This window comes from Spea bombifrons, chromosome 5 (genome assembly GCF_027358695.1).
Source record: "Spea bombifrons isolate aSpeBom1 chromosome 5, aSpeBom1.2.pri, whole genome shotgun sequence".
Taxonomy (NCBI): domain Eukaryota; kingdom Metazoa; phylum Chordata; class Amphibia; order Anura; family Pelobatidae; genus Spea; species Spea bombifrons.
The window spans coordinates 81,900,740-82,009,808 of record NC_071091.1 but is presented as its reverse complement, the minus strand read 5'-3'; the positions used below and the strand labels follow the sequence as shown (position 1 = coordinate 82,009,808).

Here is a 109,069-nt window from a genome sequence, read left to right as displayed (position 1 = left end):
GTGGCCATTACAAAACATTTCACACAAACTCAGGTTGCCGTGTAATTTGTTGTTAATATCTGTGTGATGGAAAAATACGCTTCCTTTTCGAACAGAATGTTTGGCATCCTTTCCAGCTGCATCGAGGTACATGTCTGAATTCCCCACCTCCGCCACGCTTTCTTTATTCTTGCATATCAGGGCCACGTCGATGACGTTTTGTGCGCCCAGAAGACCGTAATTACTTAATAATGCAACTGCATTCTCTTCCGTGCAGTTGATATTTAATAGAAATCTTATAGCGGGATAATGCTCAACTTCTTACCGGTACTTGTTCTAGACAGAATGTGCGGCGGTTAAACGGCAGAGCGCAGGTTACCGGGAGACTGCACGCTAATGTTACACCAAAACTTTAAGACATGATCAATGTTATTTACTTTGTATCTGTAATAAATTTTTAGCAAAGTTTGTACATAGCTTTACATTAATATGTTAAAACCCACTCTTTCTGTGCTTTCTACATTGCCCACATACAGCACTGCAGACCCCTCCATGCAGTGTGGTCTCAGTGAGGACCAATACATGACAGATACCTGTATTTCAGTCCTGCTCGGAAGCTTGCAAATGCATCAACTCTGTCATCTGGAGAAAAGATTAAATGGCCGTTTCCCTGCTACTCGCACAAGTAGGGATGGTGACTCTTGCATGTATCTGAATCATCATCATCATCATCATAAAATAGATGCTAGCACTGACAATTAATACAGTGCTTTACATAGTATGGAGTGTGATAAAATCAGAGACAGATATTTAATTAATGGGTGCAATATAGAGGACTGGGTACTTGCGATTTCATTTATCAACATCAGAAACCTTTTCTTCCTGAACAGGTTAAAATCTAACTTTTAAAGGTCAAGCCTGCTTTTCTACTAGAAATACAAACCAGTATGAGCTTTAAGTGTTAACTTTTGGCTGCCAGATTACTTAAATATCTGCCGCAAAAAAAGTCAAGGCACTTTCCATCCACACACGGGCCACTAGATGGCACTGTTCCCTACTGCACTGTAAATTGTACACACGTATCACTCAGCAAGGGCTGAAAAGTGTCTTAAAAACTAATATAGATGCAATCTAGATGTACACAAAACCTTTTATGGTACAGTAAGTGTATTTTATAAGGGGAATGACTTCTTATTGTTTTAAGATGCTGTGCTCTTGTAATGGATTTGTAAATATAATGGATAGACCATTATTTAGGTGGGGATGTTATCGTAGCAATGCAAAATGCTAAAAATAAAACTTTTATTAATATACCCTAAAAGTATGCTAATTATTTAAACAAAATAAATAGCGGTAGAACAGAAGAGGTTAAAAATGTAAACCCTCATTAACTAAACCCTGTATCCTATGTTTGGTACTTAACCCCTTCGTGACAAAGGCTGATTTTACTTTTTGTACCCTTCGTGAAAATGGCCGTTTTAACATTTCTGCGCTGCTCGTGTTTAGCTGTGATTTTCTTCTTTCCCGTTTACTGAACCCACACACATTATATATTGTTTTTTTCAGGACAAGAAGGGCTTTCTTTAGATGACATTGTTTTGATTGTATCGTATTATTTACTATTAAAAAAAAAGTATAAAATATGGTGAAACATTTAGAAAAAAATGACTTTCTAACTTTTAGTTGAAAAATCTTTTACTCATCTATAAAAGGTAATAAAAAAACCTGCTAAATAGATTCTACTATTTGTCCTGAGTTTAGAAATACCCAATGTTTTTATGTTTTTTTTTTTGCTTTTTTCTACACATTATGGGGCAATAAGTACAGGTAGCAGGGGCGTAACTGGACGCCTCTGGGCCCGGGTGCGAGAATCTGTTAAGGGCCCCCTCACTCCCTCACCCCCCCCAAAAAAAACATGATTTTTACCCAACAATTTTTTTTCAACAAATTAAATTTACATATTGAATCATATCTGTAAAAAAAATCAAAGAAAAAGGGGCGCATGTACAAAGGGCATAATCCAGGGGTGTCCAAGTTTTTTCTGCAGTGGGCCACTTCATCAGAATTGTATACGTGCGCGGGCCGCACTCATTTTTCACTGTGACAAAAAATATGGCCTTTAATAAAATATGGAGATTAAAATAAAGTAAAACAACACAAAACCTTTACTCTTCCGCTCACTGATTTCTGGGCCTAGAAAGTTTTGCGACTACAAATTCAGGATTCCCTAGATTTATTCTAGGGATGAACTAAAATGAAAATTCTGGACCAAAACATTCAGGGTTCACTTAGCCAAAACCGAAAATGACCCCCACCTTTAAAAATAATAATAAAAACTCACATTTTTAATAAAAGTAGGTAACACACAATTGGACAAAATTAGCAATATGACTTGGCATGATAGGAGTGTGATTGCTAACAGCAATCACACTCCTATCATACCCAGGCAACCAGTAAATGCTGGTACCTAGGCATGATGGGACTGTGCTCGCTGTGATTGCTGTTAGCAATCACACTCCTATCATGCCAAGTCAGCCAGTACATGCTGGTACAGGGTGGCTGTAAGTGATGTGCAGACCCCATACTGCTGGCAGCATCACTACACAAGGGGGGCAGCTAGCTAGGTTTCAGCATGTACTGGCTGACTTGGCATGATAGGAGTGTGATTGCTAACAGTAGTCACAGTCCCATCATGCCTAGGTTCCAGCACTTACACATCCATCCAGTAAATGCTGGAACCTAGGCATGATGGGACTGTGATTGCTGTTAGCAATCACACTCCTATCATGCCAAGTCAGCCAATACACGCTGGTACAGGGTGGCTGTAAGTGATGTGCAGACCCCATACTGCTGGCAGCCTCAATACACAAGGGGGGCAGCTAGCCAGGTTTCAGCATGTACTGGCTGACTTGGCATGATAGGAGTGTGATTGCTAACAGCAATCACAGTCCCATCATGCCTAGGTTCCAGCACTTACACATCCATCCAGTAAATGCTGGAACCTAGGCATTATGGGACTGTGATTGCTGTTAGCAATCACACTCCTATCATGCCAAGTCAGCCAGTACATGCTGGTACAGGGTGGCTGTAAGTGCAGACCCCATACTGCTGGCAGCATCACTACACAAGGGGGGCAGCTGGCCAGGTTTCAGCATGTACTGGCTGACTTGGCATGATAGGAGTGTGATTGCCAACAGCAATCACAGTCCCATCATGCTTAGGTTCCAGCACTTACACATCCATGCTATCACACACACTCATTTATTCATATAATCATTCATTCACAGATTCATTCCCTCAATCACACACACTCGTTCAAACACCCTCCCCAACCCCTTACCTGCACTGCAGCTGCTCGATGCCGCTCACAGACTTCAGCAGGGGGCGCGGCCTCCCTCTGCCTTCTCTGCTAAAGCACAGAGGAAGTAGGATGTCACATGAACTCCGCTTCCTCTGTACAGTCCAGAAGACCCTCCCACAAGTAAGTAGCAGGGCTTGAGGTGCGGCTCGCGTAAGATCGGTTGCCTTGGCTTGGGCCCCCCTGCTGCCGGGGCCCGGTCGCAGTCGCGACCCCTGCGACCCTGGTAGTTCCGCCACTGACAGGTAGTGTTTTGCTATTTCAAAGCCGTTTTTTCCAAATCTGGTAATTCTTCCCCCCCATGTGCCATTTCGGGTATCTTTGAAGCCGGCCAATGCAATTTACCCCATCAAGTCATATATTTTTGAAAACTAGACAGCCCAGGGTATTACAAATGCTAGTATTTTAACCCCTTTCCAAGCACTTATTCTACCATCAGCCTTTGTCAAACTTTATGGTAGTAATTTTTTTGCATTTGTTTTTTCACACGCATTTTACTTCAGGTATGAATAAACAGGTTCTGGTATATGTCACTATCATAAAACACCCCAATATGTGTTCAGCAACATCTCCTGAGTACAGCGATACCTCACATGAATGATTTTGCCTGGCTGTTTGGGGGCAAAAGGGCCACATTTGGGGCATGCGCATTTTTCAATGTTGAACTTTGGCATTTGGGGATCCGCTGCCCATGCTCTATATGGTACATCTTTGAGCCGGGCCATTTCAGTGTGCTCAATAAACCCATATATTTTTGAAAACTAGACACCCCAGGGTATTTCAAATGCTAGTATTTTAACTCTTTCCATGCACCATATCTACCACCAGTCTTTGTCAAACTTTTTGGTAGTCATTTTTTGCATTTGTTTTGTCACACACATTTTACTTCAGGTATGAATTAAAAAGTTCTTGTATATGTCACTATCACAAAACACCCCAATATGTGTTCAGCAATATCTCCTGAGCGCAGTGATACCCCACATGAATGATTTTGCCTGGCTGTTTGGGGGCAAAAGGGCCACATTTGGGGCATGCACATTTTTCAATGTTGAACTTTGGCATTTGGGGATCCACTGCCCATGCCCTATTGAGCCGGGCCATTTCAGTGTGCCCAACTAAACCATATATTTTTGAAAACTACACACCACAGGGTATTTTAAATGCTGGTATTTTAACTCTTTGCATGCACACATTTTACCACCAGCATTGTTTCAAAGTTTGCTGTAGTATTTTTGTGTGTGTATTTTTCCCACACACACCTACTTTATGTATGAATTTACAGCTCCTGGTATATGCCACTGTCACACGACACCCCAATATGTGTTCAGCAACATCTCCTGAGTACAGTGATACCCCACATGCATGGGTTTGTCATTTTTTGGGGGAACTAAAAGGCCACATTTGGTACGTGTGCATTTTTCTAAATGGAAATTAGATGTGTGGCCATCCTTCCCCCGTGTTAATTGGGACCTTGTTGAACCCGGCCAATTCAATTTACCCCATCAAATCATACATTTTTTAAAAGTAGACACCCCATGGGCATTTAATATGCCAGTATTTTAACTCTTTCCATGTGAGAATAGTTTTAAGCTAATATGCTAATTTTAGGACTTGCTCACAAAAATATATTTTATATATATATATATATATATATATTTTTTGTTTTTTTTTTGCCTTTTTTACATTTTTTTTTTTCATTTTTTTTTCAACTTGAAGGTTCCCCTGATAGTGACATCAGTGGGAAATTATTTTTACATTTTACTGGTTTTTTACTATTTTTTTCTAATTATTAATTTTATTTTTAATTTAGTTTTACTAATCACACTGTGATTAGAAAGCTGAGCTCCATTGACTTGCATGGTTGAATGCAGTACCTGTATTCAACCTGCAAGTGGAGCCAGAGTTCTCTAGAGGGTCTGGAGACCGTCTAGCGAACTTTTTAGTCTTTATTGTTTTTTTTACAGGGCGGCCGCCATCTTGCTTGATGGCGAAGATCACCTGCAGCGGCGGCTGTGACTGCTCTCCGGAGCGGTCACAGTCCATCCCAAGGTAAGTGTTTGGTGTCGCTGGATGCCTCCTGATCGAGGCATTCCAGCGACACCATTTAACCCCTTAACGACAATCCACGTACATGTACGGGGTTGCCGTGCAAGGGGTTAACGACAATGCCCGTACATGTACGGGCTGCCGTTAAATAGCTGCATCGCCGCGATCGCGGCGTTTTCGCCGCGATCGGCGGCTTTGCAGCATCCACGGAAGCCTCCCAAGTGAGGCTGACCGTGGATCCGGGGAGGGCAGCCCTCGGCAGCCCTCCCCGGAAGAAAAATGGCCGCCGCCGCACCGATCATGAAAGATCGCGGCGGCGCCCGGCTAAAACAGCTTAGGAAGCGATCGGAATCGCTTCCTAAGCATAAATGGTGTTACTGACATGCCTCGATATCGAGGCATATCAGCAACACTAGCCCCCGACCCCCGATCGCCTTGTGATTGCTCCGAAGAGCAACCACAAGTGCCATCCTGTAAATGACGTTACCGTCATTCACAGGATGGCATCAACAATAGATCTGAGTTCATAGAGGGTCTATCCAGACCCTCTTGTGAACTCTCGAGCTCCTCCTGCAGGTTGAATGCAGGTACTGCATCCAACCATGCAAGGTCAATGGAGCCCAGCTCACTAATGAGTGATTAGTAAAAAAAAAATAAAAACATTTTTTAAAAAATTTTTTTAAAAAAAAATTAAAAAATGTTTAAAAAAATAAAAATAATATGGTAACATATAAAAATCCCCACTGTCACCAAAAAAAAAAAAAAAAAAATAATAAGCAAGTCCTAAAATTCTTTATCTTTACAAAAATTCCAGCATGGAAAGAGTTAAAATATTGGCATTACAAATGCCCATAGGGTGTCTCGTATTAAAAAATGCATGAGTGGATGGGGTAAATTGAATTGGCCGGGTTCAAAGGTGTCCCAAATATGGGACATGGGGGCAGTAGGATCAGATGTCTAAATGGCCAAAAAATACACACCTCACAAAGGCGGCCTTTTACCTCCCAAATAACCCAACAAACCCATGCATGTGGGGTATCACTGCGCTCAGGAGATGTTACTGAACACATATTGGGGTGTTGTTTGACAGGGACATATACCAGGAGTGATAAATTTATACCTGAAGTACAACGTGTGTGAAAAAAATACAAAAAAATTTACTACCATAAAGTTTCACAAAGGCTGGTGGTAAAATTAGTGCATGGAAAGGGTTAAATTACCAGCATGTGAAATACCTTGGGGTGTCTAGTTTTTAAAAATATATGACTTGATGGGGTAAATTGCATTGGCCGGCTTCAAAGATACCCGAAATGGCACATGGGGGGAAGAATTACCAGATTTGGAAAAAAAGGTTTTGAAATAGCAAAACGCTACCTGTACTTATTGCCCCATAACGTGCAGAAAAAAGCAAAAAAACATAAAAACATTGGGTATTTCTAAACTCAGGACAAATAGTAGAATCTATTTAGCAGGTTTTTTCATTCGTTTTTGCAGATGAGTAAAAGTTTTTTGTTTAAAAAGTGAGAAAAAGTAATTTTTTAACAAAAAATCCCCATATTTTATCATTTTTTTTATAGTAAATTAGATGATATGATAAAATTAATGGTATCTAAAGAAAGCCCTGTTTGTCCTGAAAAAAACAATATATAATATGTGTGGGAGCATGAAATGAGAAAGAAGAAAATCACAGCTAAACAGTAACACCGAAAAATGTTAAAATAGCCATTGTCCCACAATATACTACGAGTAATAACCCCTATTGTCCTTAAGGGGTTAAGTTTAGGAGGCGATCGTTGATCGCCTCCTAAACGCTTTTAAAACGGGCGTCCGCCGCCATACAAAGTATGGCGGATGTTGATGCCCCGGGGAGGGGCCAGAGATGGCCCCTTTGTGCCGATCATGGCGTTGCTGATTGCCTCGAGGTCGAGGCATTACAGCAACGCCGTTTCGGTGCAGAAAGCGAAAATAGTTCGCTTTCTGCACCCGTTTAAAGACGCGCCGGTCCTGGCACATCAATTGTCGTTATCGACTTGATTTTCGGTGACGTGCCCGGACCGGCAATTGTCATCAAGGGGTTAAATTAACCTTATCGTACATTATATCAACAAACAACTAACGTAAGATCTGAGCTAAGAAAGAGAGGACCAAATAAGGAGGTCTACATTATAGCGAAGAGTGAATTATGCTCCCATTTAAATTTGCTATTGAAAAACTGCCTGGTGTGTGTGTTTCGCTAACCGACCATTAGCTTCATCATGGGAACCTAGTCCGAGTAAAGTCTCCTTGCAGTATGTATCATCATGATTAAATGTCATCATTGTTAAATTAGAGGGATTTGATCACGCATATCCACACACAAGCTACTTCCATAATTAAGATATTTTATATATATATATATATATATATAAATATATACACACACCACTTTATTACGTACATCTGTTCAATTGCTTGTTAACACAAATAGTTCAAATAGCCGTGTGATCACCCAAAATCTGAGGAATGTTTCCAGCACCTTGTAGAAAGTATGTCACGAAGAATGAAGGCACAAAGGTCCAATACTAGCAAGGTGCACCTAATAAAGCGGTTGGTGATTGTGTATATAATAAAAATATATATATATAAACAAAGCAATTGTGACTTTTAATAATTTATTAAAATATATACCATTACATCTTGGTGATGTAAGTAATATATATACACAAATTGATTGTCATAATCCCTAGGATGTTGTTAGATGAAAATAAAGGGAAAAGTTATTAATTATACATAAATCAAAGGTGTATACATGTTATACACTGCGCACTGATATTTTATCTTAATTGGAAACTCATAGAAACGTGAATGCCAATCTCCTTGTTTTATTATTGATTCAATACCAGGGCCGGACTGGCCCACCGGGATACTGGGAAATTTCCCGGTGGGCCGGTCGCCGGCAGACCAACCTTCAAAACAGTCGCTGAGAGGCTGCGAGCGGTATTGAAAGCAGCACCCAGGCCGATCTCCCGCCGCTGGCGCCTAATGAAGTTAAGGGGGCTGGTGTGCACACACTGTGCCGCCCAATGGCAGTGCATCATCACTTCGTCCCACGTCTTAAAAGGGGTGGGACGAAGAGCTGAGGCACGACCACTGGGCGGCGCGGTGCGTGCACACCGGCCCCTTTAACTTCATGAATGCCGGCCTCCACCCGCTGCCCTCACCAGACACCAGAAGCAGTGGTAAGTCGGGGAGGGGCTTAAGGCTTTTCTGGAGGCAGAGTGCCCCATGATATGCCTTTTAACCCCCTTCATGCCACTCTGCCTCTAGAAATGCCTTTTAAGCCCCTATATGCCACTCTGCTTCTAGAAATGCCTTTTAAGCCCATATATGCCACTCTGCTTCTAGAAATACCTTTTAACCCCCTATATGCCACTCTGCCTCCAGAAATGCCCTTTACCCCCCTATATGCCACCCTGTCCCATGATATGCCTTTAACCCCCTATATGCCAGAGTGGTGTTTTTTTCTAATTTTCGCTAGTTTTTACTAAATTTCTCATTCTAAATTTTCAACTAATCATCCAACTATGGTATCAAAATAAAGTGCTATCTCTCCTTGAAAAACCAATATATAGTTTACATGGGTACACTATTCACAGGAAAGGAGAATAATCGCTGAACGGACATAGCACAAAAATGGCAAAATTGCTCTGGGACTTGAGGTACCAAAAACCCCTGGGATTGAAGGGGTTAAAGCAGATTCAGTAGAGCTCCCAATGCGGCAAAACACCGCTTTGGGATGAAACTATAACAGAAACATAGTATAGAAACCGGACGAATAAGAAGCCAGCCTCACTGACCTGAGAAGAACTGAGAGTATAAATGGCAATGTCTGTTTACTAATGGCAGTAACTATCGGTTAATCCGTACACTGTTTTGGCCTCTGTGTAGATGAACACGTTACAAACAGAGCTTTGCTTCCATAGAAACACAGAATTTGACAGCAGATAAGAGCCATTCAGCCCGTCTAGTCTGTCGCCTGATGTAGAGACGCAGACCTTAGTCTGTCCTAAGTCTTGTCTTAGATTCAGGATAGCTTTAAGCGTATACCGTGCATGTTTAAATTCTCTTACTGGCTTACATTCTACCACTTCTGATGGGAGGCTGTTCCATTTACCTACCACCATCCTGGAAGATATCATATAAACATATCTTGTGTCAGTAACTAAGATGACATTAATTATACCCTCAGCTGATGAGTAACTACACAATGGTTTGGCCAACATGGGTTATACGATTACCTTATTTTACTTTCACTAAAAAAATAGCTTATCCTATAATAAATAAACAAAGTCAACGAGTCGCATTGTAAAGCAAGCGGCGTAGTCTGTCTTTTATATTTGGCAGGCGGCGCCACGCCTGTGAGGAGAAGCCAACCAATCACTGCAACCTTACGTTCTGACTTTGCGGTAAGGCCTAACAGCAGACGGCCATTGGTAGTTGGGAGACAGGGAAGTAATTGGCTGACATATGCGTATGGGCGGGGTTACGTGGTCTCGGGAAATGTCTCCTCTTTCTGTAACGCTTGGGTTAATAGTTGGTGTGGCTGCTGAAAAGTTCCTGGGGTTCTTTTTAAGACAGTGGTATATTCGGTGCCTGTTAATGCAGGCTGCCCCGGGGGTTGTTACCGAATGGTACATACAGCGGGCTAGATGAAGTTACTCTTATATAATATATAACAGATTGTTCCGAGATAAAAGGATTACCTAGTAAACGTGCAATAAGTTAGCTGGGGCGGGATATTCAGCCCGTAAAGGGAGATAAGCTCCTTCTGGGGTGTAGACGGTTTAACCCTCTTAGTTTCGCAGGGCTCAGAGTCCGCTCTGGTGGCCTTGGCAGTGAACGCTGTCCCTTCTGTACCGATGACCCTGTTTGCGGTGCTGCGTGTGGCCGCTGGGGGGCGCCAAATGACTATGGCTTTGCTTTCGCTGCCAGCGCTCCTGCCCGTGCTGTGGATCTCGGGAAGCGTCTTCCTGTGGAAGGCTGCTTTGGGAGGCGGTCTCCTGGAGCCGCACACCCTGTTCATTAGTCAGTGCTGAAGCGCTGTTATGGTTTTTCTTAGTGTCCGCGGCGGAGGAGCGCGCACTGTATCACAGGCACACGACCGGGATCTCCGCTCCGTTCCCGGTGACCTCTGCTTGGAATGAGGAGACCATGTGCAGCATGAGCCCCAGCTCCGAGCAGACCAGCGCCAGCTGAGTGCATTCCTTCCCTGCCCCGTGGAGCCCCATCCCCGTGTCTTCTGCCGACACAAGATGGACCTCTCCGCCCCCTCGTTGAAGGATGTAAAGTGGAGCTCGGCCTCTTTCCCGTTGGATTCGCTCGTTAGCTCGTACCGTTTGCCTCAGCTGGTCAGACTGGACAGCGGTAAGTCGCTACAAAGACCACCCATAGGGGCTGTGATTTCTGGGGTAACGCGGTAATTGCACTTATAAGGTATAATATATATATATATATGTATGTGTACATTTGTATACTATATATATGTATATTTATATATAACGCACAGGGCAGGCGGTAATGATAATAGACCCCGTAGCGCTCCTGGCCGTGTCCGGTGTATTGTACCCACATTTGGCCCCTCTGGCCCTCAACATGTGGCCCCTGCATTATCCGTGTGTTACTTTCTTACACTGTATCTAGAGCTCCTCAGAGTCTCCATGGCAGCTGCCATGTTGCCGTAATAAATAATAGCACAGCGCAAACGTGATTGGGTGGCCCAGCCCGGGGCATCACCGGTGACGTAGATTGACATGAATGGAGCGGAGTGGAAGGCGCCTTTTACCTCATAGAGCGGTTCGGTGAGCCAGCTGTGGCGTCAGATGCCTGGAGGTGAATGCAGTGTGTTTAAAGGGACACTTTGGGGTGTGTTCATTACAGTGCGTGTCTGCGGGATAGGCTCCTTCACCGTATAGTGTGGAGGGCTTCTGCAGCCGCAAGAGTTTGGCTGACTCTGTATAATGCACAGTTATATCAATGTGTTCTCATTAAATTATACATTTTACCGGCCCAGGCTAGCCCGTTGTGATGAACGAAGCTAGTGGCATTGGCATAATAAGTAGAGGAGCGAGGGTTCCCCCTCTCACTCACACCTTCCCTACCTTTAGTGAATAAACCTCTTTGGTCTGTATGCTTATTATACTGAACTATACATATACCGTATACCTGGTACGCTGGACTATATATATATATATATATATATATATATATATATATATATATATATATATATATATATATATAATATATATATAATATACATGAATGTTAGCCATGGAGCCAAGAACATAATTCACTCTGTGGATGAAAGCATTTCTCTCTGAAAAGCCCCTGTCCCCTACACACTAGCCTCTTCACACACATTTATTAACCACTTAAGGACAGAAGCGGTTTTAGTGTTTTTTTTGTTTCACTGGAATATCTCTAGTGTCTGCACACGAGGTGTGTATGTAGTGTGTGTTTTGTGTATGTATTGTGTTGTGTTTGTATTGTGTGTGTTCATGGGAACATTCATATAAAATATCAAGATAGACACTGGAAAAATGGAAATGTTTATTTCTAAATTAGACACAGCTAATGTAATTATAATAAGTAAATTGTGTGTAAAATGACATCACTGGGTTCCTTTTAAATATTTATTTTTAACTTTTATGCTCATTTGTTTGCTTTTTTACAAAACCCAGAGGAACTTTTTTACTCTTCAACGGAGCCGGGCGTTTTCAGGCTGTATTATCTCCTAAGGGGTTATGATATTCTGCCGTTTTGGTTTCCGGTGTAATAGTTCTGGTTTCTCAAAACATTGATGGTTGGGAGCCTGTTACAGATGCTAATAAGGTGGATATGTAATGTGAAAGTATTATTTTGGTAAAATTCTGTTTTAGAGTACTTTATTGCTCCAAGAGAAGATTTGTAACCACCTAGCTGCAGACGTCAGGCAGAAATATAAAATGACTGGTTATTATTGTATTATATAGCACCAGCGTATTCCCCAGCGCTGTACAACTGGCAATTTAAACATGTCATCTGTGGTGTTGGGGAGACTACAGTTTTATATAAATCTGATGGGGTTATGAAGAGGATGTATTGTTATACGGAACCTAATCTTAATCAAACGGTAATGATTCTGTCCCTATGTTGCAGCTAGCGATCTACAAGAACAGATTCCTCGCTTACATATACAACAATTACTGAGTGCAAGCAGGCTTGATTTGAAATCTATTTTTTAAACCATTAAAATTATAAATTGTTGTAGTTCTGCAGCGTAGGTTTGTGTGGCGTCACGGTGCTGGTAATAGCGGCACGTTCTCGAATAGAAGAAGAGTTTAACAGCAGCTAATAACCATTTGCTCCGTTTTTTTCGTGGTCGATGGTCTTATATTCTGGATAGCCGTATGCCCACCATTACAGCTTCTTCTGGAAGGCTGTTCCATTTATCTACCTGATTCAGTGCAGTAAAACTCACATTACAACCGAGCCTATGTCCCTCTAGTTTTACACAATGGGGTTTAGTCATTAAATTGGGAGTTGATTATAAAAAAGCCATGCCTTGCAACTTTCTCTACAAGGGAAGCTGAGCTGGCCCTGCATACTGTATAGTTCACTCTAAGTATCACCCCGTTAGTGTCCAAACTATTCTTAGAGCTGAAGTTCATGGGAGTCTGTGAGTTGAAACTGCAAATATCCATAAGACTCCCCCCCTCCCTTTTTTTTCTTTTCTTTCTTTTAGTGAATAAAGCCCTGTGACTTCTCATCTGAACGGTTCTCTCTTTGATCTAGTGCTAATGCTGCTGGCTGTTTAGCTCTAATTACTTCAGCCTTTCTAAAGATTCCTTTGAAGGCCATTTGTTTACACAACGTCTAAGAGTAGAGATATTTTTTTTACGCATTGCGTCTTTAAAGTTACTGAACAAGTCGCAAAAATCCAGAACATCCTGTTAATTAGAATCATTACAGAGCGTCTTTAATGTAAATAACCCGGTGCTATTGCACAGCTTGACAATTAATTTTGGTTTATTCCTCATGCCTGTAAGTAATAAGCCCTGATACTTGTTATCCAATGCGTCTGAAACACTTGGTGCTTCCTTGGAACTTCCCATGTCCATAAGCAGGCTGCTTCCTTATATGCAGCCCACAGTGTACTTGGTACTGTAACAAATCCTGAAACCTCTAACTTAAAATATTGTTTCATTTGTGCAGAGATATAAAATATTTTTACACCATATTTTGTTTTTGTGCAAGCACAGATATAAAATATCTATAACTTTTTGATGCCCCATATAAACCTTACTAATTCATTTTATACATGTGGTTTCACAGGGTATATGATTGTATGATTGGAAATTATATATATAGATATCTCTCTCTCTCTCTCTCTCTCTCTCTATCTATCTATCTATCTATCTATCTATCTATCTATCTATCTATCTATCTATCTATCTATCTATCTATCTATCTATCTATCTATCTATCTATCTATCTATCTATCTATCTTCACCCTGATAATGTGTATAAACACAACATATGTAAGGAGGGCAACAGTGGCATCTTAGGTGCTGCCATAACCCTGATTCAGGGCATTGCCCCCAGCAGCAGCCTTCATGGCCGAGCGCTGGAATATGACATAATAGAGTCGTGTTCTGCCAAGCACTCCAAACTACAGGGGCTGCTGGCCAGGCATAGTCCCCCATAGTGTCAGTGGGCTGTTTGGGAAGATCAGAGCTCTCCCTTGTAACCGGCCCATAAAGTAGAAATGCACCTGGGGCCGAAAGCTCAATGTCTGCCCCGCTGTACCTGCCGTCCCGGGCCTATGCCAGAAAACGCCGGTGAATGGCAAAAGGTGAACGCAAGACGGCTATCACAATGAATACGGTACACTTAGTTGCGTATGCTGTGTACAGGTGGAGCACAGATTGAGTAACAACTCCTTGACGTATCTTGTCCTGGCCAGCTTCCCACTCCCAGCAAATCCGCAATGTGATTAGTAATGCACGTCGTATACATGCTGCTATGCTGAATGCGGAAATTGTAAGGAAGATGAGATGGGAGGGAAAGTTGAGTTTTTCTTTCTTTTCTTTTTTTTTTTCTCAACGTTTTTCTAAAACAATGCAAAAAAGCACGAGAAATGATTACAAGCTCACGAGCGCGGCCCTCAAAAGTCCACCATTCCTTAATGAAACTTTGTATAGAAGGTTAGATGGCAAGCTCACAGGCATGTTTCTCGTCACCTGATGTGTCTGTATATGTATCTTTTTTATGTTAATGTATAATGAGTTGGTCCTTAAATAAATAAAAACATAACATTTAATAATAATCACACAGATAGTGATGTGTGGTTTCAGCCGCAGATAATTAACACATGTGATTGCCTGGGTTTAGCTGCCTTTGTTACTGAATAGTGTGTCTGAGTTGCATTGTTGACTCATGCTGTCATCTGTTCAACTGTTACATCATTGGATTGGAACATTTTCATCCTTACAAACCAGCAGCAGCAGATTTAAGTGATGTAGGACAGTATGACTAAACAGTACCGTCCTGCCCAGCCCAAATAAGTTTACAGTTTTACTTTTGGCCGTGGATACAGAGGCCCAGTAGCCAAGGCTTCAAGCCCTTGACATCTCAAACTACCGGTTCATGATTCAGGCTAGAATGCCTGCTTTGTCACTAAAAGAGCTGATGCCTCCACATGCCTCAGGTCCCGGGGCATTAAACCATGCTGTCCCCACACTCTTTACCGCGCTCAATCAGAAAGGCACCATCATTACCTTTTAATCAGGCATTCAGTCAGCTCATCCGACCATCAGGAACCCTTGATTTGTATGTCTGTTTATATATTGCATAATTGACAGAATCTCTTTGCTGACCTCATTATGTGAAGGAATTGCATGTGAAGGAATGTAACCCCTCCTCTTTAAATATGCTTTGAATTACAATCTGACAATACCTGTCACACCGGTCAGTGCCCGTGTAAAGAGCTGCATTGCCAGTTTCGACGCAGAAAGAAGAATGTTCTATTAATCTGCGTGTCTAAATACAGCTACCAGAACGGCTGATGCTGAGTATGGCGAGCAGTCGTAATGTCTGATAAGGGATCTGTCCTACAGGGACGTGTGGACACGACTTGTTCTGGGCAACGGTCCTTCCCCACTAAGCCTGATCATGAGTGTAGGGTATAAACTCTCCAACTATATTTTATATAACACCCTGTCTAGTGTGGACTCATTCCTGGGTCTCCTATAAACAAAAAGTACCCCCCTCTGTCTCTAGTATTCCCTATATCTTGCCCCTGTCCTTATCTGCTGTCAAATTCTATGTTTAGAATGTCTCTAGCTATGCAACCCAGAACCCTGCTTGCGTTTTCAGTGCTTTGCAAGTCCCTCAGTGCACCATTTTCCCTTTGGATTTGTACAAGTGTATTATTTTACGTTTATCAGCTTTGAACTGGAGCTGCCACACTCTCCTAATTTACCGTATTTGCTCAATTATAAGACTACCCTGATTATAAAATGACCCCCCAAAATCTGAATATTAATTTATGAAAAAAAGAAAAAGCCTGAATATAAGACGACCCTTTAGGAAAAGTTTTATCAGTAAATGTTAATTCATGTAAACTATGTGAACAATTGTTTGTTAGTCAAAGCTATGATTGAGACAAATATTTTGTTTTTATTTCCTTTTTCAACCTGCCTGCCCCAGTTTTGCACATCTGCCCCCAGGCTTGCCACTCTGCCCCAGAAATGCATTATACCCCCTATATGCCACTTTGCTCCATGATATGCCTTTTAACCCTCTAAATGCCGCTGTGCCCCAGGATACAGCTTCTAACCCTCTATATGCCACTGTGCCCCATGATATGCCTTTTGACCCCCTATATGCCACTCTGGCATTTAGGGGGTCAAAAGGCATATTATGGGGCACAGTGGCATATAGGGAGGTATAGGGCATTTCAGGAGGCAGAGTGGCGAATAGAGGGTTAAAAGGCATTTCTGGCGGCAGAGTGGCATTAAGGGGGTTAAAAGGCATTTCACAGAGCACTCTGTCTCCAGAAATGCCTTATGCCCCCCCATTTAACACTCCCTCCCCCTCCCTCCTCCAAACTTACCGGTGCTTCCGAGTCCCCCGGTGCTTAGTCGTAGACAACTTCCGGACTCAGAAGCACGGGTAAGTTGAGGGCGGGGGGCATAGCACAGGAGGATCCAGGTCCCCTGCATCTGAGTCCCCGGTGCTTAGTCCGGGCAACATGTAGAGCTCTACGCGAAGCACTGGTAAGTTGGGGGGGGGGCGCCATACACAGGAGGATCCAGGTCCCCTGCATCGCTGCAGGGGATCTGGATCTTAGTCTCATAGTCAGACCTATTTGAGGTCTGATTATAAGACGACCCTGATTATAAGACGAGGGGTATTTTTCAGAGCATTTGCTCTGGGGAAAAAACCTCGTCTTAGAATCGAGCAAATACGGTACTTAGGTTGTTTCACCGTCTGGGATGTCTACCCTGTTGCAGACCTTTGTATCATCCGCAAAAAGACCTACCTTACCGTTAAAACCTTCTGTAATATCACTAATAAAAGATATAAAAAAGCATGGGTCCCGATTACCGATCCCCGCTAGTAACGAGTCCTTCCTTGAATATACACTGCTGACTAAACCCTCCAGTCCTCTGTCGCTCGGCCATTATCTTATCTATTCAGCTACTATAATAACAAGACCCAAACTCTGCAATAGTTTTGGGTTTTTTTGTTGCTGAAGAGGTTTTTTCTAAACACTGTCTTACATCATAACTTATCCCAGCTCCCACCTTACTGCCTTTCATTTGGGCCTGGTTGTTTTGTAAAATGTTTGAATGATTTCTGTACTCCTTTTATGGGTCTACCAGGCAGGGAGTTGTATGTTGGACAGGACTGAATTATGGTTTCTGCCAAATGCATATTTCAGCCTCCGTATTTCTGAGCCATATGGCTGAGCTTGTGAAATATCCCACTAATCTGTGGTGTTTGAAAATGATGTCACGCAAGGCTAGGTCTCTGTGACCCAGATGAGTAGATATGTAAAGAAGTAATATACTGATGTGTCGAGTGCTACGTACAGGTCTGTGTAATTTCACTGGCGTGAAGAGGTAATCTGTTTTTTACAGAAATGTTCTTAACCCCTTAATGACAAAGCCCGTACATGTACTGGCTCAAAATGCATTGTTTTCAATGGGTTTAGGGAGGTCAGACTGTTTGCGGGGTATGGGTGTATCATGGTGTTTTTCAGCCATAAGAGCTATAATACTGGGAAAAACAGCTGACGGTGTGTTTATACATTTAACTTTGTAAATAAATTGTTTGCATTTTTTAATGCCTTACTCTATTAAATAAATCAATAGGTCACAAGTGTTTTGCTAAAGCCTGTGTCCACATCTGTAACTGTGCGTGTATATATACGCACACATAACACCATTTATCCTAATAAATGTTTGGAGTCAACGTTTCAAAATCACATCTAATACATATAAGTAAGTGTAGCTTTACGTCCTGGCCATGCAAGGGTTAATTAGCATTGGTTGTGTTGGTGGGAACAGCATCTGAAGTGTGGGTGGTTGGTATCTTTAACATCTATTTATCACTAATTAAACGGTACTTGTCCTTGAATGCTCTGCCAGCCGCATGCGTTTATAATATATATTCTAGACCTACAACATATGAGTGTCGATTAACTGCGTTAATGTGATTAAAAATAAAGTAATAAACAAGTTATTTGCGGCAGTCACATCCTCAAGGAGCAGTTTCTAGTTATTCTGTATATAAGACAATCGATGCATTTTATTTGGAAGAAAACTCAGAGGGATTAGTTTGTTGTGCCTTTTCTCTGAAAACACATTTTCCTTTTTAAAAAAAAAAAAAAAAACACCAAATCAATTGACGAACACGCAGTACATATTAAATAAGCAGCCTGTTCTTGAGATGAATAATGTTTGGGAAAGTGCAGTAATTTAATTGCGGGGCGTGTGCAGGGTTGTTTTGTGTGGGTTTGCCTATACAGTCTAAGATATCGTTTGAGGTGTGTGCGAAGCCAATGTGAAATGTTGAGTATTAACATCCCAGCCTAACTACCATTCAATCTCATTTAACTCCTTCCTAGCTGCCTCTACAGAAAGCAGGGAGCATACTGTGGTATGCTTCTTGGACGTGCTCAGTAGAATGCCCATTCTTCTCAAAGAGAATCAAGCTGCATTTAATATCTTATTTTAAATGAGGCCAACTAATATGTTTGTGCCATTCATACCGCGCAAAAATACCAAGCTGGCTCGCAGATTTGTGCGTCCCGAACTTCAAAATAAATTAGCCAAATCCTGATGTACATTCCGTGCATTAATGTATACCATTATCCACTAGACGTTTCTTCTATGTACTCCGCTTCACTATAGAGGTTAAAGCTTTTCTCACAATAGGTAGTGTTTCAGTATGACCAGAACGCTCGGGGTCGCTTCTGTTTTTAATGCTGTGCTGTAACTTTCTGTGCTGTACGTTTTTTGTTTAGGTATATTTACCGTATTGGCTCGAATATAGGCCGCACTTTTTCCCCCCACTTTAAGTCTTTAAAGTGGGGGTGCGGCCTATATTCGGGGTCTAGCGCCTGACGCCCGGGACATGCAGTCCCGGGCGCCGGGCAGGCAGCGGGGTTAGGATACAGATCCCCCGCAGCGGTGCAGGGGACCTGCATCCTACTCCCCGATACGCTCAGACAGCCTCCCCTGCCAGCACTTCCCACGGGGGGGTGCCGGCACGGGAGGTTGTCTAAGCGCAACGTGCGGACCGCCCCCCCCCCCGGACATACCGGAGCAGACTCCCGGGTGTCTTGCGGGGCCGGCGGGGGACGTCTTTTTTTGTTCTTAATCCATTGGACTATTTTTATGGCCCCCTTGTGCTGTGCAATTACAACATTCATAATTTTCTTCAATGCAAATTTAGCTTTGGGGGGGGGGTTGGTAGATTTTCAGTGTTTAAGTATGTGTTTTTTTTTTTTCCTTTTGTTTTTCTCTTTGACTTTGATGACTTTGACATTGTGGAATCTTAATGGGTCACATTTTGGTTGCAGTGTCAGACAAATACTCAGCGTATGCTGATAGTCCAACAAGCGCTATTAATCAATTCTCTGTCCTTCATATCAGAAGTAGATCCACTGTTCTATCCCAAGGCAATATCTGAATGAGGCAATGACATATTAAATCAGAAAGTATGTATAAGCAGCGAGGCTTAAATTAACAGACCGACACCAGACGCAGTCTGTTTCTATCAGTAGTAAGTAATCCTCTGCACTCTTCTGAACAGAGATCCTACCGATATTTAACTGTCCTCAACTCTTTTGTTGGAACCCTTAAACGACTCCGGCATATAAAGATGACCGGAACTTATACGGCCTAGCAAATGTATAGGTCACTAGATCCACATTATTCCAATTATCTTATTTCCTCTCCCTAGGATTGGGGTGGATCTTTGTGCTTCTGAGTGTGCCCTGGCATTTATTGCGTTCCTAATGGTTTCGCGGAGGTCCTGTATGCCGTGGAAGTGAGGATATAACCTTAGTGAGGAAGTAAGGATATCCTGTAGGAACATATCTGTTTCACAATAACTGTAGCAGTTATTGTGAATAATCAAGAACACTCATCAGAATTTTAAAAATTAAAAAAGGAAAGCACTGACTGTAAAATCTATGGTTGACGAGGACAAAAATATCAGCATAATAAACGACCTCTAGAGAATACAATCAAAACCACACAAGTGTCTGCGCACCCAAATAATAAGTGAGTAAATTATATGTGCAACACAAAAATAATATGTACAAAAATACCCTTCCAGCGAGAGTTCCCACACACGGTATCCAAAAGGTTCATATATAAAAGGAAGAGAAAAGAAAAAAAATTATGGTGTAGTATATCAAAGTACGTTTTTAAAAAAACGCTATTAAGCAGATCGGACCCTTACAATTTAAAGGGCATAAATATGCCCATACATAGAGTGTGATGATCTCCTTAGGAGCTTCTTTATCCCACACTGGTACTTGTAGATAAAGAAGGTAGGCAGCGGAGGGGAGTAGGTAAAAACGATAATTTTAATGTATAAAAGAAAGGCAAACTTGTTGTCCTCCGTTTCGGATGTCACAGAGTCCAGGCTTCAAACTTCGTAGCAGCGCTACCACAAAGAGACGCCGTCTTAGTCCTCTGATCCACTTCCGTAATGCTACTCCTCCTCCCAATGTCGTCAACACGCACTACGCGTTTCGCTTATCGCTTCATCTGGTGCATGCAAGTTTGCCTTTCTTTTATACATTAAAATTATTGTTTTTACCTACTCCCCTCCGCTGCCTACCTTCTTTATCTACAAGTACCAGTGTGGGATAAAGAAGCTCCTAAGGAGATCATCACACTCTATGTATGGGCATATTTATGCCCTTTAAATTGTAAGGGTCCGATCTGCTTAATAGCGTTTTTTTAAAAACGTAGTTTGATATACTACACCATAATTTTTTTTCTTTTCTCTTCCTTTTATATATGAACCTTTTGGATACTGTGCGTGGGAACTCTCGCTGGAAGGGTATTTTTGTACATATTATTTTTGTGTTGCACATATAATTTACTCACTTATTATTTGGGTGCGCAGACACTTGTGTGGTTTTGATTGTATTTAATTTGGAACATTTTGGGGAGTTTGTTCCTGTGTTTTTGCAGCACCACTTCACCAGAAGGTGTAGCATTTATATTTAATTAGAATATTGCGCTTCACTTTTTTTGTATTTTGTCCTCTAGAGAATAGTCTAGTACTACAGTCATCAGATCAGATGGAAGACATTTACCGGATATCAGTATGAAGGGTCAATGCCGTCAAGTTTCTCCTACTTGAAGGACTAATCTGTCCTTTTTGTAAAACAGAATTCAATGGGTTAGGCCAGGCTGAAGGAAGAGTGACTTAATTATACAGTATACAGGGCCAGCCAAGCTCTTCTTGCAGCAAAAGCTCGTTGGCTTTTCTTCAGTGAAGGCAGTAAACAGAAACCCAAGTCTTCTGCCAAGTCCTCCTTTAGTTAAAAAGACCCCAAAGTCATTTGCATTAATTCTAGACTTTACCTTTCCATTTTCTGCCTGTCTTGGCATCGAAACCACATGGAGTTAATCACAGAATAATTTATTCTGCTTTATGTTCAGGTTGCGCATAAACGCTGGCATAACTGCTAGCCTCCCTCTATTCAATTATTTATTATGGATGAATATTTCATCACAATTGTTGTAATGCTTTTTATATTTTAACCATGTTATTACGTACGATTAATTATACCTCATAACAATACCTATATATATATATTATCGAATTTGAAAAACTGCTAGGTCCTGCTGTGCCAAAATACTCTGAGATTATGTATTCATTTTACTTTTGGTCATTAAGTGCCACATACGATATATATATATATATATATATATATAATTTCCCTGTACAGAACAGCACCACAACAGTCTCCTGGAAAGAATGTTTTGCTTTTTTTTTTGCTCAGAGTGTAACACTTTTTGTGTATTCAAATAGCCAGTGCAGGTTTTTCAAGCGTTTCAGAACTATAAGCGTGGCTGGCATGCCGTGTATTGTAATTTTCTCTCCGTGGAATATACGTTCCCATGCCCTTTCTGTTGGGACTGTCGCACCCATCCTAGTCTGTACACCTTGTGCTTGTTCATGTTATTGACATAAATATAAATTACCTGATACATAGCTGTTTGTGGAAATTAGTTGGTGGGGTAAGAACGGAGAAGACTTGAGCACAGCATAGCTCCTTATTTAAAAAAATCCCTAAAACATTTCATTGCGAAAAGAGCAGGCGACGAAAGCTGCATTCTTCCATCCACCGCATTACGGAACTGCTAGCGGACTATGAGCCGCTTTACCTGTAATCGGTAACATCGCCTACTGAGTGTCTTCCCCTACTGTTTAGCTGGATCGCCATTCTCTATGCAAATCTCTAAATTGTAGACGTATGCTGCATTGTTACATTTAATTAGTGATGCATTCCTCGCCCCTCTGGCGCCTAAGGGTTAATGTTTTGGTAACATGCTATGACAAAACCGTAAGAGGGGAGGGTGTAACATTACATATATAATATTCCCAACAGAAAGTCCATGTTAGCAAATTACATCTGGAGATTACGTTAGAGGACAGGCTTGTCTTTATTTGACATTTTTGGCCCCTTGGTAACAAACCGTACTTTTCTGGACTATATTTCCATGCTTCTTTATCCCATGAGCAGAGAATTGACTTTTGTTCTGTTATAGGTCTCCAGACAGCTTTATTTGCTTTTTCGCAGAGACTCTGGTGTCTTGTAACGTTAATTTGTACGTATGTAAAAGCTATAATATCTAACTGTTCGGTCTATTGCTCCAGGAAGCTCACGCTTTTAGGAAAAAATACTTATCCAGAGCAGACTTCAAATTATGATCACAGATTAGAATAAACCTTAATGATCTACTCTATAGCAATTCGGTTGGCTGAAAGGATGAATTCACTAAGCCAGGAGTTTGCCCCTTACTGATGTTACTATTTCTATACATATAAAGGGCATGTCTCCTTTGGGAATGGTCATGCTGGATGGGCTTGAAGCCAAGGACCAGGCATTGTGCACTTAGTGTGCTCTGATTGGTCATTGTCCCGCACAGCGTTTCAGTTCCTACGGCAAGATGCATTTTCTGCGCATGTAGACAAGGAATTTGTGCTGCATGCTACCGGGACAAGCTATGGTAGACCCATTTTATTTATATACCAATATATTCTGTAGCACTGTTACAATAGGGAGCGTTGGTGACCGTTAAAATTGGCAGTAATGGAACACATACCGGCACAGAAGGAGGAGGGAGCATTTTCTCCTGTGAGCTGACTGTCTATTAGGAGGTTGAAAGGAAAGGAGGAGGACTGCTTGGGTGTGGAAGACATGTAGGGGTGGTCATATGGAGAAGTTGATTGTGGGGATAACAGATGGTTCCTTTTTAAGATGAAGGCTGTGTGATTCACCTGAATGTAACCAGTACAGCAAAGAGAGATGCAAGTTCTGAGTAGGGTGGAGGGGCCTGTTAGGAGAGTATTGACTGATAAGAATATATCGGTGGGTGCAGTGTTGTTGATTGTACTGTAGGTCAGAAATCAGGAGTGAGGAGAAAGTACCAGACTAGATACTAAAGGTATGGTTACAAATGTAGGATTTCAACCAGGAAAGAGCCAAGTCATAGATTACAAACCCTCCATTACAGAAGAGAAGGAGGTGGTCAGCACAGTGTCAAAGGCTGCAGAACGAGGATAAGAAAGAAGAAGTGTTTTGTTTTAGTGGTGAGGAGGCTGTTAGTGATTTTCTAGCGGAAAGATGTTGGGGGGAGTGGGTTAGGGTGGCCCAAGAGCTGAAGGGACGCAAGGTGGTTGTTGGATGGGGATGTAGGATCTTGGGAAGGTTTCTTGGAAAGAGATAAGGGTGGGTGAAAGGAAACACTTGGAAGAGATGAGTTAGGCTACTTATTACCACATTGGAATGATAAGATAGGAGATGTGAAGGAATAGGTAGTGAGGAAGAGAGCAAAAGGACATCAGAAAGGGAGAAGGCAGTGTAAGTAATTCAAATAATAGTGAAAGCATTAATTGTCTGTCTGTACATTGCAGACAAATAGACAATTTGGTGTTCCGTGGCACACCACTACCACCAGACATATACAGTAAATGCCTTTATAATATTGTAGTGCCTTAAAAATAGAACAGAAACACACGAAGGATAAAGAGACACGCTCATATTTGCATAGAATAGCAAGTGTCGCCTTTCTAAATCACCATTTTTGCATGCAAATGCATAAATTCATTATAATTGTATTGATCAAACTTGCAAAGTATGCATTCTTTGGTTGGGCTGTATGAGAGGTTAGACTGTCCTTATTACCTGAAAGGAGGGTGTTCAGAGCGTGGCAGGGGAAGAATAAGAAACAGGGATTTGGATTAATGTTTTAAAACCAAAACATGGCCTCAGAGCCGGCCTTAAGTGTTCTGGCGCCCTGTGCGGACTACTCCTCTGGCGCCCCCCCATCCCAAAAAAAGGAAAAAAATCTCCCCCCTCTGCCCCTTCTCGCTACCTTGCCCTATCTCACTGCCTTCCCCCCTCTGCCCCATCTCACTGCCTTGCCCCATCTCTGGGAGGCGTCCGTCATCCCGCTCTGCCGCGGTGCGCGCTTCACAGCTGAGCGCCAGAATAATTCCGGCGCTCAGCGCGAAACATCGGCACCGCGACGGAGTCACGGAGAGTGACAGGCGCCAAGCAGTTGCTGAAAACTTCATGAGAAACCGCTCGGCGCCCCTGCCCGGGACTTAAATGAAAACACCGGGGGTTTTTTTGTTTAACTTTAACTTTATTTAACATCCTCCATGTTAAATAAAGTTTGAAAAACAAACAAACAATGTTTTAATTTAAGTCCCGGACGGCGCCCCTGCTGCCATGGTGCCCAGTGCGGTCGCACACCCCTAAGGCCGGCCCTGCATGGCCTTGCTAATTCTCAAAGATTCAGAACTAATATGTTCTATATTAAAAGGAACAATCTTGTTTGTGTAACATTTCTGACTGCCTGTGATGAGATGTGCAGTCTAACAATAGCTGCTAGGAAACATGGATTTTTCCAGAGATGTTTTAACTGGTATAGTGATGCCTCATAAAAGGCCTTTAGGAGTATAAATCAGTGCAGCTTAATGAAGGTCACCTACAAGGGCAAGGTATTGATCCCCCAGCTCTGTGAATAGTAAAGCAAGTAATAGGAGACTTCATTGATGACTCTCATGAAGAATGTGAAATGGCCCAGACATCACTTTGCTGAGTTAGTCGATTCTTGAGAAATGCGATCTCGTAGGAACAAGACAATGCAAAAAGCACCTGCAGACAATCCAGTTTATCTGCTTATGTCATTGAAGTCTGCAGAATGGAGCACGCTGTTTTTCTTTTCTTTCTTTCCACAAAATCAGATTTTCTAATTTTTATAGAAATTATAGGACTCATAAAAGTAGGTTTTGTTTTGTATCATTTTAATAAACCTTATTCCAACCGCAGAGCCAGAAAGTTTCTCTGGAAAGATATGGACTAAGAATTTCTGTTTTATACAACAAGGTGGCATGCCAAGGGCAGGGCGTTTTTGGAAGATTTGGGTATGATTATAGAGCAAAATACATACAATATAGCAAACATTAAGCAAAAACAAAACAATGCAATATTGTTAGACCTATCAAGGGTTACCATTAATAAAAAGTACTTCCTTCATGAGAATATAAAATATTTAGCTTTTTTTTTTTTTTTTTTTATTGTCCATTAATGTATGTTATGTTCATTACAGGTTTACATGATACATTTATTATGTTTGAGGTTTAAAGCTGTTTTTTTTTTTTGCATTTTTTTGTCTATGAATTGTGTACACCACTAATCAATGTGTCTCAAACAAGACACCTCTGATTTCTTGGCTCCTATGATTTGTTACCCCCACAGTATTGGGAGACACAAAGGCTGCTCATCCCTAACTTTGCTATTACAATATCTATTATTTTTACATTATATTAAGCATATATTTTGGTTTATTCCAGATTCCATCCATTATGTCATACTTATTTGACAATTCTCAATTAGTTGTTAATTTAAAGTTCTGATAATCGTATGAGGCTCAGGAGAATTTTAGGTCAGTTATCTGCGGCTCTACAGAATGTGCTAGCAACAGAGCCAATCTTACCGGTCTGGCAGCTGCCTAGAATAGAAGGACCCCGGGGCAACCAGCAGTCACCCCATAAAACGCTCCCAATGTGTGGGAGTAGATCTAGTGACGGCCAGGTAGCCTCAGCGATGGGGACGCACACGAGGTGTTATCTTGTTATGTTGCATTTCTTCTTTAATATCATGTAGAGATAAGACAATCTTTAAAATCCAAATTGATCATTATTATCTCGGTGAAACTGATTACCGAGCAATAGCGAACCCTCAAAGCTTAAAGCTCGGACGCAGATTTCAGCTAATCACCGCTATATCCTAGCAACCAAACAGGCAATTAAATGTCCCAATTAGACTCAACTCCAAATAAATGCCTTGTAGCCTTTTCATTCCTCCAATATCCGTAATCCACCCCAACGGTCTAATCTGGGCCACGTTAACCCTGTTGGTGCTGATGCAGTATATTCCTGTTAATCAGGTTTTGTTCGGCTAGGCAGTTCTAACAGACCTCACTGATCTATCGTGAATGGTGTTTTTAATCTTTTTGACGTTTAAAAGCTTTCGCCCTCATTCTATTTTGATAAAGCAACGTTTGAGGGAATCCAAATACACCGCATTCAGTCAGTGAGGGGACTTCAGTATAGTTTATACAGATCCAAACACGCTATTACTGGAGGCTGCCCATACAGCGCTACGGAATTTGATGGCGCTATATAAAACAATAAATAATAATAAAGGAGATGGTCCCTAACTCATGTTTTATAGGAGATCCCGTGCATTTTATTAGTGTTTCACAGAGGCCTAATCCTATGTATGGACTTCTGTACGTTTAACTCCTATTTTTAGGAGGTGACTCAGTCTGAAGGTCTGAAAGCTCCTTGTATCATCATTGGCCGTTCTGTTGACATGGTTCATGAATTGGGACTGCCAACTCTTTTCCATTTACATCTGCGAATGTATGGGTTCTAACCATTCAAGGAGAGGGATGAAGTTGACTCTAGTTCCCATGGTTTTTATGTACATTTTTCTAGCCCAAACAGGGCTTCTGGTTTAAATTGTAAAATTGCTTGTCCTCGTCCCTGTTGGGCGTTGATTATGCTAGTATTCATGTTATTTTTAGTCACTCTTTGCTCCTGTTTTCTCATCCCTTTGTTTTTCTTGAGTTGTTCCTGTAAAGTTTCTTCAGCTGACGTTACATGATGCACAGCTGTTCCCCTAGACATTCAGCCATCTGGTTTAATAGTCACTTGTGGTGAATTTAAAATAAAGCCTTTATTTTAGACAACTCCAGTGAATTTCTACTGTAAGCTGGTCTGTTGTGGCCCTGCATAATGAATAGTTAAATAGTGAAATTACAGGACCTTCAGTGAATGCTCAGCCCTTGCGCATGGATTTGGGCTTTCATAATACACAGTGTAAGACTTCTCCCACTTATTGGGGTTATTAAGGTAATTGTAGAATGCATACTTCCGGTTACGGGTGTTTGGATTTTCTCTGTTTCATTGACATGGTTATTTTGTTTTATAGCAGAAGGCGTTGAAGGTCTGCGGGAAAATGACCATCTCTTAATTCACTCGTGCCGGCAGTGGACAACAATCACAGCCCATAGTTTAGAAGAAGGGCATTATGTCATTGGCCCAAAGATTGAGATTCCTGTGCATTATGGAGGTAAGCTTTTTTATGTTAAGTACAGTCGTTATATGAAAGAGAATCTAGCGATTATGGTACCAACATGATTACAGAGGAAAGTTACAGGTATTCTTCTACCATCCTATGCAGTTAATCCAAATGATAGCTGTGTGTCGCCTTTTAGTTATGGGGTTTTTGCAAGAAACTGCATGGAGGGATTCTCCTAATTCCTCTCTTCACATTTGCTCATTTTCCCCATTCCCCAGCTATTTGCCTTTCAGGAGATGCACGCGCCAGCAGGGTCAGATGTATTCGCAAGCCCCAGATATCAACTGGAGAGAGTTATTTGCAGCCTTCCATCACCCAGACTCAGACTTGACGTCACTACTACCATGCCATTGGGTCTATAATTTGCTTATACCTGGAATTTCAACTTGATAGGGTTAACACTGAGACCTTTCAATGCAATGGGGTTTATTCACTATTTGCAGGAGAGCTGTGATTTCAGAGACCCCACTTTACATCATAAAGAGCTTACTCCAGTATGTTATTCTACAAGAAGATTGGCTGACACCAGTATTGTTAAATCAGCAAGAGTTCTTCAGACTCATTAAATTATGCATTATACAGGGCAGCTCCGTCCAGCACTCTCGGGATGAAAACTTTAATATATCTTAACATACATGCATACATATGTCCAGTGCAGCCGTCTGGATAATTAGACTGAAAAAGGCCATTTCAAATGGGAACTCCTTTTATGTTTCCCTTTTTGACCATTTGGCAAGTAACAGACCCGATATCTCCCGAATCCTGTGTCTACCTCTCAGTCTATACTTCTGATGCATGCCATGAGATAGCTAAGTATTTATTTATTTGTGAATAATGCATTTAACTAATCTTAATAAAATTCTGGGTAAACCTGCTACCTGTTTTAGAAAAATCCTCCTCTCTGTTTATGTGAAGACCGTTCTGGATGAAGCCTTTTCTGTTCTTTTTCAGCTGTGCATGTGAATGACTGCATACTTGTTTTATCGGTTATACTATTACTATATATATTTTTTTCATTATTAGCCTGTTCAGCGTTCCACGTAATGTAATGATATTTGAAACGTTTGTGTATTCACGGCCAGTATCAGAGTGACACGATACTGCGGATTCTCTTCTGAGTGCTATATTCCATTAATATCACTGTGTGAGCTTCTTGCGGGGAAACACACAGCATAAAGAATATTACGACAGTTGCAGCAGGGTACATAAATTCACTATCTTTGTAGTTCACACCCTGCAAACTGTAGATAGCATTACAGGAAAATGTTCAATACGGTGCGCTCGCTTATAGTAAGTGAACAATGCTGCCCGTGAACTGGTGTGATTACTTCAACAAGTAAGGAAAACATGGTGCCGGCTCATGATCCTCCTTTCTGTGTATTTTATTGGTAGTTCTTGCTTTGATCTGATCTGCTCCTATTAACTTATTTATTTTTCATGTGGATGCCACTCCAGACGGAGATAGAGTCCTGCAGCGTACAGCCACACACGGCGGGAGTATAAAAGCATAACATGCGGCTGCTGGCCCTTAAGTGCCACACCGGCCTAGTCATCCTCAGCCAGGCCCTGCGGGTGATGCTCCTTCTCTGTCTAAATATAGTCTGTTATAAGTGATATCAAAAAAACCATCATAGAATTATCTGTGCTTACGGAACCCAACGCATCAGTAGCCAGCACAGATATTCCATTTGTATTTTATACGCAGGCCTCTGGGTTTTGCAGAGCGGGTATTTAGTGTCTACAACCCTTTAGGTTTCAAAGAAAAAAATCGAGCATACATATTGTGAAATGTGTGGCTGTACCGTATGCAGTGTATTGTGAAAGCTAAACAATGGGGTTTAGTCTTTAATGGGAAAGTTGGATGGAAATGGAGAGTTGTGGCTTCAGCTGTTGACCTCACTATGCAATATAAAGGACCCACACTGGCTAGTGTCTCGGCTCAGCTGGCCCCACATAATAGTCAGGGGATCTCACTGGTTTTACTACCTTCTTACAGATTAAGACTCTGGACCCTAAGGGTAGGTGGACATTCCATATGCACACACACACACACACACACACACACACACACACACACCTTGTGGCTCTTCTTCTGTACCCATGTGATGGGAGCTTCTGCGCTTGCAATAATGGGTCATGTAACTTGACTGTGCTGAGAACCCAGCTATTGTAGTCTACACAGTGCCCCTACTGCTATGAGACCAGTGGCAGTAATTATTATTATAGTACTCAGGGCCCCTAGGTACCAGCTTAGTGTACTTAATGGATAAGCCGCCATTCAAAAACAATATATACGATAACAAAATGTAACATTGCTTCAGCCAGTGCTATGAAGCGTGCCGAGGTGGAATATTGTACTTTGCTTGGCGAAGGAACTCGCACACTTTTTTTTCCCTTATGTACGTAAAACCAAATTTGTGTTACATGAGCCGTGTGTTTCTAATCGTATTTGAGGCGGTATGAGTACAAAATGCACTGTGCTTTTAATGCGGATTGGAAATCTCTGTGCCATGAATGTGCTCCCGTGAAAAGTTGGAACAGCTGTGAGTGTCTGTGGGCTGATATGAGTGGGTTGTTAAAAACTTGTTAAGACTGGTTTGATTAGTTAATGTTTCTTAATAAGTGTTCATTACTCGGCTACATCCTGTTATTATACTGGATGATATTGCCTAAGTGTTACGCTTGCAATGCTTTTCCACGCATTCTTTTTGTTGCGCAAGTTGTTTAGACGTCGGAGACTTTGCCTACGCTATATTTTGTTTCAAGACCGTGGTCTTTTGTGTACTTTATTATACAATGTATACTTCACTAGTAATATTAACATTAAACAGCTGTTTTAACCAGGATGTAACATCTCCCCTTCTTTAAAGCTCATTACTAACCGTAAAATGTAAACTCAATTGTTTTGATGAATACCAACCATTATTGACATATGTAGCCATCTTTTTGGTTGGCATTTAATGGGTACCTTCACGCCAAAAGCATTAATATCCAATACATGTTTAAGGTGTTACAATGTTTTTAGTAGAAAATTATCCCTGGAAAGCCATAGATTTAAGTGAGTAATGGGATTTATTCTCTAAAACTTTGCTTTCAACTCTCTGAATTTGCTATGCATTGCGAGGGGCCGTACCGGGCAAGTGGCTTTAGAAAAGGTGCTGAGCTGGCCCTGCACAATGCACAGTTCAAACAGTGAAGCACATTTCACCGAACCTCACCTGTTTGAAATGTTTTATACTGGACTAACCATGTTCTTGGAACACAACCTCACTGGGTTGGCCTTTCATAATGTGATGGCGATGAAACTGCAAATGTCTCTAGTGAATGAACACCAGTATGTGTATATTTAATTTTGTTGCGTATGTTTTCTCGTAGGGTTTCACAGTATAATATGGAGAGTATCTTTTTTTATTTTTATTGCATGGCCTGCATTTATTTCCCATGTTCTGACCTTCCATTAACCAGTTATAAATATATTGCAAACAAGGGAAAGGAAAAATATCGGTGCGCTAAGCTAGTCTCAGGCTCAAATAATACAAATGTGTAATATGAGGCCTCCCAAACAGTGTGAGCATGCTGCAAATACAGTGTGTACAAAAAACTATCTGCGCTTCTTTCCCTAATAACGTTGGCAACAAATATATAAACATAATATAAATGAGAGGTTTTGGTTATATGAATTGGCCAAAGCATAATTAAGCTCACCGCCACGTCGAGGCACACTCTCAATAGGGTGAGAACCTCCTACATAGTGGGCACGCAAAGCAGTTTATACGGCTACCAAAACCTTATTAATGTGTGTCTGGTGCAATTAAACCTCCTCCCGTTTAACCCCTGGACAGCAAGCTGCAACCAGACAAATGAGGAGCCAACACATATGTGCAAGCAGATAAAAGAAAAATGGCGGTTGCACTAAGCTACGCCCAGGCTCAAATAATACAAATGTATAAAAGGAGGCCTACCAAACGGGTATGAGCATTTTTGTATAAATATATTGCAGTCAGATTATGGAAGCCCATCTCTCAGGCAGCCCATCTCCCATCTGCAGCTGTACATTGGAAAGGTAAGGAAAAACATGGGGATAATATAACTAGAGTTATTTGGTTTTGGACCATAGTATGGCTGAGCACTGGAAACACGTATATACACTAGAGTTCTGCATTCGGATTTATATGAAGCCCAAGAACAAGTCCACAGCCCCCCTCAAGCATACGAAACAAAAGGCTCCAAATTTTCTTCTGACGTTCACCGGCCCTTTCACTCACACTCTCATTCTTGTTCACACTTTCTCTCCTAGCGTATGAATATAACTTGTTAAAGGGGCACTTCAGCCATCACATGCATCATAAGTGAATTCCCCTTATGTTTTATGTGCGCATTCTTTATGGGTGGAACTGTATGGGACACTAAAGCTTTCATTTAGTATTTTCGAACTGTTGGCACATAACACTGCGTGTTGGATATGCTCCGTTAAGCACATGGTGTCAGTTGTAAGAGCAGCCAATGGATACACATATATGGTGTAATTACTCCTTGATTCCCACTTCCTGCTTTTAGATCCCACTGAACAGTAATAAAGTAACCACTGGAAAAATATGCTCATTGTATCTTCCTAAATAGCAGAGCTCAACAGAATCCACCAGGATATTAACATGATGGGCAAAGTCCTTTGGGTGAGTCTCTGGACATGAATACAGTTCCTGTAAATTGTATTTTTTTTTGTCACCTGAAGATTTAGAAACATGTCTGCTTTACTTTGAATAAAGGATGTCGGGTCATCATTTTTGTTTTTCTTAGGCTAGATTTCCATTTGTTTTTTTTTTGCTAAAAACGCCAATAGCGCCACCTGGCGTTTTTTTTGTGAAAAACGGCTGCAGCCAGATGTTAGCTGTAATTCAATAGGAAATCGCAAAATGCCATTTCCACTTGGCGTTTTTCTGTTTGGCGTTTTTCTGTTTGGCGTTTTTTCAGTCCTCTTTGGCGTTTTTCTGCTTTTTTGGGCTCTGTGGCAGTTTTTCAAAACTGCAGCATGTTGACATCTTGGCTTTTTTCCTCCAATAGAAGTCTATGGGAGAGAAAAAACGCCATGAAAAAGCCATGTGGGTTTATTGCCTTGGCGTTTTTTATGGCGTTTTTTCCACAGTTACAATGCAGAGGATGGACCCAGTATCTGTGTGTCCTACGAGAAATAGGCTGAAAACAAACAGTTTCACACAAAACAAAGTCTGGACTGGTTCATATTGAATTTTACACCATTTGGAACAAACATGCCATTACAAACAAATATACGCGACCGGATCCTGCGTGCCAAAAGCAACAGCAAACAATTTGCACCATCATTTGGGGCCAATCTTCCCAGAGGAGCAGACATTCGAAATAAAGCATGCCTTACAAACCACAGAAAAGAGACAAAAGGGTCTACCAAGTAAATGACATCAGGAGAGGGCAGATACTTGCCATTTATCCTAATCCCTTTTAGCTGGGTGAAACTTCTAACTTGTAAAGGCTGGAAAAACTGCCTAAGGTCAAAAAAAGCAATTTCCACAGAAAGGCTAAAACGCCAGAAAAAAACACCAAAACGCAGGTAAATGCAGTGGCAGTTTTCTTGGCAGTTTTCCTGGCGTTTTTCATCAAGAAAAAAACGCCGGACAAAAACCCAAGTGGAAACCTAGCCTTATACACACAAAGGCAGTGGGAGTGGATTGAATCCAATCAAGCCCTTCCTGTGCCATCGCTACATTACGAGCTTGATAGGAAAGGTGTGCATGCGCTCAGTCTTGTCAAGTAAGGAAAGTAGAGTGACTGACTTTTCTCTAGAAAGTGGGTATAATAAAGGGCCAGGTTTTGTTACTCCAGCAAGAGGAACAAAGTAGGACATTCATTACTTGAAATTAGTCCAGTTTAAATTTGAGAACTATTACTGATTTAACAATACAGACCCACTCGGCCGTTTAGAAAACCTGGCAGGCTTCATCCATAGTAACTTTAAGTTAAGTTGGTATAGTGGAAGTTAGGCTCAATTTTCTTAAAGTTCTATTAGTACTTGTCCCTAATTGATTAACTTTCCTTGAGGGAGAAAAAACTTGCATTATTCCAATGCTTGCTTAATGTATTATATATTACATACATACAACATGGCTTGTTCCAAACACCTGCCGTGTGTATATATAAATGTATTACAGTATTGGTATTGTGCAGGTTCAACCACAGTTGAAGTCTTGGCGATAAAAATCTTACCCGTTTTAATTTGTTCTCATGGTGATTAGGTGGATATTGCTATAGAGTATAATGCAATATTAAGTGTCAAAATCTTAATTAAATGTGTGTACCCAATTAATTAGATCTTTTTTGCGAGATGTTTGGATTGCAGACCAGGATGTCTGGGAAGAAGCCAAAAGGCAACTGTATGAAACTAATAAGATGGCGGGGGGGAAATATTTTCAGTGCTTGAGAGATATGGAGACTGTTTTAAAGCAATATATTCCATAGCTTTCTGGCACATCAAAATTAACTCCATTTTATAGCCTCATTCTAAAAAATAAATAAAATTTAAAAAAAAATGTGCCCACAGCGTGACATAATGAACCCATGATCTGCAGACGCTAATGCTGTTTTCTCATTTACAGCGTATCTGGAAAAACAAGCCTTTGTTACACATTTCGTCTGTGTCTAGAAATGCATAATCATTTTTGTCTGAACTATGTGGCTTTGTTTAAAAAAATAAAATAAAAAAAAAACCCAAAAAATGGAAAAACAGTCGTATTATGCTGCCTTAAAAAAATGCCATAGCTTTTATGTGGCAATAAAAATCCCAGCAACACGAGTCTTGTGTGGTTTGTGCTGATACCTGCTGTTCTAACAAGAAATGTACTAAATCTTGATCGTCTTCCTGGAAGATGGTGCTTTAAAAAGATTGCTGTTACCTATCAGAGAATGCGGTGATTTAGTCTGAGTCACCGAGCCGCCTGGAGGCCGAGCCCAGCAATCCGGCTCACAGGGGGTCAAACTCTCCACACAACCGCGGTCATTGTGCTGCCAATGTTTCGGGAACTGCACGCTGAAACATAAGTGCTGGGCTGGTGGAAGTCGGCATGCAAATCTGGGGACCATTTGTTGCTACGAAGGCATTTTGCTATGACGCACTTCACTAATTACATTTCACGCGCCCATCCGTTCTCTGACTGGTTTTCATTGCTTGCTAGATTTATGAGAGATTCAAAATGGGGAAAAAACATAGATTGTTATTATTGACAGAAATTGTTTGCTTCTTCCTTTCACCATTCTTCTGTGAAACCCAGTATAAAAAAGTGAAACATTATTTTGTTCACAACAGACGTTCCCAAAGCCTTCAGAGGGGTCAAACTGACAAACATCGGCCTGTTTTGGTTGATAGGAGAACTCGTCAATTCCCTACCTACATGGGTTGTGGCATTGTTCATAATGCTATAGAGTCATAGTCGCTGGGCGCATGTGTGCCACTTAGCTATAGTGCCCGGTCTGCTCAATACACTAGATGTCTTCTGACTATATTTACTAAGCTTGTAGGTACAATTAAACTGTCTATGGGTGCTATAAACAGAATGGTCTGATTTGTACAAGATTTCCCAGGCCTCTGATAATTGTTTTGACTGCGAGATCTGATTAAATGAAATGAAGAAGAGAGGGTAATTTTGTCTTATTAAAGTTTGGATTCAAACCATGTTCTGACATCTATCTTTCAAGCTATCCAACCACAGTAATAGTGGCTGATATCACAGTAAGTCACAAATCATTTCTTGATGGGCTGATTATAATTATACAAACATAATGCTACTTGGCATTATTAATCTTGCATTGGGTGCACACAAACTTCTAGCGCCAAGAAGTAATATAGAAGTTACCATTGTGGTGCTTTTCGTGCCATATTTACAGGACGCACATGTTTTGCATGTTGCTGACCTTAAGAATAAAGGATGCATAACAGATAATGTTTATACATCACACATACCGCAGGGCAGGACTTTACATGTCCTTGTTTACATGTTTATGCTGATGGCCCGGTGCTGGGGCTGCGGTTTGGGAACCCCCCACCTCTGTAATTAGAGTGTCAGCTTTTGTGGATTTAACTTTGGTGTTACTTTGGACTCCTTGAATGATATTTTTATGAAGCAGTGACTTGTGGATTTCAATGCACGTTTTTTGTATGACACGATGCAATCAGAAAGTGCTGCATTTACTCGTAATTGCTTTCTGTGTTTTTCTTTTTACGGGTGTTTTTTTGTTTCTTGTATATGTTTGTTAGATTTGTTAGATATGAATGACTTGCGCCTACAATGGAATGGCTGCACAGAGAGCCTCTTGTTCTTTATTTCCTATTGCCATTGTTCATTGTGGTGCCATTTGGTAGGACTACTGTTCCTACAAATACATCGTGTAGATACTTTTCAGTGTTTTCTGACAAAGTGATTCTTTTATGGAACCTCTTTCATGTTTGGGACTTTACTGAACAGTACATATGTGGTGTTTGTTAATCCATTCTCACCATCCCCTGTCCTTATGTGGGTCACAGTGGTACTTTAGTGTGAAAGAAGTTGAGTTTTTCATGCTGTCGATAGAGTGGATTTTGCTTTGTGCGTATTGGTAAACAGGGCATAGCCTGGCAATTTGAGGCATGTCTTTGCACACTTGCCAGTACTCATGGTTAGTTTTGGAGCGGCACTGACCAATGTCCTGAAACACTACTTTGTGCCAAATGAGCTGAATTGGCAATCTTTCACACACAATCATCGCTCATTCACTTTCCTGATGGCTCTTGCCTGTCCCCTAACAGGTTGCACTTTTGAGATTATTGCACGTTCATGTATGCCGACTTCCCTATGTGCAAGGGGGAGAGGGTTAATATTTCTTATAAAAGGCCGGATGTTAAGACTTCTTTCATGAATATAATTTTGTCCTGTGTCTGGAGCAGAGTCTTTTCTGTGGGTGGGGTGAGTGGTGATTACTGAGCCCAGGCACCATGCCATGCACCTATTTCTCACTTCTTCAAATATCATGTATGGTTTGCTCATGGTCAAGACCTTCTTTCATTCAATGTAGGAAAAGTAGATCAGGTCTAAGGCCTAATATGCGGTTCCAATTTAAGGCAAGCGTTGTTCTTTCCCTCACAGTTTAACAGTGATGCTTCGTTGCCCCATGCAGTACTTCCAACAAATAAAACCTATTATTATATATAAATATACCGTACATTCTTTATCCTACTCGCTTAACTTTAGGGTAAAGTGCAGCATCATGGAGAGCACTGTAGCCGCTTGAGACATTCAGCAGCAGGTCAGTACTTTCTGTGAATGCGCACACAGGGTGGTCTTCTTAGACCCCTTGGTGGAGCTGGCTGGTGGTGAGTATGCTGTGCGTGTGCCAAACATCTCCTGGAAGCCTAGCAACCGAGGGGCTTGGAAAGAGGCGCATACATACGCAAGGGGGGAATAAATTATAACTTAAGGGACCAATCAGCTATTATATGCATAAAAGTGCATATAATAGCAGGAGTGTCCTTTTAAATAGAGCCTCTTTTTGGAGTACACTCCAGAAACCACAGAAAAGCTTTAATTATGAATTAATTTGTAATACCTTTAAGAGGTAGCTGTCACTTTTAAAGATAGCTGTGCTGATTTGGAGGGGAATAAAAGGTTGGCGCCAGATTTTATTTTGTTTTTGGGAAACAGATGTGTTAATATAGAATACAGATGTGATCATACACATGATGTCATATGATAGGGCTTCTTTTCAGACAAACGTACATTTTTTTCTGATTAAACAAAAATTAAGATTGTTCTCTCAAAATAATCCCAGAAGGTACTAGAGATGTTACAGCAGCGGCACTAGCTGCATATAAAGGCAGCTGAGAGAGTGTGGATCTCTAGCATAATTCTTTTTTTTTTTTACATGGGTCACGCGTTTTTATTTACAAGGGATTTTACCTTCGCAATTTATACACAGAAACAAGGAAGTTTACCGCATAAAGGCTTTGTAAATAGATGTGGCAAAGAGGGGGAATGTTACCCTTTTTATTATTCACTGCACCTTGTTATCACAGACCACTTGGGACTCTATGGCATGTGGGGAGGAGAACCGGTTGGCAACTGTAACAGTTATAAAGGTTAATTAAGCGTCTTGGAGGTCTCTATTTATCCCAGTGAGTTAGCTCAAAGTCTCCATGTTCTCAGTTGTAGCTTTTATTGGCACAAAATACTGTTTGCTCAGTTTTGTTCTGGCGCACGTCCGTCCAAGTGATGTAAGTAATTTTGAGAAATTTCAAAGAAGGGCCAGTGAAATGGTGCAGTCCCATACTAACGAAGTTTAGTTGAAGAAACTTTTGTACACGTTGGAAGAAAAAAAGGGAATATGGAAACACAAGGCCAGAGGCTGGATTTTCCCTGGCTCATGTGGTGTGCGGTCAGGCATATCCAGCTGGTGGGGACACACTGTAGCACGTGATCTACCCTCTCAGTGGGAGATTGAGTGTGTACTATATAAATAAAAGATGATAAATAATACAGAAAAGTTGGCATGCCACTGTACATTAGCTTGGTGCTCCAGGTGGCCAGTCCAGGACTGGTATCTAGGTCTGTCTGGAGATTCCTCAAGTGAACAAAAACAGCAGCTCCCAATATAACATTTAAATAAAATAAAGCAGGTCTGACCTAGCTGAGGTCAGAATGCTGGACTAGGTACACGGTACTACAAGCCAAAAAGTTAGGGTCAGGGTCAATAAGGATGCATTAGAATTTGTAGAAATATATCTTAATGTGTGTGTGTGTATATATATATAAACACATAAAATCATCTAAAGGAAGATTTGGGGAAATGTGAGTTAAGGAAAATTAAAGGGACACTGTAGCCATCATGAGGACTTCATTACCTATCACAGCTGCATGGTCCCTTAAATTTGTTGTGGTGTCAGTTATGCAAATTCACCGGGGATTATATTCATACACCTCTGCACATGCACAAAAAGAGTCCAATTTAATTTCAATGAGCTTTACTGCCATTTATCGGCTGCTTCAGGCATAAAGGAAAAGGGCAGCTTTTGTAGGAAGTCAGTAACTTCTAGGTCGGATAAATGCTTTTTTCTTTAATATGCATTTTTCTTTAGAGGGGGTGTCGGACATTTAAGGATTTTGCTGAGCTTTGTCATAAGTAGAGTTGAGCCTGGCTGGATTAATATACCTCCAAGTAGGAACTAATATACTGTACTAAACTGGATTCTTATAAATCTCGCTAGATATTGTTCTGTAATGAATAGTCTAGAAGATTAATGGTTTGTTGGAGACTAAAGAGTAAGCCTATCAAAGAAATAATGTCCTCTGGACACCATCTGGCTGATGCCTCCTTAGATATTTTTTTCTCCATTCACAGATGGTTCTGACCATTCTTCTCAGCAAAGCTTTTATACTGAAAGCCTCCAAATACAAAGATATTAGTTCTTAGAGCCTTTGTTGAGAACTGTGCCTTAGTTGACTGCAAATTCTGATTGTTACATCATCTACTAATATTTCTGAATAGACTGATAAAAGATGGTTCCTTATATTTAAATGGGCATATCTGCTATTCAAATAGGCCCCCTCAAAAAAGGTCCTTGCTTATTATTAGATTCACTAAAAATCTAGAGTGATAAAGCGGTGGAAAAAAACACAGGGAAAAAGTCCTATTAATTTAGAAGCATTAGATTAGGTTTCATTAATAATTAACAAGCAGTTTTAAGACATTAAATAAAAATTAATGTTTCTACACAAGCCTATAAAATGAAATATTGCAAATCACTAGTAAAATATGTTTACATCAAATGTTGCTCATGTTTATTTTAGAAAATACCTTTTATACAGGATCTGTATGATAGTCTCTTCCCATTGTTAAAGGATTATTGTCTGAGCCACACATTGTAGCGTAACTAAATGTAATTATATTTACATATCACTTGTGTCAATCAATGTAATTATTCTGGAGATTACTTATTTTAAAGTTACCTTCGTGGAAACAGAGCAGTGGCAGTCTGTGGAAGGGCCAGAATTATACAATTTTTGGTGTTGTGCTGCTCACCCCCTTTACAAATGCTGCCTGAACCAATAATCGATAACTACTCTTTTTATTAAAGGAGAATTAAGGGGGGAATGTAGCCGGAACATAAATTGGGTCATTGTCCATCAGTGGCACCTACTTACTGACATACTTGCACTCACAATTATTTATTTTTCCATGTTCCTATGGTTTCAAACGGATGAGTAATTTGCGTGGGTATATCAAACACAGAAAAGGGGAATCTTGATTAAAACATATGGTAAAAATGGCATAAAAGTACTAAAATCCAGCGGCACTGAAGGGGTTAAGTCCCCACTGCACCTAAAGAAGCACATCTGCTGCTGGTTTGTTGCATAGTCTCGATAAAATTGTATTACTGATAGATACAAAATATTCTAAAAATAAAACAGTTCATGTTCCTCAACCGTTGTGGATTAATTGACATTACACTCAAACCACAATAAAACAAACTTGCTCTTATTCCAGACGCTCACACTTGTTACTCCTGCGATTTCAAAATTTTAGCCATTTCACATCAAAAACACATTGCTTAACCTTTAGCTGCATTTAAAGCATGCAGAGCTTGGTTTCCTAACTGCATTCTTCTTGTGGCCTTGACCTTGTTCCATGTTAAACAGGCGGAGGTGCGAGTGTAGGATGTTGGAATCAAATGTTCCATTTGAACAAGGGTAGTTATACAAACCGACATTCTTCTGGAGTTTACTATTGATAGTACGAGCCGGAGCGCTGAAAGTGATACGTTGTTTGCTAGCGTTAGCAGAAAACCTACATAGTTTTAATTTTTGTGTTTAATGCTATGAATGGAGCGTTTTGGGAATAATAGAAAACTATGTGGAGGTCAAAACTCACGCATGTCCGAGTGTATGTGTATAAAATGCTATGTTGTGGGGGGGGGCTGCATAATGTATTTACTATATAATAAAGCCTGCGGACAGGATGATAATTCTTGCATATCTAAAATCTTTGTAAACCATGTTTGGAGTATACACTGTTTTACTTGAGGTTACCAAGAAATTCTGAGCGAGAGTATGAAGAGTTTGCACTGCCTTTCCAGCTGTAGCTCTAGAAAAAGTAACTTACTACTGACCCGGACTAAACACGGGTCGGACAAATATATTCCAACCTTCAAAACTGACCCTGAGTATTGTTTATGCTCATTGCAAAACTTAAACATGCTGGGAATCGCCTGAGTTTCAAGAACAAAGTAAAAACTGGGGGCACCAAATCAATACGGGTAATAAAACGGTCTGTGTATGTGATTTTTATTTTTTTTTAACCTATAGTTGCTTTCTGTTAAGCTTAAAATTCAAATTTATGAGAAACATTATTATTGCACCAACTTTTAAACATAATTCACATGACTGAATTTGACATGACTGAAGGTGTCAATGTATTTAAACATTCCTCTGGAAAATTTGCGTTTTCCTTATCAATCAAGATGGTATCCATGCTACTCAAGTGAATCGTTTTGTGGCAAAGTACTGCACGGCTCGGGAGCAGCAGAATATTACAGTTTTTAGATTATAAGCGTAAAGTGATCACAGTATACTTCAGATCTGAATTCTTCCCATAGGGAGGAAACGGCTTTGCCTCCATGTGTTCATAAGTGGTGTGCAGGATACCCTGCCAGCCTGGGCATTATGTGGATAACTATAAACAGGAAAAAGGGTATTGTTTTAATTGTATTTTAAAGCTTTAAACATTTTAGTCAATACCTGGTGTAAAATATTTTAAAGGGACAACTTGGCCCTTCTTGTAGAGAAAGGGCCACACTCTTAATACACCCATTTGAGTTTCTGCGCCCAATGGTGGTCCTAGTAAACTTGCTTTTATAACTTCCACATTAACGGTTTTCTTTCGGTTGCCAAGAACCTATTATTCTACAACATAGTGATGTGAAGTGTTAACCGTTCGTGACTACATTCTACCTGGAAAAGAGAGCTTCTCCTTCCAGTGGCTCAGCCGATCTGTTCCCAGAATTTGTATTCCCTACACTTCCGCTGATCTTCACAGCTGAACACCTGGGACGGAATAACAGCTGAAACTGAGCTCGTAAAGAAATTGTTTTGTTCCTTTTCGCCATAACCTATTGGCAAGTCTCAAAGGTGAGTGGGAGTAGAAGTGTAGGCGTTCACAAGCAGTCTGCCAGAGATCACTTGTCAAGAGGGAATAAGAACCAACAGGGTAATGTTTCTATATATAAAAAATGTTACTCATACACAAGACTCTAGAATTCTAGTTTTCCACTGTTCTGCTTGCCATGTTTTATGAGCAGTGAGCTACCAGAACGTCAAGGATAAAGTACTGCAGAGCTATGATGTCATCCGGGCTTGGCCTTTATTTCCAAATGTTTTCTTGTAACATTAAAATATCTATACATACCATTTTACATTTTAGCATATGGATTCTTTTTGTTGGTCCTGATTTTTTAAACTGCACATTACATAAAGGAATATTTATGCGTAAAATGCCTTTAATGGTAAAATATTTGCTTTTTTCACATTTATGGCTTCTGTACTGCATTTCCATACTGATTCCATCTCCTGTGGCCACTGCTTATATCCGCCTTCAGTGAAACACTCAATGAATATGCCATCTGCAATCTATGTGCGAATCTGTGAGCTCTTTGGCTCCTGTTCACCTTTCCCCACATCCCATAGGAAGGAGGTTATTTGTGACGCTTGCCTGACCCGTCTATTAAGAGCACAATAATTTTGGACACCTTAAATGTGATGCCTTGGGGAAAGGATGGCTTTTACTTTTTATTACTAATAAAGGATAGGATAAAGGGCATATGTCCTGACTCTTGGCGTTTGAGTTAATTTATTCAGGATTAGCTATGCCCAGGAATTAAGACTTTTTTTTCTCCCACAGTTTGTTACCAAAGCTTTACCAGCTTCGGTTCTGTAAATTTGGGCCATTATAGATTAGCCTTCAGTGTCCTTACTATGGCAGTCACCCTGGCCTAACCTTTTTGTGCGGAGGTGTTTGTGTATTCTACAAGTAAACTTTACCTCTGCTTCAGTTATGGATCCGAGATATACAAACAAGTCACCGCAGAACACATGCTCTAACTTACCTGGCCGCTATATCATCTAAAACCCCACTGTAGGCACAGTATTAATTAAACTAATAATGTAAGAAAGCTTTAGTTTATCGAGAGAGCAGTAGATAAATGGAACAGCCTAACATCATAAGTTTTAGAGGCTAATGCTTTGAGGGAATTTAAGGATTCATGGCATAGGCTATCCTCAGGGGCGTAACTAGAAACCTCAGGGCCCCGGTGCGAGAATCTGTTAAGGGCCCCCCCCAACCCATCTATCCCTTTCTCACTATCTCCCCTCTCCCTCCCTACCCCCCTTCTCATGATCTACCCTCTCCCTCCCCCCTTCTCACGATCTACCCTCTCCCTCCCTCCCTACCCCCTTCTCAAGATCTACCCTCTCCCTCCCTACCCCCCCTTCTCACGATCTACCCCCTCCCCCCCCCCCACGATCTACCCTCTCCCTTCCTACCCCCCTTCTCACAATCTAACCACTCCCTCCCTACCCCCCCTTTGTAGGTCACTTACCGTCAACTCCTGTGTTGGGAGCGTGAGGCGTTTGTCTCGGGTGCCGGCGCTTCACTGCTGAGCGCCGGCATATGACGTCATATGCCGGCGTTCAGCGTGAAGCGCCGGCACCCGAGACAAACGCCTCACGCTCCCAACACTGCACTCTGGGCAGCGCGACGGCGGCAGCAGCGGGGAGCAGAGGCATCCTGGATTTCTGTCTGTCAGGGGTGCCCAAGAGTTGCCGAGCGGTCGTTTTCAGCAACCGCTCGGCACCCCTTGGGCCCCCCCGACTGGCAGAACTCCAGGTCGCAGTCGCGACCCCTGCAGTTCCGCCACTGGCTATCCTGAATCTAAAACAAGACCAAGGACCAATTAAGGACCCAATGGTCAGATTAGATGGGCCGAAGGGTTATTTGCTGTCTGTTTCTAGGTTGAGTTCAGTGTTTGTGGAGCAGAACCACACAGTTGAAGTATGGAAAGACTTGTGGGTGTATAGTTGGGAAAAGGCTGTGTTGGTAGAAATGTGCCAGAATTCCCAGCAGGGATTGGTGAATCAAAGAGCTTTTGCTTCACTGACGCTCTTCTGTAACATCAAGTGGTGGAAGACTCGGGAACATCACTCTTACTTTCCCTGCAGCTGCAGCTTTTCTTAGCATTGCGTCCTGCCAAAGCAAAGTAATTTTGTTCCTAGTGAGTGTTATATGATTTGTTTTAGAAGTCTAGTTGTGGTTTTAATGTGTAATATTATATAATCTGATCTGTGTCCTGTTAACCAGGAGTGATGCCAATCATACCCTGGCCAAGGTGGCTGGTCAGGGTACTTTGCTGCATTAAGAAATGTCTAGCTACACAGTAATTTGCTGATGTCTTTTAAATCTTGTCCAGCTGCCAAACCCAGCCAAGACTGTCATTTGATTATCTCCCACGCAAGAAGCGAAAAACAGCACATAGAAACAAATTATTAAAATACACGTCTGCAATGGAAGGCATTTCACGGAGGTGTAAAATGACGCTTTACTATTCAATGGGGCAAATCAACAGCCATATTGTCTACAGTCTAACTCGCTTATAAACATGCCTGAACATCTGTTAACCGTTTGAGTTCCAGAAGCGTGAAGACCAAGCCGTGATTATAGTTAAAAACTTCTCAAACTACATTAGGGAAATAACACAAGACAAACATAATTTCTAGAACATGCTTTCTTTCTAGAACACGCTTTCTAAGAGTGGATCTGTTGCTTTTCACAAATGGATAATACACAAGTACCTTTAACAGTTCTGTTATTGTGTTTATATATTAAAATAAGCACTTTGTGGACATTTCATGGGAATCACTTCCAGCACCAGCCAGCATTCACACCTTGGAACCCTGCTATGTGTACCCAATAAGTAGACACAACTACCTTGAATTGAGTACAGCAGGAATGAACAGTTTATTGTTGTAAAACATACTCATATATCCACAGAACTTCATTAACATTGATAAACAGGTACATGTAGACAACCCAACCTTTAATCTCCTTTAGCTACTGAATCTCCTCCTGGCAGCAATCCTGTTAATGGGATTACTTTACACAATGGAGTTCCTGAGTGTGCAATCTTTGTATGGCAGCCAGGCTGGAGCCATCTCTGACTACCTTTGGGCCTTGTATGACAGGTCATTCTGTTACATGTATGTATACATTTTTTTTTTTTTTTATTCCTTCTATTTGATCTCCACAAAATGTTTTTTTTTGCTTTTTGTTTCATGCAACTTTTATGAGGAGAAGGGTGATGAATTTAGGAAAGGACATTAGATGCCTGGTCACAGATATCCGCTTCCATGAGAACTTTTTACTAAATATATCTAAAGTATTACTGTAATGAATGCCAAAAAACAAGAGCTACAGGTATATAACTGAATTCTCAGCGAGATGGAATCTGTGTCTGGGATATGCAGGATCATTGGGTTCTGGGTTGTTGTCCCATTCTCTGTGTTGGGAAGTAACTGGTATCTCTCACGATTTCTTTTTTTCTAGTACTGTTGTTATCATTGTCTACAAATTCAGGACTGTGTTCGTGTCCCTCTCTTCGAGGCAGTGGTTTTAGTTTACTACAGACACAACGGCTTTGTACCTTGTAAAAAGCTATTAACAGAAAATCCATTACATCGTGTTTGAGACTTGTAATGTTTCTGTGAACGTATGAAGGAAAACATCCATTGTTGAAAACTTAAGTAGGGCTGCAACTAACGATTATTTTAATAATCGATTAGTTGGCCGATTATTTTGTCGATTAATCGATTAATCGGATAAAAAAATACATTATTTTAAATTGAAGAAAAATTGCAATAAAAAACGTACAATTTACACTTTCATCTCTTTGTAATGGCCTCTCTCTATTCACCTTCCTATTTTACTGACATAATAATAAAAGCTACAAGAACCCAAACAAGGTGTTTCTCAAACTAGGTTTTAATACAAAGTTATTAGTAAATATTAATTCATATGTTAACTATTTTTCATATTTAATAAAAACTGAGAAAAAAGCCTTGTTTAAATTTTTTATTTACCAAACTGCCACCAGTTATGCACATCTGACCCCCAGCTTGCCACTCTGCCCCCATATATGCCTTATACCTCTTATATGCCAGATTCCACTGTGCCCCCTGATATGCCTTATACTCCTTATATGCCAGTGATATGCAACTGAGCCCCCTGATATATCTTTTACCCCCAGATTTGTTTTATGCCCCCCTGATATGCCTAATATCGATATGTCTTATACCCCCTATATGCCACTGAGCCCCCTGATATACCTTTTACCCCCAGATATGTTTATGCCCCCCTGATATGCCTAATATCCATGTGCCTTATACCCCCTATATGCCCTAAAAATTCATAATACCCCCATACACCACTATAACTCACCCATACACCACTCTGGCTCCTCCCCCTCCCATACACCACTCTGGCTCCTCCCCCTCCCATACACCACTCTGGCTCCTCCCCCTCTCATACTCCACTCTGCCTCCTCCCCCTCCCATACACCACTCTGCCTCCTCCCCCGCCCATACATCACTTTGGCTCCTCCCCTCCCATACATCACTTTGCCTCCTCCCCCTCCCATATACCACTCTGCCTCCTCCCCTCCCATACCTCACTTTGGCTCCTCCCCCTCCCATACTCTACTCTGCCTCCTCCCATACAGCACTCTGCCTCCTCCCCCTCCCATACATCACTTTGGCTCCTCCCCCTCCCATACATCACTTTGCCTCCTCCCCCCTCCCATACTCCACTCTGCCTCCTGTGAACCTCCGTTTCTGACAAGACACCAGGGAGCCGGGTAGAGAGGCAGAGTGGCGTATGAGAGGGGGAGGAGCCAAGGTGGTGTATTGGAGGGTGGCTCCCATACACTCCTCTGACTCCTCCCCCTCCCATACACCGCTCTGCCTCTCTACCCGGCTCCGTTACTGAAGGCACTTTCCCTGCAGCTTCATAGAAGCCACAGTGTAAGTGAAGTGCAGTAACGGAGTCTGTCTGTGCGATGCAGACCCTCACCGGCTGTCAGAGAGGATGATTCTCTGTTAGCCGGTGGGGGTTTGCATCGCACAGACAGACTCCGTTACTCACCTTCACTTACACTGAGGCTTCTATGAAGCTGCAGGGAAAGTTCCTGTCAGTAACGGTGCCGGGTAGATAGGCAGAGTGACGTATGGGAGGGGGGAGGAGGCAGATGGGAGGGGGAGAGAGACGGAAGAGAGAGACGGAAGTGAGAGACCGGCCGACAGTGAGGGGAATCCAGGTCCCCTGCAGCGTAGCGGGGGATCTGGATTCCGGTGTTATAATCCGATCTCTGTTTGAGGTCGGATTATATAAGGAGAGGGGTTTTTCAGAGCATTTGCTCTGAAAAAAACCTCTTTTTGTAATCGATAAAAATCGATCCGATTAATCGATGATGAAATTCGTTGCCAACGATTTTCATAATCGATTATTATCGATTTTATCGATTAGTTGTTTCAGCCCTAAACTTAAGAAATTAAAGAACAGTTGTAGGTCTCCTGTAAACCTACGACCCCAAAGCTGGGCCGACAATGTTCTATTCCATATCGTGTTTGGATATCCGGTAGCCCGGAGTGCTCTATTTCCCTGTAGGCTGCTCCTTGGGCAGGCTGCTCATTAGACATGCATGCTAAAGGTCACGCTATAGTTTGTCCGGAGCAACGCATTCCGCAATTGTCGTTTTCCTTAGAGAAGTTTAACAAAGAGAGTGACCGGCTGGTAAATTACATTTAACATTTGTGGCAGGAACGCATCCGAACAGATGCACCGTCAGCCTTGCCTTGGCAGACCAGTAGATTTTATCGCTAATCCCAGCATCATTTTATTTTCTTCCTGTCCCTGGTTGAATAGGATATTACAGATTAAACAGAAATAAGGCCACACTCCAATTTTTCCCCCCGGTAATTAGCTGGAGGAAAGAACAATTCTAAGAAACAGCCGAGTTATTTTATTTATGTATTTATTTTCAAACCTTGGCTAAAATATTACCAAAGGATCCTGTCCAGGGATTTGTTCCACATGAAATTTCCTGTTGTGGGTAATAAATGTTAAGTCAAGTAGCGTAACGGAGATCTGGCTTCATGTTGGTTTCGTGGCTCACGTAGCTGGCATTGTTTTATTCCTAGCCAACAGCTAGAATAGTAAAACATTGGCAGTGGGACTGGGGTAGTTTGCGCCTACAAGTAAATTCTTCCCCCACACAGAAGCTTTTGGACGCGTTTCATTTCCAAATAACATTTCTGCACACTGCATTACACTAGTTGTTGTAGCAAATTCCAGATGCAAAGGAATCTGGAGCAATTCCCATAAACACTCTCTATGCTGCTGCCGCCGGCGCAGTAGAGTAATTGACTCTTATTGGTCTGTGTTTTGGCAATGAAGAGATGCATCATTGTAATAAAGAGGGTTTTAATGAATCAAAAAGATGAATGAATCCTTTCAGGTATATTTGCCTTTATTTTATCATGAACTTTTATGTTAACAGCTATTGCAGGGAAGCAGTTGTCCCAAACCTACTATACGTTGCTATTTATTTATAATATTAACACTAGGGCTGCAACAACTAATCGATAAAATCGATAATAATAGATAGTGAAAATCGTTGCCAACGAATTTCATTATCAATTAGTTGAATCGATTTTTATCCTTTTAAGTGTGACTCACAGCAGCAGTTCCTTCTTCCAGTCACTCCCTGCAGTCATTGCCGACTGGCTGCAAGGAGGGACAAGAAGAAAGAAAGGAGCGTGGCCAATCGGCAGTGACTACAGGGAGGGGTAGGGAGAAAGGGGTGGGGCCAAAGTGCAAATTGGCCCCACCCATTTCCTATAGCATCCACATGGCTCAAGAACCCATCTAACTGTGAGTATAAAATTAATATTTGGGCTGCTGAAAGTTAGGGGCAGTTATAGTTAATGGGGTCAAAACCACAAAAGTGTCTGCGCACCCAAATAATAAGTGAGTAAATTATATGTGCAACACAAAAATATGTACCCACACACAGTATCCAAAAGGTTCATATATAAAGGGAAGAGAAAAAAAAATGGTGTAGTATATCAAAGTAGGTCTAAAAAAAACAAATGCTATTAAGCAGATCGGACCCTTACAATTTAAAGGGCATAAATATGCCCATGCATAGAGTGTAATGGTCTCCTTAGGAGTTTCTTTATCCCACACTGGTACTTGTAGATAAAGAAGGTAGGCAGCGGAGGGGAGTAGATAAAAACGATAATTTTAATGTATAAAAGAAAGGCAAACTTGTTGTCCTCCGTTTCGGATGTTACAGAGTCCAGGCTTCAAACTTCGTAGCAGCGCTACCACAAAGAGTCCTCTGATCCACTTCCGTAATGCTACTTCTCCTCCCAATATCGTCAACACGACAACCCAAACATAATCTGTACTTCTCCACAACTTGTCCCTGAACTGTTTGGAGAGCTTCTCTTGGTCTTCATGGTGGCGCTTGCTCAGTGGTTGTGTTTATCTATATAATTATATCTATATAATTATCTATATAATTATACCGCATTTGTCCTTATAAAAGTCTCTTCTGGGGGTGCAGCCTATAATCGGGGTTTAGCTCAGGGATGCGCAATTAGTATCGCCGGGAGACAACCTCTGCTGCCGCCATTTCAGCCGGTCTTCTCCGTCATATAAGTCCCGGCAGTGGATCTATATACTTAGATCATGTGACACTTATTGCACAGGCTCCAGATGGACTTTAATTATGTGACTTCTGAAGGTAATTGGTTGCACCGGATCTTGTTTAAGGGCTTCATAGAAAAGAGTGTGAATACATATGCACGCACCACGTTTTATTTTGTAGAAGTTTAAAAAACAAACAAACAAAAAAAACTTATAAAATAATAAAATAAAAACATAAATGTGTTTAAAAAAAAATATATATATTTTCTTTTTCACTTAACAGATTTGGACTATTTTGTGTATGTCTGTGACATGAAATACGAATAAAAATCCATTTTAATCCCAGGTTCTAATGCAACAAAATAGAAAAAATGCCAAGGAGGGTGAATACATTTACAATTTGCTGTGCACAACCTCAAAAGTTTGGGGTCACTGTTTTCATGGAAAACTATGAAAATTCCTAGATGTGTAACATAATTGCAAAAGGGTCATTTAGAACACGAATATCTACATTCTGATCCATAACGGACAAGGATATAGTGACTCAAAACCTTTGAAGTGTAATGTGTGTGTTTGATACTCAAAACGGCAAATGGAATGCAGCTACTCACCATCACAAAATTAGAGAAACCGTGCCATTGACGCAAGAAACAGCATTAGCACCGAGTCTGAATGTATTTCACACTCACTTTATCATATACATTTTTCTTAACTATACATTAAGTTGAAATCCATTGAAAGTCTTCATATTGTTTATATCCCCAAGCTCTACACTAGATGTGTTAGAAATTATGAATGTTTGTGTTCTTGTTAATCTTTTTTCTTAGTTAACTTGGGGAGAATTTCCTTTCAGTTGTGGAGTTTATTTAAGCTCAAAGCACATTTTATTATATTATTTCCATATAAGCTTTCTCCGCAGTGTTTTGCGGTGTAATGTCAGAGTCCGAGCAGCGTTACGGGGATTGATAACTTTTCGCTGTGCACAGGGTCGTGGCCTAACAGCAGGAACACTAATAAAAAAAAAAACTAAAAATGACCTGGTGGGGCTCTTCATGCTAACGTAACAAATGCTTTATTTACTTTTGTCAGCCAATGCTAAAAAAAAAAATTTTTTTTTTTTTTCTTTCAGCTGAGTTTTGGGAAGCCTGGGTTTGTTTAATTTTATCAGTACATTCTTGCTTGTAATTTATGCAATAGTGGTGACAGATGACAATTTTTTTAGTGACAGATCTCCAACATAAATATCTTACAACACTTCCTGTTATCTGCTTCCAGGACAATTTAAGCTGTTGGAACAGGACCGAGATATCAAGGAACCAGTGCAGTATTTTAACAGCGTGGAGGAGGTGGCTAAAGCGTTTCCCGAGCGGGTGTACGTCATGGAGGAAATAACATTCAACGTTAAGGTATTCCTTGGGACAATTATTTGTCAGCTCCGATTTCAAAACTTATTTATCATTGTTCACATTAACCCATTTGTTAATACAGGTACATCCACAAAAGGTATAGCTAATCAACTTTACGATGTTCCTGTACGTCCTTTGTTTTTCACAGCGGCAAGGACATCTCTCTGGTGCTAAACAGGAGATCAGGCTGTCTATTGCCAACTGATCGTGTAGTGGTGCAAGCACTGGTACACTGGCATTCCCTTCCAGTAGGCATCACTGCTGATTCCCACTGGAATGTGATTTGGAGGATGGAAGACACTCAACAGGGTCTGTCTAGACCCTGCCAGGATCTTGATTGTTGTACTTACGCATAGCACACTGTGATCAGCAATGCAAAGCTATGGAGCCCTGCTTGCTGATCACACTGTGATCAGTGCAGGGGAGATTGGGGAGAGGAGAGTGAGAAGCTGTAATGGAACTTTAATGCAATATAAACAATACAGTGATATAACTGTGACGTCACTGGCATATCTAAAGTGATCTCTATCTGTGTTGCAGCGATAAGTGCCAAAAAATCCCTTACATTCCATTGCCCTAGTACTAAATTTAAAAATGATAACCTCCCAACCCCAGAAGTATTAAAAAATACTACCCTATACAGTACTATGTAAGTGATGGATGTGGCCCTCTAGAACATACATAAAAAAGTGTGCAGGTTTTTCGAACATAAATTGGGTCATTGTACAATAGGGGCAACTACGGTGCAGAAGAAGTATTTTTTTAAAATAGCACATTACATGTGCTGCTCAGCAACATACTGTATGTTAACAATGTGTACTTAGGTGATATAGTAATCCTATGTCATACTAATGACAAAATGCTGTAATAACGTTAGTTGTACAGTAGTGATGTCATTGCATGCTGTCTGCATCTTTTCACGGATATCTAAAAAAAACAAAAAAACACTAACATTGTTAAGCAGATTAAAGCAACAATTTTACATTTTGCTTTGGTAGCATAGACGGCTACCAGGAAAGTCTGTCTTAAAAAAATAAGTACAAAAAAAACGGTTTGGCAAAAATGTAAGAGCCCTTTGTTTTATATCGTTTGCTACCAGTGCAGTGTCTTATTATCTTTCACATTGCTGCCCAATCTAAAGCAGAAGTCAGTCTCTGGTCACACAACCCATATAGAAATGAGATCTCATATTTTTGTAGTAAGTTTCTTGCATTCGTTTTGAGAGTGTTTTGAAGCAATATTAATATCTACCAACTTACCATGCAACTATTTAAGGTTTAACTGTTCATGTTCCAGCATATTACTATTAATGTCATTCACACTATCATTACCTAATTTTGCTGTTCTAGTACTTGTTACAGCTTACCCGTTACCAGGTACGGCCTTAAGTATGCATACATCCCCAGTTTGTATCTAATTATTTTGTCTTGCACTGCTGTTTGTAGGTTATTTATCCCCAGTTTCTTTATGTACTTGTATCTTTGGAAGACTTCAATCTTATACTGTGCAGATGGGCTTCATAAAGAGAGTAATGGAGCCAGTGTTGCGTGCTTTGGCAATACTGAGAACTGTAGGCCGTCTCTGGTGGATGGCGCTAAATACCCTACACAGAAACCATAGAGATGTGCTGATCCATTAGGCATGGTACATGTCTATGGCATGTTTTCTGTTATGCTTCCAGCCAAGGATAAGGAGGCTAACTTCATGTGTTGCAGGAAAAGGCACAGATGAGACTGCAGCAGCAGAATAGTCTAAATAAAACTTTATGTATTAAAGAGCAGATGTAAACGATTCTCATTTCTTATGCTGATTTTATAGAAAACTAATCCTGAAATATCCTGCACACATTTTTTAAACGTATGTAGGAAGGTAAGACAGAACATGCAGTTTATATATTAAGTTCAGCGTGGGAGACTTATGCGCGGGGGTAGCTTTTGATGCGAAGCCATTATTCAGTAGCAGATACGTCTGTACCTGAACAGTGTGGATCTCATTGTGTGTGACCGAATCCTGTAGTGCACTGTAGTAGAGCTCTTTGAATCCAACATTCCCCACAAGACTCCAATGTACAACTGGAAATCGAATTAAGTCATAATGTATCAATTGTTACAAATGAACATTATCTTAGAGTACTCAATTCCATTGTTAAATGGCTTGCCCAAACCAAAACTCAATAACTAAAGGAAAGTCAGGTTAATACACTCTCCATGTAGTACTTAATGGTTTATCACAATGTTTTTTTCATTGAGTATAGAACTCATCTAGGATTGCATTGATTTTATGTATAATTAGTGTTATGTAACATTCTATTACAATCTACCGAGAGGTTGAGGAGGGATGAGTAAGACTGAGACTTGGTCCCGCTGTCAGACGTCTCCCACCATACCTCCTGTTAGTCAGTTAAACATATGTGTAGTAATACTTATTTCAGGGCTCGGCAAAACCCAGGTCGCCATGGCAACTAGAAATCACATTTGCTGTGTTGTGTAAATGTATAGTCGGTATGTTTACTGTATTGTTGTGCCACATTCAGTGTGTATGTGCCTATAGTGTTAGTGTGTTCTGCATATGTCTAGTGTTAGCCGGCGTGGGTGTATAGTGTGGTGCTAGAGCATATGGTGGTGTTTGTTACAATATGGCATTAACATGAGTGTATAGGTTAGTATATAGTGTTTAGTGTATGTGTTGCTGTAATGTATTAGCGTGTGTAAGTGTATGGCAAAGCTCGACAAACCAGTGCCATTAGGCTATTTATATTTAAAGTGAATTACTTGCCAACAGTATAACTGTGCAGTGTATGGGCATGACACTATAGAGCTCACATGACTTCACAAATGGGGACCTTACAAGCCTTGGCCACTATTGTCATTTGGAAAAGTGCCGAGTAGTAATTTATCAGCCAGTGGCAGTGCTTTTGATATGCTTGGCAGGTTTGTGTATAAAACATGTATAATTACAAGAAAAACATAGCAAGGTTATGCCAAACATTCTCGTATGACCTGGTTCAGAGTTGATTTATGCATTATGTAATGTTTTTTCTTCAGGGTTGCAGATCTATACCTGTTCTGTATGCTTTCAACACATTGAAACTGTCATAGCCCTGTGGTAACCGATCAATGAGAATTAATTTGCACAAGTTCTAGGCCGGGCAAAAGTTTGGTCTACATCAACCAGGCATCAGAAGATTTGTTATGAAATAAAATAATATGCTGTATCACGTGTATGTGGGTAAAATGAAAACAGTGGAAAAAAGTGAAAAATAATAATTATAATATACTTCCCAAATGACCGCAGCAACCCAAAAAGCACTCTTCCTTAGGGTGCAAATACGAAGATATACAGATGATTGGGGCGCAGGTACATATAGGGAAGAAAAAACAAATATATATAGTGTAAATCGTATAAACACTGAAAAGTGTATGGAAATATGAATGCACTCACAAACGAACAGAATGCTTCAGGCCTCTCAAGTGTAGTAAACAATGAAATCTTTAATTGATCTTCATATAAGATCTAGAAAATAAAACTGAACATAGTGCAGTATCTCAATAAAAGCAAAAATACTTCTTTAGATTGCACTCACAGTTCATCCATGCACGGAGTGCATTTAAAAGCAAATGAAGTCCACCAAGAGGGGGGGGAAGGGGAGTCCCGTATGGTGTTTTCTGAAGGACCACAGCGGATTTATCATTTATTATTTTATTCACGAAGAAAACACCATACGGGACTCCCCTTCCCCCCCCTCTTGGTGGACTTCATTTGCTTTTAGATGCACTCTGTGCATGGATGAACTGTAAGTGCAATCTAAAGAAGTATTTTTGCTTTTATTGAGATACTGCACTATGTTCAGTTTTATTTTCTAGATCTTATATGAAGATCAATTAAAGATTTCATTGTTTACTACACTTGAGAGGCCTGAAGCATTCTGTTCGTTTGTGAGTGCATTCATATTTCCATACACTTTTCAGTGTTTATACGATTTACACTATATATATTTGTTTTTTCTTCCCTATATGTACCTGCGCCCCAATCATCTGTATATCAGAAGATTTGTGCTGCTAGAAACGTGGGGACGTGGGGTACATTCCTTACAGTATTGCAGTCATTTCTTATAAGGTGTCCTTCGCTTGGCTTACAGACTGGGATCATCTAAGACAGGCCAACATCATAATTTTGGTATATGCCAGTATATAGATTTCCTGTCTGGCAGATGTGAACTCTTTTCAATTTTAACCTGAAGGGGCAGTGAAACACTGTCATGTCCCAGAAAAATTCTGTACAATTCTTTCCATTTAAAAAAAGTGACGTTGTGACCAACCTCCCCTCACAACTTCAAACGGTACCAAGTTTCTGCAATGTCTTAGAGACGTTGCTTTACCAAGACATTTCACGAGACTGTAGCACACCACTTAAAAGATATTTCCTTCTGTTTATATCCTGATTGTAACTTTTTGAGTTATTCGGGACAAATAGATTTGGGTGGGAGGTATGCTTTTACCAGGTTTCTATGAACCCCATATCCCCTTTAAAGGGGATATCTGATATCCTTTATGTCACATATATTCATAACTCGTATCGGGTTTGGTTAAAGCATAACCCACAGAAAGTTGTGTTTGGAAGCCTAGTGTAGGCCACCCAGGCCACCACAGTCCAGGGATAATACTGCTGCTTTACAACTGCATTTTTATTAATGGATGACATAATAGATTTTTCAAAATGCAAAAAGTATTGCAGAAGAGACTTGCTCTGTATATTTTGTGTATATTGAACCTACAAACAGCTTTACAATGTAATCGGGACTTAAAGGGATATGAAAATTCACTGTCCATTGCAAATATAAAACAGATCCACAAAGTTGTGCCTCACATGAACTATTGAACTGCGCATCGCGCAGACGTCCACCAAGGAGTCTGGGGGGACAAGTCTAGGGATGCATCAGTAAGTGGGGGGGGTATAAAGCATATCTGGGGGGCAGAGTGGCACATAGGAGTATAAGGCATATCAGGGGGGGTATGTTGAAGCCTATTGAGGCTTGCATTCTTTAATTATTATTTTACTGATTTAACTCCTCCCCCCGGGTGCCTGTACTGAAACCAGGAAGTGTAAGCAGGAAGCATACTCCCAGAACATGATCCATAGCACTCCCAATGAAATCAGTGGGATCAGCAGTAGCTAATCGTACGATTCTAGCCATCGGCATTCACATAGCGTACATGTGACTAGCTGGTTTCATATTAAATGCAGATTGGCATCAATAAGGCAAATAGGGCTGGAATGTTCTACAATCAGAGAGAATTTCTGTAAACTTTAATTCAGAACAAGGTAATCAGAGAAGAAAACATTCTTGTTATTTCACTCGTTGGTGGAAGAACACCCAGCATATGAAATTACACACCACGGGCGATTGGGAAATGATGGCATTCATATTATAGAGGATTTAGGAAGTTCAAAGTATGTGGGAAATTTGGAAGTTGCATTCTTCAGCCTGTAGGCGAAAATAATAATAATTTACTAATAAAGTCCCTAAGAAGTACGTTGTGCGCCCTTTTTTGTGATTGGTGCAGATCACTATGGTCTAGGTTTCGAGCCAGGTGTGTGCGTGCATGGGTGTATGTATTTGTATATGTACACGTTGGCAAGCAGGAGATGTTAGGCTTGCAGCTGGGGGATTCTGTATTTGCAAGGGGTATGAAATAAAGATTTAAAGGGACGCATCCGTCATAAGTACATATGATAGCTGGATTAATATATATTATATACACACACACACACGAGATAAAATATCAGAATTAGGCTACATGTTATATCTTCAATCCACAAATATTTATATCTCTGGCCTTTATGTTTATATATAAATATATAAAAAAATACTCAAAAGAACACAGCCACCAATGTCTGTGGATAACTTTCCAAAGGAAGGAGAAGGAAACATAGGGGAAGGATGAGGGCAACACTAATCCAAACTTAAGTTTTAAAGATTGTGACTTAATTTAGGTCTTGTTTTTAGGTACATCAGCTTCCCATCAGATGCTCTTTGTCTCCTGGCAATCCATTCTCCTCTACATTCAGGGTTCTTGATTGAACCCCGTTGGTAACCATCGGCACGCTAACATGGTGTAAAGGAACAATGCAATACTGGGCTACTGCTACCAGCTGAAAGAAATAGGAGTTAATTCTGGCTCACCCTCCGCGTTTGGTGGAACGCTTTTCTGATTAGGGCGCAAATCTCAAAGCTTGTGCTGGTTTGCCACCCATTATCTTGTTTCTGTACAGACTTCATTATTTGACATCGTCACTGTTGGATTGCAAATAAAAATTATGTGGATTGCAATACGTCACCTGAAGAATGGTGATGCTGGGAGGATTGTTACAACTGGAAACAGTCATTTTTTCCAGCCTAAAAATAACCGTCCCAAATAGCATCCACATGATCAATAAGTTCATGCATAATTTGTGCTGCATCAACCAATCGTAAAACCACATAATGGAATTTGCAGGCTATTATTATAGACCCAAATATGTTACATTTTTAAGGAGAATGAGCCTGTAACACAATATTTGTATTTGTTCGCAAAAATGTGTAAAATAGTAACTGTCTGCAATACTAGTTATCTAACACTTCTGTCACCTATGGTGTTGGGGTGGGTAACCCATTCAGTGTAGATGGCTAGAAATGAGAGGCCATTTTCAGTCATTTATGGTGTATCTGGTTGTCTAGTGCGTGCAGATGTTTTGCCGCAGAGCTGACGTGTCGAAGTTCTGTCCTGCACTTTGTTTTAATGTTTTTCATGTTTAACAGTTTCTCATGTCAGCTGCTTCCTATATAACTTGTATGGAGCATCTCTCCCTCTGTGCTCTTATGTGTTTATCTATATATAATATCTAACTAGACAGATAGATATTATACATAGATAGATATTCTGAACCAGTCCTCCCAGGTAAATCTAATCCACAAGCGCGATATACGTGACAGCAATGGGTTTTGACTAACTACATCAGGTCCTCCAAATACATAGCGTCTCCAAAGTTGGACTTTTCATTTTTATCCATTTATTTTCCTTTTTGTATTCTAATTAACAATAAAAGGTGAATAAAAACAGTTCATGTTGATGAAAGTAATATTTTTCTAAATTGATTAACTTGTTGCTGTTTCTGTTTAAGAAAAGAAACAGAAAAAAAGTTTCTTATAATTCAACTGGATATGTTTAAAAAATACATAATAATAATGTATTTCCAGTTGAACAATATTTAACAAAGAAATACAATTACAAAAAAACAGCCAATGAATAAGGGAGGATCATGTACATTCTAGGAAACCTGTTTTATACACAAAAAAAATAGTAAATAAAAATGCTTTAAGAAAATATGCCGAAATCGTAACAGTATTTATCGTTTTGTTTCTGTACGGATCTTCTTAAAGATTTGGGAGCTTTATTTGCAAGGTTCCTTTGTGCTGCAGATGTGTTTATAAAGCGTTGGTAACGGAGAAATAGTTTTCTGGATGAGGTCAGTCGTTTATAATGCTGGGTGTTAATTCTGCTGTTAATAAGAGCAATAATACATTGACAGCTTCCTGGATTGGTGTGTAGGAAGCGATTAGATGTGTTTAGATAACGCCAAATGTGAATGGCTTCCTTTCAGGAAACACTGAGACGTCACAAAGCCATGCTTGCAGATTTAACATTACTCTTGGCCCCAGTTCTTGTTGGCAGATGATTTCAAACCCTGGACTGGCATGAGTGAAAGGGCAAGCTAAAATTCTTATTCATGTGCCATCTCGCTCACTTAACTGACCATTACAGGGGGCCCAAGCTGGCCCTGCATAATGCCTAGCTAAATGTAACATTGCTTTAAACACATCTTCCAGTATTATGTTTCTACGTACCTTCTAACAGTACGAAATGTTCACTATTCTCCAATGCATTTCCTGCCTATCTTTGGAATCATCTTTTATTTATGTGACGCCAATCATATAGGGGGAATTCTGCCGAAATATATAAATGGACAAGAGACTGCAAGGCCGTCGTATAGATAGAACAAGGTTTTAAAGCCGTGACTATAATACTACAAAATATTCTTAGGTCCCCTAAGTAATAACTTAAGTGAAAATGTTTATTCAAAATAAATCTACTGTAGCAAAAAGTATAGTTTTGAGTTACTTACTTTAAATGATTTCCACAAACTTCTGGTACTGGGGTAAAATGTAGCTTGCTCTTTTTTCACTTGGTCGAGGTATGTCCTTACTTAGGGCCTTGGCCCCTCCATTGGCAGACTGAATAAATAATAGCACTACATATGTCCCTTTTTGCGGTTTCATTTTGGGGATAGTTTGCCACTGTACACGTTAAATACGAGCCATCTTCCTGTTTTATCTGTGCAATTTCAGACTGTTTTCAAAAGTTGCTATACTATGTTGTGAATGCATAATGTCCCGCTGAACGTAACAGAAGTAATTGTGCATTGCAGGTGGCCTCTGGAGAGTGCAACGAAGACACAGAAGTGTATAATATCACACTATGTACCGGAGATGAGCTGACACTAATGGGGCAGGCTGAAATCCTTTATGCAAAAACATCCAAGGAAAAGTCACGTCTGAACACAATTTTTAAGAAAATTGGAAAATTGAATTCCATCAGCAAGTTAGGTAAAGGCAAAATGCCATGTCTGATATGCATGAATCATAGAACTAATGAAAGCATCAGCCTTCCTTTTCAGTGTAAAGGGAGATTCAGCACACGCAGCCCTCTGGAGATTCAAATGCAGGAAGGAGAACATACAATTCGCAACATTGTCGAGAAAACCAGATTGCCGGTAAATGTGACCGTGCCTATCCCACCTCCGCGTAACCCATATGATCTGCATTTCATACGAGAGGGACATCGGTATAAACTTGTTAACATTCAGACCAAGACTGTTGTGGTTTGCTGCGTATTGCGTGCCAACAAAATCATCCCCATGCATTTCCCATTACATTTGTCCGTTCCAAAATTTAGCCTTCCGGAGAACCCGGTGAAAGGGGAAGCTTGGCAAGATTCTGTGGTGCAGCACTGGTACAATATATGCCAGGAACAGTTCGATATAGAAGAGTATTCCCGGGCAGTAAGAGACGTGAAAGCGGATTGGAACGAAGAATGTAAAAGCCCTAAAAAGAACTGGTGTGCTGGCCATAGCCACATACCAAGTTCTCTTAGTTATGCACGTGATGAACTGACACAGTCTTTCCATAGGCTTTCAGTCTGTGTGTATGGAAATAACCTTCATGGGAACAGTGAGGTGAATTTACAAGGCTATAGAGACCTTTCTGGAGACTGGGCTGGGTTTCCTCAAGATTCCCCACAGTATCATGATTCAGGTGATAGTGGATGCGATTACCTTTTTCCAGAACCCAGTGAAGAATCAACATGTCTACCAGCCAAGCCAGAACTACCTTATGAGGAGCTCTGGCTAGAACAAGTATCGGTCAAGAAGGTAGGGCAGCCTCTCACCCGTTCACAAAGTGAGAAGAACAAGTGTGACTCATTTAGAGTTTCACAGCCCAAGTGTGGCACATCCTCGCTCTCCTCTCCGGGATCTCTACCGACAACCAAGTGTCCAGAAGTATCCCCACCTCCAGTGCCACCAAAATCTGAAGCTGTAAGTTGTTTTTGTTTTTTACATCTGTACAAATGGCCTACATACTATTCATTCACATTGGTACTAATAGGTGTAATGCTTGTATCGTATCCGAACATCATACAATTTATGCAGGCAAATATCACATCCCGAATAGGTTGTGTATTAAAAGTGGCCCATTATGTGATGAAATAAAATAGAAAGAGTAAGATGGTGTTATTAGAAGTCAATCAATAGTAAATGCCACCCCGGCCTTTAACTTGTCATAACAGACAGACAAATTAAATTGAAACAAAATCTTCAATACAAATTAAAATAATAGGTTTACATTATAAATCGTGTGTGTGTGTGTGTGTCAGGATAGGTCATCTTACCTTCTATTTTATGGATATTTTGGAAACAGAATAATGTACACGGTTTTGTGTTTACCTTTTGACCCAGATAACTTTTTTCTGAAAATAATTCCTTCAAGTTATAGCTAGTTTAAATAAGTAATCCTCACACCAATTATAAGTAACCATAGCTGTGAGAAACTGACTTTACCGTTTAACATGTACTATGTTGCAAGGCTTGGGATCCTTTATATGATTATAATCGGGATCTCTAAACCTTTAGGCTTTATTTTCTCATTAAAAAAGGAGTTTGCCACAATCTGTTCCTCCGCTACCTCAAACTGAGCCCCTGGGTTGCTAGGCAAAAAGAAACAATAGCAACTCTTGTCTTGAGGTTCCGGCGCGCCTCATGTGTTGGTGCCATCTGCTGGTTAAATAAGAGCCTGTTCTATAGGCAAGGTCTAAGCTTTATGAATCTGTCACTGAGCATCAGGTTCTTAAGTCATTATAGGCAAAATCAAGGATATAGGATCACAAATCAGATAACCAGATCAACTGATTAAGAAAATCACTTTTATCAGTTATCAAAAATGGGTCGTGCGTATAGAATAATAAAATATATAGTCTTATATATCAATAACCCAATGTACAGCGCTACGGAATTTGATGGTGCAATATAAATAAATAATAATTTATTATAGCCACTGGCTACTAATGATCTAATCTAGAAATTACCCACTTGGAAATTTGGATTTGTAGACTTGCTGACTAGACCTGCATTTAATACAGCAGGGAGGGAACTGTCTGGTGTATTTATTATGTTTTTAATTTAGAAATAATTATAAACAAAAAATAACAGACCTAAAACCTTAGATCAGCCAGAGGAATACATGCGAAGCTTGTGCGGAGGGCAGGGACACTTGTATTCTACACTTCCCCAAAACTCTTCAAGTGCAGATGTAACCGCTTACCAGTCATTTGTCACGTATTCATCGGCAGCGCCCTGCGTCGTTACACACAAGATCGTTAAGTATGATGGATATTTCCAGTGTTTTCAGAGAGGAATATGTCTATTTAGAGGAGCTTGGGATTCACTCGGAGTTATTACAGGGGTCATGATTTTGGTCAGTTTGGGACAATTTTGTGGCGGTCATTTCTTTGCAGTCAGCAAGTGGTAAGGGTGACCTGCACAGCTCTGGATGTTGAGATATGACTGATCAATTGTGTTTTAATTTCTTTGATGATTGAAAGGGCTTCTAGGTGTCTTGTTTTCTGTGGTTTAGTACGAGGCTATAGCTATTAGACTTATCAGATGAGCTGCAGTCTGATTTTGTTAATTAGTGGCGACATTTAATATATGGGATACATGGTTGGAAAAATGGACCCCAGGAGCCAACCATGTATCTCATATGTGGTCGCACTTTCCCCCTCCCTTAAACTATGCCTGGTGGATACAGAAGGGCTTACCCTGATCATGGAATTTATCACTTTAGGGCTGCAACTAACTATTTTCATAATCGATTAGTTGGCAGATTATTTTTTCGATTAATCAGATAAAAAAATGTAAATTTTTCATTTATTTAAAATTTAATAAAGCAACATAGGATGTTAAAAACAAATGGCAGCATAAAAAAAAACTGATAAAAATGCATTTCTTGTTTTTATTTCCCAACCTGCCCCCCAGTTATGCACATTTGAGCCCAGACTTGCCACACTGCCTCCCAGATATGCCACTCCGCCTTTCCCACATTTCCTTATACCCCAGATATGTCACTCCGTCGTCCCCAGGTATGCCATGTGCCCCCCTGATATGCCATAGTGCGAGATTTGCAGACTTGTTCACAGACACAAATACTTTTATAAATACAAGGTTAATCTTCACTGCCCCAAGGATTTAGATTCCCCTCAGTTTTTTCTGCTTAACCTCTGACTGCATCTTAAATTAACCCAGGGGCGTACCTAGAGTATTTGGCACCTGGGGCGGATCCTGTATGTGGCACCACACACACACACACACACACACACACACACACACACACACACACACACACACACACACACACACACACACACACACACACACACACACACACACACACACACACACACACACACACACACACACACACTTTAAGACTGCATAGCTTCTATCGTTATATACTGGCGTAGACATTGAAGGTGGTACAGCATTACACCTATCACTATATACTGAGGCAGACATTGATGGTGGTACAGCGTAATCCCCATCACTATACATTGAGCCAGACATTGATAATACTGCAGCATAACTCCTAGCACTATATACTACGCCAAACATTGATGTGGTGTAGGCCTACCACTTCATTGTCTGGCTTAGGGATGCACCGAAACTTCTGGACTGAAACCGAAAATGCAGCATTTACCTGTCCGAAACCGAATATGACCCCCCACAATAAAAAAAAAATAAAAAAAAAATCACACTTTTATTTAACGTAAGTGTAACCGCAAAATAGGACAAAAAAAATTAACATATATATATATATATAATTAACAGCAATCACACTCCTATCATGCCCAGGCATACCCAGATTCCAGCATGTACTAGCTGACTTGGCATGATAGGAGTATGATTGCTGTTAGCATCCATATACATCTATCATATACACAAACACTTTAAGTCACTCACTAATTCACACTTTCATTCACATAATTCACACATCTATTCTCACCCATTCACAAACTTACACATTCATTAATGCATTCTCACAAACTCAATTATCTCCCTCATTCAGACAATTCATCCACACATTCACTCATTCTCACTATCTACCTCCCCCACTATCTACCCTCCTCTCCCCCCCCCCCCATCTACCCTCTCCCCCTCCCCCCCCACTATCTACCCTCTCCCCCTTTGTAGTTAAAGGTTTTGGACTTACCATTCAGAAGTCCTGCGGTGGGAGCACGACGCCTCAGTCTTCCTGCTCTGCCGCTGCGCTGCTTCACTGCTGAGCGCCGAAATATGACACCGCAACGGAGTTAGAAGCCTCACGAAGGAGACTGAGGGGCGCCGAGCGGTTGCTAGGCACCCCTCTGTCAATCAGGGACACGTGGTCACCCTAGCTCATGGCACCCCCCTGATGACCGACACCCGGGGCGTACCCCCCCGCCCCACACTAGGTACGCTACTGAATTAACCGCATTAAATTAACCCTCAGTCCTCAGCATTAAATTAACCCTAAAGACCCCATCAGCCACAACTGCCCCTAAATTAACCCCAAAGACCCCATCTGCCGCAACTGCCCCTAAATTAACCCCCACTTCCCCTAACTTTCAGTAGCCCAAATATTAATTTTATACTGAGTCAGATGAGTTCCTGAGCCACGTGGATGCTACAGGAAATAGGCGGGGCCAATCGGCAGTGACTGCAGGGAGGAACTGGTAAGTTGTAACTGCTGTGAGTCACAAACAATTAAAACAAGGGGTATTTTTATAATGATAAAAATGTTATCGATTTTATCGACTAGTTGTTGCAGCCCTTGTACCTTTTTTTCTTTTTTTGCAAAATTAACCTTGCCATGGGGCCATCCAAGCTATTCCTCCATAATGTAAAGATACGTGCAATGAAACTTTACTGCCAACTCCCTCTTTAGTGAACAAATTCACATATGGAATCAACCATGGGAGACATGTTTGAGAAGCGTTTTTTTTTTTTTTAAATGTACAGTTTTACTTCATACGATGGCAAACTGTAGCATACATAGCATTTGAAACACACACACACACACACCGGTATATATAAATCTGGTTTTAGAAAATAAATGCAATATTTTTAGAACCTATTGTGCGAGGTCTCAGAATAACGTATACATAATAGAGTCTAGCGAAACTATATGCTTTATGGGAAAAGTGAAAGCGCTTGTGTTCTCTGCCGGCCTCCTACACATGTCCATTATCCAGGAAGAATAATAAATACTAGAACCCAAACACCCACGCCTGCTTAAGCGTTTGTGAGGCAGGTATTAGAAATAGTGCTTAATCTCAGCATGTTACAATAACTGATCATTCACATAAAACCGAAGCCTTAAAGTATAATCATCTAAAGCAATTTTCTAAAAGAATAGTACAGTGACAATGCAAACACGCTTACAGCACACGCTGCATGCATATGCACTTTGCCACAGACTGTATGTGTTTATATATTATATCACATATAATGTGGCAACAATTTTTTATATAGAAACTACAGACTTAATCTGTGTAAATAAAGACCATAAAGAGCTGTTAATGCACATGTGCGGTTATCCTTTTACTTCTGCCGTTTGTTAGCATGAAGGCGTTTGGTATATTATAAGATCATGGATTCAATGAGGATTACGAATGGCAATTTATTTTCATTGTAGGCACAGTGCGTAGTGGTATTGGAGATCTCTGCCCTGGGTCGCTCTATCAGGTTTTGCACGGTTAATACCACAAAAGGGCGATAAACCGCAGGTGGAAAAAGAACAAAACCCCAGTATTTAAAAGCAATTGGTAAAAGCATTTAGTGTGATGTATTATAATACTAAAAAAATGGCAAACCAGTTGTCTGTAGTAGTCATGTGATTTTTACTATAACTATATAGTTTACTATACCTCCTAGATCCACCTTGCTCCTAGGTTTACTATACCTCCTAGATCCACCTCGCTCTGTGAGCTGAAAGAAAAAAAATCCCCAATGCTGAGAATAGCTCCGACAGCTACAGAAAATACAGTATAGATTCCTCATTTTCTGATAACAGGAAATAAACACTTTAATGGCTCTTTACTGAAGTGTATGTGGCGGGCGAGACTGAAATCGGAATAACAAGGGAACACTAGGGCGGAATTTGTGTTCCTTCAGCATTGGAAACAACATGCCAGTATTTTAACTCTTCACATGTGAGAATTATTTGCGAAGATATAGCCCTAATTTTAGGACTTGCTCATAAAAAAAAATTATATAACAATTTTTATATTTCTTTGGAACTGGAAGGTTCCCCTGATGGTGACATCAGTGGAGGATTATTTTTACAGGTTACCTTTTTTATTTTAACTATTCTTATTTTTTTATTTATTTTATTAATCACATTGTGATTAGAAAGTTGGGCTCCATTGACTTGCATGGTTGAATGCAGTACCTGTTGTCAACCTGCAAGGGGAGCCAGAGTTCTCAGGAGGGTCTGGAGAGACCCTCTTGGAAACTTGTTTGTTTTTTTGTTAAAGGACGCTGCCAACTTGCCAGTGGCAATTTCTCTCAGTGGTGCTTATGACAGCTGTCCAGAGCGGTCACGGCGCGTCCTGGGGTGGCTGTTCGGCGTGTCACTTCCACCGGCTGCCCCCTCTTGACACCAGGGAGTCTGGAACACGGGGGACAAGTCTAGGGATGCATTAGTATGTCATGGGGGGGGCAGGGGGTATAAAGCATATCAGGTAGGCAGAGTGGCAAATAGGGGGGTATAAGGCATATCTGAGGGGCAGGTTGGCAAATAAAAGGAAATAAAATAAATGCATTTTTCTCAATTTTTTATTAAATATGAAAAAAGTTTACATGTCAATTAATATTTACTAATAACTTTTTTCTTATAGGGTAGTCTTATATTCAGGCTTTTTTTCTAAATTAATACTCAAATTTTGGGGGGGTCTTATAATAGAGCAAAAACGGTATTTTATCTAATGAACAGGATGTGGTGTTAAACCAAATGTAAACATATCTCACAAAGGTTTGTCTACTTTAACAGATATTAAATAAGAGACAAAAACACAGTAACCTAAAATAGAGTGACAGCCCAACAAACAATGCAACACTTTCCAAGACTAAGGGTTACCAAGGACCAACAGTAACCCAGCACACCGCAGATTTCCCCACCCATGCAGGATTGTGGGCAGAGAGAGCCTGAACTAAGATCTTGCTTGCGAGATCACTGGAGGTGTGCCCTCGTTAACATATCAAAAGATACAGGAAGAGTTCAACTGGCAAAAACATTAACAATCCTTATGTCACCACACAGGAATGCATGCATTTTAACATTCTTGGTATCTATTATGCAGTTAGTCAGCATAGGTTATATACAAACTTGGGAAACAGCCATTTTAAAGGCCCCCGCCCTCCCAATTCATAATGCACCTTACTTATAGATACGCCCCTCTGGTCCCTAGATATGCTATATGCCCCCAAATACTCCACTCTGCCCCCCCCAACTTACTAATGCATCCCCAGACTCCCTGGTGTCTACCGGGGGCAGCCGGTTGACGTCTACGCGATGCATGTAGGACAACCTCTGCTGCTACTCGCCACTTTTGCTGCGCTTCTATGTCAGCATTCCGTCATAGAAGTGCCAGAAGCAGCGGAGGTTGTCTGCGTGCATCGCACAGATGTTCACCAGCCACCAGAGAGGAGGTTACAGGTCTCCTGCAGCTCTGCAGGATCTGGATCCTCATCTCTGGCAGCCGGTGAGCATCTGCTCGCAGAAAACCTCCGCTGCTGGCCAGTACTTATGTGCGGCTTCTATGGTGGAGCACCAGAAGGTCATGTAACGCCGGCACTCCTTCATAGAAGCCCCAACGATAGTGCCAGCAGCAGCGGGGGTTGTCTGCATCGTGCAGACATCCACTAGCTGCCAGAGAGGAGGATCCAGATCCCCTGCGACGCTGCAGGGTTGGGGGGGGGTACACACCTGCTCGGCCCCTGTAACTGCATGTCCCGGGCGTCGGGCGATAGTTTGCACATCCCTGCGCTAAACCCCGATTTATAGACCACACCTCAATTTTAAAGAATTAAAAGTGCGGCCTATAATTGGGCCAATACGGTATATCCCTGTGATAATGTAAAGCGCTCATAATGGCATAATAAAGTAACAAACATATGCTATGCAAGTCTGTTATCCATAATTAAGGGGAACCCGTCTGCTCAGAATGCTTTGAGCATTACTGTTGGTCTTGGTTAGTCTTAACCGTTTGAGCTTGAAAGGGTGAAATTCAAAAAAATCTACTGTTATAATAAACGGGTTTCTTGTTTGAAAGGTAATTCTTAAACAAAAGTCTAAAATTAATCCCTGGAAAAAAAAAAGTAAAATCCTTTTGGGATCAACATACTAGACAACAGGGAGAATCTAGGAACCAGCTAAAAAAAGTTAGGAGCCAGGATTATTTTGTAAACTAACAGTTTTATTTTCAACAACAAAAATTAATGATATCCCAAGGGAATCCCCCCCCTCCCTTAAATATAGGCACACTTTCCTCAAACCCGTTTTTTTTTTTTATATTTAATACTTACATTCACGCTTTTCTGTTTTTCCCCACTATCCTCCGACGTGACGATCCTCTCCCCGTCACGAGGAACTCTTCTGTGAGCCCCGCCCCCTTGAGCATCACATCTTAAAAGGGGCGGGACAAAGAGCCTCACTGAGGCACTGCCCCTCACTGTGGGTGCAAGCCGGTCGGCTAATAAAATTAAAGCGACCAGCGTGAACACGCGGCAGTCTTACCTGGGATTTGTCGAGCCCTGTCGAGTATCTGTATTAAGACATGTATTGAAATGTCCATACAATGTTAGGGGGTTACTATTCTTACCACTCTGGCTTTTTTTCAACTATATAGAAATGGAACTCAGTGTTTTTTAGTACTTGATTTCACTTTGTCAGAAACCGAGAAAGTGTTTTGGAACATTATGATATGTAGTTGCACAACATGTTCTGTAATTTAATTCCAGAACAGTTTGTCGCACAGCAGTGATCTTAATGTATTAATTTAGGACAGTGGAAATCGGTAAAAAAACTTTTTTTTTCTTCCAATTCTAGGTAAGAGAAGAATGCAGGCTGCTGAATGCTCCACCTGTGCCTCCACGCAGTTCCAAACCATCGTCCCCCACCCCATCTGTTCCTCCATCAACAGGAAAAATAGCGAGGCCGCAAACGCGTTCTCCAAGTCCTACGCTGTCTTACTATTCTTCAGGGTTGCACAGCATGTAAGCCTCCGCATTTCTGTTAACAGGCTCTTCAACTATTATATATAATATAATATATATTATATGTATGTATATTGAAACTTATTTTGGGCCAGCCAGATTATTTTCTAGAAATCATATCTATTGGGGGTCATTAGCTAAGCAGCCGGTTAAAAAATAAGTATTAAATGTCTTGTCGATGTCTTAAAATGTAAGATTAATACAATGACAACGTATGTGTGTCATTTGAAGCATTTAAATATCCCTGTAAAAATGTATTTTAAAAAGAAAACTGCTTACTTACATCACTAGTAAGGGTTCTTAACTAAAAGGGCTCTACATGGATGAGCACTATTATGGAAAGCAAACATGTATAACTAGAAGGAATGCCCCGAAATTAAAATTCTGGGCCGAAACCGAAAATTCAGGATTCACTTGGCCGAAACCGAAAATGACACCCCCACACTTTTATTAAAAGTAACACCAAAATTGGACAAAAAAAAAATAAATCAATACAATATACCGTATTTGCTCGATTATAAGACGACCCTGATTATAAGACGACGCCCCAAAATCTGAATATTACCGTATTTGCTCGATTATAAGACGAGGTTTTTTTCAGAGCAAATGCTCTGAAAAATACCCCTCGTCTTATAATCGAGGTCGTCTTCTAATCAGACCTCAAAATGTCCGCTGGGGCCATGCTGCTTACCGGACTTTGGTCGCGAGCAGCAGGAGAACAGGAAGCTAGAAGAGTGTCACATAACTCTGCCTCCCCCTCCTTCCTCTGGGGGGCGGGGCCAGAGAAGTTGCTCGCACAGCTGGGCCTCTGCAGAAGTCTTCGAGTGAGAGATCTGCAGTTCAGGTAAGGGGGTGGGGGAGGGTTTTTGAGCAAGTATGTGTGATTAATGGAATGAATGAGTATTTAAATGTTTGTGAATGAGTGTGTGTTAGTATGGATGTGTAAGGGGGGTAGTGGTGGTAGCATGGCATAGGGAGGCTGTACTCAGACTCCTATCATCCCTAGGTTCCAGCATGTACTGGCTGCCTTGGCTTTATAGGAGTGTGATTGCTGTTAGCAGTTATATATAAATATATATACCTCCAGAAATGCCTTTTAACCCCCTATATGCCACTCTGCCCCATGATATGCCTTTTAACCCCCTATATGCCACTCTGGAATATAGGGGATTAAAAGGCATATCATGGGGCAGAGTGGCATATAGAGGGTTAAAAGGCACATCATGGGGCAGAGTTGCAAATAGGGGGTATAAGGCATTTCTGGGGGCAGAGTGGCAACCCTGGGGGCAGATGTGCATAACTGGGGGGGCAGGTTGGCAAATAAAAGGAAATTAAAAAAATATATACCGTATTTGCTCGATTATAAGACGACCCTGATTATAAGACGACCCCCCAAAATCTAAATATTAATTTAGGAAAAAAACAAAAAGCCTGAATATAAGACTACCCTATAGGAAAAAAAGTTTTACTAGTAAATATTAATTCATGTAAACAATATTTTCATATTTAATACAAGCTATGATTGAGAAAAATATATTTTTTTTATTTCCTTTTATTTGACAACCTGCCCCCCCCAGTTATGCACATCTGCCCCCAGGGTTGCCACTCTGCCCCCAGAAATGCCTTATACCCCCTATTTGCCACTCTGCCCCATGATGTGCCTTTTAACCCTCTATATGCCACTCTGCCTCCAGAAATGTCTTATACCCTCCTATATGCCACTCTGCCTCATGATATGCCTTTTAATCCCCTATATGCCAGAGTGGCAAATAGGGGGTTAAAAGGCATATCATGGGGCAGAGTGGCATATAGGGGGTTAAAAGGCATTTCTGGAGGTGTGTGTATATATATATATATATATATATATATATATATATATATATATATATATATATATATATATAAAAAAACACTTTCAAAAGATGGTCAGCACTCCAGGTCTTTAAATTGACAATTTCATTTTATTCAAAGTCAAGTCGACGTTTCAGTCATTGCTGACTTTTCATGACTGAAACGTCGACTTGACTTTGAATAAAATGAAATTGTCAATTTAAAGACCTGGAGTGCTGACCATCTTTTGAAAGTGTTTTGTATGAAAACTGCTGGTTACTAGCACCGGGCTTGGAATATTTGGAATGGTGTGCAATGGACTCTGAGTGTATGTATATATATATGTATATATATATATATATATATATATATATATATATATATATATATATATATATATATATATATATATATAATATATATAACTGCTAACAGCAATCACACTCCAATCAAGCCAAGGCAGCCAGTACATGCTGGAACCTGAGGATGATAGGAGTGTGAGTACAGCCTCCCTATGCCATGCTACCACCACCCTTACACATCCATACTAACACACTCATTCACAAACCTTTAAATACTCATTCATTCCATCACACACACACACACACACACACACACAAACCCCCCACCCCCTTACCTGAACTGCAGATCTCTCACTCGAAGACTTCTGCAGGGGGCCCGGCTGTGAGTGCAACTTCTCTGGCCCCGCCCCCAGAGGAAGGAGGGGGGAGGCAGAGTTATGTGACACTCTTCTAGCTTCCTATTCTGCTGCTCGCGACCAAAGCCCGGTAAGTAGCATGGCCCCAGCGGACATTTTGAGGTCTTATTAGAAGACGACCTCGATTATAAGACGAGGGGTATTTTTCAGAGCATTTGCTCTGAAAAAAACCTCGTCTTATAATCGAGCAAATACGGTATTTTTCTCAATCATAGCTTTTATTAAATATTGTTTACATGAATTAATATTTACTAGTAAAACTTTTTTTCCTATAGGGTAGTCTTATATTCAGGCTTTTTTTTTTCCCTAAATTAATATTTAGATTTTGGGGGGTCGTCTTATAATCAGGGTCGTCTTATAATCGAGCAGATACGGTAATTTAGGGGGGGGGGAAGCCTGAATATAAGACAACCCTATAGGAAAAAAGTTTTACTAGTAAATAATAATTCATGTAAACTATTTTTTTTAGTTTTTAAATTTCCTTTTATTTACCAACCTGCCCCCAGTTATGCTCATCTGGCCCCAGGCATGCCTTATACCCTCCTATATGCCACTCTGCCCCATGTTATGCCTTTTAACCCCCTATATGCCACTCTGGACAGAGTGGCATATAGGGGGACACTTACATACCCAGACACTTACCTACCCTGTCACGGACTGGGTCCAAACAGATGACTGAAAGGACCCAGCGCGCCCGAAGATTGTATGCAGGAGTCCCAGTGCAGTAGTGGAGTTGGACAGGGCCTGGTTGCAGGGTGACCACACTCACCCAGGTGTTGAGCACCTAGGGTTGTGCAGCCAAACACCACCGCCCTGATGTAGCAGCGGTTGAAGTCCAGAATGAAGTAACGTGATATCCTGCAGGCACCCTGGAGCAGACATGAAACATATCACTAGAATCACGTGCAGGATGCTGCAGGCAGGGAGTATGGAAGCTAAGCAAAGGATATAGCAGAAACATAACAAGCAAGGGACAGGGAGACCAGGCACAAAACATAACCAGACAAGACATACATGTTACAGGGCACTACAGTGAACCAGACAAGGAATAAACATTACTAGACAAGATATACATGATACAGGGCACAACAAAGGACAGGGAAGAAGGCAAGGAACACAGGGGAAGGAGTGTGGAGCTGGAATCCTCGGATGCTTCTCCTTTAAGCAACGATAGGCCATATTGACTAGGACATGGGGAGAGGAGAGAGGAACCAGAATCCTCAGAAGATACAAGGAAGAAGGGCAAAGGTACATAAGAGACAGACAAACATGAATACAGAAACTAGTCTAAGACTGTTTGATAACTATTGGAGAGTCCGTCACATCATATGGCCATAGTATGCTTAGCCCACCACTACGCCAAAGTACTCCAATGACGGTGGGTCCTAACGCTAATCCCTGCTGACAGTGGTACGAAACAAACCAAACATGTAAACCAAACACATAGCACTGAGACATACCTTTAGACTGCAGACTGAGACAAACAGAACACATGGGTGGGGCACACCTTATATAGGAAACAGAGCTGAAGCAAAGAGCTGAAGCAGAAGCAAGGAATGGAAGATCAGAACAGAGCAAAAGGAAATCCAGGAATGGATCGAAGCAAAACAGATATGCAGACTGAGACAGTTACACTTCCCTACCCACTGAGACACTTCCCACCCAGACACTTACCTACCCGCTGAGACACTTACCTACCTCACCGCGATGCCTCAGCAGGTGCTTGCTGCAGCTCCCACAGGATTTCAGCATGACGCTGTGTGACCCCGCTAGGCCCCGCCTCCTCCAGAAAATTGAAGAGGTCTACCGGATCTGCTTTTGGACGGCACAGTGCCGCCCGATTCCGGTCCTGCTTCTGGAGCAACCGTCCCCAACCGTCTCGGCTTCCCCGCAGTGGGCGGGCTATCCCGGGAGCAGGAAGGTACGCACGTATGCAACCTCGGCTGCTGCCGGCACTTTCGCCGGCGCTCGGTGATAGACGCCGGCAGCAGCTGAGGTTACCATACAGGAGGATCCAGGTCCCCTGCTGCGATGCGGGGGATCTGGATCTTAGTCTAATAGTCAGACCTCATTTGAGGTCTGATTAGCAGACGACCCCAATTACAAGACGAGGGGTATTTTTCAGAGCATTTGCTCTGAAAAAAACCTAGTCTTATAATCGAGCAAATACGGTATGTGATTGTTAACAGCAATCACACTCCTATCCCGCCCAGGTTCTAGCATGTACTGATTGCCTGGGCATGAGATTGCTGTTAATCATAAATATATATAAATATTGTTTAATTTCGCTGTCCAATTTTGTTGTGTTACTTACTTTTAATAGAAAGTGTGGTTAACACAACACAATTGGATTAAAAAAAAGTGTAATATATATATATATATATGTAATTGCTAACAGCAATCACACTATCATGCCCAGCCAGCCAGAACATGCTAGAACTTGTGCATGATAGATTACAGGCTCCCTATGCCATGCTATCCCCCCCTCTTACTTACACATCCATGCTATCACACACACTGATTCACAAACATCCATTCACTCAATCACACATACTTGCTCATACACCCTCCCCCACCCCCTTGCCTGAACTGCAGATCTCTCACTTTCAGACTTCTGCAGGGGCCGGCTTCTTCCCTCTGCAGCTTCTCTTGTCCCTCCCCCAGGGGAAGGAAGGGAGCAGAGTCATGTGATGTACGTGACTCTGCTGAGTTCCTGCTTCTCCTGGCCTGTACTAGAGAGACGCTGCTCGCACAGTGTGTGCGATCAACACACAGGTAAGCAGCCTGGCCCCCGCGAACGAGAATTTTCCGATATATATCTGTGCATCCCTAAAAACTAGTGTATACGTTATTTCTATACAGTATGTGTGTGCGTACTATTCAAATTAAGATTTGTTCTATGGATCAGAGCGACTCTGACCATATGCTTGTATACAATTTGTATACAAGCTGCTTTATAAAAAAAATCATAGTATTAAAAAGTATTTTCTGTTTTGAAACAATTCTGGTTCTCAGAAAGGTTGATTATGTGTAAAGGCAAACGTCAAACATCTAAACACAGGAATTCCCCATGGTAAGAAGAGAACAGGGGTTGTCAATACGCATTTCACAATGTCACTAATTTTTCTGTGTAAATTTTTGTTTGGCCTCAGTGTATTATGTTAAACATATTTACAAAAAACTAGAATAAGTTTATTGCGTAATTGAAAACTTTAAACTCCATTTCTTACCTATATTGTGAAGGACAGTAACATTAAATACATCCTTATATGATATTCTGAGAGTTCCTTTGACCTTTCAAAGTCACGTTGTGCAGCACCCTTTTGCTAACCGATGGATTAATACATGTAGGATTTACGCGAAGTGCAAAGTAACCACTCGTCACTTGCAAGTGACTTAGAACTGGTTAAAGATTATCAGCAGGGCAGTCATTACTGCCTTTCAGAAATGCATACCTAATGTGCTGATACAGTTACAGAAACCAACAGCTCATAAAAAGCATTGACCTACAGAACATTTATTTCATTTTATTCTTATTTACTATGGTCTTGTTTGTTACTTTTAGTGGAATCACAGAAAACGAGATGAACAACTCAGCAGATACTGGACAGGTTTCCTGTTATCCATGTAACTGGATTAAAAACGAATTAAGTGATCTTGATAGTAAGTTGCCTTGTGGAAGTTCTTCTGAAATTCTTCCTTCCAGATTGTCCTGGCCAAATAGATACTGTGGTGGTGCAGAAGGTAGGAACGCTAATGACTTACTTATGGATCAGTGTCGTAGTTATTACAGCTATCCTCGGCAAAAGACCCCAGGCACACCAAAGAGAAACCCCCCAGCTCCATTTGACTTTAGTGGATGTGAATCCTTGGCAGGCTGTGTGCCAATGACACCTGATGAGTTTGCTGACATTACATCTGGCTGCCCAAAGTCTGCAAGCTACTCCCTGGACAGTTCCACAGAAAGAAATTTAGCAGACAACAGCACAAAGCAAAGTGTGTCATGTCCTGCTTTACCACCACGTGCACCAAAGTACAGCGAGTCAAGCTCGGTTTCAGAACCATTGCCTCTGCCTTTAAAAATAGATGGAGCTGAGGATGAATTGGACACTTCTCCATACATCTCAGAGGAGCATTACTTTGCAAAAAAGGGCATGCAGGACATTTTCTCTATTTCATACCCATTTTCTTCTCCTCTGCATATGCAACTAGCTCCAAGGTCATGTGGTGATGGTTCCCCATGGCAGCCTCCATCGGACCTTTCTGGACTTTCTATAGAAGAGGTGTCAAAGTCTCTCCGGTTCATCGGTTTATCTGAAGATGTTGTGTCCTTTTTTGTTACTGAAAAGATTGATGGGAATTTACTTGTTCAGCTTACAGAAGAGATCCTGTCGGAGGATTTTAAGTTAAGCAAACTGCAGGTTAAAAAAATAATGCAATTTATTAATGGTTGGCGACCCAAAATGTAACTGTATAGTAGCTACAAGGTACTGAACAAATTTTATCTGGCTCTTGTTCGAGGGCTGTTACAGTATGGAAAAGTTTTTTGCACTAAGAAAATAATTTTGGCTGTATATAGTTATACAGAATTTATTACTATGCAGTGAATGGTACGAGTAGTAGACAAATCACTTAGTACTGTATGTTAATGCAAACATCGAAGAGAACACTCAGTGCGCCTCATAACACTGAAATGTGAGCAGCTGCTAGCAACCATTTTCACATATAAAAGGGAACTCAAGTTCATAAGCTTCATGTCAATATATGTACTATGTTATTTAGTATTAAAACGTTTAAACAACATTCTTTTATTGACTTATGGTAAAATTGTTTAGTGCATTATTCCCATAGGTGATTGGAAATAACACTTATTTAAATGTTAAATGGCCTGGCAAAGACAAATGATTCTAGATCTGCTGCAGAATGGCTTGCCGGTTCAGGAAATAGTGGGTTTTAGGTGTCACGTACGGCCCTAATTGCTGAATCGAGAAATGTTTCCTGATTCAGCTGCTCTCTTGCCAGTCACAATCAGAGTATATCCAAGGTATATCTAGGGATGAGGTGACAGATGCACCAGGAAAATAAATTGATGGAGTATATAATTACTCAGAGTAATCTGCAAAGACTTCTTCACTTCATGTTCAGAAGGCTGATTACTATAGACGAAGTGTTATTTCAACATTAATATTCTTTTAAACCTTACCTTTTCTAAATAATATAATCTGTATCACCCAGAACAAAACCACTGTTTGAGATGTAGAAACTCATTACGTGGTAAAATATGCCTTTATAGACAATGTATGTTTTCAATTGTACATAAATATGTATAATATATATATATATATATAAACTTATTTTCACCCATTGTTTTTCATGTCTTTTTTTTGTATGGAGTCTCATTTTTAGCAAAAAGGCCTATAAACCACAGATGAGCATATAATTCACCTATGATATCTGGCCATTATTGATGAATAGGCGATTAACTGGAGACTTTGATTTCAGCCCCTTCACTACACATCATGAAGATTCTGCTGAAGATTTCAACTGGGAAGATTTTCACCTATTGAATATGCATTATACAGGGCCATCTTAGGCCACCTTGTTGGGGAAACCTACCAGCTTTGGCCTTTCATAATCTATGAAAATTAAATTCACTCTCCTCTTCACTGGAACAGAACCATTTGAGCTTTGTGCTGTTGCATCACCAATTTTATTTAAGATTTTCTCAGATATAAGGGGGGAAGACTTTACTTAAAATAAAACATAACCCTTAAGAGTGCCAGCTATGTAGGATATATATATATATATATAATCTTGGACAATGTCTTTAAAAAAGCACCAAACTTTTAGGGTGCGGCCTATATCCGAGCCAATACGGTATATAAAAAAAAATATTAAACCTTACTTCCCATTGCCCTAGCATAACATCTACCCAGTATAACCCTCCTGCCCCGTTCACAACCCCCAAACCCGTTAAGCCACAGGCATAAAAAGTATACAAAATTGTACACCTTATAGTATGCTCCCTGGTGCTGGGAAAGTGGCAAATCTATATAAATTAGGTATTTCTGAAATCAGGACACCTGAATTGATAAACTTGGAGGGGATTTTCCATCACTTTACCTAATTTTGTGAGGATTCAGAGGGAAAATGTAAAAAAAACAATTTTTTTTTCTAATCTTCGCTAGTTTTTACTACATTTCTCATTCTAAATTTTCAGCTAATCATCCAACTATGGTATCAAACGAAAGCTCTATCTCTCCTTGAAAAAACAATATATAGTTTACATGGGTACACTATTCACAGTAAAGGAGAATAATCGCTAAACCGACATACCCCAAAAATGGCAAAATTGCTCCGGGCTTTGAGGTACCAAAAACCCCTGGGATTGAAGGGGTTAACTTTTATTTGATAGATATTTTACTCACCTACAAAAGCAAGTAAAAAACCAGCTAAATAGATTTGTCCTGAGTTTAGAAATACAAAAAAAACATTGGGTAAGTTATAGGGCAATAGGTACAAGTAGCATATTACGATTTCCAAACCGTAATTCTGGTCATTCTGCCTCCATCTTTGAAGCTGGTTAACTCAATTTATCCCCATCAAACCATATATTTTTGAAAACTAGACACCCCAAGGTATTTCAAATGCTGGTATTTTAACCCTTTCCATCCACTGATTATACAACCACGCTTTGTCAAACTTTATAATAGAATTTGTGTGAAAAAAATAAAAATTACTATTTTAGTTATTAATATACATGGTATGTGTCAGTGTCCAACAACACCCCAATATGTGTTCAGCAACATCTGAGTACAGTGATACCCCACATGTATGGGTTTGTCAAGATGTGTGGGGGCTAAAAGGTAACATTTGGCACATGCGTAATTCAATGTTTCAATTTGGAATTTTGACATCCGGTCAAAACTTTTTTTTGTACCCAACTTTCACAAGGGGCAGGCTACAAGAAAGCCTGGCCTTTCTCCAAGAAGGGATTTGATCTAGCATCGTTAAGCAAACCCTTAGCCACATAATAGACAAAGGGGACAGTGCAAATAAATGCTCATACAAATGGTACAGCAAATAAAATCTAAAAAGCAGTAAATATAAGTGGAGCAGGAACAAAAAAAAAATTTAAAAAAATGGGCAGCTGTTTCGTACAGCTTGAAGCAGCTACCAATGCAGAAAAATCTGCAATCGCGTTTTCAGCTGCCACAGACAGCTTCAGGGAAGGGGGTGGTGTGTTGATTGGGTCCCCACACAAGTGTGGGTACCTGACCCAACACCCCCTGCTGCCTGATCGCTCCATGAGAGCGTCAGTGCAGCGTTAACCCCTTCAATGCCGCAATCGCAGCATTGAAGGGGTTAATTCCCGTTTTTTATGGGGCTCTGCAGCTGGTGGTCTGCCTGGAAGCCCAGGCAGACCAGCAACAGCAAAAACGAGTCCCCACAAGTCCTTTGATCAGTCCTGTAGGACTGATCAAAAAGACTCCTCCCCTGCAATCTCCAGTCTATGGGAGATTGTGTCCCAGCTGCCAGAGGCAGCTTCAGGGACAGGAAGACAGGGTTCTTTGGTCTCCACATGAGTGTGGAGACCATCCCCCACCCCCTCCCTTGTTCAATTAACCCCAACCCACCTCTTGCTCAATTAACCCCAACCCACCTCTTGCTCAATTAACCCCTTCAATGCTGCGATTGTGTTGCAGGGGTTAATATTAGTCCCCACAAGCTTGTGGGGACTAAATATCAGTCAATGCTGTGCTTCAATGGAGCATCAGCATTGAAAGAGTTAAAAAAAATGTAAATTTTTTTTGTAAAAAGAAAGAATTCTTACCTGGGAATTCCTTTTCCTTGTCCATTTCCAGGTGGCACATGAGAAGAGAAGGCTCCGCCTACCAGGTAGGGCAGGAAATACTATAAAAAAAGGAGACCTCCCCCTTCCTCCCCAGTGTGGTTAAAAAGAAAGACTCAGGCAAATAATAGACAAGCAAAAGTAAATTTAATGGGTGGGAGTAAAAGTGTGCCACCTGGAAATGGACAAGGAAAAGGAATTCCCAGGTAAGAATTCTTTCTTTCCCTTGCCATTCCAGGTGGCACATGAGAAGATTTAGCGAGATAGGGAGGGAAGGATTCCAGTCTGCAGGACACGACGACCAAATTGAGACTCGTCAGAGAGATGAAGGTTCAGCCTGTAGTGCCTTACGAACGTATGAATCGACCTCCAGGTCGCTGCCTTGCAAATGAGAGATGGATTCACCCCGGAGAGTTCAGCCCAGGATGTCGAGACGGATCTGGTCGAGTGTGCCTTCAGGCCGGAGGGAGGCACTCTTCCCGCGGAGATGTAACATAAGGTGATTGCGTCCTTAAGCCAGCGGCTTATGGAAGCCCTGGACACTGCTCTGCCCCTGCGGGTCCCCGCAAAGGACAGGAAGAGTGCGTTGGATTTCTTCCAGGCGGACGTACGCGAGAGATAAGACAGGATACATCTCCGCAGGTCTAGCGAGTGGAGTTCCAACTCCATGGGATTCTTGGGATCCGGACATAACGTAGGTAAGACGATCTCCTGATCCGAAAGGAAAGGTGAGACAACTTTAGGGAGAAAGGTTACCGGTGGTAAACTGAGGATAACGCAGTCCGGCAGAATCTTGAGAAAAGGTTCCACTCTGGAGAGAGCCTGGAGCTCACTCACCCTCCTAGCAGAAGCGAGTGCTACTAGAAGGACAACCTTGTAGGTGAGCAGCTTTAGAGAGGTATCCTCTAGAGGCTCAAAAGGAGATGTGGTGAGTTGGTGCAACACGAGGTTAAGGTCCCAAGGTGGAACCGACGGACGGAGCCTAGGGCGAAGTCTGCACATCCCCTTAGAAAATCTGGAGATCCAGGGAAGGGAAGCCAGATTGGAGTCCAAGCAGTTGCTGAGAGCAGAGATCTGGACCCTGATAGTAGCAGGTTGTAACCCGTTATCAAAGCCGTCTTGTAAAAAGCGTAGCACCTCATGGATGGGTGGAGAGGATACTTCGTGCCCATAGCACCAGGTGATGAACGTTTCCCAAACCTTCTGGGATTTTGCAGCCGTAGTTTTCTTGCGGCTGGAGAGAATCGTTTCCATTACTGATGAAGTTAATCCCCTTGAGGTCAGGATCTCCCTTCAGAAGCCATGCTGAGAGGTTGAGCCGGGAGGGATCTGGGTGGAGAACAGGGCCTTGAACGAGAATATCCCTCACCTGAGGAAGAAGCAGGTGCTCGTCTACGGCCAGGTTGATAAGGTCCGAAAACCAGAATCTTCGAGGCCAGAAAGGAACAACCAGGATGACACTGAGGGTTTCCTCGAATCTTCCGGAGCACTCTGGAAATAAGGGGAAGCCGAGGAAAAACATACGCGAGATCGAAATCCCAGGTCTGCGTCCAGGGCTCGGGGACGGCCGACTGGAGAGAGAGGAAAAAAACTCCTGTACCTGTTCGGTTAGGTGCGTGGCCATCAGGTCTATCTGAGGAGTACCCCATTTCTCCGTGATGAAAGCGAAGACCCTTTTGTGTAAGGACCATTCTCCCGGAAGTACTGAGTTCCTGCTGAGGTAATCCGCCTCCTGATTCAGTGAACCCTTGAGATGAACCGCGGAGAGAATGCAGAGACTGAACTCCGCCCATCGGCAGATCTGAGCGGTCAGGGTCTGCAGGCGCCTGCTTCTGGTGCCATCTTGTTTGGACAGATAGGCTACAACGGTGACATTGTCTGAAAGGATCCTGATGGACCTGTGTCGCAGGATTGTAGACCAGAACCTTAGAGCCCTCCAGACTGCTAACAGAAAATTGATGTGCAGGTCTGATTCCCGAGGAGACCAAGTTCCCTGGGTAATATTGCTTCCCATAACAGCACCCCAGCCTCTCAAACTGGCGTCGGTGGAAATTACCACCCAGACTCTCGTCTGCCAAGAGAGCCCCTGTGAGAGATTCTGGCTGTCAGCCACCATCGGAGTGACTCCCGAACGAAGGGGGAAAGTTGGACGTTCTTGCGAAAGGACATCCTGGAGCGATCCCAGTGATCCAGCAGGAACTGTTGAGGAGGTCTTGCATGAGCAAGTGCCCAGGGAACCGCTGAGATGGAGGAGGTCATTAGGTCGAGCCAAGACATGATGGCTCTAAAGGACACTGACTTGTTCGATAGAACCGCTTGTGTGAATTCCCTCAATCTTGGGATCTTGTCCCGAGGGAGAAACGTCCTCTGTACGTGTGAATCGAGGATCATTCCCAGAAAGGTACGACGTCTGTTTGGAAGTAACTGTGACTTGAGTCTGTTTACTAGCCATCCTAGGTTGTGGAGGGTCCTGAGAAAAAACTCCAGATGGGACTGGAGCAAAGTTGCTGAGACCGCTACGAGGAGCCAAACGTCCAGATATGGGACCACCTTTATGCCTTTTTGCCTCAGGAAGGCCACGACCACCGACATGAGCTTCGTGAAGATCCGAGGTGCTGAAGCAATTCCAAACGGAAGAGCCCGAAACTGAAAATGTCGAATCGCTTGAGGTAATGGAACCGCCAGACGGAGGAATCTTGGTGGTCTCTTCTGATGGGAACATGTAAATAGGCATCCCGCAGATCTATGGTGACCATGAAGTCCCCTGAAGAAATGATCTCTGTGGCGGACTTCAGGGATTCCATCCGGAACCTGTTGTATCTGATACAGGTGTTCACCACCTGTAGGTTGATTAATAGCCTGAATTTCCCGGATGGCTTTGAGTAGGTTCCCTCTCCTATCTCTTGATAAGGAACCGGGACCAGAGCTCTTTCGAGAATTAAGTTGTTGAGCGTGGAGAAGAAACCCGATCTTTTCCAAGGATCTGCAGGGGGCATGGACAGCAGGAATTTCCGGGCAGGTAGGCGAGTAAGCTCCAGAGCATAGCCTTGTTCTATGATGCGAAGGACCCAGGGGTCTGAGGTGATCTCTTCCCAGGCATGAATGAAACCGGTCAACCTGCCCTCTACCTAAAGCCTGCTGGCGTCAGAACCTTCCTGCTTTACTGTCCCTGCCTCTTCCTTTTAGGAATCCCCCTCTTGCGTAGGGTTTACCCCGAAAGGACTGGTAGTCCTGATTGGAGGTTCAGGGCCTGTAGGACTCTCTCTCTCTTGGAGCTCTGTAATAATTCGATCTGAAACGAGGTGGTCCTTTCCTCTGAGGTAACCAGTGCTTGTCCCCCGTGGTGGATTCTAGGAACGTGTCGAGATCGCTGCCGAAGAGGTGGCTCCCCTGGAACGGAATGCTGCACAGCTTGTGTTTAGAGGCATTATCAGCAGACCATGACTTAAGCCAGAGTGCTCGCCTAGAAACCGCTGAAAGCGCAGTGGCTTTAGCAGACGTACGAACTAATTCAATGGAGGCATCGGAGATGAAATCAACTGCTAAGCAGGTGTCTGACAGGTTGCTAGCGACCTGCTCAGTCTCTCGAATAGCTGCAAGGTCTTCCACCGCCTGTTGGAGCCAGATTTTAATGGCTCTAGAAGTTGACGCCATAGCAATCGCTGGACGAAATTCGCCACTGCTGCTTCAAAAGACCTTTTTGCAGACCTCCGCCCTCTGGTCCATGGGGTCTTTGAAATGGGCCGCGTCTACCAACGGAATGGCTATTTTTTTTTTTTCGTGGCCTTGGTTACTGCGGTGTGGCCTTCCCAGGCCTCAGAATTCTAATTATCAAAAGGAAAAAGCTTCTTGGTTCTCAAGGATGTGAAGAATCTCCTGTCAGGAAATTTCCACTACTCTGTGATAATGGCAGAAAGAGAATTGTGGACTGGAAAGGTCTGCGGTTTCCTAGAGTGACCCTGAAAAGGATCTGGTTTTGCAACTGGTATGTCCTCCTGTAGATTCAGAGTAGAGTTTCCCTGTTTCTGTAGTCATATTCAAAAAGAAGCCGAATAATCTTCCGGGTTGTCCGGGAGGTAATTTGGTGGACCCTGCTGGTAAGGTTGTTGCAGGGGTGCCTGAGAGGGGCTTGCCATGGCTCGAAAACAGTCAAAGGTAGACTGAAGTTCCCCCTTCAACCAGGAGGTAAATTCCGTTGTGGAAACTTCTTTAGGCCGAGAGCAGGAGTTGCACGTTTTGACCGAAGGGTCATGCAGGGTCTTTTTGCAGGATGAACAGGCTTGTGTTTTGACTTTCCCACAGATTTCCTATGTGGGGAGGCTTCAGGAGGGATATCCTGATTTTATCTGACATGACTGAGGAGAAGACACACAAGCTGTAACTGCAGAAAAACAATGGCATAGGCAACGTAAAACTTCTTCCAAGCAAAGAGGGCAACACCTACTTGAAATGGCAGTAGACAATCCTCAGGCACGGGCAGGCACAATAGCAGAGAGGTAGATGCAAAACTACAGCACAGAAACCAACAGCAAGGAAAGATCTTACCCATTCTGGCATTGTATACAGAGGCATTTAGGTGCCCAGGGCCGGAAACCGCACATCCGGAAATTCCCAGCCAATTGACCTCTCATGACCCCGGGTCGCTGCACCGGAAGTGAAGCCGATTGGAGATCTGAACGTGTGCCGAGAAAACCGGCACAGCCGGTTAGAGATCTCCTCCTGCCGTGCCACACTCTGAGGATTCCCCGGGACGGAGTGAACCGGAGCCTGGGGATATACATCCCAGTGAGCCCCCTGGGCTGTGGGCAGAGCCGAACGAGGACTGAGCCTCGTGTGCGTTGCCGCGATACACGCGGAGTTGCAGTCTCCGAGGCTGCCGCACGAACCCTGGATCCCCACGGGACCGCTGCCGGGTATCAGAAAAGGACGCCCCCCCGGGGCTCCGAGAAAACAAAAAAATGAAGGAAAGGTAAGCTTCAGCCTAACCGCTACCTGAGTAGGGCAGGAAACAACACTGGGGAGGAAGGGGGAGGTCTCCTTTTTTTATAGTATTTCCTGCCCTACCTGGTAGGCGGAGCCTTCTCTTCTCATGTGCCACCTGGAATGGCAAGGGAAAAATATATATAAATAAAATTAAAAAATGAAAAAATAACAGCACTGACCTGAAAGTCCAGGGTGCTTCCAGGTCAAATGCTGGGCTGATGATGATCAGATCACTCCTGGCCAATAGGAGGGATCGGATCATTGTGGCAGCCCATGGATGACCCTGCCCTACAAAGAGAGAGGGGTCATCTAGGGTAATTATGAAAAAACACAAATTATTAATAATAATAAAAAAAACAACATAATTGTTACCGGATCACTTGTCGGTGACATTTTAAGTCGCTGATTATTGATCGGTCTCCCTGATTGATGTCAGCGGCCTAAACCTGTCACTTACAAGTAATCTGATTAAAAAAAAAAAATATTTAAAAAAGTTTAAAAATTGAAATGCGCATGTTACAGTTTTGCCCTCAAAAATAGCTTCCTCAAAAAATGCATGAACCATGCATGTGAGGCCTTGTTGGAATCATGGGATGTTGGTTAACAAAATGTGGCGTTTTCTTCCACTGTTGCACATATGCTGTGCAAGAAATAAATTGCAACATTGAAATGTATGCGTTAAAAACGCAATAAAATACATTTTCCGTGAAATTTTGGCAGACATCAATGAAGAAATGACTGCCTGAAAACTGTCAAAATTACCCTAGTTGAACACCTTGACTTTTGACTGCTGCTCATAAATATATACTTTTATGGGGTAATTTACAGTGGGGGGCTTCCAAAATGTCCCAAATAGGATATGGGCCCAGTAAACCAATTTCTGAAAATTCCAAATTTGAAAACTAAAATGCGCATGTTCCAGTTTTGCCCTCATAGCTTCCTCAAAAAATGCATGAACCATGCATGTGAGGCCTTGTTGGAATCATGGGATGTTGGTGAACAAAATGTGGTGTTTTCTGCAGTTACACATATTCTATACAAAATATAATATAAAATCTAAAGCAACATTGCAACATATGCAAAAAAAAACAGATACCTCAAAATTTGGCAGCAATTGGCGATAAAATCCCTGTTTGAAAAGTGTCAAAATGACCCTAGTTGTACACCTTGACTTATCTACTGTTCATAAACACATAATTTTTGGGGGATAATCAGTATCTGTGACAACTATTGCAGTTATTAGACTACCATGCCAAATTTGAAAAAAAATACATTTCAAAAACGTGGTCAAAATAGATGAAAATCCTGGCCATGTTGGGTGGTTTCCAAATCAGGACAAGTTAATGAATATATTTGGGATAACTTTTTCCCATTGGTTCAATGTGTGTACAATTTGTATGTATACAAAACTGTAAAAAAAAAATTTTTTTTTTTCATTTTCCCCCCACTTTTTCCAGTTTATTTCAAACAAAACAATGTACTACCCATCTTAATATGATTTCAAATGAAAGCCCTACTTGTGCTGAAAAAAACAATATATGATTTGTGTGGGTGCACCAACTGATAAGAGAAATTACAGTTGAAGAAAGACATAGCAAAAACACAAAAACGGCTCCGGTCCTTTAGCGACAACTTAGTATCAAAATCCCGGTCCTGAAGGGGTTAAAAGACAAGCTTTCAAGGGTTATCCTCTCTTCATCAGGTCCGAAGCAATACTAATCAACATGATAGAGGTTACAGCTTCACCCTTTTACATACACACAATATATTATATATATATATATATATATATATATATATATATAGATATAGATATATATATATTTATATAAAAATAAAATCTTTGTGGGAGATTCAGATGGTAAAGGTTCTCCATGCAGTTTTTAAAAGAAAGACTCTCTCTCAAGATCTAAAATCTTTTTATATTGAACCCTGGTTGTTCCCTAGGTGGGTCAGAGGGGTTTGGCCTTGACAGTTTATGGTCCACTCCATCATACCTGTCAAGAGCCCAGTACAGACTCCTACCCGAGAATGCAGTAGTCTTCCCAAAACTAGCCATTTACAACACACCATGATAATTTTGATATGATCATATTCCTCATATCTTTATAAATCTTTAGACACCAAACACACTAGATTTATCTATTTTGGAAAGTAGCCATTCTCATCCATTCTCATCTCACAGGGCACCCAACAAACTGATACAACCTGGGCAATCTAAATATACATTCATATTGGACCCTCTCACAATACGTATACATGTTCGATATTTCATTGTATGTGGTTATGCTCTGACTTACAGGTTATTCAGAGGACATATCCCCATATACATTATGACCCCCCACATTTGGCTCTGGTGATCCTTATCTTCTATGTACATTTTATGGCATAGGCCTGGTGTTACAAAACAGAGGTTTCCTGATCAAAGTCAACCATAATGACTATAACAACAAACAAAAAACATATTATATTGCATACCAAATGCCAATTCATGAATTGACATTACAGGAGGTGTCTGGCATAAGCGGAGGTTGCCAGAGAAGAGGATGAAGGTCCTCTGCAGCGCTGGGGGGGGGGGTCTGAATCTTAGTCTTATAATCAGACCTCTATTTGAGGTTGGATTTTAAGACAACCTCGAATATAAGATGAGGGATATTTTTCAGAGCATTTGCTCTGGGAAAAAATAAGTCTTATATAAGAGCAAATACGGTAATTATACATAATGTCCACTGTCCCCAGTCAGAGACAGGATGCAGATTTATTACCATGCTGATTGTCTATTGTGACCCATCCTCTCACAAAGGCAATCTGTCTTCTAAAATCAGCAATGCCACTCTGGTAATATTCTAGTTTGTAGGCTGCACCACTTACTTGTAGAGTGTATGGGTCCTGTTTTTTTCTTTTTCTTTACACAAATCTGCACTAATTAATTAGTCTTATTAAACTGGATGTGAAATACCAATAACAAATTATGGTGGGTAAAGATGATGGAAAACCCTTCCACTTAAAATTAAGGGGGTAGTAGAAGCATTATTAAACACTCATCTACAGACACCAGACAAGCCCGAAGTTTTTTTTTTTTTTTTTCCTCAGAAATCTCATGGTGCTGCCACAACCACCAATCTGCAAATAACGTCAACAATGATCACCTTTTGCCTCTTTATCCACTTTATACATGGAATCCTTGAAAGTAATTGCCCGCTGTACAAGACAGCCTTTAGACAAAATTTGGGTAAACTGGATGTGGTGAGGCAATGATAAAGCATGATGCATGGAGCTGGATGTATGTGGCAGTCCTCACTATCCAAGCTCCTTTATGATTACTACACACGTAGGCAGAGCCGGCCTTAGGTGTTCTGGCGCCCTGTGCGGACTACTCCTCTGGCGCCCCACCCATCCCAAAAAAAGAAAGGAATAAAAACTTGTAACAAAACCCCAATCACTATATACTACTCCAAACATTGATGTGGTGTAGGCCTACCACTTCATCGTCTGGCTTAGTAGTAGGGATGCACCGAAACGAATTCTGGACTGTAACCGAAAGTGCAGCATTTACCTGGCCAAAACCGAATATGACCCCCCCACACCATAAAAAAAATCTAACACTTTTATTTAAAGTAAGTAACACACCAAAATAGGACAAAACAATTAAATAACAATATATATATATATATATATATATATATATATATATATATATATATATATATATATATATAATTAACACATACCCAGATTCCAGGATGTACTCGCAGACTTGGCATGATAGGAGTATGATTGCCCTATCTACCCCTTCTCACTCCCTTCTCCCTATCTACCCCCTTTCCCCTGTCTCACTCCCTTCTCCCTATCTACCCCCTCCTAACTATCTACCCTTTCCCTCTTTGAAGTTCACTTACCTTTCAGGACTCCTGCGGTGGGGGTGCAAGGCCTCTGCCTCCCAGCTCTGCCACTGTATGGAACAGTATAGAGTGATGGGAGTTATGATGTACTTTTAGAGCATGAAAAAGACATTGGAAACGGTACAGCATAACACCCATCACTCTCACACACTTACCAATCTACACGTATACACCAATCCACACGTATACACCAATCCACACACATATATATACACTAATCCACACTTACCAATCCACACACATACCAATCCACACATATATACCAATCAGGCCCGGACTGGGACAAAAAATAGGCCCGGGCATTTAAGCCTGAGCAGCCCATATTTATTTATTTATTTATTGTTAAAGCCCACCCTTCATGTACCATCTTTGCATTTAATAATTCACACAAATCATTAACACATTCATTAATGCAGTCTCACAAATCATTCACACAATTCATCCTCACATGAATTCATTAATTGTCATACGCAGTAGAGCTGAAACAACGAATCGATAAAATCGATAATAATCGATAACGGAAATCATCGATAACGATTTCCGTTATCGATTAATCGAGTGATCAATTCGTTGTTGGAGCACTCGGCTCCTTTTACTTACCTCCGCGAGCGTTCCCCGCTTCTGCTACACGCTCTGCAGTCTCCGCCTTCTTTCAGCTACGTGACGGATGTGACGCGTTCCGGAGGTAAGTATTCTTCATGTCTATGTGCACGGATCGCACAGAGCGAATCGCTCTGTGCGAATGGAGCCACTCGCACAGAGCGGTTCGCTCTGTGCGAGTGGCTCCATTCGCACAGAGCGGTTCGCTCTGTGCGAGTGGCTCCATTCGCACAGAGCGGTTCGCTCTGTGCGAGTGGCTCCATTCGCACAGAGCGGTTCGCTCTGTGCGAGTGGCTCCATTCGCACAGAGCGGTTCGCTCTGTGCGAGTGGCTCCATTCGCACAGAGCGGTTCGCTCTGTGCGAGTGGCTCCATTCGCACAGAGCGGTTCGCTCTGTGCGAGTGGCTCCATTCGCACAGAGCGGTTCGCTCTGTGCGAGTGGCTCCATTCGCACAGAGCGGTTCGCTCTGTGCGAGTGGCTCCATTCGCACAGAGCGGTTCGTGAGTGTGGGTGCAGGGCAGAGTGGGGGTGGGGGTGGGGGTGCAGGGCAGAGTGGGGGTGGGGGTGCAGGGCAGAGTGGGGGTGGGGGGTGCAGGGCAGGAGACTGGGTGCAGGGCAGAGTGGGGGTGGGGATGCAGGGTGTGAGTGTGGGTGCAGAGCAGAGTGGGAGACTGGGTGCAGGGCAGAGTGGGGGTGGGGATGCAGGGCAGGGTGTGAGTGTGGGTGCAGGGCAGAGTGGGTGCAGGGCAGAGTGTGAGTGTGGGGGCAGGGCAGAATGTGGGGGCAGGGCTGGGTGCAGGGCAGAGTTAGAGACTGGGTGCAGGGGCACAGTGCAAAGTGCTGGGTGCAAAGTGCCAGTGCTGGGTGCAAAGTGCCAGGGCTGGGTGCAAAGTGCTGGGTGCAAAGTGCCAGGGCTGGGTGCAAAGTGCAAAGTGCTGGTGCAAAGTGCTGAATGCTGGGTGCAAAGTGCTGGATGCAAAGTGCCAGGGCTGGGGCAAAGTGCTGGGTGCAAAGTGCCAGGGCTGGGTGCAAAGTGCTGGGTGCAAAGTGCTGGGTGCAAAGTGCAAAGTGCTGGGTGCAAAGTGCAAAGTGCTGGGGCAAAGTTTCTTGAACAGTAATAGTCCACCTCTTTTCAGAATGTTTGGGGTTATTTTGTTTCATAAATATTGTGTTTGGGTTCTTGTACTTTGAAAATATTGTTTTTGTATTACATCATAACAAAATAAGAATGTTAATGTAAATTTTAAGTTGTTTTTTAACATCCAGTTCATTAAATTCTTTTAAATAAACGAAAAATTTGCATATTGTTTTTTTTTTTCCGATTAATCGATTAATCGAAAAAATAATCGGCCGATTAATCGATTATTAAAATAATCGTTAGTTGCAGCCCTAATACGCAGTCACACAATTCATCCACACATTTATTCATTCATTCTCATACGCATTCACACTACCTCCTCTCTTCATCTTATCGCAACTACCCCCTCCTAACTATCTACCCTACTACTCCCTCTTTGAAGTTCACTTACCTTTCAGGAGTCCTGCGGTGGGGATGCAAGGCCTCTGCCTCCCAGCTCTGCCACTGTATGGAACAGTATAGAGTGATGGGAGTTATGATGTACTTTTAGAGCATAATTAGATCATGAAAAAGACATTTGAAATGGTACAGCATAAACACCCATCACTCTCACACACCTACCAATCCACACATATACACCAATCCACACGCATATATACCAATCCACACGCACATATACCAATCCACACGCACATATACCAATCCACACGCACATATACACTAAGCCACACATATACCAATCCACTCTCACTGAATGTTTTCCTACCTTTCCTTTTTTCTCCTTACAGCTCCTTTTCCTCCTCTTCTTCAGTTCTTCTGTCTTCTCTGTCAAACCGGTTCAACCCAGCTTAAAATCACTCAAGGGAACCGGAGGTCTGTTAAAGACCTCCGATACCGCTCCCTTGCGAGCCTGCTCCTCCAGCGGCGGACATTACTGTCCGTCTCTGGAGGGGTGCCGGGTGCCCCCCTGATGAGCGGCACCCGGTGCGGACCGCCCCCCCCCCGGTAGGTACGCTACTGGCGGCAGCGTACCCCGTGGCGGCGCCCCCTGGAGTGTGGCGCCCTGTGCGGTCGCACACCCCAAAGGCTGGCCCTGCACATAGGCAGTCAAGGTGCAAGAGTGATGCTAGCTATATCTTCTGTATTTCAGGATTCATAAAGAAGTGAGGAATAAACACTAATAAGTATTGACAGGCAATAATGGAACTTCTATGGAAAAAATAAACTCATGTAAGTCAAGTTTTCATTTTGAATAACTAGGGTAATTCACGGGATGGGAAATACCGTATTTCCCCATGTATAAGACGCACCTTTTTTTTTAAAAAAAGAATTGGGGTCTAAAAACTGGGTGCGTCTTATACAATGGTGGTAGATTTTTTTTCTTTTTCGGAAAGGGGACCTGCTGCTTACCTCACTGTTGTTCAGCAGCGTCTCTTGATCCATCATGGCGGCACAGGAACAGGAACTGACCGGAGTCATGTAACCAAAGAAAAATGGGCACTCACTGGTCTTTGTAGTAAAGTGCGTTTAACACTGGTTTATTTGAATCAGCCCGGCCACCTCCGGTCCTCTCTCAAGGTCTTGAGACGTTGGCCGTCCTGATTCCAAAAAATTAGTGTTAAACGCACTTTACTACAAAGACCTGCGAGTGCCCATTTTTCTTTGTTTTTTTGGAGCACCGGTCAAATAAAGGCCTGTGTATACTAACAGTATTTTTGAGTGTGCAGCCGCTCCCTTTGGTGTGTGTGTGTAGGGGGCACAGGGAGGCTGAAAGTGCTAACAATTGCTAGCATCAATCACACGCATATCATGCATTACAATAACTTTATGTCATATTTTTCCAATTTTGGGCCAATTTAGGTGCGTCTTATACATGGGAGTGTCTTATACTTGGGGAAATACGGTAATCATTAGTAAAATCACAACAACATCAAATATAATTCAAAATAAATAAATTTTCTTTCATAATTTGAGAGACAATGTGCTGAAAACAACTGTAGACCGGTGAGTACATTGTTACATAGGTATGATTATTGTATTATTTGGGTTCCATCTTAATGTACCTCACTTTATAATGTGCATATCGACGAGGATTTGAGGATCTAAAAAAACGTGTCTACTAGTAAACAGATCAAATGAGATTATCACAGGCAGGCATTTGAAAACATGCTGCCACTCAAAGTCGCATTACCTACACTACAAGCTAATGAAGCCAATCCTATCAATACTTTTGCTTTAGCTGTAATTCAGAGTCTATGCAGAAGTGTGCTTACTTTACCAATATGAAAATTAGATAAGCAAAAGGTATTCATGCATAATGTTTTTTCTTAAATGTGGTGTTAGAACCATGCCAACAACAGGAATGTGACTGATGACTGCTATGTTGCTTTGGGTTGCTATGGCAGAAAGACCACTTATCGAACTTTGCTTTATAAATAGCTTTTTGCAGCAGTTAACAGCAAGCTGACCCATTAAGACTGCAGCAGAAAACTTTTTTTTTTGGTCTGTTAGTTTATACCATCTTGGTCCCTTGGCTCCTAACTTATATGTACATTTGTGCAGCCCTAACAGAAAATCATGATTACATAAATTGTATTTAGTGTTATATAGCACCCACGATATCTGTATTACTATAACAAACATTCAAATTGACAATATATTATTAATATGATTCATACATTAAAACTTCTTGGGAGCTTACAGACTATTAGTCGAAGTGAAACAGTACAGATGATGTGGCACTTCTTGGGTCAGATGGAGAAGTCAGTGAAGACAGAGGCAATATAAGGTTTCTAGAAAGCAGTTTACAGGCATTACATAGGTAGATTGAATGCTTCTCTGAACACATGTTTTTTTTTTGTGATCATTTAAGTCTGACAGAATGGGATGGGGAGTTCTAGAGAATAAGCACACCTGTGGGAAAATCCTAGAGACTTGAGTTAGAGGAAGTGATAACACAAGAGATACACAAATGATGGCTGTAGAGAAGAGGATGGTTGGGAAAGTATTTGGAGTGAACATCAGATTGGCTGGCTGCACAGCGTTGTAATTTAATTCCGGAGGGTACGGAAAGACTAGCATCTCTTCCTCAACATTCAAGTTATGCAGTCAGTCCAACTACCCTCACACATGCTTCCCTTTTCATTGACTGCCTTTTGAAACATTAAATTCCCCAGGTTTGTCCCTGCCCCAATTGTTTATGTAGTTTACAATTATGTTGTAAACTGGATTGTACAGTTTAACTGCATTCACACTCAACTGCCACTGCAATCGAATACCCTGTTTTGTGATGTGGATTCTCTGTATCTATATAGTATGGTGCAGACACAGGAGGAGTACATATGCCCTTGGGTAGAAAGAGTTCACAACCCGAACTGCTTGTTTCAGATGGAGAGGCACAGACTACCGGGATCATATAGCCGTTTACCTTGGCACAGGTATGCACATTCCGACTCAGCATCATTGTTATCGGCACTAGGAGCCGTGTCTGTATGGCGGCGGACGCCCGTTTTAAAAGTGTTTAGGAGACAATCAACGATCACCTCTTAAACTTCAATGGTGTTGCTGAAATGCCAAACACTCACCCCAGGACGGACTGTGACCACTCCGGAGAGCGGTCACAACCGCCACTGCGAGTACCTTTGCCAACCGCAAGATGGCGGCCACCCTGTAAAAAAAATTACAAACCCATGCATGTGGGGTATCACTGTACTCAGGAGATGTTGTTGAACACATATTGGAGTGTCGTGTGACAGCGACATATACCAGGAGCTGTAAATTTATACCTAAAGTAGGTGTGTGGGGAAAAATACACACAAAAAATACTACTACAAACTTTGAAAAAATGCTGGTGGTAGAATTGGTGCATAGAAAGAGTTAAAATACCAGCATTTGAAATACCCTGGTGTGTCTAGTTTTCAAAAATATATGGTTTTATTTGGCACACTGAAATGGCCGAGCTCAAAGATGTACCAAATAGGGCATGGGCAGTAGATCACCAAATGCCAAAGTTCAACATTGAAAAATGTGCATGCCCCAAATGTGGCCCTTTGCCCCCCAAACAGCCAGAGGTGTCTAGTTTTCAAAAATATATGATTTGAGTGGGTAAATTGCATTGGTCGGCTTCAAAGATACCCGAAATGGCACATGGGGGGGGGGGGAATTACCAGATTTGGAAAAAGAGTAATTTTACTTACCGTAAATTCTTTTTTCCTTAGTATAGTGTCAGTACCATGGGGTGCCGCTCTTCCTAGGGACAAGGACCTAGAAACGAAGAGGTTAAGATCCCCTTAACCCCTCCTACTCCACCTATAATAGCCCCGGCCGCCCCAATACCTCCAGTAAATACCAAGAACACAAGATAGCTTGCAAAAATTGATTTTTAATACAAAACGATAAGGGAGGGAAAGCTGTACTGACACTATACTAAGGAAAAAAGAATTTACGGTAAGTAAAATTACTCTTTTTCCTGTCATATAGTGTCAGTACCACGGGGATATAGCAAGATACCCCCTCTGGGTGGGAATACAGTCACGAGGTAACCGCCTGGAGCACCTTACGCCCGAAATCAGCATCAGAGGAGGAGAAGATGTCTAGCCGGTAATGCTTGACAAACGTGTGAAAGGAAGACCAAGTGGCTGCCTTGCATATTTCTTCCGGGGATGCAGAAGACCTCTCAGCCCAGGATGTAGCCATAGCTCTGGTGGAGTGAGCAGTAACGCGAGATGAAAGAACCTGACCGCTGAGATTGTAGGTCAAGCGAATAGTGTCGGAAAGCCATCGGGATATCGTGCGCTTGGAGGCCGCCTGGCCTGTACATTGACCAAAATAATTGACAAACAATTGATCCGTAGAGCGGAAAGAAGTAGAGCGATCAATATAAATCCGTAGAGCTCTGCGGACGTCTAGAGTGTGCCAGAGCGTTTCTTCCGGAGTAGTAGGTGACGGGAAGAAGGAGGGCAAAATCAACGGTTGATTGACATTAACTTCAGATATGACCTTAGGCAAAAAAGAAGGCTTGACGTACAAAACGACTTTATCTTGGTGAAAAATCGTAAATTCTGGAGCCGCGGAGAGAGCCTGAAGCTCACTGACCCTCCTTGCCGAAGTAATGGCCACCAAAAATGCCGTCTTGAGAGATAAAAACTTGCGAGACACGTCCTCTAAAGGTTCGAACGGTTCGGAGCAGAGTGCCTGAAGGACCAAGGTCAAATCCCAGGAAGGAAAATGTGCACGTCTGGGTGGTCGTTGAATTGTGACTGCCTTGAAGAAACGCCTGATGAGGACTTGTGAAGCCAATTCACACAGGAGAAAATGACTCAAGGCTGAAACCTGTCCTTTAAGGGTTGAGACAGTGAGACCCGCCGAAAAACCTTCCTGCAAAAAAGTCCAGAATGGAACTCGTAGAAGGAGAGGAAAAATCCAAACCTTGTGTAAGACGCCAGTGGAGAAATTTCTTCCATACTCGAAGATAAATAACGGATGTAGATCTTCGTACTGAACTCAGGAGAACCTCTGTCATAGAATCGGAAATGCCTCTGCTCTGGAGGATCATCCTTGCAGAAGCCAGGCCGTCAATTTGAATCGCAGAAGAACATCCCTGGAGAGGTTGTCGTTTTCCAGAAGACGGGAGGAGACTGGCAGTTCCCATACTGAAATCGCCATACTGAGCAGCTCCGAAAACCAACTTCGATTTGGCCAATAAGGGAGAACGGCTAACACTCTGGCTTTGTCTACTCGAATTTTGAGGAGGATCCGAGGAATCATCGCTACTGGAGGAAACACATAAGCCATCTTGAAAGACCAAATCACCGACATTCCGTCTAGTAGGGGAGGATTGTCCTGCTTGTAAAGGGAGGCGAAAATTGGCAATTTGCTGTTTTGCCTGGTCGCCATAAGGTCGATATCTGGCAGGCCGAATCTCTGAACCAGGAGAGAGAAGATGCTCTTGTCCAGGGACCAGTTTGCTTGGGAGCACTGAAATCTGCTGAGATCGTCCGCCAGGCCGTTGTCCACTCCTCTGATGTGCGTTGCCGCTAAATCCTCTAGATTCCTTTGGGCCCAGAGCATGAGCTCGTCTGACAGGGCCTGGAGCTTGGGAATGCGGGTGCCACCCTGCCTGTTTATATATGAGACTGTGGTGGCATTGTCGGACTGAATTCGTACAGCTTTTCCCCGCAATCTTGGACCGAATGTCTTGAGCGCCAGGAATACAGCTTTCAGTTCCCGGAAATTCGAAGATTGAGCCTGATCGGTCAAGGACCAGCTGCCCTGACAGCAGAGGCTGTTCCAATGAGCTCCCCAGCCTACCTTGGAGGCATCCATGGTGAGAGTGACCCATTGACGTGGCAGAAAAGATCGCCCCCGGGCGAGGCGCCCCTTTGCTTTCCACCAATTCAATCGGAGTAAGACGTGTTCGGATACCCTGAAGTTGATGTCCAGATCCTCCAGACTCCTGGACCACTGTTGAAGGATGTCCCACTGAAGGGGTCTCAATTGTGCCTTGGACCAGCTTACCGCTGGAATACAGGCCGAAAGGCTGCCCAGAATACTCATAGCCGACCTGAAGGAAAGGGTTGGATTCAGTTGTAAAAAGGAAACCTGATTCCTTACTCTTCTTATCTTTGAACGTGGGAGATGCAGCCTCAACAAGACGGAATCCACTATGAGCCCTAGAAATTGGATCTTCGTGGATGGGGTAAGGTTGGACTTCTTGTGGTTTATGATCCAACCATGTTGTTCCAAGCATCGGGTCGTAAACCTGAGATGTGACAGGAGTTCTTGAGAGGAACCTGCTTTTAGAAGCCAATCGTCCAGATAAGGGACAACTGTGATTCCCTCCTTTCGCAAAGCTGCTGCAACCGGGGTTAAAAGTTTTGTAAAAATCCGAGGAGCTGACGATAGGCCAAAAGGGAGAGAAGTGAACTGAAAGTGACGAAGCCTTGAGCCGACTCTTATGGCAAACCGGAGATATTTTCTTGAGGCTGTAGCGATTGGCACATGGAGATAGGCATCTTTTAGGTCTAACGTAACCATAAAGTCCCCTTGCCTTAAAAGGTGGGTAACAGTGAGAATGGATTCCATTCTGAAGTGACGGTAAGGAATGCAGGCGTTGACCCTCTTTAAATCCAGAATTGGACGGAAGGACCCATCCGGTTTTGAGACCAGGAAGAGGCGAGAATAGACTCCCTGAAACTCCTGATTCTTTGGAACAGGCTCTATGACACCTTTTTTGAGAAGGGTAAGGATTTCGGCAAACAGTGCTGAATTCTTCACCTGAGAAGGGTAGCACGAAATCAGGAAAAGGGGACGTGGGAGTTTGAAAAATTTTATCCTGTACCCGTCCGCAATGATCCTGAGGACCCAGGAGCTGTTGGTGGTTTGTGTCCATCTTGGCAGAAACCATTGCAAACGACCTCCAACACCGTCAGAACTTCCTGCCCTCGGGTTTCTTAGGATGTTCCTGAAACTTCCTCTCGTGTTGTTTACGAAAAGTTTGAGTCTTGAACACCGGTTGAAAAGGCCTGGAAGGTCTATACTGGAAACGTCTGTTCCATCTGTTCTTCCTATCCTGAGGAAGTGCCTTTTTAGTATCAGACATATGTCTGATCAGCTCCTCCAAGGGAGACCCAAATAGCTTGGTTCTTTCGAACGGTAAATCACACAAAGTAGACTTTGAAGCCGTATCTGCTGCCCAAGAGCGAAGCCATAAGGCTCTTCTTGCCACGGAAGACAAACCCATATTTCGGGCCGACAGTTTAAGGCTCTCTTCTGCAGCTTCCACCAGGAAACTATTAGCCAGCTTCAGGTTCTTAAATAACTTAGACAAACCGTCATCCATAGCGTCCGACAGACTGCTTTCTAAGGACTGCAACCAGATACCTTGGGCTTTAGCCACAGATGCGCTAGATAACGCCACTTTAGTCTGGAATCCTGATGACTGGAACACTCGCCTACATGACGTCTCTGCCCTCTTATCCATAGGGTCTTTGAGACCAGCGACTTCACTAATGGGAATGGTGGTACGTTTAGAAAGTTGAGCTATCTGGACGTCTACCGAAGGGACATCTTCCCATTTCTCATCACCCTGAAGGTGAAAAAGCTGCTTAAAGTGCTTCGAGATGAAAGCTCTTTTGCCTGGATTATGCCACTCCCTATACATGAGGTTTTGCATATTAGGTAGCATAGGTAACCCTTTAGGGTGCTTAGACCGGTCTGTATCTTGAAACAGCCGTGAAACCTCTTTAACAAATTTGCGCAGTTCCTGTGGAGGAAAGCTGGACTCATCCTCTGACTCTTCACTGGAGGAAGACGAGTATGATGAAGTAGAGGCCTCTCCAGAGGACCAATCAGACTGAGGGGAAGCCGATTCCCTTTTACGTTTGTGGGATTTAGCCTTAACGGGCTCCACCGGTTTAACTGCTGCAGCTTTAAACGTTTCAAACGTTTGCGCCAGGTTGTCCTGGAACCAGCCTAAAAAAGACTGCATGTCTTTATGTTTTTCTTTTGCCAAACTCTCAGCGGAGCAGGCATTGCAAAATTTCTTTTTTGAACCATCAGGCAAAGGACAGGCACATTCAGTGCACGATAAATGTTTGGTTTTAACCACAGCCTTTTTTGGAGCAGGTGTAACACATTTCTCCTTATCTGGTGAAACCGGACCAGACATCTAACATAAAAGAGAGAGGAAAAAAAAAAAAAAAAAAATTTTTAGAAAAAATATACAGGGCAGAGGATTTGAAGGGTTAAGATTAAATCAAATCCTACCTTACAACTCCTCAATCCGTGTGGGGGGGCTGGTGACACGGAAAAACCAGTGCTGACAAGCTCCTCTGCTGTCAGACTGGGTAGCACAGGTTTAAATATGAGAAAACAATTAAGTTTTCGCGCCCTGAACCAGAGAACTGCTTCACGCATGCTCAGTAGCGTGATCAGTACTCTTGGTGGAACGCAGCGCCCTCTGGCGTGCGTTCCACCGCTGTGCGCATGCTCCAAATACTTGCCGGCATAAAACTCCGGCGGCACTGCAGTTCCGTAACGTCCGCCGATGCGGACGGTACACCTCGCTCTGCTCACCACCCGGGGAGCAATCGGAGGAATCCCCCTGGACACAACCCGTGTGCCCCACCAGAAAAAAGAAGAAAAAAAGGTCCGTCCCTGACAAGGGACAAGGAAGAACTGGAGGTATTGGGGCGGCCGGGGCTATTATAGGTGGAGTAGGAGGGGTTAAGGGGATCTTAACCTCTTCGTTTCTAGGTCCTTGTCCCTAGGAAGAGCGGCACCCCATGGTACTGACACTATATGACAGGAAAAAATGGTTTTGAAATAGCAAAACACTACCTGTACCTGTGCCCCATAACGTGCAGAAAAAAACATAAAAACATTGGGTATTTCTAAACTCAGGACGAATAGTAGAATCTATTTAGCAGGTTTTTTTCATTACCTTTTATAGATGAGTAAAAGATTTTTCAACTAAAAGTTAGAAAATAATTTTTCACCATATTTTATACTTTTTTAAATAGTAAATAATATGATACAATCAAAACAATTTCATCTAAAGAAAGCCCTTCTTGTCCTATAAAAAACAATATATAACTTGTGTGGGTTCTGTAAACTGGAAAGAAGAAAATTACAGCTAAACACGAGCAGCGCAGAAATGTTAAAAACGGCCATTGTCACAAAAGGTACAAAAAAAAAAAAAATCAGCCTTTGTCACGAATGGGTTAAACATGCTCAGAAGCATACTTTTTGCACTATGTTGTGATAAAGATAAACATTGTTTTTAATAATAATAATAATAATAATAATAAATGAATGATCTCACCCTTTGAGACCTTCCTAATTGGTACGCTGGATTCATTTATTAGCCTCCCAGTGGTAAAACAGTAGAATTACATAATTCCAATAGACAAGCCAGCATAACATACGGACTAATCCACACTGAGAAAGCTGCTCCCCTCTGGAGGAAATGGAACATTACATTTTTATTCAATGCAATCTCCAGTCAAATAGTTTTATATTTAGTTCTATATCCACAATGCAAATGATTTGTTAAATCATTTATAGAGAGACAACAATTTACACAGAACTTTGCCGTATCCTTTACTTTGCAAACAGAAATCAGGACACGGATACACATAAGGTCCAGAGGGCTTTGCTCTGTGAATTATTATTTATATGGTGCTATCATATTCCAGAGCTGTAAAATGGGTTAATTGGACATTACAAGTAGTAACCTCATAACAATTTTGAATTATAGAAAACAAAACGGGAAAGAAGGCACTGCTCAAACAAGTATATTTACAGCTGCAATCAAAATCAGTCAACTTCCTTTGCAAATATCAATATAGATTGTACGCTCATTTGAGCAGGGCCTTCCTCACCTGTTGTCTCTGTTAGTCATTTTGTTATATTACATGCTACTTGTTATGTCCTGTCTACCCATTGTACAGCGCTACTGAATTTGATGGCGCTATATAAAACAATAAATAATATTAAAATAATAAAATCAGGTTTACTGTCAAAATTTACAGACTTTCAGCTGTTTGCATTGAACAAATCAAACAAAAGCAATTCAATACCCCAACACATCTAATGCTTCCAGTGGCTTCTCGAAATTCAACTTCTACGTTCTCAAAATTATTCAAACCGCTGATTTGGTCCAAATGAGAAGAGATCATCACCTAAAACAAACATGGAACAGGATACAGAGGTAGCAAAGGCACTACATTTTCCTAGAGACACCGTTAGAAGCATAGTTCGCAAGTTCAAAGTTAAAGGAACATTGGGTAAACTCCCTGGACGGGGCACAAAAAAGAAGCTATCAATGGCTGCAACCAGATTTGAGAAAAAACATCAAGTGACTGCAAAAGACTTGCAGTCAGACTTGGTGGCAACAGGCATTGAGGTTTCAGTGAGTACAGGAGGGCACATACTACACGCAGGTTTCCATGCAAGAACTCCAAGAGATACACTACTACCGACCCAGAAGCAAGAGAATATTGGCTCCAATATGCTCAAAATCATATAAACAAGCCACATCAGTCTTGGGATTCTGTTCCTTGCCCTGATGAAGCAAAACTGGAACTTTTCTGCCTGACAGATCAGCAGTATGTCTAAGGGAAGAAGAAAGCATACGCTGAGAAGAACAGCTCTGCCTACAGCTATCTACGGTGGTAGCTCGGTGATGCTCTGGGGCTGCTTTGCATCCTCTGGCGCTGGAAACCTGCAGCGTGTGGAAGGCAAGATGGACTATTTAAAGTATCAGGAAATCCTAGGAGAAAATGTCATGCTGTCTGTGAGGAAACTGAAGCTTGAGCGTCATTAGACCTTCCAACAGGACAATGATCCCACGCATACATCAACTTCCACCAAGGCTTAGTTGCAGAAGTAGCCCAGGAAGATTCTTCAGTGGCCATCACAGTCACTTAACTTGAGCTCCATAGAAAATCTGGTGGGATTTGAAGAAGGTGGTTGCAGCACCCAAACCCAAGAATATTATTGAACTGGAGGCCATTGCTCATGAGTTGGGCTAAGATTACGCAGGAATGCTGCCAGAAGCTGTTGTCTTGCTATGCATCTAGTTTGCAGCAAACCATAAAAGCAAAAGTACTAAAGATGCTTGCCATGAAGGGGTTCAATAATTTTGAGACTGAAGTCCTTATTTTGCATTTTCAGTTGAATTTGGGGAAGCCACTCGAAGCATTTATTGTGCTGAGCTATTTCAGTTGCTTCTGTTTGATTTGTTAATTGCAAACCCATGTATATTTCACATACATCCTGCCAGATCCACTCATATTTCACATACATACACCTGTATCACATGTATACTGTTGCTCTGCATATTTCACATCTACACAGCCAAAATCCTTGCATGTTTGACATCTATACAGATGGATACATGTATTTTCCCCATTTATACAGTTAAGGACTTTAGAACTTTAGAAGGTTTGACTTTTAGAAATAGTACCCACTGTCTTTTGTTGCAGTCTCTCTGTGGGCTTTTGAAGGGTCTCTTATCTCTCGAACGTTATTGTTCCTGTTTACAATGTAGGTTTGCACTTTTCCCATTGTTTTTCCCATTCATTTTCTTGTGAAATGTTCATCTCACCTCAACTCACCACATTATTGCTTTATTATCTTATAACGGATGATGTTAAATTTTAAAGTCAACAATGGATGAATCTGGCCGTACAGATCTGAAACATACAAGGATCCAACTATTTACCGTATTTGCTCGATTATAAGACGGCCCCCCCAAAATGTGAATATCCATTTAGAAAAAAAGAAAAAGCCTGAATATAAGACTACCCTATAAGAGTAGGTAGTCACATGTAAATTATTTTTTTTATATTTAATAAAAACTATGATTGAGAAATAATGCATTTTTCCCTTTTATAACCTGCCCCCCAGTTATGCCTTATACCCCCTTATATGCCACTCTGCCTTCCTGATAAGCCTTATACTCCCTATATACCCCTCTGCCCCCAGATACATAACCACCCAAATACCTGTCTTACCATAAATTAACCCTTTCCTCCCCACGATCTTCAAAAAAAAAAAAAAAAACCTAATGCCCAGAAAACCACAAAAAACTAGGCATGTGGGGTATTTCTGTAACCAGGAGAGGCTGCTGAACACTTTAGGCTGGATTCCTCTACCATAACATATACCATGTGCAAAATATCCTAAGCAACACAGATGTGTTGGCGAAAAAGCGCATGAAATTATTGCTACGGCTGACTTTGGCAGTGATTGATGGCCAAATGGCTGCATGGAAAATGTCCAAATGCTCCTGGTGAAATACTCTGGTAGACTGCTTTCCAAAAATGTATACTTTTATGGGAACATGTTCTCCTGTGGGACTGCTAAGCTGCTTCATAGATAGCATTGGCTTAGCACACACCGTGATCCAGTTTGCCGGCACGTTACAAATTATGCCCGGTAATGTCCAGAAAACCACAAAAAACTAGGCATGTGGGGTATTTCCGTAATCAGGAGAGGCGGCTGAACACTTTAGGCTGGATTTCTCTGCCGTAACACATACCCTGTGCCAAAAATCATCAGCAACACAGAAGTGTTGGTGAAAAAAGTGCAGGAAATTAGAGCAACAGCTGACTTTGGCAGTGATTGGCGGCCAAATGGTTGCATGGAAATTGTCCAAATGCTCTTGATGAGATACTCTGGGTTGTCTGCTTTACAGAAATATATACTTTTATGGGGGTATTTATAATTAGGGGGGGTGCTAAACAGGCCCAAATGAAACATAGGTCTACTAAAGCAAAATGTGAAAATTTCACGTTTGGAATCTATAACGCGCATGGTCCCGTTTGTGCCCTGTAATGTCCAGAAAACCACAAAAAACTAGGCATGTGGGGTTTTTCCGTAATCAGGAGAGGCGGCTGAACAATTTAGGATAGATTTCTCTGCCGTAACACATACCCTGTACAAAAAATCCTAAGAATACTACAAAATACTAAAGCGTGTTGGTGAAAAAAGTGCAGGAACTAATTTCTGTGGCCAAATACCTGCATGTAGAGTGCCCAAATACCCCTGATAGGATAGCCTGGATTGTCTGCTTTTACAGAAATATATACCTTTGTGGGTGTTTTTGTTTTATTTGTTTAAAATTAGAGTTGCAGTCCCATCATACCTAATGTAAAAATTTAACGGCTTTGTATAAAGTAATATACACCTTATAGCAGGGGTGTCCAAGTTTTTTCTGCAGTGGCCACTTCATCAGAATTGTATACATGCGCAGGCCGCACTCATTTTTCACTGAGAGAAAATATGGCCTTTAATGAGATATGCAGATTAAAATAAAGTAAATGACACAAAACCTGTACTTTTCCTCTCACTGATTTCTGGGATTTCTGGGCCTACAAATTCAGGATTCTGGATAAGTAAAAATAAAATAGTCCGATTCATGATCCGAATCTTTGGATCCGAATCTTCGGATCACTCAGTGTGACTCACAGGAGTTACTGTTTTCCAGTAACTCAGTGCAGGCACACTAACGATTGGCCCGCCCCTTACTCAATGAATCCTCCCTGTAAGATCCGGATCTTTGAACGACTCTCTGCCTTCATTGGGATTCGAATCAGTCAGATAATATCACCATACGGTTATAAATAAATACATTAATAATCACTGCCCCCAGGATTTACATTCCCCTTTACCCGCAACTGCACCTTAAGCTAACTTTATTAAATTAATTAAATTAACCCTCACCATTAAATTAACCCTAAACACCCCATCAACCATGACTGCCCCTAAAATTAACCCTTAACACCCCATCAACCATGACTGCCCCTAAAATTATCCCTTAACACCCCATTACGCATAACTGCCCCCAAATTAACCCTAAACACCCCATTAACCATAACTGCCCCAAATTAACCATACCAAGACCCCATCAACCATACCAATTTATTAGGTAATTTATCTGGAGTACATGCAATTCATTTAGGGGCAGTTATGGTTAATGGGGTCTTTAGGGTTAATTTCAGGGGCCGTTATGGTTAATGGGATCTTTACGGTTAATTTCAGGGGCAGTTATGGTTGATGGGGTATAAGGGTTAATTTTATGCTGATGACTGAGGGTTAATTTAATTAATTTAATAAAGTTAACTGTAGGTGCAGTTATAGGTAAAGGGGGGCAAACTCAGGGGAATCTAAATCCTGGGGGCAGTGTGAACATTATTAATGTATTTATTTATAAAAGTATGGTATCAGTAATATTCTCTGAATGATTCGAATGTCTGTAAGATTCGGATCCCTGTAAGATTCGAATCATTTGAATCTTCGAACGACTCTCTGACTCTGAGTCATCGTTCCTCTGTGAATTAATGAGCTGTAACCTGACCACAGAGTCTGTGTCTGAGTGCTCTGCAGATGACTCACAGCTCTAGGATCAGGTTACAGCTGCATGATTCACAGACTGAACCGCTACAAATGAATCGTTCAGTCTACTGAACAGATTCATCCGGATCACTAAAAAGAATCGGATCAAATGAACCATTCGTTCATGATCCGGACATCGCTCGCAGAGAATAGACCCTCCCACAAGTAAGCAGCAGGGCTCTTGTGATCCTGGCTGCTGATCTCACACGGGCCGCACCTCGAGGTTCTGCGGGCCGCATGTTGGACGCCCCTGCCTTATAGTATGTTGGCTTTATGTTCTGGAAAAGTATGAAAATTCTATATAAATTAGGTATTTCTGAAATCAGGACACCTGAATTGATAAATTTGGATGGAATTTTCTGTCACTTTACCTAATTTTGTGAGGATTCAGAGGGAAAATTTAAAAAAAAGTAGGTGATTTTTTTTTCTATTTTTTGCTAGTTTTTACTAAATTTCTAATTCTAAATTTTCAGCTAATCCTCCAACTATGGTATCAAAAGAAAGCTCTATCTCTCCTTGAAAAAACAATATACAGTTTACATGGGTACAATATTCACAGGAAAAGTGAATAATCGCTGAACTGACATAGCGCAAAAATGGCAAAATTTTGTTTTGAGGTACAAAATACTCTGGGATTGAAGGGGTTAAAATTGCATGCCTCTCAAATGTGGCCTTTTACCTCCCAAACAGCCATCACTTGCACGCATTTCAGTGATGTGCCTGGCATGCCAATTGTAGTCAAGGGGTTAACACTTGATAAGTGCATGTTATTAAATATGTAACACCATGTTGTCTTATTATAGTATTTCCTCATGTAGATATTTTTGCTAAATAGACACCCTTGCACTATAAGTACATGCAACACTCAAAGCACAAGTCCCATCGTAAAAGATGTATTTCCCTTATAATGTTTTGCGGCCCTCTGGGCTGGTGTGTATATAGAAAGCCATCCTCAAGCCTGTGGCGACCTCCCGGACCGTCCACACTAAAAAGCACAACGCGACGTCTATTCTTCAAAATGCAGCCATTCTTTCACTCTCCTGGGTCGCAGACGCAATTACTTACCGTTGCTTCGGCTGTTCAAATACCACCTGGTACTCTTGAATTACAGTTGTCGTCTGCCTGAGGAACCGCAAGGGCAAGCGCCAATACGACAGCATCTCGTTGCCTGGCAGCTGGTTTTGTGAGGTAAATAACTGACTTCCGATCTAAGTCTGCGCGCCTATCCCAGAGCGCCTTTCTGCAATGATTGCAACTTTGGCGCACGTAGGGGGTGGGGCCCAGTGATCACGTGTGTATAAAACCGGGGTCCCGGCGTCAGCAGACCAGTGTTCGCATTATGGCAGATGCGGCGTTTGAAGACCTCGAGCTGCGAGAGGCTCAGAGGGAATACCTGGATTTCCTCGATGATGATGTGCGTGAATATCCTCCATGGCAGCTAATAACTGGAGCATTTATACCAATTGAGCCGTTTAGCTGGGGCTCCTCCACTCAGCATGGGGTTTATTTACAAATAGGAGAGCTGTGGTTTCCACTTCCCTACATTACTTTTCGTTATTAGAGATGTTTCTCCTGCTGCAAGTGCCGAGCTGGCCCTGTGTCATGTCTAATTTAATGAGTGAGAAGGCTGAGGAAGTTTCCCTGACCTTGGGGTTGGCCCTTCATAAAGTATAGTGAAGTCACAGAGCTGAAATAACTTTCCCTTTAGTGATTAAACCCATCTATGCCCCAGGAATCCAACTCACTAGATCCATAATCCTTGTGTTTGCAATGGTATGCTTGGGGATTTATTCGTTAAGCTGTGTGTTACATTTCTGTTCACTACTGAAAAATGCTTAACATGAGATTTATGTAGACATTGTGTTGATTAATGTATGCTTTATGGGCTGCCCTGATCCTTTTGTGTTGTGGGCTAGATCATATGTGCAACTGTGCTGGATGCTCCCCTGCTTAAAAGTCCACAGTAACCAAACAGCTATAAAGCTCCTCTTTACTGAAGCCCTGCTATCCTTATTGCAATATCACTGCCTTCTCCTTGCAGCAAGACCAAGGTGTCTACCATGGGAAAGTGAGGGATATGATCAGCGCCAATGAACACCGCTTGATTGTCAATTTGAATGACCTGAGGAGGAAGAATGAGAAAAGAGCTGCCATGTGAGTGCTATTACCCAGTGCCTTTAAAATGTACTTCTTTTTGTGTGTTTGGAATTGCGTTCGCCAGTTTTTTGCTGGAACGTCTAGCGCTTTATTTAACAACAGCGCTGATTTTGTCCCAGAATATTAGTTGTATCTTTTTCAAGTTCCTCTTGGTTACGTATCAGCAGTATTTCAGTTGTAGGTAGTAAAAGCTGCTATGGCATTTGTACCATCTAACCCCACATACTTTTATTGGTCCACATTTGGCCCTTTCTACCTAGTATTTCTCTCCATAACCTACCAAAGAAGGTAGTTCTTTGTATTACATAGTGTACACAGCAGAAAATAGTAAAATGGGATACAAGGTTTATATTCGTATGTTACCAAAATGCTCTTTACTTTAAATTTCAGATTGCTGCAGAATGCTTTTGGAGAGGCCATTGCTTTTCATAGAGCCCTAAAGGACCTGGTAGCCTCAATTGATGCAACGTATGCCAAACAGTTTGAGGAGTTCAACATCGGTTTTGAAGGAAGCTTTGGGGCCAAACACGTGTCTCCTCGTACACTTATTGCTGGATTCTTGGGCAACTTGGTCTGCGTAGAAGGAATCGTAACAAAATGTAACTATTGCTTTTCCTTTGTCTCTCGTAGAGTATAAGACTACAGTAGGTTTTTAAGAGGTTCCAGTGATGGCCTGGGACCAGAAAAAGGCAACAAGTTTAGTGATTACAAGAGGAATTATTATTGTCTTTTAGTTATATAGCGTCAACAACTTACACAGCGCTTAATACAATACATATATTCCAGGGGTATGGCAAGACCAACCGATACATTAGGTGGAGAGAGCCAGGCTTGCAAGTTTACAATCTGTAATGAGCCACAGAGCTTAGGAACATATGCCAATCTGCTATTTCTTCTGTATGCCAGTCTGGGTTGGAATGGCATAGTAAATGAATGCAGGAATATATAGTCTTCTCTGCAGAAGAAACTATTTAAGGAATATATTTGAACTAGAAGCATGTCCCATATGCACCCATCACCTTTATAGTACTTAGGATGCAGCGTGTTTATAGTTTAGGAAATTACTATATAAGCCTATATTTATTTGTTACATGGTAAATATCTTAATTGTATACCCTTGGTAGGTTCACTGGTGAGACCTAAAGTGATGCGTAGTGTGCATTATTGTCCAGCAACAAAAAAGACCCTTGAAAGAAAATATACTGATCTTACAACACTGGAAGCATTTCCATCAAGCGCCATCTACCCAACAAAGGTAAGCCGTTGGGCATGTCTTGTTGACCGATGACACGTGGCACGATCTTATTTCAGCTTGTGTTTGTGAATTGGTGCAGGATGAGGAGAACAATCCACTTGAAACAGAATATGGACTAAGCGTTTATAGAGATCATCAAACTGTGAGCATCCAAGAAATGCCAGAGAAGGCTCCTGCTGGACAGCTGCCCCGTTCTGTTGATATCATTGCAGATGATGACTTGGTAGATAAATGTAAGCCTGGTGACAGGGTCCAAATCGTAGGCATATATCGCTGCCTTCCTTCCAAGCAAGGAGGATTCACCTCGGGCACGTTCAGGTGTGAAGCTTTGATTGCTTTCTTCTATATCTTGTAGTGTTGATTATCGTGCACCAAAGCCATGCTTCCATCTTCAATGTCTGCGTTATCATGGCCTCCTTTTCCTATTATGTAAGCACTCCGGTAGTGTAACTCTGGACTCTTTCTCTCTCATAGGCGTTTTATGCTGATACCAATAAATCACCCACAAGCTCTGTAAACTAAAAACTTGGTTCTAGTTTCCACCAACTAGCCTAAACCATGTTTAATTGGAAATTAAGATTTCCAATAATGGAAAGACGTGGGCTTCTCTAACTGGTTTCTTGACAGTGACCATCAAAAACAATATAATCTGATTTGATAAATGCAACAGGGAAAACAAGTGCTACAGTTGTAAATGTCATTTATAAAGCTGACTAAATGATACAATATAACTGAACATTCAACACTTTCTTTTTTTTCTTTTACAGGACCATTTTACTGGCCAACAACGTAAAACTGATGAGCAAAGAAATTGCTCCAACCTTTTCAGCTGACGATGTAGCAAAAATCAAGAA

General features: G+C 41.7%; 2 protein-coding genes, 1 long non-coding RNA gene and 1 other non-coding gene across 4 annotated transcripts in view; 2 read left to right on the top strand and 2 right to left on the bottom strand.

Annotated features, from left to right (window-relative positions):
* The first annotated feature begins 10,446 nt into the window (after positions 1-10,446).
* Positions 10,447-76,822, top strand: GAREM1 (GRB2 associated regulator of MAPK1 subtype 1). The gene is made up of 6 exons (XM_053467449.1): positions 10,447-10,786; positions 27,672-27,812; positions 50,904-51,034; positions 59,501-60,667; positions 68,772-68,938; positions 75,052-76,822. Exons 1-6 carry the CDS (start codon positions 10,675-10,677, stop codon positions 75,953-75,955), a joined length of 2,622 nt encoding a protein of 873 aa, XP_053323424.1. The 5' UTR covers positions 10,447-10,674; the 3' UTR covers positions 75,956-76,822.
* A 1,596-nt stretch (positions 76,823-78,418) lies between these two features.
* LOC128498562 (small nucleolar RNA SNORA35) lies at positions 78,419-78,551 on the bottom strand. The gene has a single exon (XR_008354777.1). It is a non-coding gene; the product is annotated as a small nucleolar RNA SNORA35 (small nucleolar RNA).
* Positions 78,552-98,441: 19,890 nt separating this feature from the next.
* LOC128497405 (uncharacterized) lies at positions 98,442-98,783 on the bottom strand. Its single transcript, XR_008354312.1, has 2 exons — positions 98,669-98,783; positions 98,442-98,570 (listed from the first exon to the last, which is right to left on the bottom strand). It is a non-coding gene; the product is annotated as an uncharacterized LOC128497405 (long non-coding RNA).
* A 7,324-nt stretch (positions 98,784-106,107) lies between these two features.
* LOC128497396 (maternal DNA replication licensing factor mcm3) overlaps positions 106,108-109,069 on the top strand; it is a 9,225-nt gene continuing 6,263 nt past the window's right edge. The window contains exons 1-6 of the mRNA XM_053467450.1: positions 106,108-106,217; positions 106,845-106,957; positions 107,351-107,559; positions 108,085-108,215; positions 108,295-108,533; positions 108,983-109,069. The exon at positions 108,983-109,069 is cut by the window's right edge and continues 22 nt beyond it. Of these exons, the coding sequence (XP_053323425.1) occupies positions 106,143-106,217; positions 106,845-106,957; positions 107,351-107,559; positions 108,085-108,215; positions 108,295-108,533; positions 108,983-109,069 (854 nt within the window). The 5' untranslated portion in view covers positions 106,108-106,142. The remainder of the gene's footprint in view (positions 106,218-106,844; positions 106,958-107,350; positions 107,560-108,084; positions 108,216-108,294; positions 108,534-108,982) is intronic.

What these genes read in the sequence shown, in the direction of transcription:
- GAREM1 (XM_053467449.1), top strand. Translation starts at nt 10,675, where the DNA reads ATGGACCTCTCCGCCCCCTCGTTGAAGGATGTAAAGTGGAGCTCGGCC. An exon ending in GATTCCTGTGCATTATGGAG is followed by an intron (nt 27,813 to 50,903) that starts GTAAGCTTTTTT and finishes ATCTGCTTCCAG; the next exon opens with GACAATTTAAGCTGTTGGAA. An exon ending in TCTTCAGGGTTGCACAGCAT is followed by an intron (nt 68,939 to 75,051) that starts GTAAGCCTCCGC and finishes TGTTACTTTTAG; the next exon opens with TGGAATCACAGAAAACGAGA.